The sequence below is a fragment of the Schistocerca americana genome, chromosome 8 (assembly GCF_021461395.2).
Source record: "Schistocerca americana isolate TAMUIC-IGC-003095 chromosome 8, iqSchAmer2.1, whole genome shotgun sequence".
Taxonomy (NCBI): domain Eukaryota; kingdom Metazoa; phylum Arthropoda; class Insecta; order Orthoptera; family Acrididae; genus Schistocerca; species Schistocerca americana.
This window is the reverse complement of record NC_060126.1, coordinates 507,638,082-507,782,260: the sequence shown is the minus strand read 5'-3', so window position 1 is coordinate 507,782,260 and position 144,179 is coordinate 507,638,082. Positions and strand designations below refer to the sequence as shown.

Sequence of the window (144,179 nt, the reverse complement as noted above, 5' to 3'; positions counted from 1 at the left end):
CACAGAGCGCACAAGGATACCAAATACCGAAGCTGGTAAACCAAGAACGAATAAGTGTGCCTCGGCAAACAAGTAGTCCGAGACGTTTGAAGTCACGCTGTCGGTGCAGTAAGGACTTCACCACAGGCTCCCCCAGTCTAAACTATTCGCAAGTGAAGTCAGCCTCAGCACAGGTCCTAAGCACCAACCAGACATGCCAGAACATCGACCAGAAGTCCCTTCCAGACCCAAGTCCAGCCCCCTAGTGCTTCACACCTCTTCAGAAGAAAAAAAATAATCCGTTTTCCCGCAAAGTGCACGAACGACACCGCCTTCACGCCATCTTGAGCCAATCACAGGGCTGTATAGGCGCTAAATCTCCCCTCCCACAAGATAGCACAAACACATGTCGAACCAGGGTAGGAGCTAAGAAAGCTGTATCACGGGAAGGAAAAGAAACCGCCAGTTAGTGGTTTTTTGAAGTTTTTCAAAGGATGGGGGCGGTGAAGATTATTTTCGCTGAAGTCATGACGCTTCCCACAGCAACAAGCGAACAGATACAATCTTAAAGACCTTATCTAAATCGCCTGTACCTCGGCGCTTGTTAGTCCTAACTATGAGGTATAATAAAGACTCTATCTCTAAACGTTTCTCAAACGCCAGAGTTTCTTATGCAACCGAGGTGGCCAATGGAAGTGGTACACAGTCGAGATGGATAGTTTGCGAACTAACGGGTCCAAAGGAAGGTTCACCAATATGAACGGAACGAGCGAGGAACGAATTCTAAGGAACGGTCTTACATAGTTCACTTCGGTCGCGGCTTTCCACTTACAGTTCCGGGGAACGGGAAACGGTCCATCTCGTTCCCCGCTACGGCACGTCGGCCGGTCTCGTTCCAGCCTCGGTCCCGTTCCCACTCTGCCTCTGTCTCGGTCTCTCTCGGCCCGACTCGTCCTTCTTCGCGTGGCCACTCGTCGCAGTTCCCAATGCCGACTGCTCCTAGTTAGTTCAGTATTGAGTTGTTGTTCGTTTCGTTCGCTTCTCACGCCCATTCTAGATCTGTTTCAAACCATTTCTGAACTCTGAACTTCTGGTGCTTTATGTATTCTATTCAGCGTCCACGACCGGTAACTAAAATATATTTTATAATTACGTAAATTACATAAAAATTACGTGGTATGTAATACATACATCTTTCCAGGTAACAAAACGGCATATCAGCTTACTTCACCATTTCGATAAACAGCAGAAGAAATACTTGTAGAAAGGCAAGATTTTTTGTTACTACACATGCAAAGGGTGTCTGCGCCACGAATGGCCATTTTCCGTCTTTTTTTTTAAACCAAGGCGAAACATGTTCATTGTTGTGGAAGTCAGACTGACTTACAACCGAATGAAACCTGCGCTCCATAATCTAGTGTCTGGTGTCACATTTTGTAAAGAGAATATAACTCCTACTGTGGTGTCACCGCCAGACACCACACTTGCTAGGTGGTAGCTTAAATCGGCCGCGGTTCATTTAGTACATGTCGGACCCGCGTGTCGCCACTGTGTGATCGCAGACCGAGCGCCACCACAAGGCAGGTCTCGAGATACGGAATAGCACTCGCCCCAGTTGTACGACGACTTTGCTAACGACTACACTTACGAAGCCTTTCTCTCATTTGCCGAGAGATAGTTAGAATAGCCTTCAGCTAAGTTCATGGCTACGACCTAGCAAGGCGCCATTAGCCTTACATAGTTTGATAGTTATAGTATGAAATGTCTCATCCGGAATGCTGTATTCACAACAAGGATAAATAAAAGTTAAGTATTCGAGGAGCTGCATACTTTTCTTATTAGCATTCAATACTTATCCTGTTCCAGAATTCACGCCCGTCTGCGTTAGATAGCTTCCATTTCGGCCTCCTCTATCTACAAGCTGTTGGCACATTTACCAACACATCACCTACAATATTATTTCAGTGGTACAGGAGGGCGCACGAAAAATCGGCCCTGAGTGCTACACTGCTCATTGTCGCCCAACAATTGTCATCTATTGTTTCGAAATTGTTGTTTGCATCAGCTTATTTGTTATTTCTTCACTGTCTAATTATTACATGTGTATCTGTTCTGCTCGTAGCGGTCAACAAATCGTACGTAATTGGCGAGCAGTCTGTACTCGGGGCCGGTTTTTCGTGAGCAATCTTATATAATTTCACTGCGATCAGCCACATAACGCTACAGTTGGCTAAACGAGACATTTTGCAGAATCACGAAAATTACAAGTGCGTGAGAATTCTGTTATGAATAAAAATTCTGTACCGAGCGAGGTGGCGCAGTGGCTAGCACACTGGACTCGCATTCGGGAGGGCGACGGTTCAATCCCGCGTCCGGCCATCCTGATTTAGGTTTTCCGTGATTTTCCTAAATCGCTCCAGGCAAATGCCGGGATGGTTCCTATGAAAGGGCACGGCCGACTTCCTTCCCCGTCCTTCCATAATCCGATGAGACCGATGACCTCGCTGTCTGGTCTCCTACCCCAAACAAACCAAACCAATAAAAATTCTGTACTCCAGGTGGGAGGCAAGTGTCCCCCTCTTGGCACATTCCATCTTCAGTCACCTATGCTACTAATTTTCTATTTTTCATACGAACTATATATTGAGCACAAATGAACGGTGAACGAGTCAAAATGAACGTTTCCCAAAAAAAAGTGATCACCAGTGAACTAGTTCCCAAGGACGAATGAGTTTGCCCATCTCTAGTTCACGGGCCTATTTGCATTATTGGTGAACACAAAAACTTGTGAATTTTTATTACGTGTGGCTCTGCACACAGTGCTCGGTTTATCCACTTCGTAGACATGTCCCTTCAGTCTGTCGCCCCGAGCCCAGGCTTCTGCTGGCGCTGCGGCAAGTAGTTCGGCATTGTTCTGCTGGAGTCCTGTCTCGACGAAAGGCTGCCCTGCCTGCCCTGTACAGCTGTGGACCTGTCCGGCGAGATTTACTGAGGGATGGGCTCACCGCCAATTGCTTTCAACTCCCAACATGCAGTTTCCACGGGCTAAGAACCATAAAAATACTTTATGCTTTATGCTTTTAGCGCCCTATCAGGCTCTATCAACCTCTCCTCAGGCCATTAACTTTCTAGAGTCTTTATGAAGGTGTCAGGTTGTAACAAAATCTTTAATAATTTTCCATATACGAAAAAAGGTGAGAGAGTAACTTGTCCTCTGTCAACGTAATGGGACTCTTGAATTAAATTTCAGGCGCCTATTTACTGATTTCAAAACGAATATCGTCCCAGAGTTACCTGTCATTTTTGTGATTAGTAGTGTTCGATATCTCCACGTGTTATTCATGGTCAACATACTCATCTCTTTCTTAAACTCTGCTCTATTGGCCTTTTGCTTCCATCCATAGTGTGTGTTGTGCGGTGGCTGTTTCTATGATTGGTGTGTGTCGTGCTTTTAACGAGTTTTGGGACCTTCATAATGTTCAAAACTCGTTACGTTCATGGTGTCTATTCTTAACAGCCACGTGTGTAGCCTGAAACCCACCACTGGAAATCTGAGACAGCCCGTGTAAATTTTGAATCATCTACACCTACATCTACATGTACATACACAAACCACTGTGAAGTGCACGGCAGAAGGTATTTACCACACTACCTCTAGGCTGCTTTACACAATGGTGCCAGCATTATTGTCGCGCTCTCTCCTTCTCCATTCTCCAAATTTTCCCAACAGGGCTACGCGGGAACCACGTAGTCTACATACGTAGTGGGCGCCTCGTCATCTGCAGTACTATGAGTTGTCTGCAAAGTCCTTTCTGCGCCCTCTTGTCAAAACCGACGCCTGATAATATTAGCTACCTGTAGGATAATTGCTGGCCGTTTAAAATCCCAGTTTTAAAATTTCAACTCTGGATTAGATTGCTATACACGTAATTAAATTACAATTACATGAAACTGTTAGATAATTAGCTGCGGTATCTATACTTACAACAAATGTGTTCAACTATAGCGTCTCTCCGTCGTCTGAGGCGAATTGGCTGGCCGTTGTGGCCGAGCGGTTCTAGGCGCTTCAGTCTGGAACCGCGCGACCGCTACGGTCGCAGGTTCGAATCCTGCCTCGGGCATGGATGTGTGTGATGTCCTTAGGTTAGTTAGGTTTAAGTAGTTCTAAGTTCTAGGGGACTGATGACCTCAGATGTTAAGTCCCATAGTGCTCACAGCCATTTGAACAATTTTTGAGGGGAATTTTACGCCGGTTTAGCAGGTAACTTCAGCATTGCTTGAGGCAGCATGTAGGCTTTAGTTCTCCAAAATCGGATCCTGAGTAGAAGATATCATAATTTAAAGTTTTTTAAAGCCGTTTTCTCTGGCTGCTTAAACACTCTAATCTCCAAATCGTCTAAAGGAATATTTAAGGGATTTTTGCAAGTATCTTTGAGCATACCCTGGGGCGCCGTGTAGGCTTTATTTAATCGAAACCGAATCGCACGGAAAAGTATATCGTGATTTAAAATTTTATCTAAAGCCGTCGTATCTGTCTGTTTCCCTGTTTGAACACACTAATCTCCAAAACTACTACACGGATTTTCACAGCATTTTCAATGATATTTTGATCACAGATTGGGGCACCGCATATGCTTTATATCGTCAAAATCGGATCATAGAAAAAATATCGTAATTGAGTTTTATCTATATGCATACCAATATTATAAATGCGAAAGTTGTCTGTTACTTTTTCATGGCTAACCTGTTGCACCGACTTCAAATAAAGTTGCTATTGAGGTAGCTTGAACAGTGAGGAAGAGCACAGACTTCTTTAGAAAGTGTGTAGTACAAGATAATTATTGATTTGAGGAATGTGAGCCGCGCGGGATTAGCCGAGCGGTCTCAGGCGCTGCAGTCATGGACTGTGCGGCTGGTCCCGGCGGAGGTTCGAGTCCTCCCTCGGGCATTGGTGTGCGTGTTTGTCAATAGGATAATTTAGGTTAAGTAGTGTGTAAGCTTAGGGACTGACGACCTTAGCAGTTAAGTCCCATAAGATTTCGCACACATTTGAACATTTGAGGAATGTTAAGCTAATTAAGGAAAAATAATTACTTCTTGAGAAAGCTATTTGCTCTCTAAAGAAGCTATTTACCGTTTGACTTTTGAACTTTATCATATTTGTGATAATGCTTTTGTCGGTTCATAAGCGCTGCGTCATACAATTCAAGGTAATGAATGCAATGCTTATACAACCTTCAGTGTGTTTAATCCGTGCTTCCATACTCATTTGATGAGTGATGTACATATTGTATAATGTACAGCTACTTTAGTAGCTAGGTAAAGGCGCTGCACATGCCAAATCGTTGTGTGTTGGGAGAGCTTGGGAGGGGAGGCAGAGCGGGCTCGCATCACGAGGAATGCTGGGCTGAACACCGTAACAGAACTACTGGTATGCGTGCTCAGTGACAGGTAACAGCTGGTGTGCGATAACAACGATGATCTCATGCACCAATTCAAATGTATTAGTTAGCTCAAGAAAAACACAAAAATTGGCTATGTAAAGAATCATTAAGAGGAAAATACACACAGTAATGGAAAAAGTTCAGTATATTGACACTAATGTTACCAAACTGCGTAACAATGTCGGCTTACATTCCTTGTAATGCGCTGGTTTACTACAGTATTTTGTTAAATGGTCCAGGTTAAAGTCTGTTGTCTGCCTGCTCAGACACTTTACAGTGTTGAGGAAATGATCCATGTTTTCCAGTGTCACTTTGAACTGCTTTAGCTATGAGTAACGATGGTCATCTTTTCACCCAGTGGACATCACTGTTCTCCTCAAATTCTGATGATTATTTATGAGCAATTTCATTACTGAATCTACTGTAAAGGCGTAGTTCGAATCCCTAATTCCTTGAAGACGCAGGTAAAAGATGACTCGCTATTGTGAAATCAAGGTTTTCTTCCTAAGTGATGAGTTATCACACAAACTTATAGCTGGGCCGTTAGTTAGTGGAAATACGTGAGTATTCTGAGGTGTTGATTTGTTTGTGCTGCAAACTAGAAACTATGGGAAAAGAAAAAACTGCTAAACTTAGCTGTTTAAGATGTTACTTCTTTGTTTTCTATTTTAAATTTTCGTCATATCTACATCAAAGATTTTGAGCATCGTACCCTATTCACTAACTTATGTTGATGTGCTACAAAAACTGTCGATGATATTCTGTTTATTGTATAAAACAGTGTATAGCTGCTCATTTCCCAAACTATGGGAGAGTCAATTTGCAGAAAACTACTTACTACTTTTTTAAATACATTATCAAGCACTTCTTCTGCTATCCCTCCAACCAGATTCTGAAAGTAACCTCCAGAGGGTCGAGTGTGGGTGCAGAGTCTCTCAGCCCAAGCTGCAGCGTCATGCCATGCTGGCCGCCATCGTTTTCTAACCGCGCCATATTCGCTGATTGTTTCGCGATGTCGTTGTATAAGGCAGATGCCAGTTCTGGAAACTATCTTCTGTCATTGCTACAAAGCTAGTAGTCACTTCACCTGCAATTATGGACGTTTGCCATCGCCTTCCAAAGGCTTTTTTATTTTTCCTACAGCAGCTGTATTAAATGAAACGTCAGTGTAATGCTGTATTTCTTACACAGTTTAAGATACGTAAACGAGAATTCTTACATGCTACAATACTACGCAAACTGGCCAGCAATTCGTTCTGTAGGACATATAACTTGCTTTGTCTGCAAAGATGCTGTAACAAATGCCTTATTTTAATGTAACATTATACACTTTCTGAACAGCATTCGAGTGTTCATGAAAAGTGCAGTATAATAAAATAACCTTCGGTGTTGTTGTTTGCAATGAATCCAATGACTTCGAGGCTTTCTGAGCTTCTGCAAGTTGGAAATTATTGTCTGAGCGTTTTATAGCCTCTGATGATGCCTCCAACATTATGAGATGAAACGCTAGGCACAGAAACATGCCCTGGACCACGGCCTAATGCCAACAGACCAAATTCTTTACATTTCTGCAATCTATATAAATAAATATGTAAGTGTTCGTTTGTTCAAAATCGTTGTTGATAGTGTTTTTGAAATTTCAACACAACTTTCAATTCTAGTACCGGTACCTAATTCTTTAACATGTGTACATTTTAATACATACAATACATATACATATGCATAATGTAAACGGAAAACATTGTTACCCAAATTCTGGAAATGCACCTTTCCCATTTACTTCAAATTTTTACACAATAAATACATGTACACAGTGCCGTTAAAATCTTCAGAATACATCATTTTTAGTTTTATGGATACTGTGTGATGAGAGCATGAACCGATTTTCTGAACTACCTGTTCGTCAAAGGGCAACATACAATTTGTCATGGGAAAAATTTATAAAAATGACTTCCTACCTTAGTTATAACGAACGCCGGGGAGGAAAACAAAGCAGAATATCTTCACTGCCTATCTGTATATTATATATAGTATATACAACTGTTGTTTTGAAAAATACATAGCGTATGTGTTAATAGTATACAGCATAATTTTAGCTTTTGGCATGCCGCGTAAGACTTCATGAAACGGCACATACAATTAACCATGCTGAAAACTGTCTTATCGTCAATCAGTTCCAACCTATTTGTATGTTCGCCCTTGATCCTTCTTATGTCCAAACGAAACATTGATTCCCTCAAACTGAATTGGGTAAATCGTTCAGCATCATTGGTACACGGACTATAAGAGGCATCTTTCGAACTAGTGGATCTGTTGCTTCAGTTCCATTACTTCGCATGCCTTTAATCTTCAAACGGGCAGCATTGCAAAGTTTCAGATGACTCACATTGTGTGATAGTGTCTCAATCATATCACATGAAGCCATAAACTAACTTTCCTAATATGTAGGTCTTACGTTAAAACCGACTGCCAAGAATTAAACTAAACAGCACATATACAATATAAGAGGTATAAAATTTTTTATGTAAAACTGTGTGTAGGCTGAAATAATACACACGGAAGGAACAATTTGTCTAATGATTTAAATCCATACTACAGAATTTAAACCCCGCTAAGAGAAAGAAGACGAAAGTACACATTTTCACAGCACAGCATTTTCTTTGTCGCAGTCGGCTTTACAGAAAATCTGTATACTATCGCTTAAAGAAAATATGTTGGCTGTGTCCCACCGTAATTCGAAATGTTTGAAAACAACTTTTCCCCCATCACTTATCAGTATGAATTCTTTGTATTCGTCCACCGAATACGGGGCGTCACGCCAGACTGTTCAGAATACTGTGTGTAAAATTAAAACAACTTTTCCCCTTCACTTTTTAGTATAGTTTCCTTGTATTCGTCCACGGCATACGGTGCTTCACATCGCACTGTTCAGAATACTGTGTGTTAAATGAATAGCCATATAGGAACGATATTAGCCGCCTTAAATAACAAGCTAGGAGTGACACTTGTCAGATCAGTTACCTTAGAGCCGATGGACGGCGACTGCATTTCACTCTGCGAACTAAACATCAGACGAGAAGTCCGAGAAAGAAAGAAAAAACAAAAGAAAAAAGAAAAAAAGAAAAAAGAAAAAAAGAAAAAAGAAAAAAAAGAAAAAAATGGCGACCCCCTACGGACTGGGTACTCCCTCCTTATGTAGAGTCTGTGTTGCATCAGATTAAATTTTCAATGCTGATTGATAGGCAAAGTATGTATTATGTCGTTTGCGGAATACTGCAAATATCTACTCACTGCTATATAGCGGTCGTTACCATTTTTAGGCGATCAAGACTATTTGTAGGCTAATTACATTTATCTTGCAAAATACACTCCTGGCAATGGAAAAAAGAACACATTGACACCGGTGTGTCAGGCCCACCATACTTGCTCCGGACACTGCGAGAGGGCTGTACAAGCAATGATCACACGCACGGCACAGCGGACACACCAGGAACCGCGGTGTTGGCCGTCGAATGGCGCCAGCTGCGCAGCATTTGTGCACCGCCACCGTCAGTGTCAGCCAGTTTGCCGTGGCATACGGAGCTCCATCGCAGTCTTTAACACTGGTAGCATGCCGCGACAGCGTGGACGTGAACCGTATGTGCAGTTGACGGACTTTGAGCGAGGGCGTATAGTGGGCATGCGGGAGGCCGGGTGGACGTACCGCCGAATTGCTCAACACGTGGGGCGTGAGGTCTCCACAGTACATCGATGTTGTCGCCAGTGGTCGGCGGAAGGTGCACGTGCCCGTCGACCTGGGACCGGACCGCAGCGACGCACGGATGCACGCCAAGACTGTAGGATCCTACGCAGTGCCATAGGGGACCGCACCGCCACTTCCCAGCAAATTAGGGACACTGTTGCTCCTGGGGTATCGGCGAGGACCATTTTCAACCGTCTCCATGAAGCTGGGCTACGGTCCCGCACACCGTTAGGCCGTCTTCCGCTCACGCCCCAACATCGTGCAGCCCGCCTCCAGTGGTGTCGCGACAGGCGTGAATGGAGGGACGAATGGAGACGTGTCGTCTTCAGCGATGAGAGTCGCTTCTGCCTTGGTGCCAATGATGGTCGTATGCGTGTTTGGCGCCGTGCAGGTGAGCGCCACAATCAAGACTGCATACGACCGAGGCACACAGGGCCAACACCCGGCATCATGGTGTGGGGAGCGATCTCCTACACTGGCCGTACACCACTGGTGATCGTCGAGGGGACACTGAATAGTGCACGGTACATCCAAACCGTCATCGAACCCATCGTTCTACCATTCCTAGACCGGCAAGGGAACTTGCTGTTCCAACAGGACAATGCACGTCCGCATGTATCCCGTGCCACCCAACGTACTCTAGAAGGTGTAAGTCAACTACCCTGGCCAGCAAGATCTCCGGATCTGTCCCCCATTGAGCATGTTTGGGACTGGATGAAGCGTCGTCTCACGCGGTCTGCACGTCCAGCACGAACGCTGGTCCAACTGAGGCGCCAGGTGGAAATGGCATGGCAAGCCGTTCCACAGGACTACATCCAGCATCTCTACGATCGTCTCCATGGGAGAATAGCACCCTGCATTGCTGCGAAAGGTGGATATACGCTGTACTAGTGCCGACATTGTGCATGCTCTGTTGCCTGTGTCTATATGCCTGTGGTTCTGTCAGTGTGATCATGTGATGTATCTGACCCCAGGAATGTGTCAATAAAGTTTCCCCTTCCTGGGACAATGAATTCACGGTGTTCTTATTTCAATTTCCAGGAGTGTAGAAAAGTGCCCACAGTTGCCCGAATTCGTATCGTTACGCCTTGGCCGTTGAAGGATCGACTGGCCCGCCATACAGCTACGTATAGCGTGCTGAGCAACGTCAGGGGAAGGAAGCCGCGGCTGCGTGCGCGTGACGTAATGCGCCTTTCCTGCACAGTTCAGTTTCGGCGCTCACAATCAGACGGCTGCCATTGTTCTGCTGTTCCATGCCGCAGAGATGACATCCCATCTTCCGCCCGCTTCTCTCTCTCTCTCTCTCTCTCTCTCTCTCTCTCTCTCTCTCTCACACACACACACACACACACACACACACACACACACAGAGCTATTTAGATACAGCACAACGAGTCTCGTAACGTAGCTGTTCCAGGTTTAGTGCCGACTCCTTACAGTACTCTCTCCGAAGAACCTCCTGCAAGCGTGTGTAGCTACAGTCTTACTATAGAATAGTATTTGCCCCGATTGAGAAAGCTCGGTTGCTCAGTTAATTTCACAGTCCTTTGATCATTTTGCACAATAAGTCGTAATGATATGGAACGAGTCATTTTATGTTCATATCGCAAATTAATTTGTACATGTGGTTACATACTGAGCATTTCTAAGCCGTCTTTTTCTTTCACAAAAATAGAAAAAAAAGGTAAAAAGATGCACAGATGCTAGTCACTACTTTCTACCCGCCATCTTTTACACATTACAGTAATAGAAACTCTTCCGCAGAATAGGGAGAGCTATCAACGAGAAACTTTCCCAGGTTGTTTTCAAATCTTACCTTGCTGTCCGTAAGATATTTTGTATTGCTGGAAAAGTCTGTGACAAATACTCAGGTATTTCGCTGTTGTTCCAGGAGTGTCAGTCTTTCCCAGAAATACGTATAATGGCTTGCAGGAAGCGTCCTTTTCTTGAGTCTTTGACTGATTTTGCAGACCAGAAACAGTATATCACTGCCAGCAGAGGGATCTCTTTGTGTACCGCCAGCGACACGTTAGAACTGGCCTGGAAAGCCTGTATTCCTATCTCCAGGGGGAGGACAGGTTGGGAGGAGGGGAGGTAAGACTGGTTCTAAGCTGCTTAGTCTGTATCCACACATCGAGGTGAACACACGTGCAGCTGCCGCCACTCTCCCCTGGCGAGATCCTTTTCTGTCGGTTTTTGCGGTAGTTGTGATATCACAATCACTGTTCTCCGTTCCCAGTGCGTGTGTTGCATTATGATCCGTTGTTTATGAGCGGTTGATTTGCACGGCAATTTCGATGTGTAATTAGAGCAGTGGAGTATTTCCTGTCAGTTGTGGTAGCGTGTACTGACCCTCCTACAGTGCACTGACAGTTCGCTGCTGTATCCCTTCTTAGCACTTATGCACGTGTGTGTACAAGTTCCTTACCAGCCATACACTTGTGGATCAGTAGGAGACAATTCCTCCGTCATCGGCTGCAGGTTAATCCCCCGCCAGTTCCGAGTGGTATTGTGCCCTAGGGTACACAGCAAGGTGAACATATACACACACGCGATCGGAAACGGGAACAAAACCCGTTTCAAGCATCCTCAGTCGAGTTCCATACAACGAGGGGAGCACCTCTGGTTCATACAGTCTGCGGTAGTGGAATACGACAAAGCTGTCTCGTGCGCTGTGGATTGACCAGCAATTAAAAAAGACACGAACAGTTCCAGCACAGGCAGTAGTCTCTATGATTTGCGAAATGCATCATCAGTCCACCCTGCTGCCTCATTATCATTTGCTCCTCTCTGTCCAACACAATAACTCTTTAATTGAACATATTTACCAGCAATTTAATTAATGTTTAAATATATAAACAATATATTGCTCGAACTTAATATCCATTCCTTGTCATGAGATTCGTTTTTTCCCTAGAGTCTTTTTCTATCGTCCCACCAATTTTAGCCAGTTGTGTTTATTTTAATTTCAAATATCAAGGCTGTAGTGTAGTTCTGTTCCGCGCTAAAATTTAGAAAATTGTTCCAGCAGGATAATCCACATTGAAACAAATGAACACAATTCCCAACACAGAATCTAACGTCATTCCTCTCCATCGGCTCTGCACAGATTCAGTCTTTTTCCCGCCAGTTCTCAAACGGTGGAGCGGAAGGGAAGTAGATGGGAGGAGGGCAGAAGTAGGAGGGGGGGGGGGAAGTGGGGGAGGAGGCAGGAGTGGGGATGGTGATTTAAACAATGCTGACGTTCCCCCAACTATCCCCCAGGGAGAGCTGCCATCTTGAATAAATTAAAACTGCATCGGGTATCTCTTTATTTCTCTACCAACGTATCCTCATTATTATTAAATACATATTTAGCTACCATATGCAGCTGCAGTATATGCATAGAAAACACGCCTGCATTCGGCTGCAGTGCTGTGGAAAAATTTCAGAGCAGTCGATCAAGAACTTTCGGAGATCTAAGACTTTGAACAAACGAACATTTACGTTTTTATTTGCGTAGACTGGCCACTTTTCAGGCAACAACTTCATTTTGTCCTCTTTGTCCAGAATGTCCACCGTTCCCAATACTTCTTCACACGCTCGCTATGCTGTTGGTGTTTTTCTTCCATCCATGTTATTGCCCTCGTCGTAGTTCTTCTTGCGACTTGGAACCCCTCAAAAGTTTATATTCGGTTTCGAAACACGAACTATTCTAATGTGAGGGTTTCCAGATTGTTAGACCTCTCAAAGTCTTCCCAAACTTCTTTAATGCCCGTTGTGATCGTTTCCTCTTTTCTAGAGGGAGTCAAATATTTGTTCGGATAGTCTCCTTTTGTTCAATTTGTACAGGTGTCAGAAATATCAGCCTATTTTTCCTCACGGTCTCAGAGGTCCTGTCCGCGTTCTAGCAGACTCGTCTGGTTCCGATGTTTCCAGCCAGTCTAACTCTGGATTTTTCCTGGAATTCTCTTCTCCGTGGTCTCCAACCTCTCTAGCTTGCAGTTCAGCGAGAGGCATTCGCTGGCGTACAGGTATTTTATTTTGATCACAATATTGTAATGTCTCAGTCTAGCAATACAGGAGATGCACTTTTTCAAATGTTCAAATGTGTGTGAATTCCTAAGGGACCAAACTGCTGACGTCATCGTTCCCTAGACTTACACACTACTTAAACTTATTCTAAGACACACACACACACACACACACACACACACACACACACACACATACGCCCGAGGGAGGACTCGAACCTCCGCCGGGAGGGGCCGCGCAGTCCGTGACATGGGGCCTCAAACCACGCGGTCAATCCGCGCGGCTTGCACTTTTTTTTCTCATAAAATTTTTTGGCCGCTCATGTGCTGTCTTCATTTCTGAAATCTGTTTGCCTATCGCAGTTTTTTTCCACTTTTCATGTGCGCTCTCACAGAGGTACTTGAATTTCTCTAGCCTCGCAATCCAGCTTGTCTTTGCTTCAACGGATTTCAGTCCATATTTGTCATTCATCATGAATTTGGTCTTTTCTTTCCAAATGCTAGCTCCGTTTTGCTGACGACCCTTTGCAGGACATTGGTCTGGATGGTCGCCTTCTCTGGGCTTTCCGAAAGTATCGGAAAGTCATCCGCAAAGGCCAGCCGGTTCACTTTAATTCCTTCCGTCTCATTTCGACTAATTCCATTATTTTTCAGGTTCTGATTTTCAAATTATTACAGTATTTTCAGAACACACAGATGAGTAGACTGTCGCCTTGCATCACACCTGTCTTGAGTTCAAAAGGCCGAGACGGTTCTCCCATGAGCTTCACCTTGGAGGTAGTGCTTGCTACGGTGACTTTGGCTGTGTTCGAAAATTTGGTCTGACGTCGAATGATCTGATAACCCTATCCACGCTGATAACCTTTTTGAAGACTATGAAACACCTCTCAATTTTCTTGCGACTCGTTATTCCGTAAAGGATGATCGACTTCAGATGAAGGATTTGCTCGGCGCTGGAGCGTTTGTAAGTAGGCTGTTTAGGGTTTTATGTTGGTAACGCCACGCAGTGCTGTGTATGAAAATCGCTGACCGCGCTATGTGCAGTCTGTGGCTGGTTGGACTCACTGTTGGAATATTCGCTTGTGTAAAGTTAGGCAGTTGGATGTGAACAGCGCGTAGCGTTGGGCAGTTGGAGGTGAGCTGCCAGCAGTGGTGGATGTGGGAAGAGAGAGATGCCAGAGTTTTGAGAGGTTACTATAAGCGGACGATCTGGACATGTGTCTGTCAGAAAAATGAAATTTGTTTAATTGGATGTCACAAAATTGTATATATAATGTCTTTTGAAAGCTATTAAGATAAATACATTGTTTGTTCTCTATCAGAATCTTTCATCTGCTAACTATTCCTATCAGTAGTTAGTGCCTTCAGTAGTTAGAATCTTTTATTTACCTGGCAGTATTGGCGCTCGCTGTATTGCAGTAGTTAAAGTAACGAAGGGGTGTAGGTTATTGTTGGTCAGGGCCATTCTTTTGTAGGGATTATTGAAAGTCAGATTGCGTTGTGCTGAAAATATTATGTGTCAGTTTAGTGATGACCAGAATAAGTAAAGAGGAAACTGTTTGAGTACGTTGAGTTTTGCTCAGCTGTTTGAAAATCAAATAACGAAGAAGTTTACCAGCACAGTCATTCATAATTTTTCAAAGGGGACGTTTCACGGTCATTCCGCGACCCTCTTTGGTGCTCTCAGAGTTGCTTATCCAGGGTCACGTTTTTTCTACTCGGACGTATTTTTGAAAGGGTTTTGTAGGCGACCGGTAGGAGACACACATGTATAGCTGTAACGTCCTCTCTCTGTAACGTTTTGCAACTTCAAGTTATTTCTCGGCCTCCCACAGCGTTTGTAAAATTTGGTGTAGGTCAACGATAATTTTCGGTATGCGGATTATTCCGAAGGCTTTACACCACCCGATATTTTCAAAACGATATTTTGTGATACTTCAGTCCTGTAGATGCTGCAGGTAAATACAAATTTCGAAGCTTACTCCACAAAAAATATTCACATGTGAAGCATCGCAATGACGATCTCCACTCTTGTTTGCGAGGTGGGACGGTGCTGCCTTTGTTAGCTGAGCAGCTCTGTCAACCGTAAGTGGGTGCTTACTGTAACGCGAGCGCGTCATTTGTACTGGCGAAAAGAGTCACTACATTACGTTTATTCTTTCGGTAGAAATAGCGAAAAAGCCTCCCGCCGCCGCCCCCCCCCCCCCATTTCGCTCTGTGGTACATGAGTAAATACTGTGTCCTGCTCCAACAAACACTAGCCAACATTAAAAACAGTTAACTGTAGGAAAGTAAATACGTATTTTAAAAGCCCGTGACATTAAACATAGTTTTACACGAAAAGTTAGGTTAATGTGAGACACAGAGAATGCTGAAAACACTAGGGAAGTTGTTTACCATTTTGCGCGCAATCCAGTGTTTACAGAGCGATCGTTATTGTTGTGTAGCGCACAAACGTCAAGGCGAACGACCTTAAAACTTAGGGATTCCCAAGTGAAACGCTTCATCAGTGTTAAGACTGAAATCATTTGACACAATATTCTGTATTCACTTTTTTTGCCTGATATTCTGATGGTGGGCTGCGCCCGAAACGCTCAAATAAAGTTCCACTAGGAACTCGACCGTGCGACGAAGACGTCCCGTGTATCCAGCGACGTCACTGGTGCACCGCTCATTGGCGCCTCCCTCTGCTGCCGTGACAATAGAAGCCGCAACAATGGGCGCCGTGCTGGCAGTGTGTGGTGTTATGGACGCCGTCGCATTGTTCACGTGGTGCAGTGTCTTGTCTCAATGCAAACAGGCGATTTCCTCACTCAACGTAAGTGACGTCGTTGTACCACTGTACGCTACTCGCGTAGGACCGCTTACATCGTCCATAGCGTCGAGTATGGCACTTCTGAAATAAAGTATTTCATATTAGCATCAGCCATGAGATCTCGACCACCCACCCGAATGTCTGTACGTATTAAAACGCCACTTCCGGGACAGGGAGGTGAACTGGGCCAGGAATCTAACCCGCCCAGAGAATTAATGACGAGGTTCGGTGCGCCATCCAGCCTGGATGTGGTTTTCAGGCGGTTTCTCACATCCCACTAAGTGAATACCGGGCTGGAACCAAAGACTGGCCTCAGTTACACGATTCGCAAAATTTTAGAAAACTTTCGCTCACCGTCATACAGATAGAAATAGACGCAGACAGTTGGGGGTAAACACACACTCGTAGCCGAGCGGTCTCAGGGGCTCCAGTCATGGACTGTGCGGCTGGTCCCGGCGGAGGTTCGAGTCCTCCCTCGGGCATGGGTGTGTGTGTTTGTCCTTAGGATAATTTAGGTTAAGTAGTGTGTAAGCTTACGGACTGATGACCTTAGCAGTTAAGTCCCATAAGATTTCACACACATTTGAACATTTTTCAAACATACACTCCAAAAAAAAAATCACTCACTAAAAAAAAATTACCGTATTTTACGGACCATAATACGCACTTTTTCTTCTAAAAATTGCCTCTGAAATTCAGGTGCGTCTCACACTCGAAATTAATTTAAAAATGTCCAGCGATTCGTTTAAAATTCCCACCACTCTTAAAAATGGCCATATATTCGATGCCGTGGGAAACATGTCTGTATCTGGCAACATTGGATTCAACTGGCAACAGCAGTGCACCGATGCGACGGACATGAGCTGTTGGCATTCACAAGCGTGCTAACACCGTCTCCTTCCCACACGGCCGCCACAAACGCAGAACACAGTCTAGCCAATGATGTGTCATTGCAGCCTAAGGGGCCAGTGAACTTGAATTGAAAGTGATTTGTGACAGTAAAATATTTTTCTTAGTAGCTAGTTTCGTAATGGAAAAAAGTAAAATGTCGTCATATGATGCCTGCTACTAACTGAAAGTAATAGCGTATGCAGAAGAACGTGGAAACAGAACAACTGAGCGACATTTCGACCCTCCAATGTTAGAAAAAACTATTCGCGATTGCCGGGCTACTAAAGAACTGGAAAAAATGAGAAAGAGTAAATCTGCGAATCCAGGACTCAGTGACCAAAATCAAAATATCTCAGAAGATGCCACAGGAGCATGAAGAGAAAATACTATCTTTCCATCATTTTATTATTCAACATCGAAAGAAGACCAGTGTGAAACTAAGCCAAATAGCGTCTATACACGAAACTCCTGTGACACTGGATATGAAAGAATGGACTACACTGTTGTCCTTTCATGTTGCATTGACGGTACTAAAATTAATCCAGCGATCATTTTCAAACGCGAAACAATGCCGAAACCTGAAATACGGCCAGGCGTTGTTATCCACGTACGTGACAAACGCTGGATGGACGAGGCTGGTATGGAATTATGGGCCAATAGTGCGGTAGAGAAGGAAAGGTGCTTTATTGGAGAAGAGTTCTCTTCTTGTGCTGGATCATTTTAGTAGTCATTTGAAAAATTTTGTGAAAGAGAAACTGAGGCAGGGAAATACAGAGGTTGCTGTTATTCCGGGAGGATTTACTTCACAATTGCAACCCCTTGATGTTTCGATAAACAACCCATTTAACGTGTACCTGCATGAGACAGGAATGGAACAAATGTGTGATGGACGAAGCCCAACATGAATTCACACCGAAGGGAGCTTTAAAACAACCTACAATCAAACAAGAACGTCAGTGAATAAAACAGTTGTGGTCCAGAGTGTGAGAAGATATTAATGTTAAATCTCTCAAGAAGTGCGGCATAAGCAACGTCCTCGATGGCTGTGAAGACGATCATATATGTGAAGCGGGCAATGATTACGACGACGACGACGACGACGAAGAAGAAGAAGAAATTCCAGATGAACATTTTCAGGAATTGTAAAGGTCAGTTCGGTTTTATAAACAAAGAATTCCTTTTTTTAGTCTGGCTCTGCAATATAATAATAAAAATCGTAAAAACGTCATTTTTTTAAAAAACTGCTTAAAAATTGAGGTTCGTCTTATAGTCCGCAACGTCTCATAGTCGGTAAAACACACTACTGGCCATTGAAATTGCTACACCACGAAAACGACGTGCTACAGACGCGAAATTTAACCGACAGGAAGAAGATGCTGTGATATGCAAATGATTAGCTTCTCAAAGCATTCACACAAGGTTGGCGCCGGTGGCGACACCTACAACGTGCTGACATGAGCAAAGTTTCCAACCGATTTCTCATACACAAACAGCAGTTGACCGGCGTTGCCTGGTGAAACGTTGTTGCGATGCCTCGTGTAAAGGTCGGATTGTAGCCTATCGCGATTGCGGTTTATCGTATCGCGACACTGCTGCTCGCGTTGGTCGAGGTCCAATGGCTCTTAGCAGAATATGGAATCGGTGGGTTCAGGTGGGTAATACGGAACGCCGTGCTGGGTCCCAACGGCCTCGTATTACTAGCAGTCGAGATGAAAGGAATCTTATCCGCACGGCTGTAACGGATCGTACAGCCATGTCTCGATCCGAGTCAACAGATGGGTACGTTTGCAAGACCACAACCATCTGCACGAACAGTTCGACGACGTTTGCAGCAACATGGACTATCAGATCGGAGACCGTGGCTGCGGTTACCCTTGACGCTGCATCACAGAGAGGAGCGCCTGCGATGGTGTACTCAACGAAGAAACTGGGTGCAAGAATGGCAAAACGTCAATTTTTCGGACGAATCTTGGTTCTGTTTACAGCATCATGATTGTCGCATCCGTGTTTGGCGACATCGCGGTGAACGCACATTGGAAGAGTGTATTCGTCATCGCCATACTGGCGTATCACCCGGTGTGACGGTATGGGGTGCCATTGGTTACACGTCTCGGTCACCTTTTGTTCGCATTGACGGCACTTCTAACAGTGGACGTTAAATTTCAGATGTGTTACGACCCGTGGCTCTACCTTTCATTTTATCCCTGCGAAACCGTACATTTCAGCAGGATAATGCACGATCGCATGTTGCAGGTCCTGTACTGGCCTTTCTGGATACAGAAAATGTTAGACTGCTGCCCTGGCCAGCACATTATCCAGATTTCTCACCAATTGAAAACGTCTGGTCAATGGTGGCCGAGCAACTGGCTCGTCACAATACGCCAGTCACTATTCTTGATGAACTGTGGTATCGTGTTTAAGCTGCATGGGCAGCTGTACCTGTACACGCCATCCAAGCTCTGTTTGACTCAATGCCAAGGCGTATGAAGGCCGCTATTACGACCAGAGGTGGTTGTTCTGGGTACTGATTTCTCTGGATCTATGCACCCAAATTGTGTGAAAATGTAATCATATCTCAGTTCTAGTAAAATATATTTGTCCAATGAATACCCGTTATCATCTGCATTTCTTCTTGGTGTAGCAGTTATAATGACCAGTAGTGTAGGATATGCGAATGGAACGGAAATCAATAGATGTGATGGATGTGTACAGAGAAACATATGATTACAATTTCAGAAAAATTTGATTATTTATTCGAGAGAAAATCTCCACAAATTGAGCAATATGAGTAACACGTTGGTCCACTTCTGGCCCTCATGCAATCAGCTATTCGGCTCGGCGTTGACTGATAGACTTGTCGGATGTCCTCCTGATGGCTTTCGTGCCAAATTGTCCAGTTGGCGCGTTAGAACGAAAAAATCCCCAGATGGCTGAAGGGCTTTGCGAAAAATACCCCAAACGTTGTCAAGTGGGGAAAGATCCGGTGACCTCGATGACCGAGGCAGGGTTTTGCAGGCGCGAAGACAAGCAGTAGAAACTCCCGCGGAGTGCGGGCAGGCGTTATCTTGCTGAAATGTAAGTCCACGACGGCTTGCCATGACGGGCGAGGAAAGGGGGGTACAGAATGTCGTCGGTGTACCGCTGTGATGTACGGGTTCCGCGGATGGCAACCGAATGGATCCTGCTCTGAAATGACACAAGCTGGCTGGTGACTGGGGCTCTGTCAGAAGCGGGACTCGCCGCCGAAGACGGCTCTACTCCAGTCAGTGAGATTCCGGGCCGAAGACGCCCGTGGGCTTACATTTCACCAACACAACGCCTGTTCACACACGGCGAGAGTTTCCACTGCTTGCCTTCGTGCCTGCAAAACCCTACCTTGGCCAGCAATGTTGCCGGCTCTCTCCCCGATTAAGAACGTTTGGAACACTACGGACACGCCCATCTCGGGATTCCGACGGTCTAGCGCGCCAGCCGGACAGATTTTGGCACGATGCCGCTCAGGAGGACGTCAAGCATCTCCGTCAGTCAATGCCAAGCCGAAGAACCGCCCGCATAAGGGTCACAGGTGGACCACCGCCTTACTGACTTTGCCCAGTACACAGAGTTCTTCCTCTTCAATAAATCGTGCAATTTTTCTGAAATTATAGTCACTTGTTTGTCTGTACATGAACACACATCTACCAATTTCCGTCCCATTCAGACAATTCCTTCGTGGTGAGTCTTTTTTTTCCCTTGGTGTGTACTTCATGCGTTTGTGCTGAAATTACAGGTTGTAACACCTCCGATTTATGTATCCCGCTCGATCGGGATCAGATAGCAGCCCAAATAAATATTAATTAATGTGACCGTGTACCTAATGGGGCTGGCAATCGCATTTGACTGCTACGAAGTTGTTACATTCCATTTTGTCCTTCTCAATGCTGTAATAATGAAATGTCTGGTACCAAGAAGAACAACAACACAGCTTCATTAATCAAGAACCTATATTCGTCTCTAAAACACAAGAAAAAGAAGACAGCCACTGCCTTCTTCATACATATTTAATAACGGCTACTCTCAGCACAGGCTTCTTCGTTATTCATTATCGTCACACGCTAAATACAACCACTGCAATCCAACACTGCAATCCAACACGGCAATCCAAATGATGCCGGCGCGGTAGACGCAAAACCTAAAATATCGGCACAGAAATATCACTGATCACTCTCGTAATTATACTTTTTCACTTTCCCGTATTATTCTAACACAAAGGGGTTAAACCGCGGCGATGGCCACTCCCTTTGTCGGCAAAGCCTTGCATACATCAACAGGCCTCCACACGGCTCGGCCCGCAACCTGTGAACTGACTGCAACTCTACACTAGTTCTCGCAACCCGACACTATCGATTGTTTGCGCTACCGACCTGTGCCGAGTGCAAACTTATAGTAAGGGCCTACGGACCCCTTACAAGGTCTATCGCGTAATTTTAAATGATAATAAATGACTGAATAATTCATGCAGCGATAACCGTGCTGTTATTCTTATTGTATGAAATAGTTCTGAAAAATAGAAATAATGAATCTTCTCTCTTTTATGTATGTTAAAAACCACGGCTCATTTTTCTCAGGGTGCTATCACCAACAATAGCATACATATCCCAACGTGAAGACATCCGTCCAACTCACGATGCATTAAAATCCTTTTTAACTATTTCGCGATAATACATTTAAACAATTCTTAATTTTTTCTGAGGGGCTGCATGTTCCAGGATAGCTGTCTATATGCAGTGGCAGCGTAAGCATTTATCGATATTGTTATTAATAAAAACTGTACCTGTGGTCTAATATGAATTGAAAAATATTGCAGGGCGCCGTTTTCAGATTATTAACATTATTATTTTTATACTGTTAGTATTATATGACTGTTAGAAGAACTTGTATAATTTTTTGTCATTAAAATGGAGTCGCTACAACAATGAGCCTACACAGAAATGGCCAGGGCAACATTTAATTGTTACGTACTGAATCATATACAGGATAGGTACTAGCTACTCACAAAAATACGAACTACAATTATTAATCTCATATGTATTCAACAAAATTATATTCCTACTACAAAGAATTGTATCAGCTACAGACCGTGAAAATTTAACGTCCGTCAGGGAGGACCGCATAATCGACAAGACACTGAAACAAAAAACCACTCATCCTTCAAAAATGGTTCAAATGGCTCTGAGCACTATGGGACTTAACATCTGAGGTCATCAGTCCCCTAGAACTTAGAACTACTTAAACCTAACTAACCTAAGGACATCACACACATCGATGCGGGATTCGAACCTCCGACCGTAGCGGTCGCGAGGTTCCAGACTGAAGTGCCTAGAACTGCTCGGCCACATCGGCCGGCACTCATCTTTCTTCTACAATAATAATAATAATAATAATGATAATAATAATAATAATCCCCGTGGAAGCCTGGGAAAAGAATAGGCCTCCGGTATGTTCTGCCAGTCGTAAAAGGCGACGAAAAGAACAAACCACGAATAGGGCTAACCCCCCTTTTAGTGTGATTAGTTGGTTCAGGACAGAACTAAAGAAGCCTCGGACAAACGCCGTCATGGTCGGGGACGACGCTTGAGCCCTATGCCCGCCCACAATGGTAACGACACTGCTAGCCAACTGGAAAATGATTTAAATCCAAATAGATGTGTTTTGCAGGATATGCTTCCTGCAACCACCCTAGAAGGAAAACAAAGACAGAGGATGAGATGGTCAGATGTAGTTAATCGACACCTCATGTTCTGTTATTACCAAGCAACAAACCTAGGAACCAACACAACTGGATACAGATCACAAGTATACACAACATTTATTACCAGATACCCAGAATTAAAATTTTTAACAGAACGACGACTAGCTGATCAGATCCGTGTAATAATCAAAAATAACAGGATACCCCAGTCAGAATTAGAAAACATCAAACAACAAGTACAACAAATACTGGAACAAAATAATGTGCAATCAGAAGAAGAAAATACAGTAATGGACTCAAACATCCCAGAGCAAACAAACAAAGAACAACACGCACCAATTAAACAATCAGAGGACAACGAAATCTTAAGACAGCCACCAGAAAAAGCACAAATAGAACACGAAGTGACACACATGTTAGATATAGAAGAAAAATTTCAGCTGACATATATAGAATACAAAGACACAAATACAGACATTAGACCATTCTTGCATAGACCACCAAATAACCCACAAGTCGAAACAACAATAGAAACTATCAACACAATCATACACAACAAAATAAATGAAAACACAACTATGGAAGAGTTACAACTACTGGTATATATAGGAGCACTCACTACACTAAATATACACACTAGGCAGAGATCAGAACCAACCAACACACAGAAGAAACCCACAAAACCAGCATGGCAACACAGGCTACAGATCAAAATAGAAAAACTGAGAAAAGGCATCGGACAGCTAACACAATTTATAAGAAATGAAATCTCGGGAAAAAAAACGAAAAGGGTTAGGTAAAATCTCACAACAAGAAGCGACAGAGCAATTAGACGAAAAGAAGCAGAAATTACCAGCATTAGCCAAACGACTCAGAAGATACAAAAAAGTGAAAATAGAAGGAAACAAAACCAAACATTGAACACAAACCAAGAGAAATTTTACCAGACAATAGATAACATTAAAATAAACAATCCACCAAACATAACAGACATGGAACACTTCTGGAGCAACATATGGTCAAACCCGGTACAACATAACAGGCATGCACGGTGGATACAAGCAGAAACAGATACATACAAGATGATACCACAAATGCCTGAAGTGATAATTTTGCAACATGAAGTCACCCAAGGAACTAATTCTACTCACAATTGGAAAGCCCCTGGAAAAGATAAAATAGCAAATTTCTGGTTAAAGGAGTTCACCTCAACACATTCACATCTAACTAAATTATTTAACAGTTACATTGCAGACCCATACACATTCCCTGATACACTTACACATGGAATAACTTATCTGAAACCTAAAGATCAAGCAGATACAGCGAACCCAGCTAAATATCGCCCCATAACATGCCTACCAACAATATACAAAATATTAACTTCAGTCATTAAACAGAAATTAATGACACATACAACACAGAACAAAATTATAAATGAAGAACAAAAAGGCTGTTGCAAAGGAGCACGAGGATGTAAAGAGCAACTGATAATAGATGCAGAGGTGACATATCAAGCTAAAACTAAACAAAGGTCGCTACACTATGCATACATTGATTACCAAATAGCTTTTGATAGTGTACCCCACTCATGGTTACTACAAATATTGGAAATATACAAAGTAGATCCTAAATTGATACAGTTCTTAAACATAGTAATGAAAAATTGGAAAACCACACTTAATACCCAAACAAATTCAAATAATATCACATCACAACCAATACAGATTAAGCGTGGAATATACCAAGGAGACTCATTAAGTCCTTTCTGGTTCTGCCTTGCTCTTTACCCACTATCCAACATGATAAATAATACAAATTATGGATACAATATTACTGGAACATACCCACACAAAATCACACAATTGCTATACATGGATGATCTAAAACTACTGGCAGCAACAAATCAACAACTCAACCAATTACTAAAGGTAACAGAAGGATTCAGCAATGATATAAGTATGGCTTTTGGAACAGACAAATGTAAGAAAAATAGCATAGTCAAGAAGATTACATATTGGATAACCACAGCGACTGCATAGAAGCGATGGAAAAAACGGATGCCTATAAATATCTAGGATACAGACAAAAAATAGGAATAGATAATACAAATATTAAAGAAGAACTAAAAGAAAAATATAGACAAAGACTAACAAAAATACTGAAAACAGAATTGACAGCAAGAAAACAAGACAAAAGCTATAAATACATATGCTATACCAATATTGACCTACTCATTTGGAGTAGTGAAATGGAGTAACACAGACGTAGAAGCACTCAATACACTTACACGATCACAATGCCACAAATATAGAATACATCACACACATTCAGCAACTGAAAGATTCACATTAAGCAGAAAGGAAGGAGGAAGGGGATTTATCGACATAAAAAAACCTACATTATGGGCAGGTAGACAATTTAAGAAAATTCTTTATAGAACGAGCAGAAACTAGCAAAATACACAAAGCAATCACTCATATAAATACATCGGCTACACCACTGCAATTTCATAACCACTTCTACAACCCTTTAGATCACATAACATCAACAGATACGAAGAAAGTAAATTGGAAAAAGAAAACACTACATGGCAAGCACCCGTATCATCTAACACAGCCACACATCGATCAAGACGCATCCAACACATGGCTAAGAAAAGGCAATATATACAGTGAGACAGAAGGATTCATGATTGCAATACAGGATCAAACAATAAACACCAGGTATTACAGCAAGCATATTATTAAAGATCCCAATACCACAACGGATAAATGCAGACTTTGTAAACAACAAATAGAAACAGTAGATCACATCACAAGCGGATGTACAATACTAGCAAATACAGAATACCCCAGAAGACATGACAATGTCGCAAAAATAATACATCAACAGCTTGCCTTACAACATAAACTTTTAAAACAACACGTTCCTACATACAAGTATACACCACAAAATGTAATGGAGAATGATGAATACAAATTATACTGGAACAGAACCATTACAACAGATAAAACAACGTCACATAACAAACCTGACATCATACTCACCAATAAAAAGAAGAAATTAACAGAACTAATCGAAATATCCATACCCAATACAACAAATACACAAAAGAAAACAGGAGAAAAAATTGAAAAATACATCCAACTGGCTGAGGAAGTCAAGGACATGTGGCATCAGGATAAAGTTGACATTATACCATTTATACTATCCTCTACAGGAGTCATACCACACAATATCCACCAGTAGATCAATGCAATACAGCTACATCCAAACATATATATACAACTACAGAAATCCGTAATTATTGATACATGTTCAATTACCCGAAAGTTCCTAAATACAATATAACACATACCGTACAGTTAAAAGGAAGTGACACTTGATCAAGGTCCGCGTCACTCCATTTTTAACCGGACTTAACGCCTGAGAAAGTGAAGGAAATAATAATAATAATAATATGTGTAATTCTGATAGCACAGGTAACTCTTCTCCATTGTTAAGTCTCTGCATTTTATTTCTGCTATTTTTTAACAGAGGCAATGCTATAAAAAAAACCTGGAATACCATTTGCATAGTTACATACAGCCTTGTAAATGGCATTCCACGATAGCACATTTCCTTTAATCGTTTGTCTACGTCCAAACAGGTGACGATCGACGTGTTTGATTTAATCTTTATTATTTAATTATTATGTTTATCTGCTTCCGAACAGGTGATTACAGGTTGATGTGATTTATTTTATTATTATTATTATTGTTGTTATTATTATTGACTAAATTCGTCTGCATCCAAACAGGTGGCGACAGATACACGTTGTTTTTTAATCATCATATTAATGTGTTTTAAGCTTGCCCGCGTCCAAACAGGTGACTGCAGGCACATGTGATTTTAATAGTTATGATAATACATGTGCTTTCTTACAATTCTTGTATACGGGTGCTTTTACTCTAAAGTTGAGTGCAGCCTTTTTTTGCTATTTCTCCTCGGAATGATTTGTTTTATGCTCCCCCATTTGGGTAAAGGCCACTGGGAAATGGAGGGAATACCAGGGCAGAGCTGTAAAGACTGTACTCTTATTAAACATTTAAATACATAAAAACAGACACAGTTACCTTCAATTTGGTCTGTCGTTAAGATTTTTACATAAAACAGAATGTTCATAGTTATTTTTCTTTCGCGGTAAGCTGGTGAAGTGACGAGGGAGTGGGCGCCGGAATGCGACCCCGTCAGCGCGTACTGCACGTTGTGACGTCACCGAGGCGAGCGACAGCTGACGCGCGACAGCGGCGAGCCGCACGCAGCCGCCCGCCGCCCCCCACCCTCCTCGCGGCTGTTCTCCGCCACAGCTCCACAGCCAAATTTCATGAAATGCAAGAACAGCGACATCAGTTCGTTATAGACAAATAGATGCTTATTTCTGCGGTTGGGAAAAACACCTGATTATTAATCCTGTTTTATTGCTTCAGCCAGCACCAGTTTGTCGTTTCGCGTATGAATTAATCGTCCACTCGTTAATACATACGAAGTCCACTGCATGACACAGTTTAAGTACAGTTCGTCACACTCTTGTTGAAGTTTATATTTCGATTTCTTATTGCTGCAGGACACTGTTCAATTTCACAGTTTGTCCCACGTTAACGTTTTCTTTTTTTATAGCTTCATACAGTTGCTGCGCCCTAGAGTATGCTGTCTACACAGTCACACTGCTTCTGTTACACACCACATTGCCTATAATGTGACGAAGAGGCATCTCCGGACACGCTTGCACAGATCAGCTGTTCTGTTCGCTTTCGCGGTCGGATTCCCATTGTTGACTTACTCCACTCCAATCGTTGGCGAGATGTCCGTTCAGATCAGCTATGCTTCGAAAGAGGTTAAGTAACGTCCTCGTCCGAAACACACTTACCAGCTTGCCACTGGCTGTTATCTATCTACTACATTTCACCTTAAGGTGACGTTTACTATCTTTTGGTTCTAACAAGCGATTTTTTTAAATTGCCGAATACGGAACGGAAATGTTTGTTATTCGCGGTTGAAGAAAAAAATGCACATGCCTGAAATCGGCCTTTTTCACGCACCAGTTTCCTTTTCGGGAATTTCGACTTTCTGGCCGCGAAAAATTCTATGTGCTTGCGCATGACTAAAACTGATAAAGTGGCGCATTGCAGAGGCTACCGGACATCTGGACGAATAACAATACGACCAGCCGCTCTCCAGAGAAGTTCAGAAAGTGATTCTTCCGATCTACGAAGCCCTTTCGGAGGACGAGTTATTGTAAGGGTCCTTTGGAGGAAATACACAAAATTCAAATGAAAGTTTGAACGCGTGTGTTTGGAAGTTAACCCCCAATTATTCTCATTCTTGTGCGAAGACTCTGCGACTTTCCTGGAAGTGAGCACCTTCAACGATGGGTATTCAGCAATTCCGAAGACCGTGACAACGATGGACGTTACGCTGGGACTCTATTCGACTCAGTTCGCCGAGCATTAGGACGACCACCGGATTCAAGCTTGTCGCCGGCCGTACGAGCGGCTCTGGAGCAGCGCAGGATGGCCCAGATCGAGCAAAACGCCCTCTTGAGGACGAGGAAGAACTAGTTTATGGACCCGGAATAGCAGATTGAACGAAAGTTGCATAATATTGCATTTATATGTAGTCAAAACTTAAAACGCTTTTTTCTCGAAAAGACTTTCTTTTATCGCGCGGTATGGTAACTTCAAATCTACTGAACCGATTGGCATGATTCTTTGTTTCCGACAGAGCTAACTAAATTGTCTAGGAGTTGTACCACGTTTATTCCGATCCATCAACTATAAATTTTTTTACTTGGCCGACGAAATCGAAAAATTGATGAAAAAACCCTGTTTTGTTTCAAATGGCCGCCATTTTGTTTCATATGGTCCAAAAGAATCTTATATACTTCGTTAACGTCAACTCAATTTTGATTTCGGACCAGCCGGCTAACCTGTGACTTACCGCGCTTGGAGGTCTATATCGAAATTTTGTTTCGTCCCGACGGCACTTCCTCCTTTTCTCTTCGATATTTCCAGTCGAAAAAAATTCCAGTTTGTAGAGGAAATATCAATAAACAGTTTGACCAAATTTTACACTGTTATCCATAACACATCCCGAGAAAAAAATTCTCAAAGAACATGCTTTTTTGGGCCAAAGATAGTAGACCTCCCCTTAATACACTATAATAAAACCAACATCTCTGGCGTTGTACTGTTCATAACGTTTCGTGAACAATATTTATTACACGATACTTCCGTTCCTCACAGTCTCTTCTGACACATTAAATCGTTCATGAAAACTTTAACATTTTATTTACATGACGAAATACACAATGTATTCGTATTCACATTATAACTCATTACAATTCACATTAGGTATTGGTAACATTAGTACCCTCCTGTTATATATGCTTGGCCAATTGACCATTTTTTTGACTTTTCAGCACTGGTCAGGTTTATACAATAACTCAGTTGGTCACATATTAAGATACATATAAATGTATATTCACTGAATACAAGACTCCTGAATATGTCTCTGCTTCCGTGATACTTTTAACATCACTGTACTTGACAGTCCGGTTCACTCAAAACGTGACCGTATCTTAATGACATCCTATCGTTATAAATTCGGTTGATAAAACTACCTAGTTTTTACCTATTGATCTTTAATTTTTTCATTCAGTTGATTCATGGCTTGTACCGTTACGTGTACTACGCTCATGATCATTTAATAAATTCTTTAATCTTTTTAAAATTCTACTCATACCACTGTATTTGTCATAACATATTTCTAACAAATTCTATCATGACGTTAATTGCTTGAAACTTTCATTACATACTAGGATAAAACTTTAATCTTGAGTACAAATAAATTGAAAATTCATTAATGAAAAGAAATATTATTAAGCCTAAACTGACATCTATTACATACATATATATTATTTATAAAATTTCTTTAAATCCTTGTATGGGTATAAACCCACTGGTTTCTTATTCTCAGGATTAGTTAGAAAATAACTACATCCATACGGTATCTTTTCAATCACATATGGTCCACTATACAGTAATTGCCATTCCTTATTTCTTTTGTTTACAAGAGAGGCCTTCGGGTGATTCTTTAGAAGTTCCATCTCCCTACTTCATACTCTCGTACTTTCCTTCACTATTGGTCATACTTCTTGCTGATCTCTTCTCCAGTCAGCTGCCGACAGTTCAACTTTCGCAATGGAGGTACCCACTCGCCATTTTCATCCTCAGACAATATTAATTCTGCTAGCGCGTATTGGGTAGATGGTTAGATATGTTCTCAAACAGGTTTACATATTCAGTCCATTTTGCATGTTTATTTGGCACGTATGTCCACATGAATCTGTTCAATTCTTTGAATATACGTTCCATCGGACTGGCTTCCGGATAGAGCCTAGCTATCAGTATCTGTTTTATACTATGGTTTCTCAGAAAATTTCTCTACATGTAACCAGTAAAATACGAAGCATTATCTGAAATGATAGCTTCCGGTTTACCAATGATAGGTATATAATCTTTTTCTATCCTGTTCATAATGGCTGTAGTTGCAGAGCATTTGATCGGATACACCTTCAAAAATTTGGAAAATACATCCTAAACTGCCAATGTATACTATCACCTTCCTCGTGCTGCCGGGAGTGGTCCAGTTAAATCCAAAGAAACTAGTTGTAACGGGTGCGTCGATACGGTTGCATGTAATTCGTTTCTTGCTGAACAGTTGCTCGGTTTCGTTTTCTCACATATGAGGCATGTTCTCAAAATTCTGCGAACATACCTGCCTAAATTTGGGTAATAGCAAAAGCGTTCCATATTAGCAATAGTTTTATTGATGCCAAAATGACCCCAAGTTTTGTGGGTATACCAGATAAAGTCTTGCAAACAATTTTCCAGAATGCACACGCACCACCGTTCTTCCTCTTTCGTAGGTTTATGGTATAAAAATGCCATCAGTTATCTTAAATTGCTTGGCTAATTCAGATTTTTGATTCTCGGTGATCATTTGCACAATGTTTTTCCACTTAGTCAGCAGTTTGCAATTCAGACATACGTTTACACGTATCTAAAAAATATTGCCAGTATATTTGATCTATAATCAACAGTACCTTGTACACTGATGCCTATTCGATAAGTTCTGCATTTTCAGACATGCCATGTGGCAACCTGAACAAAGCATGAACAATGATGTTATCTTTCCCATTAATACGTAAACACAATTTGGAAGCGATACTCTTGCAACGCTGAAGCCCATCTCGCTAGGGTGCATGTAACAATTTATATGTTAACAAGAAACTTAAAAGCTGGTGATCACAATACACCTTTACCTTTTCATCGTAAATTTAAAAATGAAATTTCTTGAAGGCTCAAACCACAGCTAAGGCTTAAAGTTCCGTTGCTGAATACAATCATTCACATTCTGTTAGTACACGACTCGCAAAACTAATAACTTTAACCTGGTGTTTGCAGTCTGTTCCATGAACTTGGAACAGACAAGCTCCTAGTCCTGTAAAAGATGCATCAGCAGCAATGCAGAAATCTTTGTCGGGGTGGTACAGAAGACCTGCATTGACCAACGCTTGCTGGATTCTATTGAGCTCTCTCTCACAGGGGAGCCAAATTATATTTTTCTTGAGCATATTTCAATCTCTCTTCTACCAAGTTTTGAATTTAGATTTGCAGTGATTCCCACTTGTTCGAATTTGCTGAGTATTCTATTTATTATCTCAATATGCTCTTCCCCGGTGGGAGTCGCAATCAAAATGTCATCCACATATACGGTGGCCATCAAGAAACTCTGGGGCTAACACCGAATCAAGAGCTGCTATGAACACCCCAGCACACGTATTTAACCCGAATGGGAGCACTTTGAACTGGTAACTCCGACCAGCGAAAATGAAAGGTGTATACTTTCTCGACTGCTCCGTCAAAGGTTTCTGCAAGTAGGAAGATCGCAATTCTATAGATGAAAGATACTTCACTTCAAAGAACTTTTGCAACTGTTCCTCCAAATTCTCTGGTCTGGTTCTTACTGGCACAATAATCTTATTAATGTCGCGAGTGTCTAACACCAGTCGTATTTTTTCACTATCTTTTGTAACCGCTAGCAACAGGTTGCTATAAGGTGACATTGATGGCTCAATTATTCCCCATTCTAGCATCTTACGTATCTCTTGCTTCACTGCCTCCTATTTCGACCATGGAACGGAGTAAGTAGCGTTACAAAATGCCTTGTGTAGTGTCACATAAATATTATACATATAACCTCTGATGGTCCCTGGTCTCTCAGAGAATACCTCTTCAAACGTCCCCTTAGAACAATTATACATGACTGTGCTTAAACTGACACACAATATTTTTGGCGCAACGCAATCTGACTTTCAGTAATCCCTACAAAAGAATGGCCCTGACTAACATTAACCTATACGTTTCACAAATCACTTACCTCACAAAAATCTTCGTTACTCGAACTACTGCAAAACAGCGAGCGCCACTACTGCCAGCTAAATAAGATTCAAACTACGGAAGACACTAACTACTGATAGGCATAGTTATCAAATGAAAGATTTTAATAGAGAACTAACAATGGTTGGTTGGTTGTTTCGGGGAAGGAGACCAGACAGCGAGGTCATCGGTCTCATCGGATTAGGGAAGGACGGGGAAGGAAGTCGGCCGTGCCCTTTGAAAGGAATCATCCCGGCATTTGCCTGGAGCGATTTAGGGAAATCACGGAAAACCTAAATCAGGATGGCCGGACGCGGGATTGAACCGTCGTCCTCCCGATTGCGAGTCCAGTGTCTAACCACTGCGCCACCTCGCTCGGTGGTAGAACTTACAATGTATTTACCTTAATAGTCATAATATATATAGCAGTTCATGACATCTATTCTTACAAATCTGTTTCTGATGGACACACCTCCAGATTATACATTCTCAAAAATCCGCCATCTCACTTCCCCACATCCACCACTGCTGGCGGCTCACCTCCAACTGCGCAACGCTACGCGCTGTGAACATCCAACTGCCCAACACTACAACGGCAGACAACAATGCAAACTAGCCACAGACTGCACACAGCACAGCCAGTGATTTTCATACAGAGCGCTACGTGGGGTTATCAATAAGAAAACCTAAACAGCCTACTTACACTCTATATGTTCCTTCAATATCTGAGATAATTGTAATTTTTGCTCTGGTGTCAGATATGTGGATTCCTCTAAGTTATTGTTTATTGATTGACAGGACTCTGTGGTAGTAACGTTCTCCTCACCGTGATGGCTATAATCTCGCCCCCCCCCCCCAAAATACTGCTGCATATGCAGTATTTTTGGCAGGTTACACTTCAATTTAACATTCTGACAATACTTGCCATGTATAACTTTAGTGCGTAGAAATTCCGTTTCACTCACTTCTCTATTCTCCAAACTGCAAATACCGTTAGAGAGGTCCATATAGGCATTCCTTTCCCTCAAAAACTCCCAATCCAGAATACAGGCGACTCTCAATCCCTTTACAACCAGGAACGTGCAACTGAATGCTCCATTTCCCATAAATACGTCCACCTGTACCTGGCTCTGCACTAGCTGTGCTTGTGCACCAATAGCACCTACACTTTGCAATTCTCAACTGGCAACATTGGCACTTTATGCAATTGTCACAATTTCCTATACAAATCATAACTCATCCCATTAACGGAAGCTCCTCTACCAATCATGATATTGACCGGTATACTAAGAACTTTAGCCTGAACTACAGTCTGTATCAACTATCTACTTGGTTACGTCTCTTATTCTCCGATAAAAGCTCCTCCCTCATTCCAACACCATTATTATATCTTAACCTATTCACTACGTCAATTTTATCCTTACTCTTGTGTGTTCTCCCTCAGTCCCACGGCCAACAACGGAGAGCTAATTGTGGCCGTCTTTACTTTGTAGGATCGGTTGACGTAGGACGATTGTCATTCATCACATACACTATTCTCACACTTTGATTCTGATTCTGCCAAGCCAGGTTGTTTGAAGTACCTGCTTGACCATGTTCGTTCCAATTATTGCTATTGTTCGGATATCTTTCTGTGTTATTCTGACTATCCTGTCTCGGATACCATGGCATTGTAAATCTATTCTTCCACTGTTGCCCTGCGACTCGCATTTGCTGTTGATTGCCACCTCCTGGGCCAAACCTTTCCTTATACCTAAGTTTCCGTCTGTATTGGGGTGAACTGTTCCCCCAAGCCTGTCTAGTTATTATCTTCGTCATTATTTGGATGGCCGTTACATGACTGGTTTCCTTTCACAGGTTCACCATTGTGGTTTCGCCCATTAGAACAATTCCCACAATTATTCCAGCCATTTCGTCTATTATTGTTCTTTTCCTTATAATCTTAACTATTTCCATTGCCACTTTGCAACTTTAAGTCTTACTGAATTAAATCTATTGGATCCAAGACAGACAAGAAGTCATCCAGATCATTGTCTGGGTCATGGATTAGTTTCTGATATTTGGCGGAAGTCTGGCCTTTAATAGACTGATCACATCACGATTTGAGATCGGTTCGTCCCACTATCGCGTTTTGTTGCTGTACTTTTCAAAATACTTTCCAAGGCTTCCATGTCTAGGACTACATGCCTCTGGACTATATACTTCTTTTCTAATTCTTTCCTGAATACAAGGCGACCATTTGTTTAGAAATGCCTTCTCAAATTGTTCACAGATGTAGCTGGTTTCAGTTGCATCTGTCGCCCATAGATCAGCATCTCCTACTATGTGCGAAACAATAAACTTTATCTTTTGTTTCTCTGTCCACGCTCTGGGCAGTACGTTTCGAAAACACTTTATAAATACAACTGGGTGGATATTTTTCTTGTCGGTGGAGAAGTTTTGGATCTGTCGGTGTTTAATTAAACTCTCTTCCATAGTGGGTATAGCCCCCGCACCATTCAACGATTTCGCTGTTAGGACCACACGTTCCTGCCTGTAACCCACAAATTGTACTCGTACTGTAGGTGGCAGAGAACGGCGGATTTTCATGTGAAACATGCGAAGCACGTACGTAGTTGTCCTACATTCTCATGCAATTTACTCTTTCCTGTTCTGTCTGAAGATCTGACTAATCGAGTGAACTGCGCGAGTCACTTCTGTTTGTATTTTGTCGTCTATATATTTATCTTTGTTATTCATCCATTTTTCTAATTTTTCTTCGACTTTATTAGTATGTTCCGCGCGGCAATTCTGTATTCTTTCCTCATTTGCTAACTTTTCTACCCTCTCGGTTATGTTCTGACTGTCTTCCTTCATGCTATTCTGCTCTAGTTGCAAATTTTGTACATCTGTTGTTAAGCTAGCTACCAAATTTGGCAATTCCTGGTATGCTTGTTTCAAACTGTCTGTCTGCTTTCATGACTTCTAAACTTTTAAGCTGCTCATATATTCTGTTTTCCCTTTCTTCCCTCTCTCTTTCTCTCTCCTCCTGCTCTCTCTCCCTTTCTAACTGTATTCTTTCCCTCTCTCTATCTCTCTCCTCCTGTTGCTTCTGGAATTGATCTAACTTCATTAGAATTGCAGTTACGGAGTCGTAACCAGGTGCGGTGCACTAACTGTCTGCTTAGTTGTGGACGCGGCTGTTTCACCCGCAACATTTGTGAACACGCTGCTGTCACCGTTACACTCAATTTCTGCGCGCTGATATGTAGTTTCTACTTCATGATCCGTAATATTTTCCTGTATATTTCTATTGGATGTAGATCCCGTCGGGATTTCCTCCAATTCGTTGTCGCTAGCCTCTCGTGAACCTGCTTCCATATCAACTTCTCTCCTAGTCTTACTACGTAATCTCATTGACTCTGTACGAGACATTGTTCTATCACAATTATTTTCACACAGGAATCACCACAAAAAATTAATAACAATACAATATAAAATTTCTATTTCTACAAAAATTTACAGCAAATATAAATTTTCTTGCCTACTTGAGTAACTATTTGCAAGACACTACCACACGGTACGAACCATGAATATTGGCAAACAACACGACACACGAAAGCAAGAGATATTTTCAGAAGCCCTTACCTTCGTCCTTATTGTTGACTTTATTCTTATTCAAATCTGTTGTACGTTCCAGGTCTTCCATTTCTCTTAACATCTAAAATAATAATCCTTGTCCGCATGAAACAGATTACATATACAAGCATTAATTTTCTTCTATTAATAAGATATTGTTACCACATACATAAATTTTCCGGAACCTCGAGCCCCACGTTGAGCGCCAGTCATCGCGTAATTTTAAATGATAATAAATGATTGATTGAATAATTCATACAACAATAACCGTGCTTCATTCTTACTGTATGAAATAGTTTTGAAAAATAGAAATAATGAATCTTCTCTCTTTTATGTATGTTAAAAACCACGGCTCATTTTTCTCAGGGTGCTATCACCAACAATAGCATACATATCCCAACGCGAAGACATCTGTCCTACTCACGATGGATTAAAATCCTTTTTAACTGTTATGCAATAATACATTTAAACAATTCTTATTTTTTTTCTGAGGGGCTGGATGTTCCAGGATAGCTACCGATGTGCAATGGCAGCGTAAACATTTATTGATATTGTTATTAATAAAAACTGTACCTCTCGCCTAATATGATATGAAAAATATTGCATGACGCCGTTTTCAGATTATTAACATTATTCTCTTTATACTTTTAGTGTTATGTGACTGTTGGAAGAACTTGTATCATTTTTATCATTAATGGCGTCGCTACAACAATGAGCCTACAAAGAAATGGCCAGGGCAATATTTAATTATGACGTGCTGAATCATATACAGGATAGGTACTAGCTACTCACAAAAATACGCACTTCAGTTATTAATCTCATATGTATTCAACAAAATTATATTCCTGCTACAAAGAATTTTATCAGCTACAGACCGTGAAAATTTAACGTCCGTCAGGGAGGACCGCAGAATCGACAGGACAATGAAACAAAAACCACTCATCCTTCTTTTACAAAAAAACACAGATAATAATATTTGTATTTCTGATAGAACAAAACTCTTCTCCACTGTTAAGCCTCTGCATTTTATTTCTCTTCTTTTTTACCGGAGGCAGTACTATAGCCCTTTGGACGTCTACTGCACGTCGCCATTAAGGTTTTGCAGTTTTGACGGCGAGCGGTGTACAGAATACGTTCCACAAGTTGGGCGTCTATCCCTCTGTAATACTATAGGAAGGAAACCAGTGGGAAGTTTCATAAAGCCACACAATCAGAAGTTACGACAAGTCATTGTGATAATCATCATGTTTCATTCTACATCCAATCCTTGGCAAGAAATCCATCTGAACTTTTTCATGCATACTATTTATCGAATATTTCGTACGTACTTAGAAAAACATATATTCTCCACAGATAAAAAGAGAAAACTAACTTTACTGGGAATCGTACAATCCCAACTTAATACATAATGACTAAATATAGTTCCATTATTAATCTGGCTAAAGTAGCAGCCGGCTGTTAATTTTCTTGCGATAAGATGATACGTTGAATGTAAATTATGTCGCCCATATCCCACGTATCCTTCCTTCCCTCCTCTCCACCGTCCTCCTTATCCTGTTCATCACGTTCACCAACCTGTTCATCATGTTCAGCAACCTCTTTATTTTTGTCCGTTTATCATACTAGCTGGTGCCAGTTCTCGTTTGGTGCAATTGTTTGCCCTTTATATTCATATACATTTCATGTTCGAGTAAAATGTATAGTGACATTTATTTGTATGTATTTCCTTTCTGTGTGCCTCTGCCGGCCGGAGTGGCCATGCGGTTCTAGGCGCTACAGTCTGGAACCGCAAGGTCGCTACGGTCGCAGGTTCGAATCCTGCCTCGGGCATGGATGTGTGTGATGTTCTTAGGTTAGTTAGGTTTAAGTAGTTCTGAGCTATGGGGGACTGATGACCTCAGAAGTTGAGTCCCATAGTGCTCAGAGCCATTTGAACCATTTGTGTATTTCTATATGCTTCTGACAGTTTACGAGTTTGTGTACAGTTGAGAAAATTTAGCCAATATGGGATCAACCTGTGTAGTGCAACCTGCGTAGGTCAGTAAGTGGGTTTAGGGATTGAAGTATTATAATTTGTGTTTTTTTGTATACATATATAGTCTTCAAGCTGTGACACACGCTTTGGAATAAGTCTTGGCACAGCTAGAAGCTCTCCGTGATGTTGTGTCAACTATCTAGTCTTAAGTTGTCTGATGATGTAGAAAGGCAACTGTGGTTCAAAATAAAAAATGAAGTGAACGCTATTGTGACTTATCAATACTGCGTGTGTCGCAATCTTCCAGGTACTGTGGTCTTGCAGCAGTACCGAGCCGTTGCGTCTGCGTCTTTCTGGTGCAATCTAACTCACTTTTCACTAGGTCACTTATCTAGCTCCTGGATTCAAGCAGTGTAATCCCTTGGTTGCATGTAGTGTATTATCCGTTTTTCTGCTAATATATGCGGCTCGGCATTTCATATCCACACTGTCAATTACGTCCCCCACCCGCGTCCATTAGCTCATTTGTTTTTCCAATCTTTCTCAAGAATTCCCTGCGTGCGTCTCTCTATTGCTGGCCGAAAAACTTTGAGCTCCGAATTTTCGTCACGTCAGATGTCAATATCTTTCTGATTCTAGCAGAACTGGTAATCTGTACAGAGCTTAGACTTTCCCTGACGCTCCGAAAACTTATTCTCTTTTCTTTTGCTGTCGGTCCACTTGACGTCTTCAACCGCCCCAAATCCGAAAAACGAACGGCGACGTGCTCGGTTTGCTTCTCGGTGTGTTGGCTTAAGAAGCACGAGAGCATTACGGCGGGGCAGACGCTACACGAGAGGCACGGCGGATCACGGAGAGGTCTACTCCTGAAACTACGAGACAAGAGTACACTGGAAGAAAAGTCGGGCAACACATTATTCCCTCTCACATACGCGCCGCGAAATGATCGCAACGAGAAAGTCACGGAAATCAGATATCGCAGCGAGGCTTAGCTGCTGTGCGTGGTTCTTCGGAGGAGCCATCCGCGAATGCAGCAGGCAATGTGCGACCTGTTAGTGCTACCAGGAATACCCCCCCCCCCCCCCCCGCCGCTTTACAGCGTAAGCTGGCTTGCGAAGTGTTTACGTAGGTAGCTTACAAAAATATCCGGGTAACTGCCAGTAGCAGCCACGCACCGGCGGCTCCGCTTTTGACACTGTACCACACAAGCGGCTTGTAGTTAAACTGCGTGCTTACGGAATATCCACTCAGTTGTGCGACTGGATTACCTGTCACAGGTCCTGTTGTTATGGGCACTCTGCTGTTCCTTATCTATAGACACGATTTGGGATACTATCTGAGGAACCATCTTAGGTTGTTTGCAGATGACGCTGTCGTTTCTCGACTAGTAAAGTCATCAGAAGATCAAAACATATTGCAAAACGATTTAGAAAAGGTATCTGTATGATGCCAAAATTGGCAATTGACCCTAAATAATGAAAATTTCGGTCACGCGATAAATTAGTCTAATCTAAAGGTCGTAAATTCAACTAAATGCCTAGGAATTACAATTACGAATTGTCCGCCCCCGGTAGCTGAGTAGTCGGCGCGACAGAATGTCAATCCTAAGGGCCCGGGTTCGATTCCCGGCTGGGTCGGAGATTTTCTCCGATCAGGGACTGTGTGTTGCGTTGTCCCAATCGTCATCATTTCATCCCCATCGACGCGCATGTCGCCGAAGTGGCGTCAAATCGAACGACTTAAAGCCCGGCGAACGGTCTACCCGACGGGAGGCCCTAGTCACACGACATTTACAATTACGAATTACCAACAAGCAAACTGGAAACATAATTCAAAGATGTTGCTGGGAAGACTAACCAAAGACTGCTTTTTATTGTCAGAAGGCTTGGAAGATGCAACAGATCTACTAAAGTGACTGAGTACACTACGCTTATACGTCCTCTTTTAGAATACAGCTGCGCGGTGTGGTATCCTTACCAGATAGGATTGACGGAGTACATCGAAAAAGTTCAAAGAAGGGTAGTACGTTTTGTATGATCGCGAAATAGACGAGAGCGTCCCTAAAAATCACACAGAATTTGGGTTGCATAACATTAAAACAAAGGCTTCTTTCCTTGCCGCAGGCTCTTCTCATGAAATTTCAATCGCCGACTGTTGTTGTTCCGGAGACTGGTCTGATGCAGCTCTCCGTGCTACTCTATCCTGTGCAAGCTTCTTCATCTCCCAGTAACTACTGCAGCCTACATCCTTCTGAATCTGCTTAGTGTATTCATCTCTCGGTATCCCTCTACGATTTTTACCCTCCACGCTGCCCTCCAATATTAAATTGGTGATCCCATGATGCCTCAGAACATGTTCTACCAACCAATCGCTTCTTCTTGTCAAGTTGTGCCACAAATTTCTCTTTTCCCTAATTCTATTCAATAGCTCCTCATTACTTATGTGATCTACCCATCTAATCTTCAGCATTCTTCTGTAGCACCACATTTCGAAAGCTTCTATTCTCTTCTTGTTCAAAATATTTATCGTCCGTGTTTCCCTTCCATACATGGCTACACTCCATACAAATACTATCAGAAACGACTTCCTGACACATAAATCTATACTCGATGTCAACAAATTTCTCTTCTTCAGAAACGCTTTCCTTGCCATTGCCAGTCTACATTTCATATCCTCTCTACTTCGACCATCATCAGTTATTTTGCTCCCCAAATAGCAAAACACATTTACTACTTTAAGTGTCTCATTTCCTAATCTAATTCCCTCGGCATCACCCGACTTAATTTGACTACATTCCATTATCCTCATTTTGCTTTTGTTGATGTTCATCTTATATCCTCCTTTCAAGACACTGTCCATTCCGTTCAACTGCTCTTCCATGTCCTTTGCTGTCTCTGACAGAATTACAATGTCATCGGCGAACCTCAAAGTTTTTATTTCTTCTCCATGGATTTCAATACGTACTCCAAATTTTTCTTTTGTTTCCTTTACCGCTTGCTCAATATACAGATTGAATAACGTTGGCGATAGGCTACAACCCTGTCTCACTCCCTTCCCAACCACTGCTTCCCTTTCATGTCCCTCGACTCTTATAACTGCCATCTGGTTTCAGTACAAATTGTAAATAGCCTTTCGTCCCTGTATTTTACCCCTGCCACCTTCAGAATTTGAAAGAGAGTATTCCAGTCAACATTGTCAAAAGCTTTCTCTAAGTCTACAAATGCTAGAAACGTAGGTTTGCCTTACCTTAATCTTTCTTCTAAGGTAAGTCGTAAGGTCAGTATTGCCTCACGTGTTCCAACATTTCTACGGAATCCAAACTGATCTTCCCCGAGGTCGGCTTCTAAGAGTTTTTACATTCGTCTGTAAAGAATTCGTGTTAGTATTTTGCAGCCGTGGCTTATTAAACTAATAGTTCGGTAATTTTCACATCTGTCAACACCTGCTTTCTTTGGGATTGGAATTATTATATTCGTCTTGAAGTCTGAGGGTATTTCGCCTGTTTCATACATCTAGCTCACCAGATGGTAGAGTTTTGTCAGGACTGGCTCTCCCACGGCCGTCAGTAGTTCCAATGGAATATTATCTACTCCGGGGGCCTTGTTTCGACTCAGGTCTTTCAGTGCTCTGTCAAACTCTTCACGCAGTATCGTATCTCCCATTTCATCTTCATCTACATCCTCTTCCATTTCCATAATATTGTCCTCAAGTACATCGCCCCTGTATAGACCCTCTATATACTCCTTCCACCTTTCTGCTTTCCCTTCTTTGCTTAGAACTGGGTTTCCATTTGAGCTCTTGATATTCATACAAGTCGTTCTGTTTTCGCCAAAGGTCTCTTTAATTTTCCTGTAGGCAGTATCTGTCTTACCCCTAGTGAGATAAGCCTCTACATCCTTAAATTTGTCCTCTAGCCATGCCTGCTTAGCCATTTTGCACTTCATGTCGATCTCATTTTTCAGACGTTTGTACTCCTTTTTGCCTGCTTCATTGACTGCATTTTTATATTTTCTCATTTCATCAATTAAATTCAATATTTCTTCTGTTACCCAAGGATTTCTACTAGCCCTCGTCTTTTTACCTACTTGATCCTCTGCTGCCTTCACTACTTCATCCCTCAGAGCTACCCATTCTTCTTCTACTGTGTTTCTTTCCCCCATTCCTGTCAATTGTTCCCTTATGCTCTCCCTGAAACTCTGTACAACCTCTGGTTTAGTCAGCTTATCCAGGTCCCATCTCCTTAAATTCCCACCAATAGATTGTCGTCAGAGTCCACATCTGCCCCTGGAAATGTCTTAAAATTTAAAACCTGGTTCCTAAATCTCTGCCTTACCATTACATAATCTATTTGAAACCTGTCAGTATCTCCAGGCTTCTTCCATGTGTAGAACCTTTTATGATTCTTGAACCAAATGTTAGCTATGATTAAGTTGTGCTCTGTGCAAAATTCTTCCAGGCGGCTACCTCTTTCATTTCTTACCCCCAATGCATATTCGCCTGCTACGTTCCCTTCTCTCCCTTTTCCTACTACCGAATTGCAGTCACCCATGACTATTAAATTTTCGTCTCCCTTCACTGTCTGAATAATTTCTTTTATTTCATCATACATTTCTTCAATTTCTTCGTCATTTGCAGAGATCGTTGGCATATAAACTTGTACTACTGTAGTAGACGTGGGCTTCGTGTGTATCTTGGCCACAATAACGCGTTCACTATGCTGTTTGTAGCAGCTTACCCGCACTCCTGTTCTTTTATTCATTATTAAACCTACTCGCCGACTATCTCTTCCGAATGCGCAAATATTTTGTTGACGCCGACCTACATAAGGAGAAACCATCACGATGATAACGTAAGGGAAGTCAGAGCTCGAGCGGAAAAATATGGGTGTTCATTTTTTCCGCGCGCTGATCCAGAGTGGAATAATAGGGAATTATTGCCAAGGTGGTTCGATGAAGCCTCCGCCAGGCACTTAACTGTGATTTGCGGAGTATCAATGTAGATGTTCGTGGCCAAGGGACCATACACCTTAGTATGTGGCATGTGACGTCCACCTGTTCGTGAGAAAAAAGTTTCCTAGAACGACAGACAACTGAGATACGGACCACTACAAAGAAGAACCCAGCTGTGTAGTTTAACGTTTGTTTAGTCCGGTACATGCGGATTACTCATTTTGGGTTTATAAGCCTAAGTAATAAAACGGAATAATATTGGTTTTTTTTGTTAGGAAAATCAGTTTCGCGCGCCGTCAACGACGAGGTCATGAGCGACGGATCCCTTGACCGGACTGTACAGGGGCCGGGATCTGAAGTCGGCACTGTGCTCTTAGGTGGAACAATATGGAGGAATCCATTTAGAATTTTCCTTTCTCCATTTTTAGTGTTCCGTAACTATATTGCTAAAAATGGAACCCTATGTTGACCGTCAGTCTTCCTGTCCTTCCGACTATTCAAACCCCTTTTTTTTTTTTACAGGAACGCTTAGACGCATCAAGTTGAAAATTGCGTGACATATTAAGGTCTACGGTCCGTAGCGATGTAAACAAAATGAAGCTGCGCGGAGTGTCCGCGTGGTTAGAGGCTTCATGTCACGGACTGCGCGGCCTCTCCCGCTGAAGTTTCGAGTCCTACCTCGGACAAGTGTGTGCGTGGTGTTGTTAGGTGTAAGTCTAGGGACCGATGACCTCAGTAGTTTGGACCCGTAGGAATGCACACACACATTTTAAAAAACTGAAGCTGCTAAGTTAATGCAGTCAGAAGATACGGCCATTTACGACACATATTTTGATACTCGCAACCTCACCCATCAAAACCTATAGCGTACCTGGTCTAGAATCAGGAAATGTGGTAAGAAGCAAACTTTCGCGGTAGAAGTTAAGGGAAAAATTTGAAAATTGTGAACTTGTAATTATAGCACACAAAAAAAGAATTTTTTGTCATTTCTTATTCCACATCAAACTTGAAATAAATACATTTTGGGATCTCTTGGAACCCGTGGGATCGATATCTTGCCAGTATCGATCTTTCCTCATTAGTTATATGATCTACCCATCTAATCTTCAGCATTCTGAATAATGGATAATAGCAAAAAAAATTACGTGTACAGGCAGCAGAAGTGAAGTCCAAGAGATATAAAATGGATTAAGTATGGATCGAAAAAACGTCATTTTTTGGATGATAAAAGAGAACAGAATGAAATGGAAGGATTATATTGATCCAATGAGTGGAGATAGACTGCCAAAAAAATTGGCCGTCTGCGAGCGGGTCTGGCGGTCTGAAGGATCCCAGAAGGTTTTGACTGTTATCGTCACTGATAACGGCAGGATGTCGGTCCCAAAGATTCCAAGAATGTCTTAAGTTTGCTGTCGGATAACAAATGACAAAAGAAAAATTTTCTCGTGTGCTATAACTGCATATCAACAATTCTCGGATTTTTCCCTGTGGCTGTAGTGCGAAACCTTGCTTCTTGCCAAACTTCATCATTCTAGGTCAATGAGATGTACCCTGTGCGTCTTGATGAGTGACTTTGCGAGTATCAAAATAAGTGAAGTTAATGGCCGTATCGTTTGACTGCATTCACTTAGATGCTTCTTTTTCACAGCACCAAGGAGCCGTAGACTTCGACATGTGACAAATTTCGAGTTGATACGTCTACTTGTTCTTCAGAAAATATCTTTAACAGTCGGGCAGACAGACAGATACACAGAGAGATGCCAAAGTAGTGCATAAGGGTTCCGTTTTTTTCCGACCGAGACACGGACGCTGGAAAAGTAATCAGTTATGGACTGGAGACAATTAACGAGGCAGAGCTCGTAAGAGGTTGGTGGATGACGGAGACCAGAACAGGTGCCTGCATAACACGTTGTTCTAGCAAGGAGATGGTGGTGGTGGTGGTGGTGGTGGTGGCTCCGGCAGCTGCCATGGGGACGGAGGGGAGGCTGGACCTGCGAGGCCGGACAGATAAGCGCGCCCTGGTGCCGTCGGCTGCGAGCCTCGCTGTACAGTAGAGGCCAGCAGCTTCCTCTGATCTGCAGTATCCAGTGGAACACACATCGGGCGCCAGCTGCGTGCCTGTAAACCACCAGCCCGTAATTTCTGGGAACTGCTTGGCCTGTATGTAGACATCTGGTGCCACATACTTCTGGAAACCTATCAAGGACTTGTAGAATCCTGGCCAAGCAGAATCACTACTGTACTGTGTTTCAGAAGTCGACCAACACAATATTAGAGAGATAATGTTTAGGCTCATCGGTGTAATAGGGTGTGCAAAATGCGTGCCCTGCATATGGGTATTCTGCAGGGATATGACCCATGTATTGAGTAGAATACGGGAGAGAAGGAGTTTGTGGCACAACTTCACAAGAATAAGGGACCGGTTGGTAGGGCATGTTCTGAGGCATCAAGGGACCACAAATTTAGCATTGGAGGGCAGTGTGGAGGGTAAAAATCGTAGAGGGAGACCAAGAGATGAATACACTAAGCAGATTCAGAAGGATGTAGGTTGCAGTAAGTGCTGGGAGATGAAGCAGCTTGCATAGGAAAGAGTAGCATGGAGAGCTGCATCAAACCAGTCTCAGGACTGAAGACCACAACAACAACAACAACAACAACAACAACAACATCAACATGACCCATGTGGCAAGGAGACTAGAATAAGCGTGGCATAAGTATGGAGCAGATTACTTTGTAGACTGCATTGTCAGCAGAATACTGGAAGAATTGCGGGTAAGACGTTCATAATTTTTGGGCTTGACGATATCTAGGCAATCTCTGAGACAGGAGGTGTTCTAAGTTGCTCCAGTCTAGTACGATATTGAGCAAACTAATGAGGGTGAAGGTGTTAAAGTTCTGGAGGAATGGGGACAGGGTGGCTTAACCCTGGGTCCATATCGTGCAGTTATCACCAGTGAATCTGAACAAGGCAAGAGTTCACGATAGTGTACAGAAAGGCTTCTTTAACTTCGTCCATAAAGAGGTTCTGGCATATCCGGGTGCCAGGCGGATGCCTAAGGCTGTGCAGTGGATTTGCACGTATATCTTCCTAAGGAAGAGCAATTAACATTAAAGACAGATTGCTGCTCACTACACAGAGGAGGCACTGCACAGCAGACAGACTAATTTGGTAAGGGACTGCTCGAGGCAGTTAAGCTATCGAACAAAGTCCATGTTGTGCGCACAAGCGCCTACCCACCCACCCACCCTGTAGTGTTGATGCATTATGTTGTTCTGAAAGCGGTGCCGATATTCATGAAAATAAAAGCGGTTTAAAAGCTGTGAGCTATCTGGGGAAGTTAACCTTGCGTTACTGAGCAACTGTTTCACCAGGTATCCAGTCTCGCTAACCAAATTCCCAACCAGACTAACATTAATTATAATCTTTTAATACTCATCTTATGACAACCGGTGATATATATATATATATATGAGAATTTAAATAAAAAGAAATCAGTTCATATTTGGACATTTATTTTAACATTGGTCATTGTTCCGTCAAAATTTCAGCATATTAAACTTGATTCATAACTAAACTGGTGCTTTATATAGGACTGTGAAAATGTGAGTTTGTAATCTTACGTAATACATCAAATATGTAGCCAAGATTGGGAGGCTGCATACAACACTGCATTCATAAAATAACACACGAAGAACGTAGAAACATATGCAAGAGGAAATGAACCACAACTAACCGATTCAGTTTTCACCCAAAGAAGTTACGTTCGTAGCACAATCCTGTCCGTCGTGAAATTACCACACACTGGTATACTAAATTCCTACCAACTCTCTGTGAAATCTTACCGAAAAGAATAGCTGAGGGCTACTTTGATGATTACACCACATCCTTCACGTGGTCAAGTTGGTTTGCACAAAGAGTGCAACTCCACAATAATTTTGATAATTAAAATAAATTACATGGAAACGCACTTTACAAAAGTAAAACCTCGAACTGGTTACAATCGTCTTACTGCTAACGTGATGGGTCAAACAATTGTTTAAGCACGTGGTACTGGTCTCACAAAGTACACCCCACGTGGGTTGAACATAAAGAAAAGTTGCTATATTGAAAAATATTGTCAAGACGAGACGTTATAATCTCACGCACATTCGCATTTAAGATTGATAGTCTTAGTTAGAGTTACGGAACATCAACATGTGGTTCCACTTTACTCACAAAGTAGTGACAAATCAACTACCGGAAGATATTCTGAACTTCACACGCGAATTACACTGCGTTGAAATTTAAGATAACATTAGATATTTTAGATCTAAACCTGAAATAAAGGTGATTAAATTTTCAGTTAGGCTGAACTTAAGAAATCCATTGTCCTACAGACTTAGCAGAGACGCACTTAGCCAGAGATCTTACCACTTCAGACGCTCGCCGCGGACAGACTGCCGTGGGCCCCTACCGAGGGTGCTTCACGGATGCAAACGGAAGTGACCAGAGAGGCAGCTTCCTATACCAACATGACAAGGGACGGACAGGACCATACCAAGGATAGAAACCTCTTTGCTTTTAGAAAGCGTAGCTACCTGTTCCGACGTTGGTCCTACTGTTCTCTAGCAGACAGGCTTGTCTGCTACCATCAAGCATGAAACTAGAAATACATTTGCTCATTCATCCTTTCACACAGAAGGGAAGGGGGATGACGGTATCTTACCATATACAGTATATAAAAGAAAGCGGATGTAGGTTCCGTATGAGACTGTCTGACATGAATTACATATAAACTGTGTTTTAAGGTGTACTAGTGCGATAGATCGTTCTTGTTTATATGTAAAAGTAACACGTTCCACTGGATAGTCAGAAACACCACAGTAAATTTAGAAGTGGAATGTATGCCGTAAATGACAACAGTTTTAAGAAATTAATATGAAAGGAATCCAACAGACCTTTCAACCCTTCACATCCTCTCTTCCCATCCCCCCCCCCTCCCCTCCTACAGAGGTACGCACACACACACACTCTGTTTTTAACCTGCCACACTTGCCTGTTAGCTACACAGCTGCCGCACGTTACCAGCAACTGTGCTCCCATCCCATCCAAGCCAAGCTGTGCCCAACCCGAGCACGCTACGGAGAGTCTTGCTTGGCTGCTACGCTACGTAGCAGTTTGTTCTGCACGTTTTCATTGTACTGCTACGAGCAGGTCTCGGACGATTTCACCCGAGTATCGCAAGACCTGTATACCATATATACATTTTGGGTTATTGTAGCCCACAAAACTGTGGAAGTTATTTGGCCCTTTACTCCTTTCGGATAATGGAATGTAGTCGGATTAAGTCGTGTGATGCTGAGGGAATTATATTAGGAAATGAGACACTTAAAGTAGTAAAGGAATTTTGCTATTTGGGGAGCAACATAACTACTGATGATGGTCGAAGTAGAGAGGATATAAAATGTAGACTGGCAATGGCAAGGAAAGCGTTTCTGAAGAAGAAAAATTTGTTAACATCGAGTATCGATTTGAGTGTCAGGAAATCCTTTTTGAAAGTATTTGTATGGAGTGTAGCCATGTATGGAAGTGAAACATGGACGATAAATAGTTTGGACAAGAAGAGAATAGAAGCTTTCGAAATGTGGTGCTACAGAAGAATGCTGAAGATTAGATGGGTAGATCACATAACTAATGAGGAAGTATTGAATAGAATTAGGGAGAAGAGAAATTTGTGACACAACTTGACTAGAAGAAGGGATCGGTTGGTAGGACATGTTCTGAGGCATCAAGGGATCACCAATTTAGTATCGGAGGGCAGCGTGGAGGGTAAAAATCGTAGAGGGACACCAAGAGATGAATACACTAAGTAGATTCAGAAGGATGCAGGTTGCAGTAGGTACTGGGAGATGAAGAAGCTTGCACAGGATTGAGTAGTATGGAGAGCTGCATCAAACCAGTCTCAGGACTGAAGACAACAACAACAACTCTTTTCGGCGTATTGCAAGCTTGTGTATTTACGACTATTACTGGCTTTTCTCATTTCTATCCATCATCTGGTCACCTGTCATACATGTTTTCCATAGTAAGCAGAACTATCACTAAAAGTATAGATCCTTTGCAGTTAAGAATCAAGGATGTCTGTTATATTGTAACGCCAACTAAAGCAAGCGAGTTTTTGGAAGTCTAGTTTCTGTAACCTTAGTGTGTTTCAGCCAAATTTGAACCCCATTATAACAATTTTAATTAATTTTGCGAGTTTGCTAATTTCATTCTAAGTGGCCAAAATAGTTTATCCTAAATTGCCAAATGCATTTTAACAAACACCAAGTTCATTCTTCATATTATGTTGATCTAAAAAGTAAGTCTGAAAGAGGAAGCTTTTCTTTCCTACTAAGCTTCCTTGCTCTACCTTGAATATCTTCAGAAAGTGGTTTTTAATATCCATTGAACCATATATTTTTCCTATTTCAGTCTATGTTTGTCGCAAGTTTAGAAAGCCTTACATGCTGCAAAATGGTCTCAAGTACTTAAGATACATTTCGACACACCTGTCAGCCACTAAGTTCTTGTGCTCATTAGAAAAGAGGAAACTGATGCTCAAATGTACAAAGATTTCGAGGTTCCCAAATGAGCGTTTAGTAACTTTTTACACAATTTGCATTGCGATACACCTACACATGTCTTTGAAGCTGCCTCATAAACGCACAACTACTTTCCTGTGCTGGACATGGCCTGTGTTCCGATGACGGGTATATATTTCCCAATCCTTAATTTCTTCTCAGTCTCGTGGAAGTTTTTTTTTTTTTTTTCATTTTGCTGCTCCCGCGATTATAACTGAGCTGCAGTGAAACTGCCTACGCAAGGTAAGGGAGGTGCCTTGCCCATTAAAAGGGATCGTGAATGGCAGCCCCCCCCCAACACCCCCGTCCCCTTTCACCACATAACGTGGATTTTGCTCACAACTGCCCTATCAGTGTCACTTTCCCTTATTTAGAAGGGAGGACTGGGGTTGAATTTCATACAGATAACCACATACAAGAGTCGTCGGCGCATCAGAAATGATGAGGGCATGGCGCAAGGATCGTCTATGTGACTGCGTAAATAATACCCACCACGACAAACAAAACTACTCATTCAATTTACACTTAATTTTACCTTCTTAAGAGGAGCATTTTCAACAGGGGCTATCATTCCATTGATATCTCTATACATGGGGTTAACAACTTTCATTGAAAGTCGGATTAAAAGCACAACAATTTATTATAAATCGAAATTACAGTTGTATACATATTTTGTTACATATGGATGTTAATACACGATTTTTTTGGGGGGGGGGGGGGGGCGGGCATGGGTGGATATGGCCTAAATTCAGCAGTCACCCACAATACTAGCGTTCTAAATGGACAAGGAAAGGTGGGAGCTGACCATCCACAAAAGAATTTAATCTAATAATTAGTTAAAGGTAAGAGACGGGATCCAGTAGGTAATACGTAAATATATTGAAAAGACAAACTATGAACTACTTGTGGGTGCACGTTTTTAAAGCGACCTCCCGTCCGTAAACTAATTAAATTCATAAAGCTCATTCTGCAACACCTTCACTTATGAATATGAATAACAAGAACCGCGGGCCATGCTACTTCTGGTTCAGTTTAGATATCGTGTGCAGTACTATTCGCCACGAGTTCACATGTGGGCTACAAAGAAGGGAAAACCTAACACACAAAATGCCGTTATGAATTGTTCCCTAATGTCACGGAGTATGGGAAAAGGAAAGACATTCGCGGTAGGCGACGGGGTTACAAAGAGGGTTCAATTATACCGAACGTGGTGACTCAGAGTCCCACGTTCATTTGCCATACTGCAACCGACCAGGCTCTGACGCCCAGTCCAAAAACAAAATTGCAAAATGAGGAAGAAATAAAAGCAATGAGGTGCAAATCCTCCCGAAATAAGAGCTCACCTAGCACTTCAATATGTATTCGCGAGTCAATCCACTTCTGAACCTAGCAAGAGCACGCAAGCTTACCAGCTTGCAACAGTCTTCTTCTGGATCTCGCCAGCGACTCCCCACGGCTGCTAACCGCCTACCGGCCGTTGCTACAGCCGAGCCGCGCCTTGTGGGGTGGGAATTGGCGCCCTTTTCGCCGGCCAATCAGGGGGTACGGATCTGTCGCCGAACTAGCTGCCGTTCAAGCAGACATTCCTTACTAGGCGGAGTGACTCGTGATTGGGTAGAATTTAGTCAGGGAGTCCTCTTTACAGAGCCAGACGTGCAGGAGAAACTGAGTATTAGGTTGGTACTAGTACTTAGAAGAATAAGGACTACTTTGGCTTCTCCAAGTCATTCAAACTACCAGCCCATGCTTCTAAGCTCAAAGGTCAGCGCGGGAAAAGGAAAGCCAACATGGCTAGCTGAGGGAGACTACTGAATATTCTAACCTCCCCCTCACTTATCGACCTTAATGACAGTGAAAAATTAAACCGCGTGCACCTTATGGAAATTTGGGAAAAGCAAACCGTCACCGAAACTAATTTGTCGATAAAGAGGGAGGAAAGGGTTACATCTAAATGAAAGGAAAAATGCAAATGAAATTGGTGGAAATTAATTTTGAGAAAAGGATGAAATTAATAAAGAAAGTAAATGTGCGGTCGTTACGTTAACAGTTAATTGGCGTTAATTAGATATTTGAGATTTGGGGAAAATTACGGTCGCCAGTCCTATGGACAACTACTATAATAACTGAAAATGAAAGATTAATGCACATATAATTAGCACTAAAGGCGTGGCAACTGAAGATTGACACGTGTTGTGTGAAAACTGAATGTTTGTCAGAAGTAATAAATTTCGCTACACTCTGACTCAATTTAGCAAAAGAATTAATAAAACCGGAAAATTGAAAGTTAATTTAGTGACTGAAATTGATAGTAAACTTTGTTTCTGAAGCACTACAAAATTCAATAAAAGAAGGTTAGTCTTGGGCTACCTCAACAATCATTTCAAAAGCTACTTGAATCTACGCAATTTAGAAATAAGAGATTTAACTTTGAACTTGAATTAATGATTCAGAACAATTAAGAATAGTAAAATTTAGTACGTACCAAGCTGAGCTGCAGTCACAGGTAAGCTAAAATACGGTAACAAAACTCGCACTCTTAATTTGTGCTCGTGTAATCTAAATATTGTAGCCAGCTATAAACACTAACTGAACTTTGAAATTAAAGCAGTCAAATGGAATGATATTACGTTAATGCTGACGTTTGAATTTCAACGACACTCGGGTTCATTCCGGAAAGGGAAGGGACCCTGCTTAGTAATGCAATTGGGACAATGAGCAACAAAGGTTCATTCTACGTTGCTGTAATTTTGAGAGACAAATTGAACAGTTTGAGAAGCTGAGGTCTGCCACACAGTTCTAAAACTTTACGTGCTTCCAGTCTTCCTTGTTGGCTGATTGAAGGTTTGAAGTCGTCGGTCGAGGAGGTGGCGACAGTCAATCATGTCGGCCGTCGCTGTTGCAGAAGCTGGATGTTGGCGCGCCTTCTTCTCGACACGGTCGCCAGGCGAAACTTGCTCTCGATGTGCGCCAGCTAATGCTTCCCGTCTGCGACACCGTGTCCGAAACTATCATAGCAAGTCGAGCGCAATTACATGCTGCCAAACCCCGAAAGCGCGGCAACTCGCGGGAGCGTCACACAACACACCTGCTCCACCGCACTACTCCAGCCAGACTCTCTCTGCTCGCGCTCCACGCGGCAGAGTTAACACTCTACCAAAGATCCTAAACACTTTGGTTCTCCACACGACCTATCGACGTAGTCGCTCGATAGCATAGTTTTCCCAAGGCAAGACCCAGCGTAAAAATACAAATACTATTTACAAAACAAACAAATTAAACATTGACATAAATGCATAAATATACATATACAAATTGTAAAACAATTACAATATATGAAGACACAGAAATGTCATATCTTCAGGTAACAAAATAAGGAAAAAATTATAGTACAATAGATGGAAACAGGAGGATATGCATTTGCGGCGTTACAATATGGAAATGAAATATAAGTACCTTGCTCCAATCCTCTCTCCAGTTTCATTATGCTGTCGATACTGAAAAAAAATCAGCAGAATAGGAGGGATGCTATTGCCGTATTAGTAATGATGACAATTTCACTGCAATAGCGTAAATCATAAATAAGTGAAAGAAGTGCAAGGTAGATGCTCGTCTTTCAAAGGATATACCTGGCTGTTCTGTAGTCACGCTGGATTTATAGCACAACCTATTGTCGGGCTGAACTGGTCTCGTGAAGCTTGCCAGACTAGCGCAAGCCGAAGTTGTCCTGCTCCGACTACTGTGCTTCAGTACCCAACACGCACACCCGTGTCTCCGTTGCCTTAGGCTGAGCTGCTTTAATGGTTGCAGGCGAGATAGGGACAGACAGGTGCTCTACCAGATCGGACTCTCTATGTAGGCCACACCGTAATCAGCGGGACACTCAGCAGAGCAGAGCCTGCAGCAGGCAACAACTAGCCCGCATGACGTCACCAATCCGGTGCAGCGCCATTCCTGTGCGAAATCCAACTGTAAGCTTGCGAAGTTAATCCCGCATAAACGTATTCTCGTTTTTAGACACTGCCCACTTACTCAAACTATGCGTAACAACTTAAATTGATGAGGAACAGTTATTTGTTTCTCCTTACTTTCGAGATTAATGCGAAGTTTTAACTGCTAATTTGAAATATTTGTAAACATCTCATCGTTCAGAAGAGTGTTACTTGATTAAGGTGCCACTGTTGTTATGAGCACAATGAAATTATGGTTTAGCCATTGTTTGCTGGTACACCCCGTCACGTGCGATACTGCTGACATCTACATCTAAACTCCGCAAACCGTGGCACATCCTGCTTAGCATGATACATGTTACGGTCCCTCGTCATTCCAATAGCGTACGGAGCGATACGGTGGGGTCTTAACACTGGCTCTCTCAACTTCATCAGTTGCCTTGCGCGGCATAATTTGCGTCTGCCTATTCAGTGTTCTCAGCACTTCCGTGACGCTTTCTCAAGGACCAAACATACCGCGGATCATTCGTGCCGCACTTGTCCGTGCATTTCAGTATGTCCTGTTACTCCTATGCGGTACGATTCCCACACACACTCCAGTAATACCGTAGGACGTGCGGCGCGAGAGTTGTGCTAGCAATCTCCTCTGTGGACGGACTGGATTTCGTCAGTACTGTGAGGGGTACCATTAATCGACAGTGGTACGACATAGCTAGTCGAACTTCTTAGCCATCACTGGTTTTCTGAGACATTCGTAGGGGTGCGCACCTTGTCTTGCTTTTTCGTTCAACAATACTCCATGTACTTAATGCGAGGCGGGAGCAGTTGTGATTCAGGTTTCGCGTGGAACTGCTGTATACAGGCAAATTGCACGAAAAATATGGCCACTTAACACATGGGTTTAAAAGAATTCTGTCGAGTGGCAGGGCAACCTCCGTTGTGACTGACTGTTCGCAATTTTTCACAAACACAACTTTTATTGATGTAAGTTCACAAGTTTGATGACTGAACATACAAACGAAAGGTAACAATAACGAAAAAAAGTCTCCTAATTGAGTCAAACGAAAGTTCACTACTAATTTTCCACAAAGGTTCGTGGTAACACACTCACACACTAGTAACAGTCCAATTCCGAGACGAAGACGTAATCTTCAACGGTCGCAGTACATGAGGTCGGCATCCGGCGTGAACTGAACTTCGGGCCTGGTTCCAGCCCCTAAATAGCTGTCTCCAGCCAGTCAGGTTTTGGCGTAGTGATACATCCTGCAGATCGTGGCTCGAGCTCCCCCTGCAGGAAGTAGTGCTCGGAATGTCTGTTTCCATTACCTTGTATGTAAACAGCAGGTGTTTACCATGGTGCTTTTGGGTACGTCTTGGGCTAAAGACAACCTCGTCCTCTGTGGTGTTATATGGGTTGCCGGTCCTCAGGGGCTACCTTGGCTCCGGTATAATAACCTCTACATGATAACTCTGCAATTCACAATTAAGTACCTGCCAGAAGGTTCATCGAACTACCTATAAACTAATTTCCTACAGGTACACTCTCGACCGCTGCGTGGGAAAAACGAATACCTAAATCTTTCCGCGCGAGCTCCGATTTCTCTCATTTTTTAGAGTGATGATCTCTCCCCATCTAGGTGGATGCCAATAATACATTTTCAGTGTGAGGAGAAAGTTGGTGATCGAAATTTCATGAGATTCTACCACAATGAAAAACTCCTTTTTCTTTTAATGACTGCCACTCCAATACACGTATCATATCTGTGGCGCTCTCTTCCTTATTTCGCAATAATACAAAACAAGCTGCCCTTCCTTGAACTTTTTCGATGTCCTCCGTCACTCTTATCTGATGCAGATCCCGTACCACGTAGCAATACTATGAAAGCGGGCGGATAAGCGTAGTGTGGGTAGTCTCTTTGGTAGACTATTGTCTTTCCTAAGTATTGTGCCAATAAATCAGTCTTTGTTTTGTTTTCCCCGCAACATTCCAACTAAACTTTTTCGTAATTGTAATCCCTAAATATTTAATTGAATTTACTGCCTTTACGATGTACAGTGTAACCGAAATTTAGCGGATTGCTTTTAGTGGTCATGTACACTCACGCTCATAAATTAAGGATAATGCTGATATATGGTGAAACAACGCTCTGGTGGGCGGTTTTCGGCTTTAAATCACCTCGGGGTATGACCATGCGGTGCATTTGACCTGCGGTCGCCGCACGTTGGCGCTGGCAGCAGTCCACATACGCAGAGTTGTCTTGGTGCATGTCAGAGTACGGTGCAGCGAGTAAGTGTGTAGACGTTTACAGACGTGCTAATGGTGACTGAGAGTTGAAAATGGCTCAAAGAACACATATTGATGCCGTTATGATGGATAGAATACTAGGGCGACTGGAGATTCAAATGGCTCTGAGTACTATGGGACTTAACTGCTAAGGTCATCAGTCCCCTAGAACTTAGAACTACTTAAACCTAACTAACCTAAGAACATCACACAGATCCATGCCCGAGGCAGGATTCGAACCTGCGACCGTAGCGGTTGCGCGGTTCCAGACTGTAGCGCCTAGAACGGCGCGGCCAGCGCGACTGGAGGCTGGTCAAACACAGCAGGTCGTGGCACGGATCATCTGTGTGCCACAGTGTGTGATCTCAAGATTGTGGCAACGATTCCAGCAGACAGGAAACTTGTCCAGGCGCTGCAGTACGGGACGTCCACAGCGTACGACAGCACAAGAAGACCGATTTCTCACCATCAGTGCCCGCAGACGGCCACTGTGTTCTGCAGGTAGCCTTGCTCGGGACCTTACCGCAGCCACTGGAACAGTTTTCTCCAGACACACAGTCTACAGACGACTGAACAGACATGGTTTATTCGCCCGGAGACCTGCAAGGTGCTTTCCACTGACCCCTGCTCACAGGAGAGCCCTTAAAGCATGGTGTCAAGAACACAGTACATGGTCATTGGAACAGTGGTCCCAGATTATTTTCACGGACGAGTCCAGGTATAGTCTGAACAGTGATTCTCGCAGGGATTTTATCTGACGTGAACCAGGAACCATATACCAACCCCTTAATGTCCTTGAATGGGACCCGTATGGAGGTAGTGGTTTGATGGTGTGGGGTGTGATTATGATTGGTGCGCGTACAGCCCTGCATGTCTTTGACAGAGGAACTGTGACAGGTCAGGTGTATCGGGACTCATTTAGCACCAGTATGTCAACTTTTCAGTGGTGCAGTGGGTCCCACCTTCCTCCTGATGGATGATAACGCACGGCCCAACCGAGCTGCCATCGTGGAGGAGTACCTTGAAACAGAAGGTATCAGGCGAATGGAGTGGCCTGCCTGTTCTGCAGACCTAAACCCCATCGAGCACGTCTCGGATGCTCTTGCTCGACGCACCCCTGCACATCTTCAAACCCCTACGACACTTCAGGAGCTCGAACAGGCACTGGTGCAAGAATGGGAAGCTATACCCCAGCAGCTGCTCGACCACCTGATCCAGAGTATGCCAACCCGTAGTGCGGCCTGTGTACGTGTGCATGGTGATCATATCCCATATTGATGTCGGAGTACATGCGCAGAAAACAGTGGAGTTTTGTAGCACATGTGTTTCGGGACGGTTTTCTCAACTTATCACGAATACCGTGGACTTACAGATCTGTGCCGTTTGTATTCCCTATATGCCAATGGTATTAGCGCCAGTTTTTTGGCACCACATTCTGCAATTATCCTTAATTTATGAGCATGAGTATAGGTAGCTACATGATTTTCGTTATTTAGAGTAAACTGCCACCTTTTCCACCATACAGATATTTTATATAAATCATTTTCCAGTTCCTTTTGATCATCTGATGACTTTATAAACGGTAAATGAAAGCATCATCTCTCGGGTTCGATTCCCGGCGGGGTCAGGGATTTTCACCGCCTCTTGATGACTGGGTGTTGTGTGATGTCCTTAGGTTAGTTAGGTTTAAGAAGTTCTAAGTTCTAGGGGACTGATGACCATAGATGTTAAGTCCCATAGTGCTCAGAGTCATTTGAACCATTTTTGAAAGCATCATCTGTAAACATTCTAAGAGGGCTGCTGAGATTGTCTCCATCATTTATGTACATCAGCAATATCAAGTGTTTATAACACTTTCTTCGCGAACCCTAGATTATTTCTGCTTTCCTCGACGACTTTCAGTGAATTATTATGACAAGAAATCACGAATCCTGTCCCACAACTGAGACTATACTCCACACGCATCTGAGGAGCGGCGTCAAAAGGCTTCTGGAAATCTAAAAATATGGAAGCAGTTTGATATGTCCTGTCGACAGCACTCATTACTTTATGAGAATAAAGAGCTACTTGTGTTTGGCAAGAACGGTATTTTCTGAGTCCTTGTTGGCTATTTGTCAGCGGATTACTCCACTTTCTTTTCTTAGGGTATTGCTGTGGCTCGAGCAACTTTCCATTCTTTAGGTACGTATCTTTCGTCGAGCAAACAGCTGTATGTGGTTGCCAAGTATGGAGAAACAGTGAGATTCGTTGGCACCTTCGCGGAGGGTGCGTGTAATTACACACGACATAAGGGAGAAATTAGTAACGCTATTCTTCATCAGTAGCATGCGTTGCCAGGCTCTTACATCATTTCAATAGTTGTTAAGGCTGCATAACCTGTTACAGCGTTATACGGTATTCTGGCAAAGCAAGACAGCATTAGCAAATTCCATCTCTAAAGTGGAACTAAATACAATTGTTAAAATGAGCGTGGTTGGTCCAGCCATCTACATCTACATGACTACTCTGCAATTCACATTTAAGTGCTTGGCAGAGGGTTCGTCGAACCACAATCATACTATCTCTCTACCATTCCACTCCCGAACAGCGCGCGGGAAAACTGAACACCTAAACCTTTCTGTTCGAGCTCTGATTTCTCTTATTTTATTTTGATGATCATTCCTACCTATGTAGGTTGGGCTCAACAAAATATTTTCGCATTCGGAAGAGAAAGTTGGTGACTGAAATTTCGTAAATAGATCTCGCCGCGACGAAAAACGTCTTTGCTTTAATGACTCCCATCCCAACTCGCGTATTATATCTGCCACACTCTCTCCCCTATTACTTGATAACACAGAACTAGCTGCCTTTTTTGCACCCTTTCGATGTCCTCCGTCAATCCCACCTGGTAAGGATCCCACACCGCGCAGCAATATTCTAACAGAGGACGAACGAGTGTAGTGTAAGCTGTCTCTTTAGTGGACTTGTTGCATCTTCTAAGTGTCCTGCCAATGAAACGCAACCTTTAGCTCGCCTTCCCCACAATATTGTCTATGTGGTCTTTCCAACTGAAGTTGTTCGTAATTTTAAAACCCAGGTACTTAGTTGAATTGACAGCCTCGAGAACTGTACTATTTATCGAGTAATCGAATTCCAACGGATTTATTTTGGAACTCGTGTGGATCACCTCACACTTTTCGTTATTTAGCGTCAACTGCCACCTGCCACACCATACAGCAATCTTTTCTAAATCGCTTTGCAACTGATACTGGTCTTCGGATGACCTTACTAGACGGTAAATTACAGCATCATCTGCGAACAACCTAAGAGAACTGCTCAGATTGTCACCCAGGTCATTTATATAGATCACAGCCGAGGTCCCAGGACGCTTCCCTGGGGAACACCTGATATCACTTCAATTTTACTCGATGATTTGCCGTCTATTACTACGAACTGCGACCTTCGTGACAGGAAATCACGAATCCAGTCGCACAACTGAGACGATACCCCATAGGCCCACAGCTTGATTAGAAGTCGCTTGTGAGGAACGGTGTCAAAAGCTTTCCGGAAATCTAGAATCAACTTGAGATCCCCTGTCGATTTATTCGTGCGAGTAAAGAGCTAGCTGCGTTGCACAAGAACGATGTTTTCTGAAACCATGCTGATTACGTATCAATAGATCGTTCCCTTCGAGGTGATTCATAATGTTTGAATACAGTATATGCTCCAAAACCCAACTGCAAACCGACGTCAATGATACAGGTCTGTAGTTCGATGGATCACTCCTACTACCCTTCTTAAACACTGGCGCGACCTGCGCAATTTTCCAATCTGTAGGGTCAGATCTATCGGTGAGCGAGCGGTTGTATATGAATGCTAAGTAGGAAGCCATTGTTAGGAAGTGCTTTACTTACGAAGTGGTATGAACTGTTATCCTTTCAAAGCAAGCTTTTTCACTTTAAACTCAGGAACTTTAATATCCATACAGAAAACAGGAACGTCTTCGTTTTCGACAACACGGTCAGGATTGGTACGAAGCGTTTTCTCTGTGTTTAACATCCTCTGCCAATGTCCGATCACCGCAAGCAAAACTGTTTCGACTAACAGTGAGCAAAATATATTGGGAGGCAGACTGCAGTGTCCTGGCAATGAACCGAGGTGTGTCAGCTGCCTCATCTACGACCGGGACGATTTGATCACTGTTTCGTATCCCCAGAAGCTGTTACTCCCAGCTGTACCACCGCCACACACAAGCTGTCGCCCCGGCTAAGGGATAATAGAGCAACTTTAAATCACGCAATTATCTGGCCTCAAAATTGGGCGGCAGATGAAAGAAAAGCGTTCAGAGGTCTGGAATAATGAGGTCAGGTGGTTGGCCTGAATTTATTACGAGCCGACATGCAACTCTTTGAGCTACTGTGTACGAGTTCGAAAGAAGCAGCTCCGTGTTTAGCGCGCCACTGCCAGCTCAGCTTTTGTTCCGAGCATTGTGCAAGGATGATGGGGGAGGGGTGGTGGGTGTGTGGGAGGTACACACACGTGTGTGCTGACGGGACGACGGCGGTAAGTAGCGCGCGCGCCCGCCAGCCGGCCGCCGTATTGTCCCGGACAAAGCGCTGGCCGGCTCCGGGAAAACACACGCCGGCGGCGCCGTTCTCTGCCCTCACCCGGTGCTCCAACTCGTCAGCAAAAACGCCGACATTACACGACCGCGCAAAACTAGAAAGTGTCTACTTCCTCCTCTTCTTGTTCCTTGCGTTTTCCCACGTCTGCACTGGGTCGGCGTTGTTAACACGGGTTTCACCAACGCTATTGTTTCAAAGACACGAAACAGTCACGTGTGATTTCTAAAACCAAAGAGTACATATCAGAGCCTTCTACACGTATTCCATGCAAGTCTGCTTGAAAGTAAAAGACCGAATTGTTGTTCGCCCAGTTAGTATTGAAGTGGAAGTGAAGCAAGGTAGTCTCACACATTTAATTATTTTGCAGGCAATTCGAATGCGATTTGATCATCACTGAAACTTTGCGAACTTACTGTCCATGAGCTCTAGTAATAAATAAAAAAATGAACTGAAAAATTGACGTTTTCGTTCAATTTCGTGAACGTAACCTCTCTTGTCACATGCAATTGGAAGCACTACGAAAACCTAAAAACATACGACTTGTAGTAGCTACAATTATTAGTCTGCAAATGACGTAAATACCGAAGTAATGTTGATCAGTACACTGTCCTGTCACTAACAGAAATGCATACGCGTACATTGTGTGATCAAAAGTATCAAATGGTTCAAATGGCTCTGAGCACTACGGGACTTAACATCTGAGGTCATCAGTCCGCTAGAACTTAGAACTACTTAAACCTAACTAACCTAAGGACATCACACACATCCATGCGCGAGGCAGGATTCGAACCTGCGACCGTAGCGGTCGCACGGTTCCAGACTGTAGCGCCTAGAACCGCACGGCCACTCCGGCGGGCTCAAAAGTATCCGGACACCCCCAAAAACATACCCTTCTCATATTAGGTGCGTTTTGCTGCCATCAACTGTCAGGTACTCCATATCAGCGACCTCAGTAGTCATTAGACATCGTGAGAGAGCAGAATGGGGCGCTCCGTGGAACTCACGGACTACAAACGTGGTCACGTGATTGGGTGTCACTTGGGTCATACGTCTGTACGCCAGATTTCCACACTCCTAAACATTCCTACGTCCACTGTTTACGGTGTGATAGTGAAGTGGAAACGTGAAAGGACCCGTACTGCACAAAAGCGTACAGGCCGACCTCGTCTGTTGACTGACAGAGACCGCCGACAGTTGAAGAGGGTCGTAATGTATAATAGCCAGACATCTGTCCAGACTATCACACAGGAATTCCAAATTGCATCAGGATCCACTGCAAGTACTATGACAGTTAGGCGGGGTGTGAGAAAACTGGGATTTCATGACCGAGCGGCTGCTCATAAGCCACACATCACGCCGGTAAATGCCAAACGACGCCTGGCTTGATGTAAGGAGGGTAAACATTGGACGATTGAACAGTGGAAAAAACGTTATGTGGAGCGACGAATTACGGTACACAATGTGGCGATCCGATGGCACGGCGGGGCCATGGTGAATGCCCGGTGAACGTTATCTGCCAGCGTGTGTAGTGCCAACAATAAAATTCGGAGGCGATGATGTTAAGGTGTGGTCGTGTTTTTCACGGAGGGGGGGGGGGGGGGGGGGGGCTTGCGCCCCTTGTTGTTTCGAGTCGCACTATCACAGCACATGCTTACATTGATGTTTTAAGCACATTCTTGCTTCCCACTGTTGAAGAGCAATTCGGGGATGGCGATTGCATCTTTCAATACGACCGAGCACGTGTTCATAATGCACGGGCTGTGGTGGAGTGGTTACACGAAAACAACATCCCTGTAGTGGACTGACGTGCACAGAGTCCTGACCTGAATCCTACAGAACACCTCGGGGATGTTTTGGAACGCCGACTTCGTGCGAGGCCTCACCGACCGACATCGATACTCTCCTTAGTGCAGCACACCGTGAAGAATGGGCTGCCATTCGCCAAGAAATCTTCCAGCACCTGAGTGAACGTATGCCGGCGAAGGTGGAAGCTGTCATCAAGGCTAAGGGTGGGCTAACACCATATTGAATTCCAGCATTACCGATGGAGGGCGCCACGAACTTGTAAGTCATTTTCAGCCAGGTATCCGGATACTTTTGATCACATACTGCATACCTGTTAACCCCTGTATAATATGCATTTATAAACACGTTCCATTTGCTGCACTGACAATAGTAACGACAGCAGATACATTGGGATTCGTACCTGTAGATCCATTCGTGTTTAAGTTACAATATACGCAAATTTATCTACCTGTGAAATCATCAAAGTCAATCAATCGCCAATGTAATCAAGCGGCATTTCCGCTATTGCTCTTCTTAGCAAGTTCCAAGCGTCACACGAGAGACGTTGTGCGACACGGACGTGTTTACTGTTAAAATTCCCGGAGCACACGCTCCAAGAAGGTTCAATCGATATAATACTTCCTCGTGTACACATCTTGCGAATTGATAGCGACGACGTCAGAATTCAGGAAAGTTATACGTCATGCGGAAAGTTTAGTGATATTCGTTCTTTCCTTGTACGTTTCGCGAATAGAGCAGGAAAAGTGGGGAAATGAACGTCGTGACCGAGACATCGTCCGACATCCATCATAGAAGAAGGACAGAAGGAAGATTAGTGCAGCAGCTGTTGTGGCAGAGCACCTGAAGGAAAATTTGGAAAATATTTCGAGTACATTTCCCGACCATGTTATAGTTCTGGGTGCAGATTTTAATTTTCCTGATGTAGACAGGGAGACTCAAACGTTTATAACGGGTGGCAGGGACAAAGGTTCCAGTGAAATTTTTTTAAGTGCATTATCTGAAAACTGCCTTGAGCAGTTTAACAGAGAACCGACTCGTGGCGATAACATATTAGACCTTCTGGTGACAAACAGACCCGAACTACTTGAAACAGTTAACGCAGAACAGGGAATCAGCGATCATAAGGCGGTTACGGCATCGATGATTTCAGCCGTAAATAGAAATGTGACAAAAAGCAGATTAGAGTATCTGACGGCTCAACACAAAAGTTTTGTCTCAAGTAGAGATAGTGTTGAGGATCAGTGTACAAAGTTCAGAACCATCGTACAATATGCATTAGATGAGTATATGACAAGCAAGATTGTAAGAGATGGAAAAGAGCCACCGTGGTACAACAACCGAGTTGGAAAACTGCTGCGGAGGCAAAGGGAACTTCACAGCAAACATAAACATAGGCAAAGCCTTACAGACAAACAAAAATTACGCGAAGCGAAATGTAGTGTGAGGAGGGGATGCGAGAGGCGCTCGTTGAATTCGAAAGTAAAGCTCTATGTACTGACTTGGCAGAAAATCCTCCGAAATTTTAGTCTTACGTCAAAGCAGTAGGTGGACCAAAACAAAATGCCCAGACACTCTGTGACCAAAATGGTACTGAAACGGAGGACGACAGGCTAAAGGTCGAAATACTAAATGCCTTTTTCCATAGCTGTTTTACAGAGGAAGACCGCACTGTAGTTCCTTCTCTAGATGGTCGCACAGATGACAAAATGGTAGATATCGAAATAGACGACAGAGGGATAGAGAAACAATTAAAATTCCTCAAAAGAGGAAAGGCCGCTGGACCTGATGGGATACCAGTTCGATTTTACACAGAGTACGCGAAGAAACTTACCCCCCTTCTTGCAGCGGTGTACCGTAGGTCTCTAGAAGAGCGTAGCATTCCAAAGGATTGGAAAAGGGCAGAGGTCATCCCCGTTTTCAAGAAGGGACGTCGAACAGATGTGCAGAACTATAGACCTATATCTCTAACGTCGATCAGTTGTAGAATTTTGGAACACGTATTATGTTCGACTATAATGACTTTTCTGGAGACTAGAAATCTACTCTGTAGGAATCAGCATGCGTTTCGAAAGAGACGATCCTGTGAAACGCAGCTCGCGCTATTCGGCCACGAGACTCAGAGAGCCATAGATACGGGTTCCCAGGTAGATGCCGTGTTTCTTGACTTCCGCAAGGCGTTCGATACAGTTCCCCACAGTCGTTTAATGAACAAAGTAAGAGCACATGGACTATGAGATCAGTTGTGTGAGTTCCTAGATAACAGAAAGCAGCATGTCATTCTCAATGGAGAGAAGTCTTCCGAAGTAAGAGTGATTTCAGGTGTGCCGCAGGGGAGTGTCGTAGGACCGTTGCTATTGACAATATACATAAATGATCTTGTGGATAACATCGGAAGTTCACCGAGGCTTTTTGCGGATGATTCTCTGGTATATCGAGACGTTGTAACAATGGAAAATTGTACTGAAATGCAGGAGGATCTGCAACGAATTGACGCATGGTGCAGGGAATGGCAATTGAATCTCAATGTAGACAAGTGTAATGTGCTGCGAATACATAGAAATAAAGATCCTTTATCATTTAGCTACAATATAGCAGGTCAGCAACTGGAAGCAGTTAATTCCATAAATTATCTGGGAGTAGGCATTAGGAGTGATTTAAAATGGAATGATCGTATAAAGTTGATCGTCGGTAAAGCGGATGTCAGACTGAGATTCATTGGAAGAATCCTAAGGAAATGCAATCCGAAAACAAAGGAAGTAGGTTACAGTACGCTTGTTCGCCCACTGCTTGAATATTGCTCACCAGTGGGGGATCCGTACCAGACAGGGTTGATAAAAGAGGGAGAGAAGATCCAACGGAGAGCAGCGCGCTTCGTTACAGGATCATTTAGTAATCGCGAAAGCGTTACGGAGATGATAGATAAACTCCAGTGGAAGACTCTGCAGGAGAGACGCTCAGTAGCTCGGTACGGGCTTTTGTTGAAGTTTCGAGAACATACCTTCACCGAGGAGACAAGCAGTCTATTGCTCCCTCCTACGTATATCTCGCGAAGAGTCTATGAGGATAAAATCAGAGAGATTAGAGCCCACACAGAGGCATACCGACAATCTTTCTTTCCACGAACAGTACGAGACTAGAATAGAAGGGGCAACCGATAGACGTACTCAAAGTACCCTCCGCCACACACCGTCAGGTGGCTTGTGGAGTATGGATGTAGATGTAGGGTGTAACGTACGGTCGATATCGAAGTCATTAGAGACGCAGTACAAGCTCTGATAAATGAAGAGTAGGGAAGGAAGTCGTCCTTTTCAAAGAGACCACCCCGGCAGTTGCCTGTAACGATCCATGGAAATCACGGAAAACTCAAATCTGTATGACTGGACGTGGATATGAACCGTAGACCTCCCGACAGCGAGTCCACTGGGCTAACCACTGCGCCACCTCGCTCTGTATACCGTAAGGTGGCCTCTTAGTGTTGATACACGAGGTATATCGGTGGTGTAATCTTCTTGGGTTATCAGGCAAGTTGGGGCGTCGTCTTGTCGCAACGTTTCAATGAGTTTTGTACCCATCATCTTCAGGCTACGAAACTGATTGAAACGTCGCAACAAGACGATGCCACAACTTGCCTGATCGCCCGAGAAGATGATATCAATGAAATACGCCGAGAAAGCCTGCAATGACATATAGTGTCTATCACAATCAATAGCCAATACTGGCAAAGGTGAAAGCACAAAAGAGAAGAAGCAAAAATGGTTCATTAATCGTGCGTCAACAGACGTGTGGTTTTCGAGATGGATGCGTTATCTGTGATTACGAGCTGGCACTGACTTCACATTGTCATGACTGTTGGTGAGCCACTATATAAGGCGAATGTACTGAAATGCAAGGACTACTCGCAAAGTAAGGTCCGATAGGTCGTGAAATGAGAACAGTGAAAATCCGACGAAGCTTTGCACAGGTGTGTTGGGCAGTGGCTCTAGTATCTCTGTAGATCGTGTCGCGTCGCTCTTTTCAGTTGTGAACACAAAGCTCGTAAATCTGCCCAGAACAACAGTGTTTCCCGCCAAGTATGGGTCCACTGAGAGGTTTCGCCTGATTTCATGTAACCCCACATAACATTTCTGTCCTGCGTTTCCTGCTTCATGACAATTGTTGGCCGCACTCTGCATCGGCAATGACGATGCTTCTGCAGCATTTTCGATGGGAAGAGTTTGATGACCCACAATGCAGCGAGTAATTGGCTTCCTCTGAGTATCATCTCGGCTCACATAAACCGCTGGCTATGAAGACAATGTTTCGGCACAGCCAACGAACTGCAGGCCGGATCAGAGAATTGGCAGAGAACACAGGCGGCTGTTTTCTATGATGAGGGTGTTGGAAAGTTGGTGCAGCGCTACGACAAATGTCTAAGTCGGAGCGGTGGCTATGTAGAGAAGTAGCAGTAAGATGTAGCTCACTGTTGCAAATAAAACATTTTTGATTTTCACAGTGGTATCCATTTCGCGATCGATCAGACCTTACTTTGCGAATAGCCCTCGAATATACAGGAGTCAGCTGCCCTTTTTCTCTAGCCGCTGGGACTCAAGACTGGATAAGAGATTCGTAATAAGTGCAAGCTAAATTAGAGACCACTGCCGTTGAGTGCTCTTTGTCAAATCGAACTGGGCTTCCATCTGGACTGGCGACTTGTTTGTTTTCAACTCTGTTGTTTCTCAAGGCTAGAGATACCTATTTCTGTGTCCACCACACTTACGTCTGTGGAAACATCAAACACGGGTATCGAACAACGCACTATTTCTGCCCACGTGACTTGGGATGGAAAGTGGGGGTAGCGAAGGTGTAGCTCTCTGCGGGCCAGGTCGGGGCTACACCTTTAGCATTGCGCCGTCTCGCCGCTTAACGCCTGCTGAGCAGGCAACCAAAATTGCACTGGTGTACCGCGTGACCCGTGGGATACACGAGGGCTCCCAGCGGGGAAAGGAGACGTCACATGAAAAGGGTTTCTTTTTTCCTCATCCAAACAATGTAAAATTTTATATACGTAGTTTTTTGATACTTCGTATGATGATACTTCCACGCAGACCAGCACAAACTGATTTAAACAGTGTACTCGGCACTAACTGATTGGCAGACGGCTGCTGAACGATTTTAATGTCGTTCGTGCGTGCGGAAGTCGTAAGGAACGCTCGAGTTTCCTGCTGCGAGCCACATCTACTGGAGTCTAAGAAAAGACCATCACGTCATACGAAAATCTGGATAGCCGTAGTTAACGCTGAGTCTTTCCATATTAGAAGCAGATTTCTTGGTACGATAACGATACTTAGAATCCTTTACTCTTACAAATAAGATATCTCTAATTTTCGTAAATGAAACTGCTACATACTTTCACATCCGAATGTATCGGCTCAGAACTCTCTGTATGTTGAACTAGTATAACTACAAACATGAAATTTGGGACAGATTTACTATATCACGTGACAAGTAAGCCGTTCAAATTTATAAACTACATCTTAATCCAAAATGTTTGATAATGTCTCCTATTTTATTTTTCATCACAAGTATACATTTTACTTAATAAAGTGGCAAATACTGAAAATAACTGAAAAAGTTTTTCAGAACGACGATATCATACTGACAAGTAGACATATCCAAGGATACAATTAGATTTTTATCGGCTTTGAATATTGAGTAGTGTAGGGCAACATAAGGAACTCATATTTTTTATACATGCCCATATGGCCTTTAACGGGGTGAAACGTCCCCTTGAGAAAAACTGAATTTAACATTTCTGAATGAATGCCGTTGAAACGGTAACATATTGAAGAAAATCAATTCCAATAAAAGTGCTATGGTTTTTGATGTGCGTTACTCCGGTGCAACCCATATTTGTTAAGAGTCATTTTTTCGAAATCCCCTGTGCCACACTACTTTGCTTATCATTTCGACATTTGGCCAACAGCAAAACCTATAGCTTCGTTAACACCAAATTATCATATATGATGAAGTGCTATCCCAAAGACGCATTTTTCAGAAAAAGCTAGAAATACCTCTGTATTACTGTACATTCGCCCAATGTGTGTCAGATGCACCGTCTGACGTCAGGTTTGGTTGTTTAATAGGCCTCTCCCAGATAAATAAAATTATGGAATATAAAATATCTTGTGATGTGATTGTATTTTCTTTTTTACATTATGTGTATTTTTTTATTTTCGAGTAGTAACCTTTTCAGAAATAATTGTTATATTTGAAATTGTTTGTAAATTTCTGTTGTAACATTACTGAAAATCTGTACAATAACGAGGAAGCAAAGAATTTTTGGGGTCATTAAAATGCTGAATGGGAAGGGGCTCCCAAAAAAATGACTTCTTCGACAAATATAGATGCAGTGTTACAATGTATACTAAAAACTATAGAATTTTCAATTGAAGATTTTTTATATCTGTTACCATTTCAATGATATTCATTCAGCAACACAAATTCTGTATGTGAGGGGGATGTTTCACCCCCTTAACAGCCGTATAGGCACATATAAAAAAGTGCCTCATATTTTGCCCTACACAACACATTCAAAGCCGGTCACAATCGAAGTGTATCCATTGGGTAGGTTTACTTGTCATTTACACAGCTATTACAATATCAGCTTCGTAGCTTTCATATTTAGACAACCAGTTTTAGATCACATTAATGCAATCTTTAGGCCGCTATCCACTAAATGTGTGCAGAACCAGGTATATCGATATACGCACAACTGCAGTCGTCAATACCTGGATTCCGTGAATTCTTTGTGCACCTTTTTTTTGCTAAATATCCGACTAGCTGCTGCTTGTATCCGCGGTCGATCAACACAGATTATGCAACAGTTCGTGCGTCTTACGTAAGTATCACGATAAGAAGACGCGGTTAGCAAACATGCAGAAAAATACGTTCATGGAATAGAAGGGAATGTGGTTAACGTCGGTGAAAATTACCCTCCACGATGCACTGTAATGTGTCGAGTTCGTATGCTGACTGGACGAATTGTTAGTAAGCTGCTTCAAAAATCACAGTGCCCCCTTTAGAGCTCTGCAGACGATGCATAACTTGTAACGCGCCCGGGGGTACAATTGGGTGGGGCTATACTTATACTGGTCGTCGTTTCGTGACCGTGCGTGGTGAGGACCACGTACCTGATAATCCTGCAGCGGTCGTACTGTTCTGCTCCACACTGCTGCTGGCTTGCCTGAAATTAACTACAGAAATATGCAAGCGAGTCAGGGGAGCCACTCAACGTCAGAACACAACACCGTTCTACGTCTGGTATGAACAACTATATTCTGAGACGATTAAAGGAAATCTCAGGTTGGACTGTTTACATTCTAATTCATGAATGTTTATCCCGATTAACAATCTTGATGATTATCTGTCCACAATATCACGCAGACCAGCTACACGTAACCGACACGACGCGGGTGATTGTTGATGATGCGGAAACCGAATGATCGAACGAACGTTTTTACGCTCGTCACACATACAGATACCTGGTAATAGTCCTCCTTGACCCTAGTAATCATATAACACTGTTTGTAAAGTTAATTTTTCAGTTCTCACTTGGACGAGCGTGCACGTAACCGTCGCGGCGCGGCTGATTGTTGATAATGCGGAAACGCGATGATCGAACGCACGTCCTCACGCTCGCTACAAGACACTGGCACTTGACTGCACTCTTTTATGGTGACTAATTTCTACTGATTCACATCATTTCACTCTGGGAGACCGAACACGGCGCGGATTATAGATACTGTACAGTGCGACACGCAACGAGAGGATACGCAAATACGTTATCGGCGGTACTGGTCATTTTTTTTATTACCTCTTGACGCACTTTCCTCTGAATCACTTCCATATTCCATCACTTCCATATTCCATCACTTCCATATTCCATCACTTCCATATTCCATCACTTCCATATTCCATCACTTCCATATTCCATCACTTCCATATTCCATCACTTCCATATTCCATCACTTCCATATTCCATCACTTCCATATTCCATCACTTCCATATTCCATCACTTCCATATTCCATCACTTTACTGTAACAGCACTTGCAGCAACACTTTAATTTCCATAATAACAATGCCTCTCACATGCAGAGCCACACACTACACAACACAACAGTTCCGTGTCCCGAGCTCGACTGGACAGACGCGGCTGCCCGCAAAGATACTCCGCAACCAAACCAGCGATATGACAGTGCGCTTACAAACTGGTACTAAAATAGTATGACCCTCCACCGCTGACGTCATTTGCACTGAAGCAGTGTGGAAGTGCCGGTCGGTGTGTGGAGTCAGCTTCATTCACGTGGGTCGGCGTGGAGACAGGACAGGGTTGCAGAAAGGAGGAGTCGTGTTCGGACAGCCGCGTCACCGCAACGTGAGCGACGCTGCCCGATTTGTCGGGCTATCGTCGAGGACTGTCCGATAGCGTGTCTACAAGGGACGGCGAACCCCTCGCAGCCATATAAAATGGCGTCACTACAGTGGCAGCAGAAACATCCCACGTGTTCCACTGATCATCTGAATGATTTTTCTATCGAAATCATGTGGAACGAGTCACTTTACAGGATATTTGTACATTAATGAAGACAGTATTTTTTTTAGTTTGCTCATGTGACTACACTTAAAACAACAAAAAGCCCAGCCGGTTAGCCGTGCGCACTAACGCACGGTTTTCCGGAGCGGGAAGGAGCGCCTGGTCCCCGGCACGAATCCGCCCGGCGGATTTGTGTCGAGGTCCGGTGAGCCGGCCAGTCTGTGGGTGGTTTTTAGGCGGTTTTCCATCTGCCTCGGCGAATGCGGCCTGGTTCTCCTTATTCCACCTCAGCTACACTATGTCGGCGATTGCTGCGCAAACAAGTTCTCCACGTACGCGTACACCACCATCACTCTACCACGCAAACATAGGGGTTACACTCGTCTGGTGTGAGACGTTTCCTGGGGAGGGAGGGGGGGGGGGGGGGGGGCGAACCGCACAATAACTCTCGGTTGTCGGCCGACGGAGGGGTGAAGTGGACTGCGGTAGTCGTTGTGGGGTTGCGGACCACTGCGGCTGCGGCGGGGACGGAGCCTGTACGTCGTTTCTAGGTCCCCGGTTAACATACAATACAATACAGTACACTCAAAAAAGACTTTTTTTTTACAGGATACCAGTTTGTAAATAAAAATTCGTCTGCGGAACAGAAGTAGTTGTTGAGGAGAAATGATTCTCTTCTACCTGACCAGTCCAGCCATTATGTTACTGAGAAAATGAATAAAAGGTTTTGTTACCGCGCACTGGACTGCTTTCCGCGCCACTGACAGCTTTAATAACGAGGCGGTAAATGTGATTTTTTTCCCCTGCAGTGTTGTACGCACGGGCTTCGTCGTTCTTGTCAAATTATGACGTATTATTTATAACGAATTTCATTATGGAATGATGTATTGTGACGGCGCAGTTAAAGGCCTAGTTCCTTGAAGAGGTACGTACATGACGTCCACTCCTGAACGACACATATTACTCGTACTGATCGCTTCTGTGCAATCGATACTTTCTTGCCAAGTGAAGAGTTACCCCAGAAAATCATTGCGTAAGAGATTACCGAGTAGAAATACACTAAATAAATCAGGAGGCTAATTCGTGTGTTTCCAAGACTGGCGATTATGAGGAGAACAAAAGTAGCAGAGCTTCATTGTTTCAAGTAATGTGTTTTTTCCAGTTCAAGTTTTCATCAGTGAGTACATTCAGGAATTCTGGAGCATTCCACCCTATCTGATGCCTCCTGCTCATGTGTTGCATCAGTCGTTGGTATGATTCTGTTTGTTGTACAGAACTCAATACACTGCCTTTTCTTCCAAATTTAGAGGGTGTTCATTCTTTGGAAAACGTCATTGAAAATCTCTTCTGTTGCTTTCTCTTTAATGGGACTTACAAGGCGAGGCCGCCAGTTGTGAAATTCAGATTCGATTTATACTGTGCATAATAGAAGCTCATGGCCAGAGGTGTAATGTGGCAAAGCACCAAGATGCACTTCTCAGCCGTTGTCGAGAAAATCGACAGTTACAAGAAACCGTTGCGGTGAAATACTCTCGACGATTAATAATTTTCTACAGCGTCGTGGCGCAGCGGTAAGCGCTCGGTTTCGTAATCCGAAGGTCGCCGGATCGAATCTCGCGCCATGCAATTTTTTTTTATTATTAGTTTTTTGTAATTCAAATATATATATATATATATATATATATATATATATATATTATATAGTATTAATGAATTGCTTATGTATGTTGGCGAAGGCGGATCGCTCTCCAATTGTACCGCCTCCATTTTTCCGTTTTTTTTTTTTTTTTTTTTTTTTTTAACAGGGTGTACCAAAGCTCTCCCGTCCGCACTGATTTTCGACAATGTTATAAGTTGCGCTACGGACCGCATCTACCTTCTTTCGAAGTTAGCAGGCAACTACGCTGTTCTGCGGCGGCTCGCTTCGGTCCATTCAACATCCGTCATTGAAGTGTAACGAGCGAGTAACGGAGTTTATATTTCATACCTGCCACAGCAAATTTGTGTTCGTGGGGTCTCTATTCTAATTAGAACGTTTGACTTACGCTATACGTATTCGTTTCGGAATATCGTTTCTACGTCTTCCGTTAACTATACGTGGTTAACATTATGAAGACAATTAATAACATTTGTGAAATACAACTTTGTTTGCGGAAAACATAATGATGTTCGAAGTCGCCAGTTTTTCCACGACAAACGACTTTCAACAACTTATTATATGCATAATTGTTGCAACTGATTGCCGGAAATTATATATATATATTTGAATTATAAAAACCAAATACAAGAAAAAAAGGTTGCATAGCGCGAGATTCGATCCGGCGACCTTCGGATTACGAACCCGAGCGCTTACCGCTGCGCCACGACGCTGTAGAGAATTATTAATCGTAGAGAGTATTTCAACGCAACGGTTTCTTGTAACTGTCGATTTTCTCGATAACGGCTGAGAAGTGCATCTTGGTGCTTTGCCACATTACACCTCTGGCCATGAGCTTTTATTATGCGCAGTATGAATCGAATCTGAATTTCACAATTGACGGCCTCCCCTTGTTAGTATCAGCTGTAAAAAGTACCAATTCCGCTTGCTGGGTGTTAAGTGGAAGGTCATTTACATGTAAATAGAATAAGGAATATATAAAGAATAATAGTAGACACGAAACTGAATCCTGTAAAACTCGCTTTGTGACTTTTCGCTAGTCACTGAAATTTTGTACCCTTCCGAGGTGGTTTGAATTATTTATCACAACTTTTTGCGATCTGTTTGTTAAGTAGGATTCAAACCAGCCGTGTGCGAAGCCATCAATTCATAAAACTAGAGTTTTTCTGAGAGAGTTACATGATCATTGATACTGAAACCTCCTGGAAGAATAGAACTGCATGTCAGAGCGGGACTCAAACCCAGAACCTTTGCGTCTCACAGACAAGTGCTCTGCCGCTACTGGGCTGTCCAAGCACGGCTGTCTACGCGCCCCGACACTTTCACTTCCGAAAGCAACATTCAGCGTTCAACTGCAAGATCTGAAGCATCGAAACAGCGCACACTCCATTCCAAGCGGAAGATCCATTCTGGAAACAATCCCCTGCGATAGAGTGAAATTTTCACTCTACAGCGGAGTGTGAGCTGATATGAAACTTTCCTGGCAGATTAAAACTGTGTGTCGGACCGAGACTCGAACTCGGGACCTTTGCCTTTCGCGGGCAAGTGCTCTACCAACTGAGCTACCCAAGCACGACTCACGCCCGGTACTCACAGCTTTACTTCTGCCAGTATCTCGTCTCCTACCTTCCAAACTTCTCAGAAGCTCTCCTGCGAACCTTGCAGAACTTGCCCGCGAAAGGCAAAGGTCCCGAGTTCGAGTCTCGGTCCGGCACACAGTTTTAATCTGCCTGGAAAGTTTCGATCCCCTGGGATATCGCTAAGCCATTCCTCACCTATGTCCTTCTTCTGCGAGTGTTACTCCTATACCTACCGTAAGTTGTGCGGAAAAAATTCTGTAAAGTTCCATATGTAGCAGTTGAGGGAATAACTCTAATTAGTTAAGAGGCGAGGTACGATAAGAGAGCTGCGTGCGAGACGCAAAGTTCTGGTGTCGAGTCCGATCGTGCGACAAAGTGGCAACCAGTCAGGAAGTTTCGCTTTGATGCTGTTTGTATCTTTACCACGTAAAGTCAGTATAATGAACAAAAAGGATAGGGACAAATATTGTAAACCTAATCTTGTATAGTGATATTTAACGACAGCGCATATATATATATATATATATATATATATATATATATATAACATTACCGCTGGATATATTTCGTAAACCACATCAAATATTGACGAATCGATTCCACAGACCGAACGTGAGGAGAGGGGCAAGTGTAATTGGTTAATACAAACCATAAAAAAATGCACTGAAATATGTTTTTAACACAAACCTACGTTTTTTTAAAATGGAACCCCGTTAGTTTTGTTAGCACATCTGAACATATAAACAAATACGTAATCAGTGCCGTTTGTTGCATTGTAAAATGTTAATTACATCCGGAGATATTGCAACCTAAAGTTGACGCTTGAGTACCACTCCTCCGCTGTTCGATCGTGTGTATCGGAGAGCACCGAATTACGTAGGGATCCAAAGGGAACGGTGATGGACCTTAGGTACAGAAGAGACAGGAACAGCACATTACGTCCACATGCTAACGTCTTTTTATTCGTCATTTTCACTGACGCACATGTACATTACCTTGAGGGGTGAGGTAGACGTACACACGTGGTTTCCGTTTTCAATTACGGAGTGGAATAGAGTGTGTCCCGACATGTCAGGCCAATAGATGTTCAATGTGGTGGCCATCATTTGCTGCACACAATTGCAATCTCTGGCGTAATGAATGTCTACACGCCGCAGTACATCTGGTGTAATGTCGCCGCAGGCTGCCACAATACGATGTTTCATATCCTCTGGGGTTGTAGGCACATCACGGTACACATTCTCCTTTAACGTACCCCACAGAAAGATGTCCAGAGGTGTAAGATCAGGAGAACGGGCTGGCCAATTTATGCGTCCTCCACGTCCTATGAAACGCCCGTCGAACATCCTGTCAAGGGTCAGCCTATTGTTAATTGCGGAATGTGCAGGTGCACCATCATGCTGATACCACATACGTCGACGCGTTTCCAGTCGGACATTTTCGAGCAACGTTGGCAGATCATTCTGTAGAAACGCGATGTATGTTGCAGCTGTTTGGGCCCCTGCAATGAAGTGATGACCAATGAGGTGGTCGCCAATGATTCCGCACCATACATTTACAGTCCACGGTCGCTGTCGCTCCACCTGTCTGAGCCAGGGAGGATTGTCCATGGACCAGTAATGCATGTTCCGTAGATTCACTGCCCCGTGGTTTGTGAAACCCGCTTCATCGGTAAACAGGTAGAACTGCTACGCATTCTCTGTTAATGCCCATTGACAGAATAGCACTCGATGATTAAAGTCATCACCATGTAATTGCTGATGTAGCGACACATGAAACGGGTGAAAGCGGTGACGATGCAGTATGCGCATGACACTACTTTGACTCAGTCCACCGGCTCTCGCAATGTCCCGTGTACTCATGTGTGGGTTCATGGCAACAGCAGCTAACACACCAGCTGCACCCGCTTCTCCTGTGACGGGCCTGTTACAAACCCGTTTGCGTGCTACGACCATACCTGTTGCATACAGTTGGCGGTAGATGTTTTGCAATGTGCGGGGCACGTTGGATGCCCTCTGTCCGGGTACCGTTCTGCATACACCCTGCAGGCTTCAACTGCATTTCGTCGACACTCGCCATAGATGAGTATCATCTCCGCCTTTTCAGAGTTCGAATACACCATGGTCACAGTTCCTACAGCACTACACTATCACAGACGTCTGGTAACACGGTGTACTACAGTTGGTCTGCGTGCGGAGACGAATGCAGAATAACAATAGCAGCAAGCGCTACATGCGGACACTGCGACAGCTAGACCAAACCACAACAGTGCACTACAGCCACATTCGTAAACACGGTCGTCAGCGTAAACATGTCCCTGCAGATGCTGCTCGCCGACCGTGGCCCGTGTTTGTTACAACACGCAACTGAACGTCGGAGGTTTCAAGCGGCAACTTTAGGTTACAATATCTCCGGATGTAATTAACATTTTACAATGCAACAAACGGCACTGATTACGTATTTGTTTATATGTTCAGATGTGCTAACAAAACTAACGTGGTTCCATTTAAAAAAACGTAGGTTTGCGTTAAAAAACATACTTCCGTGCATTTTTGTATGGTTTGTATTAAACAATTACACTAGCCCCTCTCCTCACGTTCGGTCTGTGGAATGGGTTTGTCAGTATTTGGTGTGGTTTACGAAATATATCCAGCGGTAACGTTAGTTTATGCACCCTGTATATATATATACTACTGGCCATTAAAATTGCTATACCAAGAAGAAATTCAGATGATAAACCGGTATTCATTGGACAAATATATTATACTAGAACTGACATGTAATTACATTTTCGCCGGCCGGTGTGGCCGTGCGGTTCTAGGCGCTACAGTCTGGAACTGCGTGACCGCTATGGTCGCAGGTTCGAATCCTGCCTGGGGCATGGATGTGTGTGATGTCCTTAGGTTGGTTATGTTTAAGTACACTCCTGGAAATTGAAATAAGAACACCGTGAATTCATTGTCCCAGGAAGGGGAAACTTTATTGACACATTCCTGGGGTCAGATACATCACATGATCACACTGACAGAACCACAGGCACATAGACACAGGCAACAGAGCATGCACAATGTCGGCACTAGTACAGTGTATATCCACCTTTCGTAGCAATGCAGGCTGCTATTCTCCCATGGAGACGATCGTAGAGATGCTGGATGTAGTCCTGTGGAACGGCTTGCCATGCCATTTCCACCTGGCGCCTCAGTTGGACCAGCGTTCGTGCTGGACGTGCAGACCGCGTGAGACGACGCTTCATCCAGTCCCAAACATGCTCAATGGGGGACAGAGCCGGAGATCTTGCTGGCCAGGGTAGTTGCCTTACACCTTCTAGAGCACGTTGGGTGGCACTGGATACATGCGGACGTGCATTGTCCTGTTGGAACAGCAAGTTCCCTTGCCGGTCTAGGAATGGTAGAACGATGGGTTCGATGACGGTTTGGATGTACCGTGCACTATTCAGTGTCCCCTCGACGATCACCAGTGGTGTACGGCCAGTGTAGGAGATCGCTCCCCACACCATGATGCCGGGTGTTGGCCCTGTGTGCCTCGGTCGTATGCAGTCCTGATTCTGGCGCTCACCTGCACGGCGCCAAACACGCATACGACCATCATTGGCACCAAGGCAGAAGCGACTCTCATCGCTGAAGACGACACGTCTCCATTCGTCCCTCCATTCACGCCTGTCGCGACACCACTGGAGACGGGCTGCACGATGTTGGGGCGTGAGCGGAAGACGGCCTAGCGGTGTGCGGGACCGTAGCCCAGCTTCATGGAGACGATTGCGAATGGTCCTCGCCGATACCCCAGGAGCAACAGTGTCCCTAATTTGCTGGGAAGTGGCGGTGCGGTCCCCTACGGCACTGCGTAGGATCCTACGGTCTTGGCGTGCATCCGTGCGTCGCTGCGGTCCGGTCCCAGGTCGACGGGCACGTGCACCTTCCGCTGACCACTGGCGACAACATCGATGTACTGTGGAGACCTCACGCCCCACGTGTTGAGCAATTCGGCGGTACGTCCACCCGGCCTCCCGCATGCCCACTATACGCCCTCGCTCAAAGTCCGTCAACTGCACATACGGTTCACGTCCACGCTGTCGCGGCATGCTACCAGTGTTAAAGACTGCGATGGAGCTCCGTATGCCACGGCAAACTGGCTGACACTGACGGCGGCGGTGCACAAATGCTGCGCAGCTAGCGCCATTCGACGGCCAACACCGCGGTTCCTGGTGTGTCCGCTGTGCCGTACGTGTGATCATTGCTTGTACAGCCCTCTCGCAGTGTCCGGAGCAAGTATGGTAGGTCTGACACACCGGCGTCAATGTGTTCTTTTTTCCATTTCCAGGAGTGTAGTTCTAAGTTCTAGGGGACTGATGACCTCAGAGGTTAAGTCCCATAGTGCTCAGAGACATTTTTGTTTGCATTTTCACGCAATTTTGGTGCATACATCCTGAGAAATTAGTACCCAGAACAACCACCACGGGTCGTAACACATCTGAAATGTAACGTCCACTGTTCAAAGTGCCGTCAATGCGAACAAGAGGTGACCGAGACGTATAACCAGTGGCACCCCACACCATAACGCCGGGTGATACGCCAGTATGGCGATGACGAATACACGCTTTCAATGTGCGTTCACCACGATGTCGCCAAACACGGATGCGAGCATCATGATGCTGCAAACAGAATTTGGATTCATCCGAAAAAATGAGGTTTTGCCATTCGTGCACTCAAGTTAGTCCTTGAGTACACCATCGCAGGCGCTCCTGTCTGTGATGCAACGTCATGGTAACCGCAGCCATGGTCTCCGGGCTGATAGTACGTGCTGCTGCAAACGTCGTCGAACTGTTCGTGCAAATGGTTGTTGTCTTGCAAACGTCCGCATCTGTTGACTCAGGGATCGAGACGCGGCTGCACGATCCGTTACAGCCACGATGATAAGATGCCTGTCATCTCGACTGCTAGTGATACGAGACCGTTGGGATCCAGCACGGCGTATTACCCTCCTGAACCCACAGATTCCATATTCTGCTAAAAGTCATTGGATCTCGACCAACGCGAGCAGCAATGTCGCGATACGATAAACCGCAATCGCGATAGGCTACAATCCGACCTTTATCAAAGTCGGAAACGTGATGGTACGCATTTCTCCTCCTTACACGAGGCATCACAACAACGTTTCACCAGGCAACGCCGGTCAACAGCTGTTTGTGTATGATAAATCGGTTGGAAACTTTGCTCATGTCAGCACGTTGTAGGTGCCGCCACCGGCGCCAACCTTGTGTGATTGCTCTGAAAAGCTAATCATTTGCGTATTACAGCATCTTCTTCCTGTCGGCTAAATTTCGCCTCTGTAGCACGTCATCTTCGTGGTGTAGCAATTTTAATGGCCAGTAGTGTATATATACAGTACACGTTTCCTGTTGAAACCTACTGGAAGAAAAAAAAACTATATTGTCGTGTGCTGTGCTGTGCTGTGCTGTGGAAATGTGCGTTTTTGTTTTCTTCCTCGCAGTCGGTTTTTACAGAAAACTAGAAACGTGTTTCTGGCTTCTCTGCCCACTATTGGAAAACTACTACAGAATTTGAATCGGTTGTAACTTTGTAATCCTACCCGTTCGCTGCTTAAAACTATGCGAAATACTATCACTGGGGCCACGACCCTCACAGATCCAGCAGCTCGGAGAGGTCTCCCTCATACCCCGTATGCCAATTACCCATTCATTTTAAGGTACTTCAGTTCCCAGTCAAAGTTTTGTTTACGATACCAATAAACAAGGCTCATAGTCAGAGAGGGGGAAGGGAAGGTAAGGCGAGGGAGGGGTTGGACAGACAGGGAAGGGGGAGGAGGAGGGGGCGGAGAGAGGGTGGAATGATGAGGAGATGGACAGAGAGGGCGGAAGAAGGAGATGTACAAAGGGAGAGAGAGGATTGGATTGTTTAGGGGAAGAGACCAAACAGCGAGGTCATCGGTCTCATCGGATTAGGGAAGGACGGGGAAGGAAGTCGGCCGTGCCCTTTCAAAGGAACCATCCCAGCATTTGCCTGGAGTGATTTAGGGAAATCACGGAAAACCTAAATCAGGATGGCCGGACGCGGGATTGAACCGTCGCTCTCCGAAATGCGAGTCCAGTGTGCTACCCACTGCGACACCTCGCTCGGTGGAGAGTGGAGGAAAAATGGCTCTGAGCACTATGGGACTCAACATCTTAGGTCATAAGTCCCCTAGAACTTAGAACTACTTAAACCTAACCAACCTAAGGACATCACACACACCCATGCCCGAGGCAGGATTCGAACCTGCGACCGTAGCAGTCCCGCGGTTCCGGACTGCAGCGCCAGAACCGCTAGACCACCGCGGCCGGCGGAGAGTGGAGGAGAAGATGGGCAGAGAGAGGGGAAAGAAGTAGTTTAGGAGGTACATCCAGTTCCCACAGATATTCAGCAATTGCGAAGCATTACTGGGTTTGCTAGTAATACCGGGTGATCAAAAAGTCGGTATAAATTTGAAAACTGAATAATTCACGGAATAATGTAGATAGATAGGTACAAATTGACACACATGCTAGGAATGACATGGGGTTTTATTAGAACAAAAAAAAAAAATACAAATGTTCAAAAAACGTCAGACAGATGGCGCTTCATCTGATCAGAATAGTAATAATTAGCATAACAAAGTAAGACAAAGCAAAGATGATGTTCTTTACAGGAAATGCTCAGTATGTCCAGCATGATCCCTCAACAATAGCCGTAGTCGAGGAATAATGTTGTGGACAGCACTGTAAAGCATGTCCGGAGTTATGGTGAGGCATTGGCGTCGGATGTTGTCTTTCAGCATCCCTAGAGATGTCGGTCGATCACGATACACTTGCGACTTCAGGTAACCCGAAAGCCAATAATCGCACGGACTGAGGTTTGGGGACCTGGGAGGCCAAGCATGACGAAAGTGGCGGCTGAGCACACGATCATCACCAAACGACCCGTGCAAGAGATCTTTCACGCGTCTAGCAATACTTTTTTTTTCTAATAAATGTGTGTCAATTTTTACCTCTCTATCTAGATTATTCCGTGGTTTATTATGTTTTCAAATTTATACTGAGTTTTTGATCACCCGATATATAAAGACGTTTGGAGAGCCAGTTCAAATTATTCGGCGAGAGACATCTCTTGAGGCAGCCATTCCTATCGGCGACATCGTATTTCGCCTGTAAACGGGAGTTACATACAGACCTAACCAAAAATCAGTTCCCTCTCCTTTAGGCAGGCACCAAAGTCACACAAAATTTGCGAGATGGCAACATTTTCCACCGCCGTCTGAAATTATTTACTTATTGACGTTGTTGTTTAATTTCGGCTGTTGGTCATTTTGAAGCGGTAGTCGACGTGCTGGAGCCCAAGTCCACAACCTGTCCAACCACCGGCACATGGCACGTAAACGTAAAACTTACGGCAAGTAGTCACGCGTGCGTTGTGCATAAAATCGCTCTGAAGACGACAGTTGAAACGAAAACAGCTCTCTCAGTGCAGGTCAGCTGCCGTAACACAGGCTGTCCCGACAATGGCAATCGTGTAATACACAAACTGCTGGCCTTGTTATTTGATAGACCATTGCCGGTACTGCGTTACTGTGGAGCTAGTAAAGAGTGCAGGTTCACAGCTATGTACAGGCCACTAATCTTCAGTGAAATAATTTGTTTCTTTTTGTCAAAAACAAAACGTTTCGGCTACAGCGATTTAGCAGCAGTTTTCCCATCAACATCGCAGCGTTTTGTGTTGGTGAATTACACAAAATTGGGTACAACTGTTTGGTGCCTGAACTGACAACGATGGATGTGTCCACTCCCATACAATGAAGACTTCAGTTCCATTAAATATGACTGGGACGCTGTAGAGTGGAAGATTTCCGCCCTCACGCCGCCGCGGCGGTCCGCTGCAAATCTCCAGAGGCAGATCCGTCCCCAGTGGCAGGAATTACCGCAAACCATGCTGGACAGCCCGAGCAGAACCACCGTACAGGGAGCCGTTGATGGCTGCCCAACCGCCGCCATCCAAGCGCACCAGTCCCTCAGCTGATAAGGCACACTGGTGGTTTTGCGCTGTACCTTATAGTATCCTCGTCACAAAACTCAGTGACAGTCTTTCATACGCCATCGGCGTACCCCGTGCAGTATCACGCGACTCAAAGACTCATTACCTCACAGATATTAGTGTAATATTGGCGCAGTAAACCAATGATGTCTTTTCCGTTGTCGACGAGTCTCAGGAAGCGACGACGTAGTTGGTTTGTAGTTGAAGTGCCGGCCGCTGTGACCGAGCCGTTGAGTCCGGAACCGCGCGACCGCTACGGTCGCAGGTTCGAATCCTGCCTCGGGCATGGATGCATGTGATGTCCTTAGGTTAGTTAGGTTTAAGTAGTTCTAAGTTTTAGGGGACTGATGACCATAGATGTTAAGTCCCATAGTGCTCAGAGCCATTTGAACCATTTTTTTTAGATGACATTAAGTTTTACAAAATATGTGGATTACACACTACCAATAACACAGCGGGGAAAATAAACAAGATCTTGAGGCAATAATTCAACCCTTCAACAGCATGCACAAGAACATTCAGTTTACTTGAGAATATGAAAGTCATAATTCAATAAACTTTTTGCTCCTTACCATTACCAGAAAAAACAGTGAACACGATCTTAGTTTTTACAGAGAAGCAGCAACTACAGCTGTAAACATCCATGCTTCTTCAGGCCATCGGCACACATACAAATTAGCAACTTAGAGATCATGTTGCGCAGGGCTTCAGATCAGAACACGTGTGGATGTTCCCTTGCTAATCCCTGTCCTCTAGGTAGCCCTACAATCAGAAATCACAGGGAGTGAGATCAGGTGATCACGCTGGCCAACGATTTGGAACCGATCGGCTGATAATTCAATCATTTCCAAATGTGTTTCCGAGAAGCAAGTAAACTTCACAAGCGATGCGCAGTGGAGCCCCATCTGCATAAGAACTGTTGAGTTCAATGCATCTCTCTCTTGTAGGGCGGGTACGACATCCTGGCGAAGCATGTCGCAGTCGTCACGCTGCACGTCTTTGGTCCTTGAGCGCCAACGATGGACGTAGCCGTGAAGCCACACCCTACGGTCACACGTTCAGCATACAGAGGAATTTCACGTACAGTGGCTGGAGGTGAAGATCCCCACACTCGGAAATTCTGTGTTCACTTCACCCGTCAGAGGAAAATGAGCTTCGTCTGTCCATAGGATGGCCCAGGGCCAGCCCTCGTCAATTTCAATCCTTGTAAGAAAGTGGAGAGCGAAGTCAATAAATCGTTGTGCGTCCTGTGGCGCTAGCTGCTGTACGATATGGATCTTGTACGGATACCATTTGAGGAAGTTTCAAAGCACCACCCGTACAGTGGACCACAGGATGTTCAACTGTCGTGACACAGCATGTGTACTGCCCTGACGATCGGGAATTGTGCGCAGCGTTGTCTGCACTGGCAACAGCGATCTCACCAACCACCTGTGGTGCAACTGGTCAGCGGCCTCTTCCCGGAACGACGTCCAGTTCTCCAGTTGATTCGAACTTCATCATGTTCCGCACAGCAGGTGGAGAAAGAGGACCCTTCTGTAACCCTTTCCGTGGGCGATATTCTCTAAGTGGAGCTGCAGCATTACTATTGTTTTGGTAATAGAAAAAAATGGTTCAAATGGATCTAAGGACTGTGGGACTCCCCCCCCCCCCCTCGAGGGGGCCACAGTCCTTTTGTGGGTACGTGTGTGGCGCGCATGGGACCCCAAGCTATTGCAGCCTCCTTTCCTTTCCTTTCCTTTAACGGCTACATTACCATCCCTGTTTCCATCTCCTTTTCGGCGTTTTTGGGCCCTTTGAGGTTTGACCCCCATTTCCAAAAAATTTCTGCTCAGTGTGAGCCATTTGGGGATGAACTCTGTATCTAGCTTCCATGGTGCAGGTTCCGTTCCCCTCCCCTCCCCTCCCCTCCCCTTTCCCTTTGCACCCTGGCCCACCTCCAGCTAGGTCACCATCACGGTAGCCAGTCCGTGTGGTGGGGCTTTTAAGTACCCACTTGGCTGAGCCCCCTGAAACCACAGGGATCACACTGCTAGTACCTGAGCTGTTAACGCCTTGTGTATGCCCAGGAGTCGATGCTCATTGTTTTGGGGCACCAGAACTCCCAGCAATGGCCACCATGCCAGACGACTCTTACTGTGGCTGGGTGGTGCCCACGGGTCGAGCCCCTGATCGGAGTGGGTGGTCCTAGGGAGGATGCCTTGCACATGAAGCGACAAAAACTTCACCATCCTGGCCATTCTGTGACCGTCTCTAAGAGTGGTAGCAGACGTGACACTCCTTCTTCCGATCCTTCGGCCTTCCTCCCCCCGCCACCCCCTGGGAGGAGGGGCGAGCTCGCCAGCTTGGGTTGAAACCTTTCCCTCGGTACCTGGTTTGTACCAGGATGGATGGCGGTAGTTTTGCCACAAACAAGCGTTTGTTTTCGTGGAGACCATTGAACATAAGTATGGTGAAGTTGAATCGACGAGTAAAATGCGGTCTGGTGCTTTGCTCATCATGACATCTGCTGCCCAATCTGACGCCCTGCATGCTTGTGACTGTCTCGATCACGTCCCAGTCTCCGTCACGCCCCACCAATCTTTGTACTCACTACAGGGCATTATTTTCCACTGAGGTCTTCTTCTGCAAGCTGATGAGGAGCTCTGTGCTAACCTCGAGCGGCGAGGGGTTCGTTTTATCTGCCGTGTGCAGCGAGGCCCTCGAAACAATCGCATCGCTATGAGGGCCTTTATTCTGGCCTCCATGGGGGATGTCCTCCCATAGAGGGTCAAGGTAATGGTTTATCACTGTGATGTAAATCCTTATATTCCACCACCGATGAGATGTTTTGAATGCTTAAGGTTTGGACACGTGTCTTCCCGCTGCACCACTGATCCCCTCTATGGTGACTGTGGGGGCCCCCTCCATGAGGGGAGTGCCTGTGCTCCCCTGCCAATGTGTGTAAATTGTAATGGACAGCATTCTCCACGCTTGCCTACATGCCCAATGTTTGTGAAAGAAAGGATGATTCAAGAGTACAAAACCTTAGATTGGCTACCTACACTGAGGCTCATCAAAAATATGACCCACTCCATCCCATGTCTATGACCTCTACTTTTGCTTCAATTACGTCCATTCCCCCTCCTACCCTCTCCTCTCCCCAGCCCCACCCCATTCACCCCATGCCTTCAGCCTCCTCCCTCTCCCCCTCCCCCTCCCCCTCCCTGTCAGTACCCATACCCACCTCTTTAGGTGCTACTCCCCCTCCCCTACCAGAGAAGTGCTCCCCTCCTTCAGTGGTCGCTGGTACTGGAGCTCCCTCCTCAGACTCCTCTTCCTCGCACCCCCCTGAAACGCGATCAGCTGCTCAACATTGTAAGCGTGATCTGCCACTGGTGGGTGCCAAGATTGCCCAGTATAATTCTGTGCCTGCCCTCGCTGAAGTCTGTCCTTCTCTTCCTTCCCAAGAGAAGAAGCAGAAATGCAGGAACAAGGGCAAGGCCCCTCTGGTCCCCCTGAGGTTCGGCCTTCCCCTCCTACAGTCAATGAACCAACAGAGTACGACCCCACCTATATGGATATTACCCCATCCTTACTGGTGACGGATAGTGAAGCGGTGGCATGACCAATTCCGGTCCAATCACTTCCACTTTGGACTCCGGCTTGAGAATCCTCCAGTGGAACTGTAATGGATATTTTCGTCATCTTACAGAGTTGCAGCCCCTCCCAAGTGGGCCCTATCTAAGGCTGATTGGGGTGCCTTCTCCTCTGTTCCCATCCCCCCTGTATTACCACACGACAGTGTTCATGAATCTACTCAGGCTTTGACTGCTGCCATCCTTTCAGCAGCTGTTTCCGCAATCCATTTTCCCTCAGGTTCCCCACACCGGAAGATGGTCCCGTGGTGAACTCCAGAAATTGCTGCAGCCATAAAAGACCGCCGCCATGCTCTTCAACACTTCAAGGTTCACCCTTCTACTGCTCTTCTTCTGGTCTTTAAATGACTCTGCACTTGGGCCCGCTACCGAATCAAATGTCAGAAACGGATTTGCCAGGAACGGTATGTAGCTGCATTAGTACCCCACACCCCCTCTTCACAAGTCTGGGCGAAACTCCGGCGAATTTTTGGCCACTGTCCTCCCACTGGGGTTGCAGGAATTTCTGTACATGGTGTTGTCGTTACCAATCAGGACTCTGGCAGAAAATTTCGCTCAACACTTTGCTCAAGCTTCGGCATCGGATCAGTATCCACTCATGCTCCGTCTCCTGAAAGAGCATTCAGAACGACTGCCTTTGCCTTTTGTTTCTCGCTGCTTGGAGCTCTATAATGCCCCATTTAGCGAGTGGGAATTTGCCAGCGCCCTCGCCCTTTGTCCTGACATGGCTCCTGGACCGGATCGGATACATAACCAAATGCTCCAACACTTATCGGTGGCTGGCCACCATAGTATACCGACCCTCTTCAACCGTCTGTGTGGTTAGGGAGTATTTCCTACCCAGTGGCAGGAAAGCATTGTTGTTCCAGTGTTGAAGCCAGGGAAGCTGCCTCTTCAGTTGGATAGCTACCGTCCCATTAGCGTCACCAACACCCTCTGCAAGCTCCTTGAATGCATGGTGAGACGGCCACTGTTTTGGATCCTTGAATCCCGAGACCTTTTGTCATCGATTCAAAGTGGTTTTCGCTGTGGCCGCTCTATGATGGATAACTTGGTGCACCTAGAGTCTGCTATCTGGTCAGCTTTTGCCCATCGGCAACACCACCTTACAGTCTTCTTTGATCTGCATAAAGCCTGTGACACCACCTGGCGCCACCACATCCTCACCACCCTTCACGAATGCAGCCTTCGTGGCGCTCTGCCCGTTTTTATCCAAAATTTTCTTTCTTGTCGCTCTTTTCGGATCCATGTGGGCTACTGCTACAGCTCTCCCCATCTGCAAGAAAATGGGGTTCCACAGGGTTCCATGCTGAGCGTCCCTCTCTTTCTCATAGCCATTAATGGTCTAGTGACAGCTGTTGGGCCAACAATATCCTTCTCTTTGTATGCTGACGATTTTTGTATCTACTACAATGGGCGCTGCAGAACGCCGTCTACAGGGGGCAATCTGTCGGGCCCACTCATGGGCTCTCTCCCATGGCTTTCAGTTTTCGTCAGCCAAGACTTGTGTCATACATTTCTGCCATCGACATACAGGCCATCCCCATCCAGAACTGTTCCTCGACGGCCAGCCCCTCGAGGTGGTGGACACCCATCGCTTCTTGGGTCTGGTCTTCGATGCCCAGTTGACATGGCTCCCTCACCTTCGCCAGCTGAAGAGGGCGTTCTGGTCCCATCTCAATGTTCTTAGCTGTCTGTGCAATGCTACCTGGGGTGCAGACCACTCTGTTCTCTTGCGATTGTATCAAGCGTTGGTCCAGTCTCGTTTAGACAATGGAAGTCCTTCCTAAGGTTCAGCGTCACCTTCGAGACTGCAGATACTAGACCCTATCCACCGCTGTGGGGTCCGACTTGTGACTGGTGCCTTCCGGACTAGCCCCATACCTAGCCTTCTTGCAGAGGCAGGGATTCCGCCACTGTGAGTTTTGCGTCAGCAACAGCTGATATCTTATGCACTCCACATTCGCTGCACCCCAAAGCACCCTAATTATGGTCTCCTTTATCCAGACACGGAGAACACCCTGCCGCAGCGGCGGCCACTATGTGGGCTTACCATGGATGTCCGCATTCAGTCGCTCTTTTATGAGCTCCAGCAATTTATCACCTCTCTTCTCTGCTCACGCATGTACCCCTCCGTGGTGCGTCTCTCGGCCGCAACTCTGCCTTGACGTCTCAATCGATTCAAAGGATTCTATCCCTCCGATGGCTGTTCATCACCAGTTCTATTGCCTCCTCAGTTCCCTTCAGGGTTCAGAAGTGATCTATTCTTATGGCTCCATGGTTGCCGGCTTAACTGGTTTTGCTTGCAGCTATGCGCGACGCACGGAAATTCACTCCTTGCCAGATGGCTGTAGTGTTTTTGCTGCAGAATTGGTACCCATCTTGCACGCACTGGACCATATCCGTTCCTGCTCAGGACTATCCTCCACTATCTGTAGTGACTCATTGAGTGGTTTGCACGCTATCGGCCAGTGCTTCCCTCCCACAATGTGGATGCTTGGTGGTTTTCATTTGGACCCCAGGCCATGTTGTTATTCCTGGCAATGAACTTGCCGATCGACTGGCTAAATTAGCTACTACCAGGCCATCTCTCGCTATTGGCATTCCAGAAATAGACCTTCGCTCGGCATTACGTCATCAGGTTTTGGGCCTTTGGGACGCAGAATGGAGCACTCTTTCTTTGCCAAACAAGCTCAGGGCAATTACGGATTCTACAGCTCCATGGCGGTCCTCCTTACGCGTCTCTTGTAAGGCCTCTGTCGTCCTCTGCCGGCTCTGCATCGGCCATACTTGGTTGACTCACGGTTATCTCCTCCGTCATGAGGACCCCCCCTCTCTGATATTGTGCATCGATGTTGACTGCGGCTCACATCTTTTTGGACTGCCGCAACTTATCCGCCCTACGACGGACTTTTAGCTTTCCAGAATCGCTACCCCTGGTGTTGGATGACGATGCCTCAGCGGCGGATCTCGTTTTACGTTTTATTCGCGATGGGGGTTTTTATCACTTTATTTAAGGGAGGGGCCTTCCTCCTTATCGGTGAATGGAGGGGATGGCAGGCTTTCATGCTCCCCCCTTCATCCCCGACTGGATTGGGTTCAACTGGGCTTGGTGGTTCACCCCGGCCCTCTGCCTTCCCACTCCTATCCTCGTGGGGTCTTTTATGTCCTGAGCGCCTCTCTTGTCTCCTGTGCTTCTTCCTTCCTGCCCCTGTCATTAGCCACTTTCTTTCCCTCACCTCGGCTTCTGTCCTTTTCCTTCCTTCCCTGTCAATAGTTTATCATTTTATGGATGTTGTAGTTCCCTCTTTTAATGTGGGATTTTATAGGTTTTAGTTAATCTCAGGTTGGAGGGGCTGATGACCGCGTAGTTTGGTCCCTTCCCCAACCACCCAACCAACCAACTATGGGACTTAACATCTGTGGTCATCAGTCCCCTACAACTTAGAACTACTTAAACCTAACTAACCTAAGGACATCACACACATCCATGCCCCAGGCAGGATTCGAACCTGTGACCGTAGCAGCAGCGCGGTTCTGGACTGAATTTGATAATAGAGCTTCACCAATAGTGGTGTGCTCGTTTTGTCCCAGCTCATGTTGACACAGCAACAAGTGCACTGCGACTGGCCAGGTGTGTGGGACTACGAGCCAAGATGACTGATCACCGCACCTGTTGGCCATAGTTGGGATTGGACTGTGGCGCTGTGACGCATAGAAATCATGCACCCCATACTCTGGACATTAATGCTACCAAGTTTGGTACTCATATGGTAATGACTTCCCGTGTTATAACGTGTTAAATAGGGAAACTTTAATTATAACCACCCTGTACATCACATCTGCCGATTTTCGTCCCATTCGGATAATTCCTTTGCAGTGCTTTGTTTTACTGGTCTTAGAGAGTATATCCACCGGTGTACGTAATTTCAGTCTACATTAAAAAATTGTCTTGTGTTGCGCTGGTGCAAAACGCAGTTCGGGCGAAACTAAATTTTATCATTCGTAATCAAAAGCCGTTAGCAAGTAAAGTTAATTGGAAGTTAATGTAAAAATAGGATTTACCTATTGTACATATCATTCTTACTGCTGGTTTCTGCTGAATAAATATCTTACTTAACTTAAATGCATCGTCACAGAAGGTAATGGGGGTGAAAATGTGCATAAAAACATACAATCTTTGTCTTTGGGTCAACATAGTGAAAGTAAAAAAGTATTTATTTTGATTAGTTTATCTACGTGCTGCCTCAATTTTAACTTGTCATGCAACTGGACTGCAAAGAATTTTACATGTGGTGTTTCATTCAGTGTGTAACCATTAATATCTGCTGCTATCGCTAACGAATTATTTTGTTTGTTTGAAATTGCACAGTACGAGCCTCTGTAAGATTAAAACTTAAATTGTTTGCTCAGAACCAGTTGCAGTCCTGTTCAGCTGTCACCTGAGCTGTGTCTGCTAAGGCTTGAGTCTTTGAGCAGTACATCTGCAACTAGAAAATATTACAATTTCTGAACCGACCTTTAGAACCACCTACTTCACATGTAATTGTAAGTTTTGTTGATTGGTGATATCAGATTGAGGATACTAGATAGGAAGTGCAGGCTGCTAACAACAACGTCGACACCTCCCCCTGTGTGTGTTGGGTGAAGGTAATCGCAACCAGACAACAGCTGACAACACGTGCTAGCGAGAGGGGTGGCTCACATCTGCCTCACATTCTCGAGGCCAGCGGTCCAGTGCACTGGGGTAGGGACAGAGATGGGCAATCCTGATTTAGCCTCCCTCTCTAATGATCCTCTTTCCGACGGATCGTTCAGCCTTAAGCTTTGTGTCCCTTTCTTCTGTTTTTACGCCGTGTTCTGTAACGTGAACTGGACAAACACTTGCTTTAAACATTCGTGCGCTGACAGGTGTAACCTTTTACTGAAAAGTGCATCAAATTACACCGCAAGTTAATTACGCTGCCTAAACACGTCATTAACGCCTGCTGTTTCATATCTCATATTCAGTTATGAAGGTAATTAACATCACAGCGTAAATTAAGCGAAATAATTGTATACAGGACCCCACAGTAGTCGAGACAGCTAACACATGGTAGTGCAGTATGGTATCATGGTGGTGGAAGGATATTTCATCGCCTGAACCTCTCCAACAGAGGGAGTGAGAACTTAGAGCGAACAGCAGCTAAGGAACTAACAATTTTGCTTAATTTTCGGGATACAGCTGAGCCTCAAAAAGTAGAGATATATGATACCGCTGGTACCTGCTGGAATTCCGCAAGAGTGCGTTATGTGATATCGTTCGTTGCGTGTCGTTGTAAGCCTAGGTCTGCTTCAGGACGACGTCGCTACTACACACATAAAACGTTAGCCAACTTCAGTAAAACACTTCAGCATATCATACTTAAGGGGATCACACCCTGCCTATCTAACCCATGTTAATGTAGGCAAGTATTTGACCCATTTCTGAAAAAACTGTTTGATGCAGGACCTTAATATTTTTACTGTATGTTACATGATACTAATAGAGTCAACTGTACTAAAATCTACTTTATACATTTTTTAGTTTTTAAGAAATACTTTTTAAATTTATTAACGAACTTCCTAATGAGGGAATATTAATGAATGTAGTACCAGAGGTGGCTTTTTATGTTATGCAGAGTCTCTGAAAATTTCATTCATTTACCTATGATAGTTTCTCATATTATGGGGCATATGTACTGAAAATTTTAGCTTGCGGAAAATTGACTTCATAGAAAAAACGTTTGAAATTTGTTACTTACAGTTAATTCACCTTTCTGGGTGTCTGTCTAGCTTTCTTGGTCATATTAGATGCAGACCTGGCTGCATCGGATATCCTCATTTTATTGCGACGCTGCAGATCATATTTTCACCAGGATTAATTCCCAGCTTTTTCGGTACCCAACACGTTCCAATATTACCACAATTGAATGTAATAACAGCATCATTAACTCCTAGTTCCATTGTATGCATGCCTACAAATACAGTTTTAGGAAGGCGGTTCCAAATTATGCTGTTGAAACATTCATTTGGGTTCTGTGTCTGCCCATGCAGACATTTCCTTAGAAGGTCAGGATCATCCAAGTCTCTGAAAATAGGTTTAATTGCTGTAATAACAGCAGCAGGAAGAGAGTGCTGGTGAGAATAAGATTCTCCAGTTGCCTGAGCCCTATTGTATTTGCACCACGAATTTTCTCCTGATGGACACAATCCATGACATGGCTTATCATCAGTAGAGGAGTTGTGGAAGAATATGGCCCAAACACCTCTCTTCATTGCCTCCAGATTTTCTTTATTTCTCCTTATTGCCTGCTCATAGTATACCTGCATGTTTTCTATTTCAGTTTTAGTTAGCCGACCCTGTTAAGTCAACAATTTTCCACCTTCTAATTTTTTTCCTCTCGTATCAACAGTTAGTTTTCTCACCCTTGTTCCCAAACATTTTTGAACATGGCCTACACATTCTATTTTGCTAATAATGGCATCTCCATGTGGCTTAGAGTTCACCACATTGTTGTATGCCTTACTGTCACCATCGCCCAAATATTTGGTGTGTTTATACGAAGCGATGAAATATTTGTTGTACTCCATGAACTTGTATACCACCACTTGTTCCTCTAAAATTAGTTACACAGTTATGTTCTTTATTTTCATTGACTTCACAACATTTGCAATGTTTAGACATTATCTCCACATCTAACACATTACCGGTGTCCACGCTTGTGGCAGTCACTAGTCCATTAAGAGAAGTATGTCCTCTTTCCTGCCAAGTTCCATCAAGTGGAATTGCAATATCGGAACATCCGTCATTTCCTTCCACTGTTTCCCTAGCAGCCAGTTTCATGCTTTCCTCACTGACCGCACATACAGCTTTCTCTAATACTGCAGTCAGTTTTTCAAATTTATTTGGTGGTTGATTAGCCGGCCGAAGTGGCCGAGCGGTTCTAGGCGCTACAGTCTGGAACCGGGCGACCGCTACGGTCGCAGGTTCGAATCCTGCCTCGGACATGGATGTGTGTGATGTCCTTTGGTTAGTTAGGTTTAAGTAGTTCTAAGTTGTAGGGGACTGATGACCTCAGAAGTTAAGTCCCATAGTCCTCAGAGCCATTTGAACCATTTTTTTTTTTTTTTTTGGTGATTGATGTAAGTTCATCAATGAACAAAACATCCCCCCTGCAGCCATGCCCTTGCCAAAGGATCGTAAGGCATAAACTAATCTAGTATTGATTTCATATGGGCCACCTGAATCTGGTTTTGAAGAACTCATAAATGAAATCACAGCTGAGTATTTGGTGCAAATTAAATCCAAAGCAATTGCTAAGCCTTCTCTCCCACTGGCGCTCTCACAAATTTTCACACTCTGACTCACTACACTATCTACATTGCACAAGTTTAGAAATTACATCTGATAATATTCTCAAATTTATAATAATGTTACTGCACCCCTTGTCACTTACAGTAAATTCGTTATAACTCTCTTGAGATGGTGAGAGCATTGATGATGCACTTGTTGAAGAATTACAATTAGAAACATCGTTGTCAGGCGACATAACCTCTTGTACAGAAAGCTTTCTAAACTTGTTCCTCGCATTCGGGAGGACGACGGTTCAATCCCGCGTCCGGCCATCCTGATTTAGGTTTTCCGTGATTTCCCTAAATCACTCCAGGCAAATGCCGGGATGGTTCCTCTGAAAGGGCACGGCCGACTTCCTTCCCCATTCTTCCCTTATCCGATGAGACCGATGACCACGCTGTCTGGTCTCCTTCCCCAAACCAACCAACCAACCAAACTTGTTCCCTCTAAATTGTCGTTTCTTGAAAACACCTTTACGTTTCGTCATCTTCAATAAACGCAACAAAGCACACGAAAACAAGCACTGCAAACGTAAGTATAACAACTACTCGCAATCACGCTTGACAAAAACTAACCGCGTGTTTGAAAGCGTGTTGTTTACAAACAGCAGAAACCAAAGAATACCGACCGTTGCATTCCAAGGACAGCCAACACACTCGGGAGTAGAAAAAAAATTCCCTAAAGTGCAATGTAGGGGATATAAAGACCTAAAATATATGCAGAAAAGAGGATGACAGGAAAATGGGCGTTGCACATAAACACACCACGTGGTAGGAAAATGCTCTTTAAATGCTCGAAACAATTTTTTTTTCAGCAAAATCCTTTTCAGAGTACTTAAATAAAACCTTAATCTATGGAAATATGATGAAAAACGAAAATCGATTTTTTTAGACCTGAACCACGGTGTGGTCCCCTTAACTTGGACGCAATCCATCGGTGCTGCGCCCTGACGTCAGTAGTCCTCCAGCAGCGCCGGCATACGGAACCTCGTGAGGGCGTGTATTCGCTGACGCCTCTCATTCGTGGCTGCGACTGGCAACGACAGTCTTTTGCTTCTTGTTCCGTCGTGAGGTACTAAATTTAGTTTGGCACCTCGCCCTTCGCACAACACCACGACATTTAGTTCACTTCTGTCTCCCATTAATTCAAATTTTGCTGTTTCGGTTGTTGTAGTTGTTGTTGTCGTCGTCTTCAGTCCTAAGATTGCTGATACGCAGCTTTTGAAGCTAGTCTGTCTTGTGCAAGCCTCTTCATCTCTGCGACCTAGGTTTATACCCGCTCACTATATTCATATCTTGGTCTCCTCCTGCAGTTTCCACTCCACGCGCTTTCCTCCATTACCAAACCGACGAAACCTTGCAGCTCCAGGACATGTGCCATCAACCGACTTAGCTGCTTAATCTTTGACGTTCTTCTCCACACATTTCATAATCTTCTACTCCCTTCTCGTCTCGACCTTTATCGTCTGCATTTCGCTTCCGAACAAGGCTACCCTACAGACAAAAACATTTAGGAAAGACATCCTGACACACAAGTTTTTATTCAATATTGACAAATTTATCTTTTTCAGAAACGCTTTGTAACACTATTAACGATACTACCTATAATGATCGTATCTACACCACTGGCCATTAAAATTGCTGCACCAAGAAGAAATGCAGATGATAAACGGGTATGCATTGGACAAATTTATTATACTAGAACTGACATGTGATTACATTTTCACGCAATTTGGGCTCATAGATCCTGAGAAATCAGTGCCCAAAACAACCACCTCTGGCCGTAATAACGGCCTTGATACGCCTTGGCATTGAGTCAAACAGAGCTTGGATGGCGTGTACAGGTACAGCTGCCCATGCAACTTCAACACGATACCACAGTTCATCAAGAGTAGTGACTGGCGTATTGTGACGAGCCAGATGCTCGGCCACCATTGACCAGACGTTCTCAATTGGTGAGAGATCTGGCGAATGTGCTGGCCAGGGCAGCAGGCGAACGCTTTCTGTATCCCGAAAGGCCCGTACAGGACCTGCAACAAGCGGTCGTGCATTGTCCAGCTGAAGTGTAGGGTTTCGCAGGGATCGAATGAAGGGTAGAGCCACGGGTCGTAACACATCTTAAATGTAGCGTGCACTGTTCAAAGTGCCGTCAATGCGAACAAGAGGTGACCAAGACGTATAACCAGTGGCACCCCACACCATCACGCCGGGTGATACGCCAGTATGGCGATGACGAATACACGCTTCCAATGTGCGTTCACCGCGATGTCGCCAAACACGGATTCGACCATCATGATGCTGTAAACAGAACCTGGATTCAGCCAAAAAATGACGTTTTGCCATTCGTGCACCCAGGTTCGTCGTTGAGTACAGCATCGCAGGCGCTCCTGTCTGTGATGCAGCGTCAAGGGTAACCGCAGCCACGGTCTCCGAGATGATAGTCCATGCTGCTGCAAACGTCGTCGAGCTGTTCGAGCAGATGGTTGTCGTCTTGCAAACGTCCCCATCTGTTGACTCAGGGATCGAGACGTGGCTGCACGATCCGTTACAGCCATGCGGATAAGTTGCCTGTCATCTCGACTGCTAGTGATACGAGGCTTTTTCGATCCAGCACGGCGTTCCGTATTACCCTCACGAACCCACCGATTCCATATTCTGCTAACAGTCATTGGATCTCGACCAACACGAGCAGCAATGTCGCGATACGATAAACCGCAATCGCGATAAGCTACAATCTGACCTTTATCAAAGTCGGAAACGTGATGGTGTGCATTTCTCCTCCTTACACGAGGCATCACAACAACGTTTCACCAGGCAACGCCGGTCAACTGCTGTTTGTGTATGAGAAATCGGTTGGAAACTTTCCTCATGTCAAGCACGTTGTAGGTGTCGCCACCGGCGCCAACCTTGTGTGAATGCTGTGAAAAGTTAATCATATGCGTATCTCAGCATCGTCTTCGCTTCGGTTAAATTTCGCGTCTGTAGCACGTCATCTTCGTGGTGTAGCAATTTTAATGGCGAGTAGTGTAACTTCTTTGTTTTTATTTAATGTGATTTCTGTATAGCTATGCTCTTTGATGTGCCATCCACGTAACTGTTTCACTGATTATTTATGAACATTTATATAATTGTAACTGATCTGTGGACGCAATGTCAAAATTAACGCACTTTAAAACAGTGAAAGTGTTGTGTTTTACTGGTTCGTGCATAGGGGAAGTAGGTTTGCAATCGTGTAAAACTTGGAGGAGAGTCCCTCCGCAACGGGACTGGCCAGGGCTAGCCCTAGGGGGGAACAGAAAAGGCGCGTCCGGCGGTCGAACTGCAAGGCTGCCGCGTGGGTGGAGCCAGTCGGTGGCTGGCAGGCAAAGGGTGCGCACCCTGTGATCTGGAAGAGGCGAGAGGAACCACGAGAATACATAATGTAGCCACAGATGCGGAAGTAATGCGGCTGTACTATTAAAATCCGCGCTAAGAAGAGAACACTCAGAGTTCGTCGTGCTGGAAGAGCCATGGATACTTTTGCCGCTCTTCTTTGAATAGCACAGGAGATGGGAGGTGCCACCACCTCCGTATCAAAGTATGAGTTGAGTACTGTATGACTGCACGGACCAATTATGTGGTTTCGTTTTCAATAGCAATTTTGTGTTCTGTAAACTTTGTGTTGAGTTCAGCCATTGTATTCGGTGCTTAGTCATTTACCTTGATAGGGTGATATCCCAAGCGCTAGGAGGAATCAGTGTGTACTGTTTTACTGAACTGAAAAGCAAATTATTTTCCTTAACGAAAGTTAACAGACTTTGTGGAGTTGTAAAATATATGATTATTTAGTGAGCGTAAGTTTTGAAATACTACATGTAATTTTCACGAATGGGCAGTTAAAATATTCGTTTCAAAGCTCTTTTTTAATTGAAATAATAGTGTTTACAATTTCATGCGGAATGCAATTGTTCTCTATTTTGTGTTATGACTACCGTGATCAGTCACGATCTGAATCTACCGACAGCTTATTTTCTGGGTCCCCATACTGGCTGTTGAGCCATATTTAAATGCCATATTACAACAGCAGTCAAAAATAAGCAACTGGTTACACTTATTCAAACTGCACTAGATCCAGGTGCCACATATTCCATTTGAGCTAAATAATAGAAGGCAGTGAATACTCCTTGAGAATGCAAATAATAATCAGTGCAAAAGATACAATTGCCTCATAACTATTTCAGTAGCAGTAATTATCTGTAACTAAACAGGCAAAGTAATCTCTTGGCCATGTCAGTAGGACTCCACCGTTAATAATCATTTACATATAATTATCATTCTCTTCCTACTATAATGTACAGATAGTGTTACTGAGAGCCAGTTGTTGCCTAAACGCCGCGCGGGAGTAGCCGAGCGGGCTATGGTGCTGCAGTCATGGACTGTGCGGCTGGTCCCGGCGGAGGTTCGAATCGTCCCTCGGGCATGGGTGTGTGTGTTGGTCCTGAGGATAATTTAGGTTAAGTGGTGTGTAAGTTTAGGGACTGATGACCTTAGCAGTTAAGTCCCATACGATTTCACACACATTTGAACACTTTTTTGTTGCCTAAACACATTAATATCACCCCTGTGTAGTTCAAGTCAGTTCATTGTTACATTACTCGCTAAAGTATGCTGTTGTCTTGTATCTTACCAGCAAAACAGAAGTTGGTAACAAGTACAGTCAATCCAAATAGTTAACTTTCTCTATGAACCTTGGTACTACTACTGGGGTACAAGTTTGCCCAATTACGCTGGCGTCCGTTTGTTTTTACTTAATTACAGTTTTCTTGATTACTAATAGATCCTTGGTTCGATTCCAGTTTGTTTTGCTATTGTTTTCTGTCAATAGCAGTCTTTCCAGAATCGAAAAATAGTCCAATACCTTTCCATTACACAGAGTCACGGTCACAAAAATCCTTTCACAGGAATAACATTATCGGTAGTAGTAGCCGGTAGTGTTAAAACTTATCTTGCTATAGCCAGCCTTTATTTTACAGCCTCTCAACTTTAGTCATTGTCACTTTCGTCCTCAAGTAGCAAAACTCATCTATTACTTTTACATTTATTCCAGTCCATTGTGGGGCGGTGATACAGCAACCTTCTATTGTGATTAATATTAAAAGACAGTCCTAGGTTGTAGCATGTTCTTCATTGGCTCAAAAACCACCCGTTTCACCCGGGTAGGGCATCATTAGATTATGTGGAAGTACAATGAGAAATAGACGTGGCAAAAAATAGGGCGTGGTCCTATCCTGAACTACAATACTCAACAGTGAAAACCACAAACGTAAATATGTAAGACGCAAAGGACAGAAAAGCATGTAAAAATGTTGCAATTACTGCCACGAAGTATTCGCCAAATGTGTCATAAAATTCCGGTAAGCGAATGTGAAAAACATCATAGGAAATGGTATGAAAACGACCAACAGAGGAATACTTAAAAAGTATCTCCGTCGCTTTACCTCGTGCGATTTGCGTCATCAGTGACAGGAGCGCAGAGCAGACCTCGCGCGTCGGCTGTAAACATGGCCGGGAGCAATCTGCCGGCGGACTGCCCGCGCTCACGCGGTGTACACACAGTGCTGATAGTCACAAGGGACTGACGGCCCTACTAAAGAGAAGCGGCGCTAGGTGGCGCGAAATGCAGTTGCAAAGCCGTCAATGAAAGTCATTGTAGTAGAGAGAAACTTTCATAAGCGAGCTACAAACACGCTGGATAGGAAATAAACTGTATAAACGTCGTATAGCCATAAACAGTGTTAGTTTAACACGCTCAATACCAAAGGCAATGGGTTCAACTATGCGAACGTAGTACAATGAAATAGGAAAGATTTAGAAACAGCAAGAAGAAATGTGGCAGAGGTGCGCAATACAATAGAGTGGAAAAGCTGACAGACAATAACAAGACAAAGTTGTTGCTTTTGTGGTCTTCAGTCCAGAGACTGGTTTGATGCAGCTCTCCATGCTACTCTATCCTGTGCAAGCTTCTTCACCACCCAGTACGTACTGCAACCTACATCCTTCTGAATCTGCTTAATGTATTCATCTCTTGGTCTCCCTCTACGGTTTTTACCCTCCACGCTGCCCTCCAAAACTAAATTGGTGATCCCTTGATGCCTCAGAATATGCCCTACCAACCGATCCCTTCTTCCAGTCAAGTTGCGCCACAAATTTCTGTTCTCTTCACTACCCCCTCATTAGTTACGTCATCTACCCATCTAATCTTCAGCATTCTTCTGTAGTACCACATTTCAAAAGCTTGTATTCTCTTCTTGCCTAAACTATTTATCGTCCATTTTTCGCTTACATACTTGGCTACAAAAATGGTTCAAATGGCTCTGAGCACTATGTGACTTAACATCTGAGGACATCACACACATCCATGCCCGAGGCAGGATTCGAACCTGACTGTAGCCACCACGGCCGGATACATGGCTACACTCCATACAAATACTTTCGGAAAAGACTTCCTGACACTTAAATCGATACTCAATGTTAACAAATTTCTATTCTTCAGAAATGCTTTCCTTGCCATTGCCAGTCTACATCTTATATCCTCTCTACTTCGACCATCATCAGTTATTTTGCTCACCAAGTAGCAAAACTCATTTACTACTTCCTAAGCGTCTCATTTCCTAATCTAATTCGCTCAGCATCAACCGATTTAATTCAACTACATTCCATTATCCTCGTTTTGCTTTTGTTGATGTCCATCTTATATCCTCCTTTCAAGACACTGTCCATTCCGTTGAGCTGCTCTTCCAGGTCCTTTGCTGTCTCTGACAGAATTAGAATGTCATCGGTTAACCTCAAAGCTTTTATTTCTTCTCCATTGATTTTAATTCCTACTCCGAATTTTTCTTTTGTTTCCTTTACTGCTTGCTCAATACACAGATCGAATAACATCGGGGATAGGCTACAACCCTGTCTCACTCCCTTCCGAACCACTGCTTTCCTTTAATGCCCCTCGACTGTCCGCAGCTCGTGGTCGTGCGGGAGCGTTCTCGCTTCCCACGCCCGGGTTCCCGCTTTCGATTCCCGGCGGGGTCGGGGATTTTCTCTGCCTCGTGATGACTGGGTGTTGTGTGCTGTCCTTAGGTTAGTTAGGTTTAAGTAGTTCTAAGTTCTAGGGGACTCATGACCATAGATGTTAAGTCCCACAGTGCTCAGAGCCATTTGAGCCCCTCGACTCTTATTACTTCCGTCTGGTTTCTGTACAAATCGTAAATAGCCTTTCGCTCCCTGTGTTTTACCTCTGCCACCTTCAGAATTTGAAAGAGAGTATTCGAGTCAACATTTTCAAAAGCTTTCTCTAAGTCTACAAATGCTAGAAACGTAGGTTTGCGTTTCCTTAATGTATTTTTAAGATACGTCGTAGGGTCAGTATTGCCTCACGTGTTCTAACGTTTCTACGGAATCCAAACTGATCTTCCCCGAGGTCGGCTTTTACCAGTTTGTCCATTCGTGTAAGGAAGACAAAGTAAAAAGAATTATACAATACAACATCCAAACGGAGAAGTTCGTGATTAAAAATTCAGCAAAACTATGCGCCAGGCCACTAGTTAGTAGATACATGGACAGGAACGATTGTCAATAAAAAATTAAATTTTTTTTGGCAGAATGATTGAAACTAAAAGAGGGCCAGTATAGCATAAAACACAAATGGACTGTAATCCTAAAACTGGCACACGCTTCTGGTGGCATGAACAGGAACTTTCACTATAAAGCAAGACAAAACTGCAAACCTCAAATATCGTTTAAAATATAATGCAATTACAAAATTAGACTTCTTTAAGGTAAAACCTTAACAGAAACCTACAAAAACCATTATAAATTAAAAACGGCACCTTTATAGTAAAACATCACGCCCAAGGGGATGGTCTGGGAGGCACATAGAGGAGAGCACACTACCGGTAAAATTAACTAAAATGACCAAAGCAAAAATGGAACGTGTTCTTGTGAAGAACATATAGGCCCATACGATTAGTTTATAAGTTAAAATTAACGTAACACTCCGCTGTGAATTGCGGGAACCTTCAAGGAAAAACAAGACAAACTACAAACCCCAAGTATACAAAAGAGAATTATGTAACTACAAAACTTTGATTTTTAAAAACAAGAAGAGATTTAAACATGAAGCAAGCCTTATTGATTAAACATCATTATAGGAACTCAAATTCACCAAATGGTAGCATGGCAGATACAGGAGGTTCAGTTGAAAACAAACCAGCACATTTATGTTGTGAAGGTACCTAACGGTTATTGCTTCGTGATTTGTTGTTCTAGGCAGCATCCCATACGAGAAAACCAGTTGCTTGTGGTTCCTTGTACCTTCGGTAATCTGGCTACGCACGGCTCTGTTTAAAAACAACAGCTCGATGTGGTCACAGGGTCGAGGTGTGCCCGTCTGATTTCGTGCCCCACAGGTGATTTGCTGCAAGTAACAATCTGTGGCTGTGATCCTACAGTCGAATAGTCTTTGCATTAGCTAGAACTACGAATCAGTGAAATATATGGGAATACAAAATAAAACTTAAATAATTTAATAACAAGGTTTTATTCTAATGTCTGTAAGTAATGTAGAAGACAGAGAATTATATTGAGCAATGTTTATTCAAGAAAGAACATCGCAGATAAACTGGAAGTGTCATATGATATTCAACGGAAATACAGACAGAAATACCCTTATCAAATGCAGTAAAGTTACTCTTAGATCCTTACAGGAATGGTAGCAAAATCCCCAAACTAAATAGTCATCAAAGATACGTGGAAATCGAGTCCATTTCGTGCTGACAATACACGACAGATGACCAACTAAAAACAATTCAGAGTTCAAAATGATGCTTCACAGATTGACACACGTGATACAAGGAATAGTAACTGATACTCTCCCTATCGTCAGTTCCGAAATACAAGCAGAAAAGTTAAGGTCCTGCTCTGGAGCACATTCAGATCTGTCGTGAGTTTGAGTCCGTTCAAGAGTTAGAGTATTATAGCCCATACATCCGAATGATGCATGTTACCACAGGCAGGCCTGTCTTCTTCCAGCACAAACGTAAAAGCATCGAGAATCGCTCCCTTGAGCTCTTCACTCGAAAAGTCCCAGTCTGTACTTCACACCCGTAGTGTTCCACTGCTGTCTGCTTTCCCATTGGCTGAAGGCTGCACTACTAGTTTCTGGCAGAATGTCAAAGTGGTGCTGCACTGGATTGTTCGTACAGAAAGGAAGTTCATGAGTCTGTGTTCACCCGAGAGTGGTAGGCTGGTAGAGCCGGAAGAGCACTTCCCCGCGAAAGGCAAAGGTCCCGAGTTCGAGTCTCGGTCCGGTACAGTTTTAAACTGCCAGGAAGTTTCATATCAGCGCACACTCCGCTGAAGAGTGAAAATGTCATTCTGGAATATTTAAGTAAATAAATTTTATAAACAATCGTTTATACTAAGATCATTTATAATAAATATAGTAATAGCTGGTTCATTAATAAGTAAGCTAGTGCTCTTACACAGACGCACTAATGTTAAATGACAACGAGATATCGTTAAATGTTTGTTAAGCAACTATTCATGCCTTCTTGACAGAAGAGTCTTTTAGTTCTGTGTTCAGCTGTGGTACCCCCTGACACAAGTGACTGACCACATTAAATTAGTATAGTTTTTTAATGGCACTTACAATCAATATTTAAATACAATTTCCAGTAAAATAGTAAACTGTTCATTAAATAAATATGCAAGTATGACAACATATGAGGTACTAATGCTGCGTTCATTTACCGTGTGAATGTGGAGAATACGATGTTCTGACAAACATTTGTGTAACAACAAAGATATAAAAGACTTAATAAATCAAGAAATAAAATAGATACACATGAGTGACTGTCTGAGATGGTAGCTATGGTGAAATTTTATCATCTGACATAACGCTTGTGAAATCTCACTAACTGTTTAGAAGTTGTTTATTCAGAGGTTTAGTGTGAAAATATTCATTCGCTGAGGAATATTAACATCTTTAGTTTTAAAGATATCGAAATACTGTTGTGTCACTGGATACGGCACATTGATCTGAGATTGCTGATGTATTCAAATTTGCTTTAGTAGTTGATGTGAACTATTATACACTACTGGCCATTAAAATTGCTACACCACGAAGATGACGTGCTACAGACGTGAAATTTAACCAACAGGAAGAAGATGCTGTGATATGCAAATGATTAGCTTTTCACAGCATTCACACAAGGTTGGCGCCGGTGGCGACACCTACAACGTGCTGACATGGGAAAGTTTCCAACCGATTTCTCATACACAAACAGCAGTTGACCGGCGTTGCCTGGTGAAACGTTGTTGTGATGCCTCGTGTAAGGAGGAGAAATGCGTACCATCACGTTTCCGACTTTGATAAAGGTCGGATTGTAGCCTATCGCGATTGCGGTTTATCGTATCGCGCCATTGTTGCTCGCGTTGTTCGAGATGCAATGACTGTTACCAGAAACGGTGGGTTCAGGAGGATAATGTGGAACGCCGTGCTGGATCCCAACGGCCTCTTATCACTAGCAGTCGAGATGACAAGCATCTTATCCGCATGGCTGTAACGGATCGTGCAGCCACGTCTCGATCCCTGAGTCAACAGACGGGGCGTTTGCAAGACGACAACCATCTGCACGAACAGTTCGACGACGTTTGCAGCAGCATGGACTATCAGCTCGGAGACCATGGCTGCGGTTACCCTTGACGCTGCATCACAGACAGGACCGCCTGCCATGGTGTACTCAACGACGAACCTGGGTGCACGAATGTCAAAACGTTATTTTTTGGCTGAATCCAGGTTCTGTTTACAGCATCATGATGGTCGAATCCGTGTTTGGCGACATCGCGGTGAACGCACATTGGAAGCGTGTATTCGTCATCGCCACACTGGCGTATCACCCGGCGTGATGGTACGGGGTGCCATTGGTTACACGTCTCGGTCACCTCTTGTTCGCACTGACGGCACTTTGCACAGTGGACGCTACATTTCAGATGTGTTACGGCCCGTGGCCCTACCCTTCATTCGATCCCTGCGAAACCCTACATTTGAGCAGGATAATGCACGACCGCATGTTGCAGGTCCTGTACGGGCCTTTCTGGATACAGAAAATGTTCGACTGCTGCCCTAGCCAGCACATTCTCCAGCTCTCTCACCAACTGAAAACGTCTGGTCAATGGTGGCCGAGCATCTGGCTCGTCACAATACGCCAGTCACTACTCATTATGAACTGTGGTATGGCGTTGAAGCTGCATGGGCAGCTGTACCTGTACACGCCATCCAAGCTCTGTTTGATTCAATGCCCAGGCGTATCAAGGACGTTAATACGGCCGGAGATGGTGGTTCTGGGTACTAATTTCTCCGGATCTATGCACCCAAATTGCGTGCAAATGTAATCACATGTCAGTTCTAGGCCGGCCGGAATGGCCGAGCGGTTAAAGGCGCTGCAGTCTGGAACCGCACAACCGCTACGGTCGCAGGTTCGAATCCTGCCTCGGGCATGGATGTGTGTGATGTCCTTAGGTTAGTTAGGTTTAAGTAGTTCTAAGTTCTAGGGGACTTACAACCACAGCAGTTGAGTCCCATAATGCTCAGAGTCATTTGAACCATTTGTCAGTTCTAGTATATTTGTCCAATGAATACCCCTTTATCATCTGCATTTCTTCTTAGTGTAGCAATTTTAATGGCGAGTAGTGTAGAATGTCAAAGAGCTGTAAGATGCTATCTTTCAGCTCCTCTGATACTCCGCCATGTCTTGGTAAATTGTCTCCTCCACAGAAGTCATAGGAGCGACAGCCGTCAAAATTCCCCGTGCCGTGATTTTCCCCATTTTCTACGACGCTGCTAGTCTTTGTGGGTGGACCCGCTCGTGCTGGTCACCCAGCCAGAATCCGGAGCTGCCGCGGCGCGCGCCCGGACCTGGGCCGTAGCTCGCCTGCAGAGGCGTGTCGTCACAGAGTGGTTGCCGCGGTCGGTCTCCAGCGTGTGTCGTTGGTGCGCCAGAGCTTCAGCTTTCTCTGGTACCTTGCTGTACTGTTGGTGGCTGTGAGGCAGGCAGCGTACGACATCCTTCCCCTCTAAGAGAGCGATAGGAGAATCACCTGGGGAATGACGAGGCATCCGAGGGATGAGCGGTCCCAGGACTGGGGAAGCGGGTCTGGGGGTGAGTGCCTGCGAGGGCTGAGCATCAGCTGAAGGCAGTCGTCTTGGGTACAGGTATTATAGATGGGTCTGGAAGAAACAAACCTGAAAATGAAAGATGAGCAGAGACACTGTCTGGTAGTGTTGGCCACGACACGGAAAGCGGCGATGGTTACGTGAAGTCGTCGTCTTGGGAAGTCGACATGGCCACCGAAGGCGGCTACAACACGTGACCCAGTGTGGCCAGGGTTCTGCACTGAAATTTCCAGTAGTGCACAACTAGAGGGCCACAGACGTCCCTCTGAAGGCCCGAGCAGGGCGTGCAGAGGAGGAACAGCAGCAGCTCAGTGCAATGCAAAAGGTTCCTGCTGCCACATGTGGTGCCACCAGCTTGAGGAGCCCTGGAGAGGAGACCGAGCAGAGGTGGCACAGGACGTGCATCATAAGGAGGCGTGTTGCATCCTGCGACGCTGCTAGTCTTAACACAGTGCAAGAACGTAAGAGAAGTGGACGATCGAAGAGGAAGGCGAGACGGATGACAGGAGGCCAGAGTAGCTGAGGGGGCTGGCTGAGCCGAGGGGGATGGAAGAGCCGATCCTGTTCCCAGGAGCGCTGATGCTGGTGGCAACGGCGGCAGCGTTGACGGGTCCAGTGGTAAAGGATTGTTGAGGTTGCAACAGACTGGTCCCGGCAAAGGTTAAGGAAGTAGCGAGGGAACTTCGAAAGGTGTTGTGTGGAGGGTTCGTGAGTAGCAGAAGTGCCAAAGGCTTCGAGTATATTGACTATAATTAAGGAGCAATATGGTGCTGAGAAGTGATGCGGAAGGTGCTGTGGACTGTGTATTGTGCGGTTGAGCATTGAGAGTTCCAGAAGTGCGAAGGATGGGCTCCAATGAAGACTCCTCGGAATTTTAATGGTGTGTGCCAACACAAAAATTTCTGTAGTGGGAATTGTGCTGCTCGCATAAGTGGACTTAGGACCGGGTAGTAGGGTCTTCCCCGGGGTTGAGGAACTTGCGAGAGTTCCAGACGTGTGAGATAAGTAATCAATGGCTCCAATTCTTCATCGACTTCCTGAAGTAACAGTAACAGTGACTGCGTCGTCAACGCCTGGGGGAGGGCAGCATCCAGCTGGGCTAACTTGTTGTATGTGCTGTAAGCGAAGCAGGGGCTGCGCCAAAACGTCTGTGGGCCTCAGTACCTTCAAAAGCACACATACCTGGCGAAAATATCTGCAATGCCCTGAAGAGATGCACGTGTGTGGAAGAGCGACTCTGGGCAACTACAGCAACACACAAGTCTGGCAGTCTCGACGCTAGTCCTTGCTAATTGCTAACCTGATGCTCCTTGTCATCGTTGTAGTATTCGTGACCGAGGGGAACAACACACTGCCATTTATGTACCCACGTAGCGAGTTTAACAAACAGAATATCATTGCATATTTCCCTTTGAACATCATTACACAGTACATGGGTCTGGCTGGAAGTCAATCACTTATCACAACACAGTTTCTTGGGACGAAGGTGTGCACTACTAGTTTCTGGCAGTAGGTCAGTGAGTGGTGCTGCACTGGAATGTTCTTACACAAAGGAAGTTCATGAGACTGTGTTCACCCGAGAGTGGTAGGCTTCTGAAGGAAAGACTGTAGGTAGAATCCAGCGAATCAGTGAGGTAGAAGGTGGTGAAGAAGTCCAGCAAGGTGATGAGCTCGAGCAAGGGTTGAGACGATGCCCAGAGAGGCAGGAATTGAACGACATTTGAGACGAGATCCGGCAAGGCAGGAGATCGAGGAGGATGGTTGAGACCAATGAGGCGGTAGCTCAAGGACTGTTGAGACAAGCTCGAGGACGAAACGATTTTCTAAGGCTTTCCCGGCGATTTGTTGTCATCTCGTAGAATCGGGTGCACTGCCAGTAGTCCGCGTCGACCCAATACGATATTTCGACGTCGTAACTCGGCATCTTCATCAAGTGTTCTCTGAGACTGGTTGACGAGCTGACCTTGCCCCATATTTATGTCTGGGCAGTGTGTGGAGCTCCCTACGCCGCCCGCTCCCACTGTGGCCATTTGTGGCGGTGGTATCAGCCTCTAGACGCTCCATCTTCGGTCTGCGCCCATTACTCACTCACTCACTCACTCACTCACTCACTTACTCATTCCTTACGAGTCTGCCCTGACTCGTGGGGGGACAGATTAAGCATTCGCTGCTATTCCTGCTTATCCTATTTGTTTGAGATGGCTTTCTCTTGGGTCGAATTGGCCTGGAGTTGGTTTCTGGATGGGGATGTCCTGGCTCTGTTACGGAATTTCTACTCCCGCAACGGGTCAGGCCAACGCTTGGTTGGCCTGTGATGTATAGGATGGTCCAAACCCCTGATGAACCGGTTGTCGGGCCGTTCGGCCCGCTCGTAAAACACTCGCGCCGACTGCTTGAAGCGGTCGCGGAGGAGGGGGATGGCTGTCTGCTCGTGCAGCCGTGCAGTCGAGTAGAGCCTCGGCAGGCGCCGAGCGAGATTGAGAGCCCTGTTCTGCACCCTCTGTAGCTTGTTGATGTGCATTTAGGCTGCGTTGCCCCACACCACGGCTGCATATTCCAGCACTGGACGAACCAGCGCCAGATATAACGTGATGCCATGTTGAGGAGGCAGTGCAGACGACGGACTGAGCAGAGGGTACAGAACGCGTAGGTGCCCTGTTGCTCTGCCCCTGACGTCCTCTATATGTGGCTTCCACGTCAGCTTCTGGTCCAGGATGACTCCCAATGCACCAGTTTCCGCTCTAACTAGGACTGGTGGAGCATCACCCGCCGGGGCCGCCCCTGGCACAACAGTGTCGTCTTCTGTCAACACGCCTGGCGTAAAGAATGTGTAAGAGAAACATGATGAAAAAGATGGAAGAAAGCAGAAAACGGAAATGTGTGGAAAATGAAGAAAGCAAAAAGAGAAACAATAAACTGAATAATTAAGAAGAGAAACTGGATCATGGATGAAAGGTAAATGCGACGAAACAGAGAAAATGAAGGGAGACGAAAGTATGAAATGGTGTACAGATTAGCTAGGAACATAGTTTTTGCAAGTAAAAGAAGGAAGACTAACATGGAAATAGAAAGAGTGGAAGATAGCTGTAGAATCGCAGGAGGCTGTGAGCAGATGGCAAGAATATATAGAATGTACGTATAAGATGGATCAAATACCAAGTAAAATCAAGCCTGAAGAGAAGGAATGTATGCTGGAAAATGGAAAGGGATACAGCATCTTGGAAGCAGAAGTAGAAAAGGATCTGCAGGAAATGAAGAATCGGAACAAGAATCGGAACAAGAGAATCAATTCGCCTGTTAAGGATCATAGGGGAAAGATATAACGAGAAAGTTAGATATTTATGCTATTTTTATTGATTTGGAAAAAGCTTTCGACACAGCACAGTCTAACAAGCAGATGGATATTTTAAATAGGAAAGGAGCAGACAGGAAGGAGAGACGATTGCTGCAGAAAGTATATTAACAACAGAAAGTAAGCATAAAGATTGGAAACGAAATTTTTGTGGCGGCGTTCGTAGCGACAAACAATTCGCTGTAGAAACGGCTTACGAAGTCACCGCCACACTTTTAATAGCGGGCCGACCGGTCCGCTGGAACAGTGAACAGAAAGATGAAAACCCAAACACTCTGATTAAATAAAAGTCGGTACTTATCTTTATTAACTAAGATACAGTGAACTCCGTGTCTACCGAAATCTGTCTAGTTCGAGTCGGAGCGGCTAGGTCAGCGTCGGCTGACGACAAACAACAACTCGGCTGCGATGAACACACAACTGACTAGCCAGTACACAATTCGGTGGCGAGTATACAACTGAGCGGCGAATACAGAACTGTCCTAGCGCTCGCGACTCCAGCGCTTAAGAAACCAGAAGCCAGCGGTGGCGCGCGCAGACTTGCGGCGATTTCCTGTCTCACTGGCGCTGCTTATGCGGACGGCGTCCGGACTTTGATGCTGCCAACCTTTTGGCAGCGGGCTCGGGTGGCATTACTGGCTAGGATATAACACTCCTCCCCCCAAATCGCCGCACCGTCGTTGAATAATGACGTGGCGAGCGTCGACGGCGGGGGAGGGGTCTGGCCGCAGGCGTAGCAGAAGAGACGGGGGCGGAGACTGTTGTCGGTGGCAGTCCCCGGTCCGCACCCCAGCATTGTCTGCGCGGGGCCTCGGGAAACACCGACTGAAAACCGAGGTCAGGGTGCACGCCTGTGACCACGGGCGCAGCTTCTGGTACTGGACGCGACGGGGCGTCGGGACCCACGAAGAGAGGCAGCGTCTCCTGACGCTGCGTCGACGGCTGCTGAGTGGGCGCCGGACAAGGCGCTGCGGTGTCAGACTCCTTGGGGGTGCCCAAGGAAAGCGGCTGCAGAACAGGCTGCACAGCCACCGCTTGGGAAGGCGGCCCGGCTGAGGGGTCGACGTCCATCAGCTCCGAAGGCGGTGGCGACTGAAGAGGGACCGCAGGCGCCGGAGCGACCACCTGGGGCGCTCCCGGATGAAGCTGCGCGGGAGGCATCAACGGGACGGGCTGTCGGCGTGGTAGCGGCGACGGCTGCTGCTGCTGCCCTGGGGGCGGCAGCGAAGTCGGAAGGCGCGGCTGGAACCCGCCGCGGACCAAATCTGTGGACAAAGAACGAGCGGCAGAATCCGGGCAGCCAGCGCGGCGCAACTGGTTCTGATGCCTCCTGTGCACCCCAGTAGCACCTTGAACAGTATAAAAACCTCGACTCTGGACACTTATCACGGTACCACGTTCCCAACGACGGCGACCGTGATAAACTCTGAAAAAAACGGCGTCGTCGCGCTGAAAACGCGTGCGATGCTCAGAAGCGGCGGGTCGATCCGGGGGGTGCAACAACCGTAGTAGGGTGCGATGACGACGGCCGTGGAGAAGCTCCGCAGGCGAAGGGCCGTCGCGTGGCGTGGTCCGGTACGACGACAGGAACGTGATGAGGGCCTGCTGACGAGAGTGCGTAGCACGAAGGCGGTCCATATGATCCTTGAATGTGCGTACAAAACGTTCCGCTGCACCATTCGATTGAGGGTGGAACGGCGGAGTAAGAACATGGCGAATGCCACTGGCAGAACAAAAACTTTCAAATTCAGCAGAGGTAAACTGTGGACCATTGTCAGACACTAAAACTTCTGGAAGACCCTCAATACAAAAAATTGAAGTCAACGCCTGTATAGTTCGTGCAGACGTTGTAGACTGCATGGGCACAACAAACGGAAAATTACTAAACGCATCTATCACGATGAGCCAACGAGAATTCCAATATGGACCAGCGAAATCAATATGTACTCGCTGCCAGGGACCGGCAGGGCGTGCCCACTCAAAATAGCGTTGAGGCGGAGCAGCTTGGTGTTCGGCACACGTCGAACAATCTGTAGACATCTGCGTAATCTGCTTATCAACGCCGATCCATGTACAATGACGGCGGGCAAGCTGCTTGGTGCGGACCACTCCCCAATGACCTTGATGCAACAAGGCGAGGACCTTGGATTGGAGCACTTGGGGAACCACTACACGAAGCTGGTCATTCTCGGTGCGTAACAGCAAAACTCCGTGCGAAACAGACAACAGATGACGTTGCGGATAATAGCGACGAACCACAGGATCCGATATGTCCTTTGCCTTGGACGGCCAACCACGTTGAACAAAACGTAATAGTAAACTCAGATGAGGATCCGTAGCTGTCTCACGTGCCACCTGACGATAATCAATCGGAAAATCCCGGAGGGATTGATGCTCATCGGCGTCAATCTGATGGCAAGAGTCGTCAGAGGAATCGAAGACATCATCCGCAGCAATTGGCAATCTAGAAAGCGCGTCAGCGTTTGCATGCTGAGCTGTAGGGCGATACAGTATCTCATACTGGTATTGTGATAACAAAAGAGTCCAACGTTGTAGTCTCTGAGCTGTCCGCTGCGGAACTGGTTTAGACGGATGAAACAGTGACGTCAGGGGCTTGTGATCTGTTACTAAATAGAATGGTCTACCATAGAGGCAGTGATGGAATTTTGTGACACCGAACACAATAGCCAACGCTTCCTTGTCCAATTGGCTATAATTACACTGAGCTTTGTTTAGCGATTTAGATGCGAACGCAATAGGACGTTCGGTGTTACCGACTCGGTGAGACAACACAGCACCGAGGCCGAAAGAAGAGGCATCACAAGCTAACACCAGAGGCTTGTTAGGGTCGTATTGGACCAGACAACGATCATTCAATAAAGCCTCTTTAAGCTGCTGAAAGGCTGATTGGCAATCAGCTGACCACACAAACGGAACATTCTTACGGCGGAGACGATGCAACGGTGCAGCAATCTGTGATGCATTAGGTATAAACCTAATATAATATGTCAATTTGCCAAGAACTGCTTGCAATTCATGCAGATTGCGAGGGGCGGGCAAATCACGAATAGCTGCTAAATGTGACTGGGGGGGATGAATGCCTTGAGCATTAATAACATGTCCCAGATACTCCATCTCCGTAAGGAAAATGAACATTTATCGATGTTGCAACGTAGGCCTGCCTGAGACAACACTTTAAACAAACACTCCAAATTACGGAAATGTTCAGCAGGCGTCCGACCGGACACAACAATATCGTCTAAATAGTTGCAACACGATGGCACATTAGCCAGAAGTTGTGACAAAAAACGCTGAAAAACAGCTGGAGCTGACGCACAACCAAAAGGCAAACGCAGAAAACGGAACAACCCCAACGACGTGTTTATGACAAAATACTGTTGTGATTGCTCGTCGAGGGGCAATTGCAAATATGCTTCACGGAGATCAATTTTGGAAAAGAAACGAGCTTCCCCTAACTTATCCATCAGCTCGTCCGGTCTAGGCAAAGGAAAGGAATCAATGACAGTCTGAGGATTAACTGTCGACTTAAAATCAGCGCACAAACGTAACTTGCCAGACGGTTTCTTTATAATAACTAAGGGAGAAGCCCACTGGCTCGCTGAAACGGGTTGAATAACACCGTTGTTTTGCCAACGACGAGGTTCATCTGCTACAGGAGCCCGGCGGGCGTGAGGCACTGGACGAGCACGAAAAAATCGAGGCTGAGCATTATCTTTTAACGTAATATGAGCGACAAAGTTCGCAGCACAACCTAGTTCGTCTTTAAATATGTCACTGTATTGTTTACACAAATCGGTTATGCTGTCTTGAGGAACAACAACAGAATTAATTTGCAACACATTGTCTTGGATAGACAGGCCAAACAAGTCAAAACAGTCTAATCCGAAAATGTTTACACTGTCTGTAGCGCGGAGCACTGTGAATGAAACAGTTTTTGTATTGCCACGGAATGTGGCTGGCACGCTACATACACCTAACACAGGAATTTGTTCTCCACTATAAGTAGCCAAAGAATGTTTTACCGCTGAAAGCGGCCGAGCGGTTCTAGGCACTTCAGTCCGGAACCGCGCGACTGCTGCAGTCGCAGGTTCGAATCCTGCCTCGGGCATGGATGTGTGTGATGTCCTTAGGTTAGTTAGGTTTAAGTAGTTCTAAGTTCTAGGGGACTGATGACCTCAGCAGTTAAGTCCCATAGTTCTCAGAGCCATTTGAACCATTTTTGAACCGCTGAAAGTTTAGGGCGGCCGATAGCCGCATACGTAGCACTATTTATGAGAGTCACAGACGCACCAGTGTCTAATTGAAAATTGAAGGTCTTATCCTGGATGCGTAGCTTCACAAATAGTTTATTACACTGTCTCTGGATCGGTGCAGTGGAGGCGGAAGACACAAAATCAGCGCGTTTAGCGCGTGTTCGCTGCTTACGACAACTCGTGGGTTGGGCGGGTGGAACAACAACTCCCGCTTCACTTGCAGTCTGTACATTACGTTTTACAGCGTTTGAATTACGCTTGGGTCGCATAGCAGAGGGCTGGGTGGGTGGCTTATTGCGAACAAGTTTATTACCCACACGAACCGTGGAAGAGTCTTTAAACGCGACCTCCTGGGCGGGCTGGCTTTGAAGAACATGAATATGCATGGGCTGGGCAGCACTAGAATTGTTCTTGCGTTTACGCAAACAAACAGTCTGGATGTGTCCTTTCCTTTGACAAAAGTGACAAACCGCGTATCTTAACGGGCAACGTTCACGAGGATGAGCAAGAACACACTTAGGGCAAGACTTAACTCTATCATTTTGCACACGCGGCTGACGAATGTGTTTAACATGACGCGGCCGGCTAGTGTTTACAGTCTGACTCTGCCGGTGGGGCCGCGGGCGTGACATAACTTGCTTAGCACAGGCAATTTGAGAAATACATGGCTGATCTAACTCACACTCAGCATAGTCAAAAGTATCTTGGGCTTCAATGATGTTCATCACAGTCTCTAATGACGGGTCAGACAACTTTAAGATAGCAGCACGAATACGAGAATCTGCAATGTTTTGAGTAATAGCGTCTCGTAACATGACATCACTGTAGGAAGCTCCACACACACAATTAAATCGGCACTGACGGGTGAGGCCCCGTAAATCTGTTAACCACTGTTTATTAGATTGATGTGACAGTTTCTTTAATCTGAAGAACTTGAATCTGGCTGCTGCCACATGAACTCGCGACTCGAAATACTCAGCAAGCTTGTTAACAACAACATCATAGTCTAAAGCTTCTGGCTTGGATTCCGGGAACAACTTACAAAGTAGTCGATAGACTTCCACGCCTGCAGTGGAAATTAAATAAAGCTGCCGCTCAGTACCCGTGATTTTGTAGACTGTCATGTGCGCCTGCAACTGCGCGAAATATTCTCGCCATTCTTCTCGTGATGCATCAAAAGCACGGAAAGGTGGTGCTGCCTGTGCTTGTTCCTTTTGTGTTGGAGGATTAGCCGCTTGTTTGGCGATTGCTTCCACCAGACTTTGTATTTGCTGACTCTGTAACAAGATCAACTGTTGTAATTCGGCAGACATAGTGAACACAAATTAAACCAGCCCCCAAAATTTTATCTCTATAATAAGTATAACAAGAAACAAGTTGAACCAGCCCTGCACACGAGTTCGGAAGTCCTCGTCGCCAGTTTTGTGGCGGCGTTCGTAGCGACAAACAATTCGCTGTAGAAACGGCTTACGAAGTCACCGCCACACTTTTAATAGCGGGCCGACCGGTCCGCTGGAACAGTGAACAGAAAGATGAAAACCCAAACACTGATTAAATAAAAGTCGGTACTTATCTTTATTAACGAAGATACAGAAACACAGTGGTGAACTCCGTGTCTACAGAAATCTGTCTAGTTCGAGTCCGAGCGGCTAGGTCAGCGTCGAAAAACAACAACTCTGCTGCGATGACTAGCAAGTACACAATTCGGTGGCGAGTATACAACTGAGCGGCGAATACAGAACTGTCCTAGCGCTCGCGACTCCAGCGCTTAAGAAGCCAGAAGCCAGCGGTGGCGCGCGCAGACTCGCGGCGATTTGCTGTCTCGCTGGCGCTGCTTATGCGGACGGCGTCCGGACTTTGATGCTGCCAACCTTTGGGCAGCGGGCTCGGGTGGCATTACTGGCTAGGATATAACAGAAATGTCTGAAGAAAGCAACACTGGTACGGGCGTTAGAAAACTCTGTTGCCTCTCCCCTCCTATTGTTCAAGCTACACGTGAAAGAGGTTATTACGAAAGGCTTAGGTGGAAAATGACGAATGTGTACTGATGTGTATGATTTGGTGATGGTATTAGTGGCAGAAAGTGAACGAACTGCAAATAAAATTCCAAAAGGTCTGTCTGAATGATCCTTGTGTAGATAATGGGATGAGAATCCATGCGGTAAAAACAAATAGTATGGTTATTGGCAAAGGAAGGAGATCGGCGCGCATATTAAGATAGGACATGTTGTTATAAGCCAAGTAAGAGTATTTAAATATTTTGGAAGGACGGTTGCTGAAGACTTGAGAAGCCATCAAGAGTTGAAAGCTCGCTCTGCTATCGCGGAGGAGGCATTCAAGAGAAAGAGGAGATTATCATGTGGAAAACTAGATAAGAGTCTGAGGAAACGACCTGGCAAGTGTTTGGTCTGGAGGGTGGCAGAAACAAGTACACTGCGACCGGAGGTTGAGAAAAGGGTTGAAGTATCTGAGATGTGGGGTGTGGGAGAGAATGGATAAGCTGGACGGAAAGAGTGAGTTACAAAAGAGACTGGGAAAAAGGGTTGGTGAGAGGAGAAGACTGCTGCAGGTTGTAAGATAAAGGAAGAAGAGCTGGAGAGGACATTCGATGAGACGGAAGTGCCTGCTGGTAGACGCTTTGGAAGATCTAGTTCGTGTGAGGGGGTTGAGAGGAAGGTGCAGATAAATGACAGACTGGAACTGGAAATTACGCAGACCTGAAGAGGGTGGCAGAAGGCAGGAGAGCACAGAGAGTTACCACGTCGACAGAACACTGATGACGGTGATTCCAAACGAGAGCTAAGCGTCGTAATCACCAGTGTGATCTGTGACTCTCAACACCCGGCAGGTGTGTTAGTCGTCGTCAGCTCGATGGAACTGACATAACCATTTCTACGAGTGTTAAGTGTTGTAGAACGCTGAGGCGTAGCAAACGTCGTTGCTACAGGATGCCCTACAACTGAAGACAACACTGCTGGAACGTATTACTTCCTCCCTCTCGGTTCTCGCGAAATGACCTCGACGAGAAACAGGTACCGCTGAGGTTTATCGAACAGTCGATATACTACGTACGACTGAAAAGGAAAGGGGAAATTACAGGGTCCCTCCCCGTATATTTTCCCTCCTGTTGCAGGTTCAATAACCGTTCTTATAAAAGGCAGGTAACTCGTAAAAATGTAATTGCGATTTCCATTTCATCGACAGCCCGCAAAAAGCAGTCCACAGATATTTGATAATTCGTGAAATATACTTTTTCATTTGTGTTAAATTCTGTTCAACAGAGCTAACTTCCAAACTCTTTTTTGGTAAAATGGACAGAATTAAAAGTAATTAATGCAATTTTGTCATAGATAGACATGGCGATAGACATTGTTGGAAGACCGTGGCTGTTATATAAACTAAACTATTGATGGTGAACGGCAACCAGCCACAAACTGGTTTTACGGTACTTTATTCAAAAAGTACCGTTACCGGTTTCGAATATTTCTTCTTATATTTTTCTTTTTTTCTTTTGTTATAATTCCTTATCAGAAGGTTTTTTCATGGTTTCATCAATACAGATTATACACTGGTTTCCTGTGAGTTGCCCTAGGATAAAGAATAATTTACAAATTACAAATGTGTAACGAAAATGGTTGCGCTACATATTTGTGTTGGAAAACAACTTACGTAAAATGTCCATCTGGCGCATTTGTACAAGCAGTTTTCTTGCAGTGAAATATATTCTCAGTGATGTATGTATTTTCACAGTCACAAACGTTCCAATGCATAAAACGACTTTCCAAAGTCCACCACATGTTCTGATTTTTAGCACACGAAAACAAATACACATTTTGCTATGTAGATGGGTGTTAAAGATGCTATAGCGCAATGATAGAAAGATATGGCTTTTTTGAGGGGGGCGGGAGGGGGAAACGAAAATTACTGTTATGTAGGATTGAAATAGTGTTTTACATTAAATCTAGGGCATTAAATTCAGATAGAAACGATTAACAGTAATTAATGTTAGAAACAGGCAACAAATAGCACCTGCGCGGCGCTGTGGAGTTCGCCTTCCTAGTATCTTTGGCCTGGACCGTCGGTAAAATAGTGGCCTAGTTACGATCCACAGCGGACGGATTGAGGTTGGTTGCGGCGGTCGCTTACTTCACATGAAAAAAGAAAAGACTGCGCGCAAGAATCAGTCCCCATAAAAGAAAAATTTAAGCTATTCAAATAATAGTGCATCGAAAGCGGAATATGTAGTAACTTTACTGTAAGTGAATTACACTGAAGCGTCAAAGAAATTAGTACACCTGCGTAATATCGTGTAGGGCCCTCGATACACGTCAGGGCATGGACTCGACTAATTGCTGAAGTAGTGCTGGAGGAAATTGACACCGTGAATCCTGCAGGGCTATCCATAAATCTTTAAGAGTACGAGGGGATGGAGATCTGTTCTGAATAGCACGTTGCAAGACATCCCAGATATGCTCAACAAAGTTCACGTTCAGGGAGTTTGGTGGCCGATGGAAGTGTTTAAACTCAGAAGTGTGTTTCTGGAGCCACTGTGTAGCAGTTCAGGACGTATGGGGTAACGCATTGTCCTGCTGGAACTGCCCAAGTCCGGCGGAATACACAAAGGGCATAAATGGATGCATCTGATCAGACAGGATGCTTAGGTAATTGTCACCTGTCAGAGTCTCTACGTAGATGTATCAGCGTCCCACATCACTCCGACTGCACACGCCCCATACCATTACAGAGCCTCCACCAGCTTGAACAGTCCCCTGCTGATATGCAGGATCCAAGAATTCATGAGGTTGTCTCCACTCCCTTACACGTCCATCCGCTCGATACACTTTGAAACAAGACTCGCCCGACCAGGCAACATGTTTCCAGGCATCAAGAATCCCATGTCGATGTTAACGGGACCAGGCGAGACATAAAGGTTTGTGTCGTGCAGTCATCAAGGGTACGCGAGTGGGCCTTCGGCTCCGAAAGTCCATATCGATGATGTTCCGTTGAATGGTTCGCACGCTGACACTTGCTGATGGCCCAACATTGGAATCTACAGAAATTTGCGGAAGGGTTGAAAGATTCTCTTTAGTCGTCGTTGGTCCCGTTCCTGCAGGCTCTTTTTCTGACCGCAGCGATGTCTGAGATTTGATGTTTTACCGGATTCCTGATATTCACGGCACACTCGTGAAATAGTCGTTACCTCGGAGATGCTGTGTCCCATCGCTCGTGTGCCGACAGTAACACCACGTTCAAACTGACTTAAATCTCGATCACCTGCCACTGCAGCAGCAGAAACCGATCTAACAATTTCGCCAGACACTTGTTGTGTTGTAGAGGCGTTGCCGACCGCAGCGTCGTATTCTGCTTGTCAAATGATATCTGCGTTTGAAGACGCATGCCTATACCAGTTTCTTTGGCGCTTCAGTGTAGAAAGGGTAGCTGACTCTGACACTACTGTGCCTGCCGCAGTGGTACGGATACGGAAGTTATTGTCAACAACCGGGTGGTTTACAAATACTAGTGCTCCCGGAAGTAGCTGGCTTGGGGAATACAGGTGTGTGAGCTGTGCCTCTGGAGGCGGGGACGCTAAAGACAGGCCGACGCTGCGGCGACACGGAGGGTGGGTACGCCCGAGGCGCGCCGTTCTCTCCGCCGGGAGCGGCCCGCCTGCGGCAGAAGTGGCCCCCTGTGCTGCGCCGCGGCCGTAATTTCCCACAAACGAGCGGCGCCTTTTGTGCGGCCGCGACCCCTGACCTTCGGCACGCGGCAGCCGCCGGCGCATTGTCTGCGCGCGCCTACCGCCCGGGCGGAGTCGCTTCGCGGATCGCCAGTAATTATCCGAAAAGTAGCGGCGGTAGTAGCAGCAGCAGCAGCAGCAGCGACAAATGTCGAGGACTGAAAGCTACCGCCACCTGCCAAGTACTCGCCGCTTCTGCGCTCACATCGAATAACAAGCGCTCGCTCAGTGAAGAACAGAAACGGAGAAGAGTACGAGTCTTGTGTTGAGGGTTGCATACATTAGAAATTAAGGCGCCGCTGTTACGTCAGTCTCGCCGCTGTTGTATGCGAGGATGACGAGTCTGGGAACGGTGAGGCTGCTCTTGTTTCCTCCTCGTACTGAAGCGAGCAGGAGTGTAAGACGACTCGTGGCTCAGTACACAAGCTCAGTCCTCAATCTTGCAGTTATAAAGTAGCACTGACAGGGCGAATGTGACTGATTGCTGTGATCAGAAAAAGGCCTACGACGACACTGCGTCTTGCGTGGACGGTGTGAGACGAAAATTACGTGATGCAGTATACAAAATTGCAAATATGCTCCATTACAGGAAAACGTTCTACGCTATACACCAAACTTCCAAGAAAAAACAAAGTTCGTCCAATGCAAACACAATGCCTGTATTCGTGCTTATTACACCTCCACCATCAGACAACATACGTGACCCCTCAAATGAAAACATGGCACACAGCAACTTCACAGTTACATCCCCGCGTCCAAAAAGCGCGCTATTCATACATCCGCTGGCCGTGACAACTAACGTTTACGGGATAATAGCGAGTTGTGGCTTCAATTTCTGTAACGTTTTCGTAGACTGTTGTATATTTATCGTGATAATGAACAAGATTTAGTGAATACACAGCATCCTCGTGTCCTGTTTCCTTGTATTGTTATCAGAGACTCTGTAGTATTTAGAGTACACACACACACACGCACACACACACACACACACACACACACACACATACACAGAGAGAGAGTAAATCACCCAAATCACCAGGGGCATGTGTGTGTGAAATCTTATAGGATTTAACTGCTAAAGTCATCAGTCCCTAAGCTTACACACTACTTAACCTAAGCCGGCCGCGGTGGCCGAGCGGTTCTAAGCGCTTCAGTCCGGAACCGCGCTGCTGCCACGGTCGCAGGTTCGAATCCTGCCTCGGTCATGGATGTGTGTGATGTCCTTAGGTTAGTTAGGTTTAAGTAGTTCTAAGTTCTAGGGGACTGATGACCTCAGATGTTAAGTTCCATAGTGCTCAGAGCCATTTGAACCATTTTGAACTTAATCTAAATTATCCTAAGGACAAACACACCCACCCACCAGGGGCATGTATTGTTAGCCAATACGTAGATTGTAATAATGCTTAGAAAGTGTCTTTTTTGTGGAAACATACTCTTTCTTAAATAGAACATCTTCTGTTGACATTAACAAACTAAAAGTAGAGTAAACTAGGATGGCAGAGGTGTTTGTTAACAGGAGTCTACAGCGAGCCGTTTACGAGATATCGTACTCTGGAAAGTTAAAGTTGACACTTGTACAAGACTTGTGGTAGCACACATTAAAAAACGACACAAGTGTATACACTGGTTGTGTGTGTATTCTGACCATCACGGTTTCTTTTCAAAATGACCTCCGGCGATGGCAATACACGCTTTCAGTCTGGTATGGAACGACCACTGCACGCGTTATAACATTTCGGAGGAGATACACGAACAGGCTGCAGTTATACGTCCTCGCACATCATCAGGTGTGGTCGGTATGTCCTCGTAGATAGCGTCTTTCAGCTTCCCCCACAGAAGAAAGTGTGCAAGCGCGAAATCCGGGGAACGGACCAGCCAAGGTACACGTCCCCTACGTCCAATCCGACGATATGGAAACAATTCGTGTAGACGTACTGTGGCACTTCGTGAACTATCGGTTGAACAGCCATCATGCTGGTACCACAGGTTCCTCCTAGTCCTCAAAGAACGTCCTCTAGCATCCGTGGAAGACGGTCTGTTAGGAAGCTGCGGTACTCCTGGGTGTTCTGTACTCCGTCTATGAAAACCGGGCCCATGACCTGATGGTTCATTATCCCACACCACAGACTTACATTCCATGGAAGCTGATGTTCCATCTGACGAAGCCAACGCGGATTGTCAACAGTCCAGTAGTGCATGTTTTGGCGGTTTACCTGGCCGTGATTGCTAAACGTGACTTCATCATAAACAAGATACACGGTACATCTGCAGTATCCTGACGTAAAGCCCATGTAGAGAATGCTCGTTTCCATATGGGTCTTCATGGAGAGAGGTGATACAGCTATGTCGATGGAGAACGCGTATGACACTTGCCTGACCCGTGTCCCTTCCTCGTGCAATTACGCGGGAGCTAAAGTGCTGGTCAACTGCCAGAGCAGCGCGAAATCAATAATTCCCCCCTCTTCTGTCGTCGCTTGTTTCCTCCTGTTACGTTGTCTTGGTGTTACACTACCTCATTCACGTAACTGGATGAAGAGACTGATAAGTAATTGCCGAGGAGGGATATCTTGCCGCATACACCGTACAGGATCGAACTGCATTCTTCCTACCTCTCCATCCGCCATGAGCATGTCGGCTTTTTCTGCACTGGTAAATCTCAGCATCCACTCACGACCCACTGCTTGGACTGTCACACAGTAGCTGACTAGCAAGTCTCACTGCACTCAACGAACACCCAAGCACAATGTAAGCAAAGATGACAACATCGTACGTAGCAACTACGCAGTTTGAATGGCGCAAACAAATCTCGGTGTGGAAACTTTTTCAAAATGTGGTATCTCGTAGACGAGTCGCTCTAGACTCCTGCAACGAACACCACTGACATTCTAATTTTCCCCACTTTTAGTTGGTTAATGTCAATAAGCATTGTTCGATTTTAGAAAACGACTATGTTTGCTCAAAAAATGCACTTTCTATTATTACACTCTGTGTATTGGCTAACAATACGAACCCCTCACTCACTGCTAACCTACCAGTTGCGTGTGTAGCGGCTTTACCGCGACTCCTCGATCTTACTTGTGGACGCGTGTGCTCACCCTCCTCTCTACGCTAGCGCAGTCCACTTGCGCGCGACAACAGACTCAACTCAGGAGTTTTCAGCTAAATAGGCAGCAGTGGCACCTCGAACCTCCGACAGTACGGAGATGGCGAGTTCGGAAATAACGTCACAGCAAAGAGAAGTTGATGCAGCTCTCCATGCTACTCTATCCTGTACAAGCCTCTTCATCTCTGAGTATCCACAGCAACCTACATCCTTCTGAATCTGATAGTGTATTCAAATATTGGTCTCCCTCTACGATATTTACCCTCCACACTTTTCTCCAGCACTAAATTGGTGGTCCCTTGATGACTATAAGAAGGGATCGGTTGGTAGGACACATTCTGAGGCAAGTTGTGCCACAAATTCCTCCCAATTATATTCAGTAACTCGTCGTTATTTAAATGATTACCCATCTAATCTTCAGCATTCTTCTGTAGCACCACCTTTCAAAAGCTTTTATTCACTTCTTGTCTAAACTGTTTATCGTCCGTGTTTTACATCCATACATGGCTACACTCATACAAATACTTTCAGAAAAGACTTCCTGGCACTTAAATCTACGCTCGATGTTAATAAATTTCTCTTCTTCAAAAACCCTTTCGTTGCCATCGCTAGTCTACATTTTATATCTATTTGATGCCCATTCGGTTCAAGTGTTCTTCCAAGTCCTTTCCTATCTCTGACATAATTACAGTGTCATCGGCGAACCTCAAGGTTTTTATTTCTTCTCCCTGGATTTCAATTACTACTCAATTTTTTTTTGTTTCGTTTACCACTTGGTCAATGTACAGATTGAATAACACCGGGAATAGGCTACAACCCTGTCTCACTCCCTTTTCAGCAATTGCTTCCCTTTCGTGCCTCTCAACTCTGATAACTCCCTTCTGATTTCTGTACAAATTATAAATCGCCTTTCGTTCCCTGTATTTTACCCCTGGGACCTTCAGAACTTGAAAGAGAGTATTCCAGTTCCAGTCAACATTGTCAAAAACGAGTGTACAGATCTCATTTCTGATCTCCACTATATCCTAACTGGATCAGCTTCGCTCCTTTTTACGCTTGGAGACTAACAGAGACGATCTCTGCACATGAAAGTGATTAAAGCGTTATCATAAATTCTTAGACATTGTCTGTGAGTCAACTACTTAGACTTCCGACACCTCAGAGTCTGAAAAGCTGAAACTGCGTTCCCAGCTGCGTCACTTGGAAACGAGCACCAGCTGCCCTGACAGTTCATTTCGAGCCACAGGCGCTACTCAACCTGGTCTCCGCAATCACAGTTGACAGCTGAGGGACTGAAGGAGAACCACAGCTCAACTCAAATAGGAGCGACCACAGACAGTATATTTTCTGTAAAGACCGACAAATATATTAACAATGAAGCTCACAGACTGAGTTCCGTAAAAAGAAACTGAATTAGGGGGCTAAAGTGTCTGGATACACGAACGTTAGTACTGGGCAGGTAGACTACAGTCGCTTAGTCGAAAATCTACACGTTACTCATAACAGGCCAAAAACTGAAGTAACGAGGGAGCGGAAGGTGTACTCTCTAATGACGGCACGTGGCAGTGGAAATTGACAGATTATTCGAAGCGTCACTGATCTGATTGCGAGTTGCCATTCTGGATGACCTGCCTGTCCCAGCTAGCGAGGGACGAAAGCGTTAACCGTTCCTCTGGCTAATTTTCTTGCACCGAAATTCAAATAGATCCTGTGAGTTGTTACGGGTAGAGACTGCGCTTGAAAACCGGAATGAATTAATAATTGGTTCCTTTTTACCAAACCCCTCGATTCAGAGAGTGTAGTTGCTGAAAGGTTCATAGAAAACTTCAGTATCATTTTAAACAGGTACCCGACCCATACAATCAGAGTTGGTGGTCACTTCAATATATACTCAATATGTTGGCCAAAATACTTGTTCAAAACAGGTGGTACGTGTAGAACATCTTCGGGAATAGTACTACATGCGCGCTCGGAACATTATTTAGACCAGTTACTTCAGGAGCTCACTCGAACTGTAAGTGGTTGCGAAAAGACACTTGACATCCTAGCAACAAGCAACGCCGAGCGAATAAGGAGCATCATGACCGGTGAAGGGATTAGTGACCACAAGGTACTCGTAGCGAGACTGAATACCGTAACATCCAATTCCATCAAAAATGACTGCAAAATATTATTTAAGAAAGGAGATAAAAATCGTTTAACGCTTTTCCAAGAGACAGTCTCCATTCCCTCCAAACTATGTAACCGTAGAATAGATGTGACTTAAAATCCAAAGAAATTGTATCGACGAGAGTTGATTACATGTAAATCAATAGGAGATGATACTGACCCCCCATGGTACACAAAAGGGGTCAGAACGCTGTTCCAGAAGCAACGAAAAAAAGCACGGCAGATTTAAAAGGAAATCAAAATCCCCAAGATTGGCGAAGTTTTACAAAAGTTCAAAATATAGCGCGAAGTTCAATGCGATATGGTGTTAATGGTTTACACAACGAAACTGCCTCGAAATCTGGCAGAAAAGCCAAGGGGATGCTGGTTGTATGTGAAGTACACCAGTGGGAGGACGCAATCAATACCTTCACTGTGCCATGTCAATGGCGATGTTCCTGATAGTGTCACTAAAGGAGACTTACTGAACACAGTATTCCGAAATTCCTTGACGAATTAAATATTCTAGGATTCTAACCAAGAACAACTGCCACCATGAGTAACAAAGAAATAGATATCCTTGGTGCAGCAAAGCAGCTTAAAAAATCTGTTAGTAAAGGTAAGTCATCCGGTCCCGATACTATACCAATTAGATTGTTTTCAGAGTACGCTTATATAATAGCTCCATATCTAGCAATCATATACCGGGTGGTTATAATTAAACTTTCCTATTTAACACGTTATAACACGGAAACTAATTACCGTACGGGTACCAAACTTGGTTAGCATTAATGTCCAGGGTAGGGGATGCATGATTTCCATGCGTCACAGCGCCACAATCCAATTCCAACTATGGCCACCAGTTGCCATGATCAGTCATCGTGATTCATAGTCTTGCACACCTGACAAGTCGCAGTGCACTTGTTGACGTGTCAACGTGAGCTTGGACCAAACTGGATGAACAAAGTAAGAGCCTACGGAATATCAGACCAGCTGTGTGGTTGGATTGAAGAGTTTTTAGCAAACAGAACACAGCATGTTGTTATCAATGGAGAGACGTCTACAGACGTTAAAGTAACCTCTGACGTGCCACAGGGGAGTGTTATGGGACCATTGCTTTTCACAATATATATAAATGACCTAGTAGATAGTGTCGGAAGTTCCATGCGGCTTTTCGCGGATGATGCTGTAGTATACAGAGAAGTTGCTGCATTAGAAAATTGTAGCGAAATACAGGAAGATCTGCAGCGGATAGGCACTTGGTGCAGGGAGTGGCAACTGACCCTTAACATAGACAAATGTAATGTATTGCGAATACATAGAAAGAAGGATCCTTTATTGTATGATTATATGATAGCGGAACAAACACTGGTAGCAGTTACTTCTGTAAAATATCTGGGAGTATGCGTACGGAACGATTTGAAGTGGAATGATCATATAAAACTAATTGTTGGTAAGGCGGGTACCAGGTTGAGATTCATTGGGAGAGTGCTTAGAAAATGTAGTCCATCAACAAAGGAGGTGGCTTACAAAACACTCGTTCGACCTATACTTGAGTATTGCTCATCAGTGTGGGATCCGTACCAGGTCGGGTTGACGGAGGAGATAGAGAAGATCCAAAGAAGAGCGGCGCGTTTCGTCACTGGGTTATTTGGTAACCGTGATAGCGTTACGGAGATGTTTAATAAACTCAAGTGGCAGACTCTGCAAGAGAGGCGCTCTGCATCGCGGTGTAGCTTGCTCGCCAGGTTTCGAGAGGGTGCGTTTCTGGATGAGGTATCGAATATATTGCTTCCCCCTACTTATACTTCCCGAGGAGATCACGAATGTAAAATTAGAGAGATTAGAGCGCGCACGGAGGCTTTCAGACAGTCGTTCTTCCCGCGAACCATACGCGACTGGAACAGGAAAGGGAGGTAATGACAGTGGCACGTAAAGTGCCCTCCGCCACACACCGTTGGGTGGCTTGCGGAGTATCAATGTAGATGTAGATGTAGATGTAGATGAAGCAGGGCATTACTGGTGAAGCTGTATTATCAAAACAACAGTAATGCTGCAGCTGCACTTAGAGAATATCGCCGGCTGAAAGGGTTACAGAAGGGTCCTCTTTCTCCACCGCCTGTGCAGAGCATGATGATGATGAAGTTCGAATCAACTGGAGAACTGGGCGTCGCTCCGTGACGAGGCCGAAGACCGGATGCGCCACAGGTGGTTGACGAAATCGCTGTTCCTGTGGCAGACAGTGCTGCGCACAGTTCCCGATCGTCAGGGCAGTGCGCGTGCTGTGTCACGACAGTTGGACATCCCGTGGTCCACTGTACGGAAGGTGCTTCGAACCATTCTCGAGTGGTATCCTAACAAGATCCATACCGTACAGCAGCTTGCACCACAGGGCGCTCAACGACGTGTTGACTTCGCTCTCCACTTTCTCACAAGGATTGAAATTGACGAGGGCTGGCCCTGGACCATCCTATGGACAGACGAAGCTCATTTCTCTCTGACGGGTGAGGTGAGCACACAGAATTGCCGACTGCGGGGATCTTCACCTCCAGCCACTGTGCATGAAGTTCCTCTGTTTGGTGATCGTGTCACCGCATGGTGTGGCTTCACGGTTACGTTCATCATTGGGCCATTCGTTTTTGAACAGGTTGGCGGTCAAGGACCAAAGATGTGCAGTGTGACTGGTCAGCGTTACTGGGATATGCTTCGCCAGCAAGTTATACCCACCCTACAGGAGAGAGACGCTTTGAACTCAACAGTTTTCATGCAAGGTGGGGTCCGACCGTGCATCGCTTGTGAAGTTCACCTGCTTCTCCGAAACACGTATGCATACGATCGAATTGTCAGCCGATCATTTCCACATGCTTGGACGGCACGATTACCTGATCTCACTCACTGCGATTTCTGGTTGTGTGCCTACCTGAAGGACACGTGTGCTGATCCGAAGCGCAGCATGTCAAGAGAGGTAGTCAGCATACCTACGGACATGCTTCGGTCTGCTGTGCAGAATGCAGTCCTGCGCTTTCAGACTCTTCTGGACACTGATGGGCGCCATATTGAGCCCTTTTTGTAGCAGTGATGGTACCGGTATGTAATGGTTCGATGTCCCGTAGAGGCACATTAATTGTGTTTCAGTTGAGCTGATTCTGCATTATTTCTCTTCCCCATGCCCTTGCTACCAAGTTTGGTCCCCGTAAGGTAATTAGTTTCACTGTTATAACGTGTTAAATAGGGAAAGTTTAATTATAACCACCCTGTACAACTGCTCACTCGAGGGAACTTGCTTACACAAAGACCGGAAAGCTGAACACCTCGCACCAATACTTGAGAAGGGCATAGGAGTAACCCACCGGACTACGGACCCGTATCACTGACGTCGATTTACAGCGGGATTTTGGAACATATTCTGTGTTCGAACATTACGAATTACCTCGTGGGTAACGGTCTATTGGCACACAGTCAGTACTGATTAAGAAAATGTTGTTCTTGTGTAACACAACTAGCTGTTCATTCTCGTGAAGTAGTGTACGCTACCGACAAGGGCTCTCAAATTGATTCCATATTTTTAGATTTCCGGAAAGGTTTCGAAAACGTTCGTAAGAAGTGGCTTGTGATCAAATTGCGTATGTACTTGTATGGCCTATCGTGTCAGTTGTGCGACTGGATTTTGTGATCTCCTGTGAGAGAGGTCACAGTTCGTAGAAATCAACGAAAAGCCGTCACATAAAAGGGAAGTGATTCTGGCGTTCCCCAAGGAAGTGTTATAGGCCCTCTGCTGTTCCTAGTATAGATAAACTATTTAGGAGACGATCTTAGACTGCTTGTAGATGATGCTGTCATTTAGCGTCTAGTAAAGTCATTTGAAGATAAACACCAATCTGAAATTTATTTAGATACAGTATCTGTGTGATACGAAAAGTGGCAATTGATTCTAAGGACAAGTGTCAGATCATCCACATGAGGTATGAAAGGAATCCGTTAATTTCGGTCGCACGATAACTCCAAGTAAATAGCTAGTACAACAATTACGAAGAACTTAAATTAGAACGATCACATAGATAATGTTCCATGATGCTACTCCAGGCGGGTGTAAAATGAATGTGCGCAATGGAAAATAATGAACGCTAAAATGATGATTTGACCCTGTCTGACTACCCCCTGAAGCAGATCTTAGGATCTCTTAATGCTCTTTAACATATAAATTACAACCTAAACATAAATGAATGACTAAAGCAACTAATACTACTAAATGATAAACGTTGCTCCTGTTTATATGTTTATTGTAGATTAAAAAAACAACCCTTTATTCCTGATCAATTGCCCAACTCTGCCCCTTTTTATGGCCATGCGATCTAACATAAATAAGACGAAATGACAGACATCATCTACGTACCAAAGACTAGAAGACACTACATCTACATCTACATTCATACTCCGCAAGCCACCTGACGGTGTGTGGCGGAGGGTACCCTCAGTACATCTATCGGTTCTCCCTTCTATTCCAGTCTCGTATTTTTCGTGGAAAGAAGGATTGTCGGTATGCCTCTGTGTGGGCTCTAATCTCTCTGATTTTATCCTCATGGTCTCTTCGCGAGATATACGTAGGAGGGAGCAATATACTGCTTGACTCTTCGGTGAAGGTATGTTCTCGAAACTTCAACAAAGGCCAGTACCGAGCTACTGAGCGTCTCTCCTGCAGAGTCTTCCACTGGAGTTTATCTATCATCTCCGTAACGCTTTCGCGATTACTAAATGATCCTGTAACGAAGCGCGCTGCTCTCCGTTGGATCTTCTCTATCTCTTCTACTACTAAATGATAAACGTTGTACTTTCAAAGATGATCTGCGATGGTGTGGAACCTCAGTGGAAATAAACTAACGCGATCACAGCTGTTTAGCTTTTATACCTCTAATAAGCCGAAGCAATTTGCGATATCACCGTATGTACTGCGGCCGGTGCGTCGCAGTGATGGTTCCTGTGCTCGTCTGCAACGATGGAAGAACTCCAGCCAGAAAATAAAAACCCTTTGAAACGCTAGGACGACAGAAGGTGGTCCTCTGACTAATATACTCCAATACTGTCTTCTCCTCTCTGTTTTCTACTGGCGAGAAACGCGAACTCCCAGCCACAAGGACGGAGTTCAAATAACGGCTCAACGTAAGTATAGGCAGAAGAAATGCTCTCAATCACTGAACGCTGTGTTCGCAACGACGACTTCCAACCCGGAGCCGAAGTCCAGAATCGTATAAGTTCGCAAACAGTACAGTGCCTAACCGTTCTAACTGTGAACTCTCCTGAGAGCAAAGACAGCAAGTCCGTCTGTACCAACAAAGCTGATACTGAGCGACTGTCAGACACGGGTGCTCAAAACTGAAGACTTCTTCTCTCCATCGCTGGCTCCCCAGCAAGCTCGGCTAGCCTCCCTCGTAACTGCAGAAGGCAAATCATATTCTCAAAACCACTGAATGTTCTCGCTCCCTACAGATTGTCCCGAACGCCGACCGTGTTTTAGTCTTTTGTCGGCCAGCGCGGAAAGTTTGTGAGGAAATACCTATACTCATACAATGGTACGCTTGAGTAAAATCCTTGGAAATAACCCAACCTGCGTGATTGCCGAGGTGGCGCTTCCTCGTTCCTCTCAAGGGCGTCCAAGATTTTAATAGTTTCCGAAGTGTAATCCTTCTGGCCTAGCTACAACACCGGCCAGCCACCGCTGTATTGTGCTTCCGCGCCCAGGTGTCAAGACTGTCCGTCTTGGCACTTCCTGTGTCCAGCACACCTGTGCAGGCTTATATCCACCCAGGGCTTGAGTTCCACCTGCCGTTTCATCTCCACTGGCGTTCCAATCTGTCCCGGTATAGGTAATCATTGATTACTCCATTTTGATGATAAAGACACTCCATCACCTTTCATGCAAAAGCGTTAGCAATTATTTACAAGGCATACGTGACAATGTCATTCTTCTTTAAATATTCATATTCAGGGTGGTCCATTGATAGTGGCCGGGCCAAACATACCACGAAATAAGCATCAAAATAAAAAACTACAAAGAACGAAACTTGTCTAGCTTGAAGGGAGAACCAGATGGCGCTATGGTTGGCACGCTAGATGGCGCTGCCATAGGTCAAATGGATATCAACTGCGGTTTCTTTTTATTTTTTATTACATATTCGTGTAGTACGTAAAGAAATACGAATGTTGTAGTTGGACCACTTTTTTCGCTTTGTGATGGATGGCGTTGTAATAGTCACAAACGTATAAGTACGTGGTATCACGTAACATTCCGCCAGTGCGGACGGTATTTGTTTCGTGATACATTACCCGTGTTAAAATGCACCGTTTACCTATTGCGGAAAAGGTCGATATCGATGTATAGTTATTGTGATCAAAATGCCCAAAGGGCGTGTGGTATGTATGCTGCTCGGTATCCTGAACGACATCATCCAAGTGTCCGGACCGTTCGCCGGATAGTTACGTTATTTAAGGAAAGAGGAAGTATTCAGCCACATGTGAAACGTCAACCACTACCTGCAACAAATGATGATGCCCAAGTAGGTGTTTTAGCTGCTGTCGCGGCTAATCCTCACACCAGTAGCACAAAAACTGCGCGAGAATCAGCAATCTCAAAAACGTCGGTGTTGAGAATGCTACATCAACGTCGATTGCACCCGTACCACGTTTCTATGCACCAGGTATTGCATGGCGACGACTTTGAACGTCGTGTACAGTTCTGCCACTGGGCACGAGAGAAATTACGGGACGATGGCAGATTTTTTGCACGCGTTCTATTTAGCGACGAAGCGTCATTCACCAACAGCGGTAACGTAAACCGGCATAATATGCACTATTGGGCAACGGAAAATCCACGATGAATGCGACAAGTGGAACAACAGTGACCTCGGCGGGTTAATGTATGGTGCGGCATTGTAGGAGGAACGATAATTGGCCCCCATTTTATCGATGGAAATCTAAATGGTGCAATGTCTGCTGATTTCCTACGTAATGTTCTACCGATGTTACAAGATGTTCCACTGCATGACAGAATGGCGATGTACTTCCAACTTGATGGATGTCCGGCACATAGCTCGCGTGCGGTTGAAGCGGTATTGAATAGCATATTTCATGGCAGGTGGATTGGTCGTCGAAGCATACCATGGCCCGCACGTTCACCGGATCTGACGTCCCCGGATTTCTTTCTGTGGGGAAAGTTGAAGGATATTTGCTAATGTGATCCACCGACAATGCCAGACAACATACGTCAGCGCATTGTCAATGCATGTCCGAACATTACGGAAGGCGAACTACTCGGCGTTGAGAGGAATGGCTCCTTTATATGGCTCTGAGCACTATGGGACTTAACATCTCTGGTCATCAGTCCCCTATAACTTAGAACTACTTAAACCTAACTAACCTAAGGACATCACAAACATCCATGCCCGAGGCAGGATTCGAACCTGCGACCGTAGCAGTCCCACGGTTCCGGACTGCGCGCCTAGAACCGCGAGACCACCGCGGCCGGCGTTGAGACGAATGTCGTTACACGTATTGCCAAATGCATTGAGGTTGACGAACATCATTTTGAGCACTTATTGCATTAATGTGGTATTTAGAGGTAATCATGCTGTAACAGCATGCGTTCTCAGAAATGATAAGTTCACAAAGGTACACGTATTACATTGGAACAACCGAAATAAAATGTTCAAACGTACGTACGTTCTGTATGTTAATTTAAAAAACCTAGATGTTACCAACTGTTCGTCTAAAATTGTGAGCCATATGTTTGCGACTATTATAGCGCTATCTATTACAAAGCGAAAAAAGTGGTCCAACTAAAACATTCATATTTCTTTACGTAGTACACGAATATGTAATAAAAAATGGGGATTCCTATTTTAAAAAACGCAGTTGATATCCGTTTGACCTATGGCAGCGCCATCTAGCGGACCAACCATAGCGCCATCTGGTTTCCCCCTTCAAGCTAGACAAGCTTTGTTATTTTTTAGTTTTTTCGTTTGAAGCTTATTTCCTGAGATATTTGGCCCGGTCACGACCAATGGACCACCCTGTATACCATGTACAACCTACCAAATGATACCTAATTTTGGTTGTAGATCGCGGCAGAGCATGTAGATGAGTGCTTGTAAGGTGCGAAATTATAGCCACCTTACAATGCTGTAGGGAAGGCGAACCAAGGATTGTATTTTATTGGCAGCACACTTAGAAGATGCAACAGGTCTACTAAAAAGACTATCTTGACCACGCTTGTCTGTCCTCTGTTAGAGTACCGCTGTACAATGTGGGATCCGTACCTGATAGGACTGGTGGAGGACACAGAAAAATTTCAAAGAAGGGCAGCTCGTTTTGTACTATCGTGAAACAGGGGATTGAGTGTCACAGATATGAAACGCGTGCCGGCCGGGGTGGCCGAGCGGTTCTAGGCGCTTCTGTCTGGAACCGCGCTGCTCCAACGGTCGCAGGTTCGAATCCTGCCTCGGGCATGGATGTGTGTGATGTCCTTAGGTTAGTTAGGTTTAAGTAGTTCTAAGTCTAGGGGACTGATGACCTCAGATGTTAAGTCCCATAGTGCTTAGAGCCATTTGAACCATTTGATACGCGAGATGGGGTGGTACTCACTAAAATGAATGCGACATCTTTTCACGTAATTTCAATCGCCATCTTTCTCCTCCGAATGTTAAACTATTTTGTTGAGGACCACCTACATAAGGAAAAATCGTCGACGTAATGAAATATGAGGAATCGGAGGTCACACGCAGATATTTAAGTGTTCGTTCTTCCCGCGCGCTGCTCGAGAGTGGAACGGTAGAGAAACAGTGTGAAGGTGGTTCGACGAACCCTCTTAAGTGTCAACTACAGAGTGGTAGATGTAAGTAGCAGTGACTTATGCACCATTCTGGCGTCTGTTGTACCATGGCGCGTATTTGATGTGTGATGTGCATATGTAGGCGAGTTATACGGGCGCGTACAACTGAGAAGAGGTAAGAATTTGTGGTAAGGTCTTATGGGACCAAACTGCGAAGGTCATCGGGCCCAAAGCTTACGCACTACTTAACGTAACTTTGACTTACGCTATGGACAACACACACACACACACACACACACACACACACACACACACACACACACACCCATGCCCGAGGGAGGACTAGAACCTCCGACGGAGGGAGCCGCGCGAACCGTGACAAGGCGCCTGAGACCGCGCGGCGGGATAGGGTAAGGTGAATCTGTGTGTGTGGCTGAGCGCCAGCAGGCGCGGCGCGGCACGGCTGATACGGCCGAAGTGCTGGCTACCGGTCAGCCCGTGTACAGAGCCGAGAAGCACGTGGCCGTAAAAGGGCAACCCCCAGGGCGGGGAGCGTTTGGACGGCGGCTCCTCTCGTGGGCAGAGTGCAAGAGGTGTTCCACAAATGGCGGCACTCTGAAACATGGCTGCTTACAGCTCTTAGAAATTCCATAAAAAAGTCACAGTTACGAGCCGTAGCTGTGTCCGGCACTTCGAAAAGTGCGCCAGGCGGAGCGCTTTCGCTTCGCGTCTATAGTGCGCGTCATTTACGACGGCGGCCGAGTGTAGGTTCGTTCTGCGCATCTGACGTCACAAAACACAGTCGGCCAATGAGAAGAGAACTACGTTGCCAGAGCTCGACAGCAGTGCAGAGCACGGACGAGTGTCTTCAGTTTTACAAACGTTCAGTCATAAATAAAGTAATTGAACAAGAGTAATGTCTTGATAGACTTTCTTTATACCAATTGCTTCATAATTAATTAAACCAAACAAGCAATAAGCCTCCTAATTCAGGCGATAGCAAGGAAAGGTGTTTGTATCATTCTCACAAACCGCTTTCTCGCAATAAAGAACACTGGTAATTGTTTATTTCCTGTTGTACTTCGATGAAACGTGAGTAATTCATAGTCATACTAACAGTGTTTGTCGGTATTTTTCGTGATTTTTAGAGTCCTCCAGGAATCCTCTTGAATATTAAGCTGCGTTAGCGTAATGGTTAAGGTGTCGGGCTGCCAAGTGAAAGGTCCCGAGTTCAAACCTTGTATGGTGATTAATATATTCTTTATTTAAAAAAATATTGAAATGTCTTACTTCATGAATTTTATTCGTTTGAATGTAATTTCTAGTGCTTTGTCTCTTCATTATAATCATCATAAGTTTTCGGTTTTTCTGATTTTGGGGCAAATCGTTTTTGTGAAATCGAATGATAAGTGTGTCAAAGCAGTCGGAACACCATGTGTCTGCACAGGCGAGCAGTGCAGTGATGACAAAATCGCGCACAGAGCGGAATGCGGGGAGTACGTCTCTGTAGCAGCGAAAGGGTTAATGCGGCCGTGGTGGCATTACTTCATGAACTGCGCGCTCCACCCTAAACGTAAGTTTGCGAACTATACTATACTATAGTATGGCGCTGCTTCTCTTGCCGCGTGCGTCGTGTGCAACTGGCAACGCAGCAATCTCCCGCGTCTGGGCGGGCACGCGCGAGCCGCCAGGATAAAAGAATTGAACTATAGTGTCTACGGTGACGCTTTCGGTTTGTCGCGCTGTTTGGATCGGTACCGCCCTCTGGCGGGAGGGGGAGCAAGTGTACGGTCGCGTGACGATCGAGCAGTACGTACTGGGCGGTGACCGAGAGAGGTCAACTGCTCTCCACGTGCTTTGGCCGACCTCTTGGCTGTCAGGGGCTGAGTCTGCCTTACCCGCATGTACGTGGCTTACGAAGCTTAGAAGCCGTGGTGCAGGAGGTCAGCGCGTGGGACCGTGTGTCTTCTTATTGGCCGTTGAAACCACTGGCAGCGGTTCGCTCTGGTGAGCATAAGGAAGTGCGACGAGTTCCCGGCGCTGGGGTGGAGAGTGAGAAGTAGAGTGCTTTTTTTTTTTTTGTAACAGAGTCTTATGGCTTTCAAGTTATAGTTGAAACGTCCCCTTTGAACAATTATACACGACAGTCCTTAAACTGACACACAATATTTTGTTAGCGCAACGCAATCTGACTTTCAATAATTCCTACCAAAGAATGGGCCCTGACTAACATTAAACTATACCTTTCACAAATCACTTACCTCACAAAAATCTTCGCTACTCAAGCTACTGCAATACAGCAAGCGCCACTACTGCCAGCTAAATAAAAGATTCAAAGTACTGAAGGCACTAACTACTGATAGGCATAGTTAGCAAAAGAAAGATTTTGATAGAGAACAACCAATGTATTTACCTCAATAGTCATAATATATATAGCAGTTCATGACAAATTTCAAAACTCCGCCATCTCTCTCCCCACATCCACCACTGCTGGCGGCTCACCTCCAACTGCGCAACGCTACGCGCTGTTCACATCCAGCTGCAGCTGCCCAACACTACAATGGCAGACAACAATGCAAACTAGCCACAGACTGCACACAGCACAGCCAGTGATTTTTATACAAAGGTGGTGTTACCAATAAAAAACCTAAACAGCCTACTTACATAGTGAAGTGTGTGGGTTTCTTAACCAGTGGTTTTGTTGGGGTCTTCCCACCACAGTTTTGGTTTGCCTGTCCGCGGGAGTGTGGTAGTGGCTTCTTGGCCGGGCCGTTTTCATTCAGGCCTCGATTCGGTGATTTAGGGTCGGTGTCGCGTGTCCCTGTGGTTCGGAGTCTGTGCAGGCACCGCCCTTGCTACATCTTCTGGTTTTGGGTACCTCGGGGAGATAGTGGCTTGTAATGGAAGTTTTGGGGCTGATCTGCTGTGGCCCTGTAGACCACCAATAACTATTCCGACTATTGTGATTTGAGCCCCTTTACACGTGCCACTCCCTCACCGAGCTAAGGAATTTTTTTTTTTTTTTTTTTTTTTTTTTTTTTTTTTTTTTTTTTGGGAACTGCCTTTAATGTGAAGGTTTATGTGCTGGCTTATTCACATGTATCTTGTAACAAATGTAAGTTATGTAACTGGCGAGAGACAACTACTTTTGCTTAGTACAAGCTAGCTAAAGTTTTTTTTTTTTTATTGTTCCCTTATTGATATAACAAATTTAAAATCTTATTGTTAACATCAAACCTTGCAATATACTTTACATAGAGCTATTTTTAAGAGTTTTTTAACTGTTGTCATATATATTTATATATATATATATATATATATATATATATATATATATATATATAATTATAATCTCATTATTGGCAAGTTGTCAATGTCATACCCGGTAATCTCCTTTTCATAATGAAAATTTTCAAGCTACTTGAAATTTTTTTGAAATTATTTTTTAAAAGAAATGCCAGACTTAAAAATTTATTGAATATGAGTCAGCCTTTTAAAATAAAAGATAATCTTATCAATGTCTTTTTCACCAGCACCTCCTCGCCCCTACTTCCACGATAACGTTTTACGAATAACATGTGTACTTGAGTGGTTGTTTGTGATCCGCCGTAATTGACGTTTCAAGTTACATAAAGAAGCAAATCTGAATACACCTGCAGTCTCAGAAAAATGAGGTGTGCCCAATGAAGCAATAATATTTTCAATATCTTGAAACTATTTTCACACTGAACTTTACAATTCATAAGCTTTAAACGCTTCTTGCGATTTCAGCAAACAATGTCTCGGATAACATCATAGCACCACAGCTATCATCCGTGTAAGCTAGATATCTATATCTATTTGATAGTTTGATTTATTGCTTTTCGATATCTTTTTCATTCTGCAATTATTTGGCAGATCACATCCTCCACAATAACACGGCAACTGAATGCATGTCTTGTCATCTTGTGTAGTATTTAAGGAATATTTTACTATATTTGCCGATAACTTCATTTAATTATGATTACAGTCGATATTAAAAACCAATATAATTTAAAAGTGGTGAATCGCACGTGTTAGATGACGGTATTCCTGAAAATTGTGTCAAAAGATGATTTTAACAAGCAGATATAAGTAATCGTTTAAACAATATTTAACAACAATCTATTTTCATTTAACGTGAGCACATCTGCGCAAGAATGCTGGTTTATTTATTTATAAACAAATTACCTATATACATGGCGAGGCACGTAAGACGTAATTCCCCTTATGTTTGGTCAACAGTTGCACATATCAAAACGCGGTTTTCAGTAAATGTTAGAGCGTCAAGGGGCACATATCGTTTTGTTTGGTGAATGTTTCTCCGCTGGTGTCAACTGAGATACTGAAGTAACTGTTGTTCTTTCAAATGGAACAGTATACTTTTTATAACTGCTTTCGTGGCTCTTCAGAAGACAATTACAGTGATACAGCGTTTGTTAATGTTGACGTTGAAACCTGCTTGAAAAAATTCGAGAAATGTCCTAGAATGTCAGAGCACGATGCAAAAACACTGCCAATCAGGCGTCTCGGACCAGGCTGCGTAGCTCTACACTGTAACTTATGCCTGTGCGACGAGAATAAAGTTTTATTCCCCCTTGAACCAACTTGGGATCTAGATGCACGTTCAGCTACGAACGTTGTATGTGGAAATACGGCGAGGGCTACAATCAAGCGTGTCACAAAAGGCTTAGGAAAACTATTTCCACATTTGTGTATCCTCCCAGATTTATGTGCGCTGAAACAGAGAAATCAACCATTCATGATTCACAAATAAAGAGGTCTTAAACGCTGCAAAAACGAACTACTGTATTAAATATATAAATGTCAGCTTCGCTGCGTCAGTTAATTTATGATTCATGTGCGGACATAGTGTTCTTACAGTAGGTGTTATTTAGGAATTTCTCCTTACCTGGTTTTCGTGTGATCTTTAATGTTACACCCACATATTCTGCGGGGACCGCCTTATTCTTTCGCGAAGGCATTCCTATTGCTGAGGTGGAAATGTTGGATTCTGGCAGGGGCATAATTTGCCGACTTTTTAATCTTACCTTGGTTCTTTTATATGCCTGTTCTGGCACTGTCCGCACAGTAGATCGTTCGCATTTTTACAAAGAGGAAAGTGTTTATCTGTTGCCTAAGAGTCCTCCGCGTATTCTTTTGGGTGGTAATTTTAACTGTCTATTGCGTTCTGCTTATCAATCTCCAAATTTTAATTTCTCTCCTGAATTACGTGAATAGGTGCGCTCCTTGCTACTAAAACGTCTGGATATGTAAATACTCGACGTTAGTTAAATTTACCCACTTTTCTGTGACTTGTAGTAGCAGATTAGATAGGTTTTACTTATCAGACTGCCTGGGCGATAGTATTCTTAATGTTGAAGTCATCCCAGCTTCCTTTACGGATCACTGTGCTCTGACCACAAATCTCAATCTTGACCGGCAACCAGTCAAATTGTTTCGCCCGCCGTCGATGTTAAACGTCGCTCACCTAGCTGAACCCCTCTTTCGATCACGTGATGCGAGTCGTGTGGGAGCGTACTCTACGGTCCACTGGGAAATACTCTTGACTGGTGGACACAGCTAGCAAAACCGAGGCTCTGGCAAACTTTGATAGTTTTCTATGCTGCCAAAGCTTTCGGAGAACTTACGAATATTACTATTCCATCCTGCGTGAACTTTATCCTGCTTCAGGTCACGCCCCTCTGCGAATTGCGGATGTTTGGCGTGTAAAGGCAAAATTGTTGACCTTTAAGAGAATGCTAATGGAAGGTTTGAAAATTCGATCGAAACCGCGTTCATTGGTGACGGAAGAACTGGCTTCCTTACATCATTTGCTTCGACATCACACCCGTCGCCGACGCGCTTGTATTCATTCTCTCACGACAAATGATGGACGTACCGTAATGGCGCAAGCTCATATAGTGCGCATCTTACACCAGCACTATGTAGACATCTAAGACATCGATGAGTCCAATGAAACCTGTTACGACCCACTTGCCAGCATCTTGGATACGACAATTACAGCTGAACATAATGCAGCGCTTCAGCTGCCTTTCAGCCTGAGGAAGTTTAGAAACTTATTGTGGAATGACAAACTGCCTATTGGCTTCTGTCTGGGATTCTTCGGCCGACATTCATCTAATGGTTTCACTGACGTTTCGCCAGTACGAGTGGCTGGCATTGTCAAAGCTTCACCCTCCATTGCCGGTGGTGAACTGTAGCCGAGCTCGCGGCCGCAGACGATATGTCCCTGGCGCACCGACGTATAAAGTGGCAAAACACTTGGCCGCTCTGCTCCAGCCACACGTGGGGAAGACCGACACATACATAAAGGACTCAGGACATTTCATTGAGAAGCTGAAGAAACTGAACCTTGCAGCAAACGACATCGTGGTCAGCTTTGATGTTGTTTCGTTGTTTACGAAAGTGCCACTCAGTGGCGCTCTGGAGCACATCGGTTTCATTTTCCCGCAAGACATCAAAAAGCTCTTCCAGGCATGTCTCACCACGAGCTATTTCACGTGGAATGGCGATTTCTACGAACAGCTGGAAGGCGTCGCCATGGGTAGTCCTCTCAGTCCAGTGGTGGCCAACTTCTTCATGGAACAATTCGAAGCACAGACACTGGACTCGGCGACTTGCAAACCTAAGGTGTGGTACAGGTATGTCGATGATACTTTCGTGGTGTGGAGCCATGGTGAAGAACAGCTCGGTGACTTCCTAAGACACTTGAACAGCCTCCATGCCAACATAACATTTACCATGGAAGTAGAAAAGGACAAGAAACTGCCATTTCTACATGTGCTGGTCACAAGGGACGGCGAAAACCTGGGACACAGCGTGTATCGAAAACCGACACACACGGACCGATACCTGCACAAACTGTCAAACCACCACCCGAGCCAGAAAAGAGGCACGATTAGTACGCTCGTAACGAGTGCAGGACAAGAATGTGAGCCGCAACATCTCAAACGAGAAATGCAACACCTGGAAACTGTCCTGAGGAGCAATGAGTACTCCACAAATTATATTAGAAGGGTAACAGAGCCAAACACTCGGCGAAGTAAGGAACCAGAAAAAGAATTGTCGGGTACGGCCTTTCTGCCATACATTCCCAGAGTGACGGACAGAATCGGCCGTATATTGCGCAAACATGGCGTAAAGACGATTTTCAAACTGACAAGGAAGATCAAAGAGTGTCTTAGATCGGCGAAGGAGAAAAGGGACCCACTTTCAATGTCGGGAATATACCGTATACCATGCACATGCGAAAAAGTTTATGTCGGAATGACTGGACGATCAGTTAACGCCAGGATCAAAGAGCACAAGCGACATTGCAGGTTGGGGCAGGTGGAGAAATCGGCCGTGGCAGAGCACGCACTGAGTGAGACCGACCATGTAATAAAATTCGCCGACACGGAAGTTCTGGCTGTAGAGAAGCACTATCACACGCGCTTGTTCAGAGAGGCTGTAGATGTACAAAAACACGCGAACAGTCTCAACAAGAAAGAGGAAAGCCTTAAGGTAAACGGATCCTGGCTTCCCGTACTGCAGCGAACGACCGTCGCAGGTAGCGAGAGGAGAACCGCACCGGAAATGACCGCGGAGAAGCCCTCGGACGTTGGCGCGCCAGGTACATATAGTCTGCGGCCGCGATCTCGGCTCCAGTTCACCACCGGCAATGGAGGGTGGAGCTTTGACAATGCCAGCCACTCGTGCTGGCGAAACGTCAGTAAAATCATTAGATGAACGTCGGCCGAAGAACCCGAGACAGAAGCCAATGGGCATATTGTCAACAAGTGGCCACGAAAGCCTTAACGATTTTATTGTGGGATCACCTTCTCAAAAGTCCCCGGGTCTGAATGGACTTCCCAAAGAATTTTAAGTGCGCTTTTGACCGTTGTTGGGTGCTCCCTTTACGTCCATTTTGAATGAAGTGTTACAGGGTAGAGTAGTGCCGACATCGTTCAAAGTGGGAAAAATTGTTTTAATCCAGAAACGCCCTGGACCGGTTGCCCGTGATAGCTTTCACCCAACTGCTTTGTTAAACTTTGTGGCGAGGGCAGTTAATAGTAGGATTTTGGCTCTGATGGAGACGATTGTTGCAAAACATCAGACCTGCGTACCTGGTCGTACGATTCTTACTCCTATAGTCGAGTGTCGTGATTGGGTTTCGGTTGCTTCTGTAACGTCCGTCCCTTGTGCCGTTGCTTTCCTAGATTCTGATAAGGCATTTGATCTTGTTAATCACGACTTTTTGCTTCGGATTCTGGAGGCATTTGGTTTTACTGTTGACACAGGGCGAGTGCTCTCAAATCTGTATACGGGTATTTCAGCTTCGGTGGTTGTGAATGGCCAACTGCCACCCCCGATAAATATCCGTAGGGGAGTGTCTCAAGGAAGCCCGCTGTCAATGACTCTTTGTGTTGTCTCTGGAGCCCCTACTTCGGATGCTAGCATCCTGGCTGACAGGTTGGACGCTTTCCGGCGGGCCTATAGCTGTTCGTGCATACTCGGATGACGTGACAGTTCTACTTCGCAATCCTGCGGGGATACCTCGAATGAAGGCTGTAATCGATGATTTTTGTCGAATTTCAGGTGCAATACTTACTGAAGGTAAGTGCAGGCTTCTTACTTTGCGAGGTTTTGATGACGCGGTTGTTCCATGGGCTACTGCAGTGGATCAGCATACGTCTCCCGGTATCATCATTGACCGTTGTCCACTCAAAATGGCGACGCTCAACTGGAAGTCTGTTACGGGAGCGATACTAGAACAAGAAAGGCGTTCTCTTACTCTCCTACAGAAAGTCCGAATACTGGAAACATATGTCGCATGCAAAGCTTGTTACCTGGCCCAAGGTTATCCGCCACCCTCGATGACAGCGAAGAAAATACAACAATTGTCTGGTCGTTTCTTATGGAAGAGACATGTATATTTCACTTGCGGTATGAGGCGGCCACAAAGCGTCGTTCCTTTGGGAGTCACTGATACAGGAAGGGAGACGCAGATGCTATATGTGCGGCGTACTGTTGTGACGATGGCTCAAGAAACCCCCACATTTACGTCTCGTTTATTTCTCCGTGTCCGTCCTGCTGGTTGGTCACGTAAATTATAAGTTAAAACACATTCGTGACTTCTATCTTGCGGTGAGCTATTTCGGGGTTGACGTTTTAAAGAGACCCGTCCTCACCACGGAATTCCTAAAGAGTTGTTGGGAAGCAGTCCCTTGCCAGAATCTCGTTGAAACAGAATTGCCGGAAACGACCTGGACGACAGTTTGGTTCAATATAAAGCTTCCGATTTTGCCGATGCGCGTAGCGTCCTGGTGGTATGAGGCAGTAAATAACTTCATTCCAACGAACGAGCGACTTTTCCGTATTGGGCTTAGCGACACGGAATTACGTACTCGTTGTACGTCTACAGGTATCGCTTTACTTGTGGAGGTCATATGGCAAACTGGTCTTGGATTAGGACACAATTGGCCTTCCTTACTCGATCTTCTGAGACTGCATACACTACGGACATCATATTGCGCCCATACCGTTATGTGGTTGCCGGGACACTTCGTTCATTATGATGTAGAAGGCGAGGGGGAAGATCACATGAACTTCATGCAGTACATGGTCACGGCCTATTGGACGTGCTTGCGGATGCCTCGATATCGAGACCTCTTCGCAAGCATGTTGAATCTTGTTTTCCGTCGGCAAGGTGTTGGTTAATTTAATTTTTGTGATGATAAGGGTTTTTCTTTGTTATGTATGTTCCCATCAGATTTCCTTCGGCTTGTTCACTTCTGGTTTCCCTGTTCCTTTTTTTTTTTTAATTTTTTTCAGCATCGCTCCAGTTCTATTGTAAAATGTGTACAGATGAAGTACACTACTGGCCAATAAAATTGCCACACCGCGAAGATGACGTGCTACAGACGCGAAATTTAACCGACAGGAAGAACATGATGTGATATGCAAATGATTAGCTTTCCAGAGCGTTCACACAAGGTTGGCGCCGGTGGCGACACCTACAACGTGCTGACATGAGGAAAGTTTCCAACCGATTTCTCATACACAAACAGCAGTTGACCGGCGTTGCCTGGTGAAACGTTGTTGTGATGCGTCGTGTAAGGAGGAGAAATGCGTACCATCACGTTTCCGACTTTGATAAATGTCGCCTTGTAGCCTATCGCGATTGCGGTTTATCGGATCGCGACATTGCTGCTCGCGTTGGTAGAGATCCAATGACTGTTAGCAGAATATGGAATCGGTGGCAGAACAATACGGAACGCCGAGCTGGATCCCAACGGCCTCGTATCACTAGCAGTCGAGATGACAGGCATCTTATCCGCACGGCTATAACGGGTCGTGCAACCACGTCTCGATCCCTGAGTCAACAGATGGGGACGTTTGCAAGACAACAACCATCTGCACGAACAGTTCGACGACGTTTGGAGCAGCACGGACTATCAGCTCGGAGACCGTGGCTGCGGTTACCCTTGACGCTGCATCACAGACAAGAGCGCCAGCGATGGTGTATTCAACGACGAACCTGGGTGCACGAATCGCCAAACGTCACTTTTTCGGATGAATCCAGGTTCTGTTTACAGCATCACAATGGTCGCATCCGTGTTTGGCGACATCGCGGTGAACGCACATTGGAAGCGTGTATTCGTCATCCCCATACTGGCATATCACCCGGCGTGATGGTATGGGCTGCCATTGGTTACACGTCTCGGTCACCTCTTGTTCGCATTGACGGCAGTTTGAACAGTGGACGTTACATTTCAGATGTCTTACGACCCGTGGCTCTACCCTTCATTCGATCCCTGCGAAACCCTACATTTCAGCAGGATAATGCACGACCGCATGTTGCAGGTCCTGTAAGCGCCTTTCTGGATACAGAAAATGTTCGACTGCTACCCTGGCCAGCACGTTCTCCAGATCTCTCAGCAATTGAAAACGTCTGGTCAATGGTGGCCGAGCAACTGGCTCGTCACAATACGCCAGTCACTACTCTTGATGAACTGTGGTATCGTGTTGAAGCTGCATGGGCAGCTGTACCTGTACACGCCATTCAAGCTCTGTTTGACTCAATGCCCGTGCGTATCAAGGCCGTTATTACGGCCAGAGGTGGTTGTTCTGGGTACTGATTTCTCAGGATCTATGCACCCAAATTGCGTGAAAATGTAATCACACGTCAGTTCTAGTATAATATATTTGTCCAATGAATACCCGTTTATCATCTGCATTTCGTCTTGGTGTAGCAATTTTAATGGGCAGTAGTGTATATACACTCACAGATGAGCTTATACAATCCTTGCAATCAAACTGGGACTCTTACTGGTTTGCTATTGAGAATATAATCTCATTTTGTTGTCCTGCTTTTAGAATCTATATAAAAACAAAAGTCAGTTGGGCGGCCGCTCGCGATAAGCGGCAAGTCCGGATTGGAGTAGCGGTCAGGCACGAACTTCCCCTGTCGCCATTCCACTCTGCAGCTGATGGTTGTCCTCCTTCGCAACTGCGAATTCAGTTAGTGTAATTCTGACGTGGCCGCTACGGTTTGACAGCCCTGGAGTGGGTGGCATCAGACGAGTCCTCGGCAGTCTGGTATCGGCGGTTTCAGAACCTCTTTTGCCGTCCACTTTTCCATTTCGTAACATCTGGAGACTCAGACGTCTGTGGTGGTCGCCCGACACTAATGCAGCGTCCGCAGCGGCATCAGACACCACCA

At 44.8% G+C, this 144,179-nt stretch overlaps 1 protein-coding gene across 1 annotated transcript; it reads right to left on the bottom strand.

Annotated features, from left to right (window-relative positions):
* Positions 1–44,556: 44,556 nt before the first annotated feature.
* LOC124545947 (vegetative cell wall protein gp1-like) lies at positions 44,557–118,406 on the bottom strand. The gene is made up of 3 exons (XM_047124909.1): positions 118,292–118,406; positions 109,202–109,615; positions 44,557–44,717 (listed from the first exon to the last, which is right to left on the bottom strand). Exons 1-3 carry the CDS (start codon positions 118,404–118,406, stop codon positions 44,557–44,559), a joined length of 690 nt encoding a protein of 229 aa, XP_046980865.1.
* Positions 118,407–144,179: the final 25,773 nt, after the last annotated feature.

What these genes read in the sequence shown, in the direction of transcription:
- LOC124545947 (XM_047124909.1), bottom strand. Translation starts at nt 118,406, where the DNA reads ATGCGCCGGCGGCTGCCGCGTGCCGAAGGTCAGGGGTCGCGGCCGCAC. An exon ending in GGGGGCCACTTCTGCCGCAG is followed by an intron (nt 109,616 to 118,291) that starts GCGGGCCGCTCC and finishes CTTTGTCCACAG; the next exon opens with ATTTGGTCCGCGGCGGGTTC. An exon ending in AGCTGCGCCCGTGGTCACAG is followed by an intron (nt 44,718 to 109,201) that starts GCGTGCACCCTG and finishes TGGATACTGCAG; the next exon opens with ATCAGAGGAAGCTGCTGGCC.